This window comes from Diplotaxodon limnothrissa, linkage group LG2 (genome assembly GCF_057381915.1).
Source record: "Diplotaxodon limnothrissa isolate DT_005_m linkage group LG2, D_limnothrissa_male_GT1.1, whole genome shotgun sequence".
Classification (NCBI taxonomy): Eukaryota; Metazoa; Chordata; class Actinopteri; order Cichliformes; family Cichlidae; genus Diplotaxodon; species Diplotaxodon limnothrissa.
In genome coordinates, this window is record NC_140597.1 from 27,946,307 (window position 1) to 28,090,485 (window position 144,179).

At 41.5% G+C, this 144,179-nt stretch overlaps 5 protein-coding genes across 6 annotated transcripts; 4 read left to right on the forward strand and 1 right to left on the reverse strand.

Moving 5' to 3' along the window:
- The first annotated feature begins 4,789 nt into the window (after positions 1 to 4,789).
- Positions 4,790 to 51,587, forward strand: flt4 (fms related receptor tyrosine kinase 4). Its single transcript, XM_085369784.1, has 30 exons — positions 4,790 to 5,103; positions 22,800 to 22,896; positions 24,309 to 24,583; positions 26,271 to 26,392; positions 26,499 to 26,670; positions 29,252 to 29,391; positions 29,470 to 29,641; positions 31,356 to 31,473; positions 31,611 to 31,795; positions 32,061 to 32,226; positions 34,962 to 35,097; positions 35,630 to 35,738; positions 37,760 to 38,119; positions 38,694 to 38,840; positions 40,280 to 40,411; positions 40,907 to 41,013; positions 43,287 to 43,422; positions 43,880 to 43,984; positions 44,193 to 44,306; positions 45,054 to 45,142; positions 45,398 to 45,557; positions 45,653 to 45,747; positions 48,609 to 48,731; positions 48,878 to 48,989; positions 49,203 to 49,302; positions 49,537 to 49,642; positions 49,730 to 49,854; positions 50,136 to 50,256; positions 50,427 to 50,512; positions 51,368 to 51,587. Exons 1-30 carry the CDS (start codon positions 5,046 to 5,048, stop codon positions 51,585 to 51,587), a joined length of 4,188 nt encoding a protein of 1,395 aa, XP_085225910.1. The 5' UTR covers positions 4,790 to 5,045.
- A 1,259-nt stretch (positions 51,588 to 52,846) lies between these two features.
- On the reverse strand, positions 52,847 to 73,907 carry ergic1 (endoplasmic reticulum-golgi intermediate compartment 1). Its single transcript, XM_085361840.1, has 10 exons — positions 73,804 to 73,907; positions 67,390 to 67,451; positions 61,880 to 61,952; positions 61,334 to 61,428; positions 58,372 to 58,496; positions 57,691 to 57,795; positions 57,528 to 57,588; positions 56,198 to 56,298; positions 55,340 to 55,462; positions 52,847 to 53,907 (listed from the first exon to the last, which is right to left on the reverse strand). Exons 1-10 carry the CDS (start codon positions 73,821 to 73,823, stop codon positions 53,800 to 53,802), a joined length of 873 nt encoding a protein of 290 aa, XP_085217966.1. The 5' UTR covers positions 73,824 to 73,907; the 3' UTR covers positions 52,847 to 53,799.
- Positions 73,908 to 78,600: 4,693 nt separating this feature from the next.
- Positions 78,601 to 81,836, forward strand: dusp1 (dual specificity phosphatase 1). Its single transcript, XM_085369795.1, has 4 exons — positions 78,601 to 79,269; positions 79,498 to 79,643; positions 79,763 to 79,982; positions 80,646 to 81,836. The coding sequence occupies exons 1-4, from the start codon at positions 78,861 to 78,863 to the stop codon at positions 80,999 to 81,001; spliced, it is 1,131 nt and encodes a 376-aa protein (XP_085225921.1). The 5' UTR covers positions 78,601 to 78,860; the 3' UTR covers positions 81,002 to 81,836.
- Positions 81,837 to 107,247: 25,411 nt separating this feature from the next.
- On the forward strand, positions 107,248 to 118,537 carry neurl1b (neuralized E3 ubiquitin protein ligase 1B). 2 transcript variants are annotated; one of them, XM_085369808.1, is made up of 6 exons: positions 107,248 to 107,472; positions 111,177 to 111,424; positions 111,518 to 111,851; positions 113,509 to 114,249; positions 117,163 to 117,288; positions 117,679 to 118,537. In XM_085369808.1, the coding sequence occupies exons 1-6, from the start codon at positions 107,442 to 107,444 to the stop codon at positions 117,924 to 117,926; spliced, it is 1,728 nt and encodes a 575-aa protein (XP_085225934.1). In that variant the 5' UTR covers positions 107,248 to 107,441; the 3' UTR covers positions 117,927 to 118,537. The 2 variants fall into 2 exon arrangements, with proteins under 2 accessions (XP_085225934.1, XP_085225941.1); XM_085369815.1 differs by having other exon boundaries at positions 111,180 to 111,424.
- A 7,785-nt stretch (positions 118,538 to 126,322) lies between these two features.
- mtnr1c (melatonin receptor 1C) lies at positions 126,323 to 134,566 on the forward strand. Its single transcript, XM_085361842.1, has 2 exons — positions 126,323 to 126,521; positions 133,701 to 134,566. Exons 1-2 carry the CDS (start codon positions 126,329 to 126,331, stop codon positions 134,564 to 134,566), a joined length of 1,059 nt encoding a protein of 352 aa, XP_085217968.1. The 5' UTR covers positions 126,323 to 126,328.
- The last annotated feature ends 9,613 nt before the right edge of the window (positions 134,567 to 144,179 follow it).

Genomic DNA, 144,179 nt, shown 5'->3' on the forward strand with positions numbered 1-144,179 from the left:
TCCTGATTGGGAAAGTGGCACAATAAACTAGAACTGTTTTTCTGCACAGCAGCTACACGGAATATGCATTCATCATGCTTTTATCACACACTTTCTTTTATGTATGTGTTCAGATTTAGCAAAATTGCCGTAAATTATGAAGTAAACCTTTTACATTCTTGTTTTTCTCTTCTTTACAGGTCATTCTGTTTGACTCTGTGGAACACATTTGTGCCTTTTGGGTGTGATATACATCTATATACTACAAGATGTTTCTTATTGTAATTAAAACATGTTAAGCAATGTAATGGTAATAGAGCTAAACAGTGGCCAGTCTGTTTAATGGGACGCTCAGCTCTACAGAGCCTTTGGGTATCCTATGTAGCTCAAAGCGACACTATTTAATATTTTATTATTAAAACTTGAGAAATGCAATTATGCAAAAAGTCATTACTTCTAGCTTTCCTCGCCATTTCCTCTTAAATCTGCTTCAGTTTTAGTTTTGTGAAAAAGGAAGTACACCCTCTGGAAATTGACCTTTTTAACATATTCAGTTGCAACTGAATAACAGTGGTGGAAAAAGTCAAAACATATTAATATTAATAAGTCCTTTTCATAACAACTTGAACTATCTAACCTCTGCTGTTCTCTTAGCTGTTCAAATCTGTTCATATCGACATGCCAACATCTAAAGAGCTCTCCAAGGTCTTCAGGGAAAAAATTCGATTGTGAATGCCCTCGAGCAGCGAGGGATTCAAAAATAATTTGAAATAAATCATTCCACTGTAAGAAAAATCTTCCACAAGTGGCGTAGCTTTCAAATAGCTGCCAGTTTCTGCGTCACTGATCACTCCAAAAAAGGAAAAAGGACAGGAGAAAAAAAAAGGGAACACCGACATTGATGGGAAGTAAAGCAGAATCTGAAAGTATGTAACTCTTTCTAGTTGTTTGGTGTCAAAGGGCATTCACGAGAAAGACTACAGAAATTTGACCTTGGATTTACTGTCTAAAAGGAAGATTAAACCAAAGCGACAATTTGATAAAGGGAGACAAAGGGAAAGAAAGATGTGACCTGGACACTCAAATCAAAGATAAGAAGTGCTCAGTCACAGTAACAACAGGGATGTTTGGCACAGACCAAAGAAGAACTTTATCCCCATCATGGTGGAAACGTTTACGCCTACTTCTTATATTTACTTAAATAGAAGCACTAAAACCACATGATGAAATCAATCTGTTACAAATAAAAGTCTGAATTTAAAATCTCACTTAAGTATTGTTAGTTAATGAGAGCAGACCCCTAAATATAAATAATCTCCCTCAAGCAGGATTATACTGCTGTATTAAAAACTATTTTCTTATAGTTTTCAATGATTAATCTGCTGGTTGTATGTGATATATGGTTGTGATACATGTAGTCAAGTAAAGAGTGGAGAAGTAGAAAGTGGTATAAATACTAAACACTAAAGTCAAATTTCTATTAGAGCACATCTATCAGCTGTTTTCCTTTATTTACCGGATTTAGGTTGGGTGTCACAGGGCAAGAAGCAAAGTATACGCTGGAGAAGGCTACAGAGGTGACACAGAGACTCAGACCACCACACCTACGGCCAATTTTGGACTGTGGGAGGAAGACACATAATAGACACAGGTGGGAGAACATGCAAACTCCACACAGCCATTGCACCACAGTGCCATCTTAAATAAATATACCCAACATTAGCTGCATACCTTCCATGTCTCCTCATAAAGAACGGGAATGATTATGGAGTGGCTAAGTCAAGAGAAAGTGTAGATAGGCCGTGGCAGATTGCTGCCCCTCCCTGAGCCTGGTTCTGCTGGACCGTTCTTCCTGTTGAAAGGCAGTTTTTCCTTCTCACTGTCGCCAAGTTCTTTGTCATAAGGGCTTGTCTGATCGTTGCTTAATATAAGCGCCAAATCACAAGTATTGATAAGATGAAACTAAATTGAATGATTTGGGGAGGTCTATGCATGAGCCTGTGTGATTTGTATCAAGTTGTCTACAAGAAGTTTCAGCAAAGAAGGATAAAAGCTGCAAATAAACAAATCTGAGATTGAGATTCAAACTTAAGTTTGGATCTGCCTTGAGCTGTGAGAGTTGTCTTGTCCCACTGCTATCCTGATTACATAGCAAATAACTTACATGCAAACCGCGCTGCTCCTACAGTCAGGAGGGCACCGTAACTCGGCATGATCTACAAATGCTAAGAATGGTGGCTACCACAATCAAAAGAAACCCAAAGGAACTCTGCTGAACTGTAACAGCTTCTTCAAAGTAGCTTGGCAAAAGTGCAGTGTAGCGTGGAGGCCCATGGGCATGAACTTCGGCGAAAGAGCGAGAGGGTTGCACGCTTGCTCCACATCCTTCCTATGATAGTAGTTGTAGAGCTGTAATCTGTTTCCTGACCTGAGGATGGGCCGGATGGAGTGCTGGCACTTCAAGGACGAGTCCTTGAGCCCTCGGTTGTCTCTCAGGGGTCGGACGAATTATAAACTGAAACCTTTTCATCTGACACAGCAGAGGCGATTGTGCCATCCTGCGTAAAGCCTATTGTTTGCTATCGCTGTTGCCTGAATGGCTTATGTGTGCGGATTTCTTATTGAATTGGCTGTTCAAGTGTTTTTCATTTGTTTATGACATTATCTGTTTTATATTCGTAATGAGATTTAGTAACTCCCTGGACAGCGCTTTGTTAGGCTATCATCACAATTTAGTGTGTTTATTTTTCTGTGAAGCCGAAGGCTCTGCCGGCCTGAAACCGAGGGAACATTTTAATTACAACCATTCAATCACAACATTGTGTTTTAAGGTCAGAGAGGTGGATTGCCGTAAGGGCTCCGGAGTGGAAACGCATGCCCACAATAACAAACAATAATCCTTTGACTCCCTGTTATTCAGCTCTCTCCCTGAGGTCAGGCTCTTCATAGCTGAGGAATCACACCATGTTCATATCAAGGAAAAATATTATTTCTCATATGTCTCATCAACAGCTGCTGCTTAATGTGTGGACTGTTCTAAAGGCACAGCAAGGGAGGAGTCCGGAGACACTTTAATGCTGTAATGGATTTCCAAGTGGCGAAGCAGCACATTATTATATATATCTCACTGGACTTGCGCTGATTATTCTGCACTTTCCATACGATGTTTGTCTGACCACCGCAAAGGTGACCCTGACAGTTCACAGATAAAGCACACACCTGCACCCGAAGGCCCATCTCTGTGCGTGCGCATGATTACACAAGCGCACACCCCCTTCTGCCCTCTCTGACTTATGGTACACAGGTTTTCAATTTTCCAAATCCCTCCCTGTACGATAAAACGGGACTGATAGCGGCTCGCTACGGGCATGTTGTGCTCCTAGTACATGACTTTTATTCACACTCTGAGGACTCCCCGAGGAGGATGGATGAGTGGGTGGTGGGGGTTAACAGGATTTGGTCAAGTCTGGAAGAAACTCTGTGCAGTTTAGTCTTGGAGGCATCATTACTTACATCTGACCCGTTGGATGAGTTATTACGGAGACTTAATAGAGGCACTCCCTCAGCTTATGTTTGTTTAACGTGAGGAAGAATTTGTGTCCAGAAGCATGCCAGAAGAGATCTTTCCTTTACATCAAATTAACAACCAGCATTTGACCTAAACACATAAAACTGCATTGACAGTTTGGTGTCAGAAGGATTTAAAAACATTTTTGTGTCACGGAGGAGCAGGGAGGACTCGGCGCAGACTGAAGTCTCAGAAAAACAGGTTTATTTACACACTCCAGGTGCACTATATACAGGTGAGGGAGAAGGGGGCCAGGGTTCCCAGGGGTGCAGAGCAGGGTCGGGAAAAGCGTCCAGAGTCTCCAAACCAAAACACGAGAAATCTGCATACAGAGAACAAGGGTTAGCACGGAACTTTTACGGACAGAGCTCAAAACTGGCTGAGGCTAAAGTAGCACTGACGAGCGTTATTCAATAGTCCAGCGGCGAGGTGCTCTCAGTCACTGCCTTAAGTAGCGGGAGCAAACAGGGTGAGGAGCCACAGGTGATTGCCTACAGGTGGTGGAGGCCGGGAGCTCACAATGAGCTCCGCCCAGGCAGCGAGCAGAGAGAGAGGAGAGAGAGAAAAGACAAAACATAACATGTAGCCACACAGGGCCAGCCGAGCAGGCACGGGGACCGTGACATTTTGAAATTTGAGCCTATTTTTGATACATCAAAAATACCATTCCTTCTTACATTCTTATATTTGTCTGCAGGCTGCCTCTGTTGCTTTATCTCGCAGTGGCATTTGTTTCCTTCCTGTGGTGACTGCAGTGCTCCCGTGGTGGCTTTGTAAGAATTTCTGATGGTATTAGGATTACCTGCTAAGCTATTTAGGTGTCAGGACGACTTTAAATGCTTTGGGGAAAATCCATGACAGAAAATCAATGCCAAACGGTTCTGCAGCAACGCAACAAATGGGAAAACCCACAGCTCCAATATTGCAGTGCTCTTATTGCACGTTTTTATTATCCTCCACAGTTATTATCCGCAGTTCTAAAAGTCTTTAATACAGCGGGATGAAACGCAAGACTTTGCAGGAAGGAACTTTGTCATGGATGTTTGGCTGACCCTCCACACCCCACCTCCCTAGCCCGTACACACCACCTCACACGCTCACACCCCTCTCCAGCTTGTTTTATGAACTGGGTGGGTGGATGTGGATGCGCTCCCGTCACGAGCAAAGGAAAGGGAAATCGTTGAAAATCCCATTCAGTGCCTTATGCATCCTTTTAAACTAAACGAGGGGGGAAATTGTGTGTGTGGTGTGTGTGTGCTTTTCCTTTTCCTCAGCACTTCGGCTATGTCCTCTCTGCGCAAAGCAGCCCACAGACAGACAGCGTTCACCTGAGTTTCCCCCCCTTAACCCCACCCAAGGACCTTCATTGAAACCAGCTTCCCCACTAAGAGCCTGTTAAAACCAACCTGTCCTTTTTCTTTTATTCTTCTAAAAAAAAAAATTTAAAGAGAGAGAAACTCAGCTCAAGCTTGTGCACTTCTGGACCGGAGATCTGGAGATGAAGACAGACTTTATGCTGTTCTGTCGGACTTGGATTGGACTAGCATACGCCTCAGGTGAGGAGACATCTCATAACGCAATGAGTCACGGTGGAAGTTTTGAGCGCAACTTTATTTAAACGAAAAACAAAGTGAGGTGTTGCACTCTAGGTTTACACCGGCTTTCCTCTGCTGTGAGGTGGATTGAGCTTTTAATTTAAGTTGCTTTAAGTTTTACTCGAGGTTTGAACGAAGCCAGGTGGATGTTAATTGTGCGCATTTGTGCGTAGGGGCTACTTCTCGTGTTATCAGCGTGTTATTAGCTGCAAAGTTTATGCGTAAAAACTTTAACCCACTTTTAATCAGTCCTTTTGACAAACACTAAGAGTGCACATCTTTTGGTAGGGTGTAAGACTCAACAAGTCTACATGCAGATAGGCACTAGGGGGAGGCATGTTGTTGTTCTGTTTGATGAAGATGTAGCTGTTAATCGATGGTGCCTTAATCTCAGGAGATACAAAAACACCAGAGGATTCAGCTGAGCTGACTTTTAGTGACTTTGCATCAGTTGTGTGTGTAGAGCTCACTGGGCTCCCATATGTCGGTGAGGGTCCAGAGCTTTTCTCTGCAATCTTCTGGTTTTTGGTTTGTTTTTTTTTTGTGGCAAGCAAAAAGCTCTGCCTGCACATGTCTTCCATTGTCACTTGTGTGTCTTAAAGTCAAACAAGTTCAGCCAGGCTGTGTCTAAATAATCTAAAGCAGGCTGGTCCTCTATGCACGGTTTAAATTAGATGTATGAAACATCTACGGCCGAGAATGCTCGCAGCTTTCCGTAAATGACTGCATGTGGATGTGGATGAGCTGTGCCGGTTGGGTCACATGAATCCACTGAGAACAAGAACCAAACCCGAGTTTTCATTCCCATCAAAAAAAAATGTGACCTTTGAATTTTTAAAGCTCTGTATAATGTTTTTCTCATCTTACGAGCCTACTCTGCAGGGTGTTCATCCATACAGAGGCCCTCTGCTTCTCAACTGGTACAGAAAGCATAAAAATGAAACAATGTCGAAGAACTAACCTGGAGGCATTTTTCAAGTCTCACAGTGGGAACTTACGGGATTGATTGACACTCTGAAGCGGAGAGGTGGGAGAAAGATGGCAGTTTGAAGCTCAGAATTGCTGCTTTTTGAAATCACTTCAGACTGGAATCAAGTCAAGCGTCATGTTATGCTCAGCTGCTTTATATAGGATCCAGACTTGCTGAGGGCTAAATATGGTCTTGAGGTGTTGGAGATGTGGAGTTAAAGCAAAGTGTTTCTTGTCTTTTTTTCCCACTCGTGAAACAGCATCCAAGACAGAAACATCAGAGATCTTTGTCTGTGTCTGCCTCACTTATAAAATCTCTCATCAAATAAATTCAACAAAACAAAGTCTTGTGTTTAAAGATTATGCACGTCTTTGGCCTGAGGGATTTTCTTAACCCTCCTAACCCCACACTTCCCAGATTTCTTTCTTTCTCAAATGCGTGACATTAAAAAGCCATTTCTGAGTTTGATGTAACTGTAACTAGATCACAGACTTGCCCTTATTATGATCAGAGGGAGAGATTAAAGGTGAGTCCATTGTAGACCCGCCAGCCCAGAAGTCATTGTCATAAGATGGGGAGAGCAGATAATCTACGCAGCAGCTGCATTTAAAAAAGCTCCTGCCCGAGTCATTTTGTCCCATCTTGCTTTCACGCTCTGCCTCTAGTTTGAATTACAGCAGTGCAAAGACATTCATCAAAGAAATTCTGTCTTATTTAAGAAAGACATCACGGGGGAAACTTCTGCTGCTGTTTGACAGCGTTGGAATGAATAGCGAGTCACTGATTCCTTCATTCTCCCCTCATAATTTCCTTCATTTTGTTGCGCCGTAAGTGGCTTTTTAAACCCTTTCCAGTCAAAATGAGCCACATATGAGAAAAAAGAGAGAAAACAAAAAAAGAAAACCTGAGCTCCTGAGCCAAATGATCTTTGGCTTGCTCTCTGTCTTGGGTGCACAGTGTTGATATTGCTTTTAGCAGAGTGTTTTCTGTACGCATACCTCTGCTTGATCAGATCATCCCAGAAATCTGACTCTCAACTTTGGGTATTATTCTAGTTGTACCCTTATAGAGGTTGAGTTGTTTTAGCTAACAATACCCCCTCCTGGTTCTCAGTGCTGATCTCAGGATTCAACCTCAGGACTCTGCGGTCCATGGTGTCCGTTCTTGAATATCTTGTTCTGTCAGCTACAGAGCCTCCTCTGAGAGGAATGCTGCTGCTGCAGTAAAGTCCAAATAAATAAGGAGTCCAGTGGCTCACTCATCGCTGGCATGGAGCAGTGAGGCCCCCTGGGCATTTGGGGCTCTGGTCACTCACTTTCTCATTATGCTAAAGCGCAAATACCCCAAATACAGCTAGAACTGAGAGATAAGCTCTTTCAACACCAGGAATCTGAATCAGAGGCCAAATATGTGTCCAAGTTGGTGTTAGACAGTTGATGGAAACCATCTGTGGTATTTTTGTTTTCAAATATCTGACCCCTGCATGTTTTCAATGCCCAGTTTCTAGTCATGCTAGTTGCATTGCTTTGCAGTATCCAGTGGCCACCATTCTGGTCCCAATGTAAACATCTAAATAACTAAAGAGAACCATTAACTTTTGGAGAGGCGCCACTTTTCTATTCAACTATTTTGTCTCTTTGTTGATATTTTTGAATTTCATTCGTTATCTTCTCTTGGATCAGCTGTCATAGCACAAAATCCCAAGAGCTCTGGTGATACCCCGACATTTCTAATACCACCTTAAGAGTGACGTTAGTGGTTTTGGAGGCAACATCTCACTAACAACCGATCACAACCGATCGGGATGCCATGAGATTTGATAAAAGCTCCGTCTCTGTGAAGATGAGCTTTAGTCACTTCAGCGATCCCCACATGCTTTTCATGTAAAAATATAGTATAGTAATGCTGCTGTGAGATAATACAATGACCAGCCTCACCACCCATTTTGAATGTTATTAGCCACTTTTGAATTTTTCCCTTTTACTCTGTATGTGGTGCACATCTTCATTATTAATTGGACATTTGCACACATGGGGGCGACTATCGGGGGTGGCAAAAATGATTTTCTTAAGGGCCCACATGAAAACCTGGGCCAATAAGCTGAACTCAGTTTAGCTCAGTGTTAATGTTATCTTTTTACAAGTTTATTGGTGTAGCCCTCCACAACAATACCAGTTTCTCATGAAGCCCAGTTGGGAAAATGAATAGCCCACTCCCACGTGGCTCATGAAGTAGTTTGATCGCCTGTCCTCCAATGTGACAGGGGATTATTGGGGGATTTATACCTCTATTTTAAATTTACACCACAGGTGGGTCATAATCGTAGACCCCTCTGAAACCCTACAGCACTACTTATGCCACAACCTGATGTCCAGCTCAATGGAAGAGTAACTGAGGGAACTAAGGGAATCATAATCGCTGCCTTAACATAAGGACTCACGTTTCATCAAATTCCTGGAGGGAGATTGCAGAACGGAAATCAAAAATTGGAACGGACGTGAGGAAAATGACAAGGAAGTGGAAAAAAGTTGAGAGACAAATATGTTTGCCTCCAAAAAAAATAAAATAAAAACAATTTTAAAACCCATCAAAAACCAAAACTAACCACAACAAAGAGCGGGGGCCCGGGAGGAATAAAACATCCCAGTATTTTATTTGTTTCTATTGTGGCTGGCATATAAAACACCGGAACACAATCACAAGGAAACTAACATATCACACACGCACAAGGATGAGTGCTGGCAACAGCATTGGCCATTTACGTAGGTTATGTCGTAGGCTGTCCAAAGATTCACTGCACAAGTCTAAATCAGCCGTGGGAAGGGCCTTGAAGGTGGGGGTGCTGAATTAGGCAGGCAGGCAGGCGACGGGGTACTAGAGTCTAAGGTATAAAATTATATTATATTATATATATTGCAATTATTGCTTAATTATAATATTAAACTGCTCATCAGCAGCTCATAATAAGCCAAAAGTTGCCTTCATCTGGGTGCAGGTTATAAACCTCCAAATTTACACTCAGAAATTAATTTTACTCTTGAGGCACACTCCTGTTCAGAGTCTGAGCATATTTAGCTGGTTATGGGCAAAGCCTCTGAGTAAGTCAGAGTCATGTTAGCAGGGGGTCAAAGTTCACAAAGGTTTAGTGGACAGTTGGAATGTGTTCTGATAACAAGCAGACTAGTTTTTTAACTTGTTTCTTACGTTTTAAAAAACGTCTGTGCTGCTATATCTCTATGGTGCGACTAGCGTGTGTTGCTAACTTTTGGAACTATCGTGAGACTCCATGATCCGCCATTGCTGTAAGAAAGAGAAAGGCCCATTGGACCTTTTTCATCTTTGTGGTACGGACTCTTCCATTCAGTGGCTCTGGTGATGTCTGCCTTTTGCAACAGGGGGCGCCCTAGCATCCGCAGCACCCCTGCTGCCTACAGTCTTGGCTGTGAGTGTGTTTGGGCAAAATATTGAACCCCAAAATGCCCAAAAGCGTTTATCAGTGTGTATGTTTGAGAGATAAGCATGCTTCATATGTTGTATAAAGCACTACATGAATGTCTGTGAATGTATAAATGTGGCATGGAGATGTTAATAATACTATAAAAACACTTAAATGTCAATCCATTTACGAGATGGGAAAAGACTTTGCCATTCCAACTTCCAAATTGCCAATAGAGTTTTAGTTCAGTTGTTTGCAGGCATAAAAAAAGGTCATTAACATATTAAAATGTATTTAAACAAACAACAAACCCAAATACATACACAAATAGGCCCACACGGACAATCTAAGGAGCAGTCTACAGCATTCAGTCTGCAGTCTGTAGGCAAGGGACGAGATTTTTGGTACCAGAAGCTTTCTCTGGTTTTAAAGTACTTGTCATTTCTACATGTAGCTGTAATCGTCACATGTGCATGCAGAGACCGACAGATGGAACAGGAATATGAATCAGCCATCCGGTGTCCACTGTCCGGACATCCTGATACATTGGAAGCCCAAAAATATTGGCTGTTGCTCCCAGAGTCAGCTAGCTGATGGGTTAACAGATTGCCTTGATAAGAGGGAGGTTGTGACCCACTTCGTAGCTAAATAATTGCTACAAAGCCACAGGTGATGTCAAAACAGTTCAAAAAGAAAATTAATCAGTACTTTCATCATGTTGCACTCAGTTGGTGATGTATAAACTGACAGATAATTGTGTGTTAACAATCAAAAAAGAGAAAAATCAGCCTTTGTCTTGTTGTATAAATGGTTCCATTGACCCACCACAAGAAAATAATGGTTATTCTTGGTTATTCGGCCCTTATTGTAGCACCTTTTCAAAATCAATAGAGTTGTCGTATGAAAAAGAGAAGTTATACAAATGGCCATGAAGGGATTTTTCAGAACCATATCTCCATGGTCATTTCAGTGTCCCTGCTGTGCAAATGAAATGTTTCAGTGGGCTCTATTTTCTTTGCACTCTTTAAAAAAAAAAATCTCACCACACTTTGAATAATTACTGTGCAGAGGAGGTTTCACCTATTGATTTTCCTCCTGTCTCTCATGTTCACCCAGGCCTGAGTTTCATGTTGCAGTCCATCACAAGGACAGCATTTTAGCGACGCTTTGATGGCTGAATACTTGAACTGTGAGTCTCTGAGTGTACAGAGCCACCCATGGAGGGTGAAGAGCTTATACAACTGCACGAGTGAGTGCTGTGTCACTGCCGTTGTTAATCGACATTAAAAAGAAAAACAATTGTGAGGAGTCGTGCACAATCTGTCGTGTCAGCTGGGTGTCATTCTACGGGGCGACAGGTTGATGATCAAATGAGAGAGTCCAGAATAATCAGGGGGTTTCAGTTCACAGCTACAAATGTGTTGACTTCACAAATTGTCATGACACGCTAATGCAAAAGTAATTGCATGGGATCCAACAGCCATACGAGGCAGTGACGACATTTATTGTAAGTTATGTTGTGAGGCGCAGGAGGAAAATTCTTCCTTTGTGGCATCCGTGGCCTGATACCTCTAAAGGCAGAGACCGGCTCCTCGGACGCAGTGCCTGTATCGCAGTTATATTACAGCACTCCAAAGTGCCTCTGTTGCTTAGAGACAAACATAATTTGGAGCCCTCGTAATTCTAGCTAGAGTCGCCATCGCTATTACTTTCAAACTGCTGCTCAGGCTCGGACAGCTGTGCGGGTTTAGGGTTGTGACTTGTCCGTGTAGCATATTATTGGTCACTCAGAGTACTTGCTGTGCATTGGAGGTCACTTGAGGTTCATGGGAAAGGGTCTATTGGCAAAGCCTGAGGAAATTGCCAGCTTCCCTCCCTTTAGGCACTCAGCACCATAATTGCTGACCCAGTACTCCCTACTTTGCCCTTCTTTTCTCCGGCATCTTAAGCTGCCGCGGTGATTTAGTTTGCCGGGAGATCTGACACGACAGCAGCAGCAGAGACTTGTTTATGGCCCGAGTCTGCACGAATCAGGTAACGAGCACAGCAATGAAGCTCCTTAACATTTGGCTTCTAAAGAGGCACAGCGTGATTTTTATGAGCATGCAAGCCATCACAGCAGGGCTGGATTGTGCTAATCTTTGGCACTAATGTTGGCATTCTTTCTTTTTGTACAGCTAGTTGTAAAAGGAACATTTTAGATTCTTCCACACAAAATCATCATTGCCAGAAACAGGGGCAGAGCATTTACCAGAATGTACTTGCTTCCCTTCTCAGTGGAGGAAGCAATATCTCAGTTATAATAATGATGACAAGCCAAAAAAAAAAAAAAAAAAAAAGAGTCACTGCTGCAAAGGAAGAGTTGAGCTGTCCGGTGTGCCTGTGTGGCAGGTACAGGAAGGTTTAGTCAGGGTCAGAGGTTTTAAACATAGGAAGCTGGCCCAGATGGCTTGCCGTGGCATCCTTATGTTTGCAGCCCTCCTCTGGCAGGATGTTGGAAAGGCTTTTTCTCCCCCAGCAGTGGAGAGGACAGGGATGTGGTGGATGTCATCCACCTATGTAGTAACAATGAAATCAAAGCCAGGCTGCCAGTCAGCCAGTCGCCTGGATTTGGCCCGGCCTTGTGTCCAGATGACAGAGGAAGCTGGGAGAGAGAGGGAGAGAGGGAAGCGTGTCAGAGCCCGTGGCTGACTGACTTCACATCCAAAGTGCAGGTCTGCTCCGTGGCCTGCTTGGCCTCCCGTCCTTCGGCAGATATATGGTGCTATTTCAGAGCCCTCTAGCCTTGGACCTCAGCCAGTAACACAGTAACAGTGTAGCTGCATCCTCAAGCTGCTCTTAATTTTAACCCTCGCCACCAAAAAAAGTTGAAACATTTTGTACATTCTTTTCATGTGTGTTTCGCTTTCCTTTTTTTATTACTGTAATTAAATCTAAACTGAATTTCCATTGGAACTTTGCTCATGGATATTTTATATAACCACACAGCGACTCCGCACACGCCTTACCATAATCATTATATCTGTGAAAGACTTTATTTTTAAATTCCCTTGAGTCACTCCTGTGTGCTAAAACTAAGAGTCTGACAAGTTATTTGTTTGCAAATGGTTCCTCTTTTCCTGTTCCTGTCATGTGACTGATCAGAAACAAAACTACAGAGGGGAGAGGAAAACGCTGACGGCAAAATCATCTTTAGTGTCCATGAAAACGGGAAGCGGGAGACGCGTGAATATGATAAAGAAAACAGGAAATTTGCTCGCAGTGAAAAACACCGCTTTGCTTTTCACACGAGCGCCCTGTGTCGCTCCTGAGGAGAGAGAGCGAAAGAGAGAAGGGCTCATCTTCACGCCTACTCGCCTTTAATGCCCACGAATCCCGCTTGCCTTGCATCCGCCTGATTCTCAGAGAAGCTTTACATTTTTAACTGGCTTAAAGTGCCCTATGGCACTGAAGCTTTCTCTCTGTGTGTGATTTATCTAGTCAGCAGGTGTCCTTCACAGACTATAGGAAGCCCACATTCAGTATTGCGTAAATGTGACAAAAACTCCCAATGTGAGCCATGCAGAGAGGTCAGCAAATAAAATGTGAGTGCGCATATCAAGAGGCTTTTAAATGGGTTAAAAATCCAGTGTGTATGAATCACCGTAGGTCCACTAACTTCAGCAGTTCTGCAGTTCATCTTGCAAACGTAGTACATTTGGATGTAATGTTGCCCCTGGAACTTTGATTATCTGGAAATTCTTCTTGTTTTCTGCACGAGAAAGAGAAATCACACTGATGTACTGCTTCTGTTGAGCTCCCAGCCATCAGTAGGGGAAACACAAATGGGAACAAGAGATTTGAAACACACATTTTTTTGATTTATGGATTTCTGCTGTGCGCACAGGTTTCCTCTTAATAAAAGGGAATTTTTCCCCCCGTTGTTGCTATAATCAAAGGAAGCCGTGCAGTAGGCTTCTCTCTGAAATATTGTGAGAGCGCTTGACCTTATTATGTCAAGTGCCCCCTGAAATGACATCTGTTGTGATTTGGCATAATGCAAATAAGATTACATTGAGCTGAATGATATGGGTGAAAATCAGGCAGGAAATGCGAGGGCAGGAAACAATTGGACCTGGCTGGCTCTAGCATGCTGTGCATTCAAGCATGCATATGATTTTGCTGTTCTAATGTAAACCAAGCCTAATAAGCTTTGCTGTGCATCTGCAAGTGTCCCAAATAAATTAAACTTTTCCAGCATTATTAAGATCCTTTTTCTTTGTATTCAAAGCTGGAAATTGCTGCAAAACACTGGGATGCAGACGTTTTATGGCCCGTTAGGCATTCTGAGTCTTTCGAATTAATAAAATGCTGTTTACAGATTTTATTTGACAGGAAACCAGTTGCACTTCTTTCCTCCCTGTCAACCAGTTAGGAGGCTGGCACATCAAAGCGAGGCCCAATGGCACTTGTGGAGTAAACAGACACAGTTGTCCTTGCAAGTGTTTGACTTCTGGCACAGAGCTCACATATATACATCTGGGACTTCCATCTTGTAGAAAATCAGAGGGGCCTGCTTTGGGAAGTCATCCGGCCGGTGTAACCATATCCCTTTATATGGCTGATGTCAAACATGGATGGAACTTTTTTTGCTTTTTTAATATTTTTTTTTATGCCTATTATTTCTTCTCTTTTACAAATCTTTTAAACTAATCTAAGAATGGGTTTTCACAAAACAAGAGAGAAATTCTATTTTCTCAAGAGAAATGTTAGGTTTCTTTACAAGGACATGTTGAGTGAGCTGCTTCTCTGTTACAAAGCCATGTCAAATGACTGTCAGTGAGGAGGTTAAATCTTCTGCAAGTCTTGAAGACAGAATTTAATTATTTTTGACAAGCCCTGGTGATCAGAGTGTCAGATACCGAGAAGTCGGTGAGCCGAATCACAAGGTTTCTAAAGTCATCGAGTCGCTGTCACTTCAGCTGCTTCAGACATAAAGGAGGCTCGGAATTAGCCTGTCTCTATGAGAGCATGTAAACACAACACTTAAGTGCCTGAAGTCATTTATAAATCTAATGTTATGTGTTTATATCATGTGTAATCATTAGATAACAGAATCCAGCATGAAATTACTGTGATATTTGTTGGTCGAGGCTAATCTCCCGAAGCTGCTGCTTATCTCTGCACCACCAGCTGGAATGCATGGGAAAGAGGGGAACCAGGCTTGAAATATTTTTCTGGCTCTCTGTCCGTGTTCACATTTGTAAGGTGCTTGTAAATGGGCCAATCACCACTCATTTTGCTGTTTCAGGCCAGGGAGTCATTCCGAATAGGGTTTCGACATACAATCATCTGCGAAAATGATTTATACCAATGATTTGGCACGATCCAACACATTTTCCAGCAAACCTACTAAAGTGTACATCGCTGTTAACCATTCTCTATATGTCTGTATTTAATTTTGTATGCCTGTGTGGGCGGCTGCGGTTTGGGAGGGAGTGCACATTGTTCACTAATTGGAAGGTCAGCGGTTCAATCTCCAGTTTCTGTAGCAGTTAGAAAAAAAGTGTTAACATGTATGTTATTGTGTTTTACATTTAAAATATACACGCACTGGCCTCTTCATCAGTTACGATGTGTTAGTGCTGGTTGGTCCCGAGTGTTCCCTAAATTCAAGAAGGTGCTGGAAACATTCCTCGGAGATTTTTGAAAGCATCACACAGTCGATGCAGATTTGTCAGCTGCACATCCATGAAGTGAATCTTCTGCTCCAACACATCCCAAAGGTGGTCTGTTGGATTGAGATCTGCTGACTGTGGAGGCCACTCGAGTACACTGAACTAACTGTCAGGGCAGGTTGGATCCACGCTTTCATGTTGTTTATTCCAAATTCTGACCCCAAATCAGACCAGGCAATGTTTTTCAAATCTTCTACTGTCTAATTTTGGTGAGCCTGTGTGAATAGTAGCCTCAGCTGCTTATTTTTAGTTGACAGGAGTGGGCGCATGGTGTGGTCTTCTAGCCCATCTGCTTTAAAGTACAACGTGCTGTGCATTCAGAGATGCTCTTCTGCATAATTTGGCTATAATGAGTTCCTGTTGCCATCCTATCAGCTTGAAGCAGTCTGGTTATTCTCCTTTGACCTCTGATATCAACAAAGAATTTTTGCAGAGAAAACTGCCTCTCTCTCTCTGTATTTTCTTTTTTTTCAGACTCCGTAAACCCTTAAGATGGTTGCTGGGAAAATCCCAGTAGGTCAGTAGTTTCTTAAATACTCAGACCAGCCCCACATCTCACTTAAATGGCCTTTCTTCTCCATTCGGATGCTCAGTTTGAAGTTAATCAGGTCCATGTCTGCATGCATAAATGTATTTCGTTGCTGCCAACTGATTGGCTAATTTGATAATTGCATTAACGAGCAGCTGAACTTGTGTACAAGTAGTTGGACTTTATGAAGCTCCAGGTGTTCATCAGCTAATGTGACTTCATGTTAAATTTGGAGATGAGTTAGCTGATCTGTAACTTGAACACCACATTTGCCTGACCTTTTTTTTTGTCAGTTACACTGACATTATCAAGCAATGCAATGTGCCCTGTATTAGTTGCTGTATTACAACGCAATGACACAGGACATAAAAGACTGTGTGTCTCACACAAATGATGAGAAATCAGTGGCTGCATTTAATGTCAGCAAATGCATTATACATAAGCCATGACTTAAAAAAGAAGTGGCCAGAAACAATTTAAAACTAATTTAAACTGTCGCCCAGGTGCTAACACCAGTTAAATAAAAGCAAATTAAAGACAAACTAGACATAACTGAGACACTCATTTTTCTTTAGGAAGCTTGAAGCCTTGTGTACTGAAGGATAACTCAGATTACTCACTGTCCACCCACCGACTGTCCTCCAGCTGAAGCTCTTGTTCAGGAACACAGCTCTTGCAATACACGGTGACCATTAACCTTTCTGTTCTTCACAGTTTAAGGCATACCCAGATAAATGAGTGATTGTCATTGCAGTCTGCCATGAAAAGCAGCATGTAAGCTCAAACCAGGAAAAAGTGTTTATTATCATGACAAGACACGTTATCAGCCCCAAACTTTCAGGATCCGATGTGTTCGGTTTACTTTGGCATTCGCCTCGTGTGTTTTTAATTGTATTTGACAGAGTGCAAGCAAACACTAATGGGATTATATATATGTGCTGAAACGCTTTGTGCAGCTGATGGAGTGACAGGTCTCCATATCTGGGGTTTCGCGGTTTGGAAAGAGAGCGTATACATTTTGAAGCACATCCATATGGAAGATATTGACATCTGGCACAAAAATTTGCCATCGCTGTTAAACACGGGGTGAAAGAAACAGCAGCCTCTGCACTAACATGGATGAGAGTCACCTACAGTATATACTCCCTTCCGCCACTCATCAATCAGCAGAGAGGTGAGCGGTGCTTCGACCTGCAGTCATGCGAAACCCAGCACAAAATGAGTTCCGACTCCTTCAGCAGATGCGAGATAGCCACTTAGGATGACGAGTGATACACAAGAAATCCAAATTATCGAGTTGGTGCACGTTATTTTCAGACTGCCGCTTCAGAGGTGCTGAGCTCAGCAAACATCGGCGTATATGACATTAATTCTGTCAGTTTGAATGATCTGTGATTTCTGGGAGCTTTTAGCTCAACTCCGTGTGGGTGTGATGCTGCTTTTCCCTTTCCTGTGACACACACACATCTACTGCACGCTGTAGCTTTTGTTTTTAAAAAAAATCCACAGCTGAGGTGTTCACGGTAATGGTAAATGTTTGTGTTGTAGCTTCCCCTCCTTCAACAACCTACACCTCCAACAGCTTGGCATTTTATCTCTCAGGCATGCCAGTCATTAATGACATTTCAAAAGTGATGTAAAATCTGCGTGTGGCTTGCCAGTGTGTGATCTCCCAACAGATTTTTCTCAGGGAAGCATCCATCACCGAGACTCATCTACAAAGGGGATTTAGGACCCAGTTCATCACTCAGTCTGCACGTCTAACAGCTGTCACCATATGTCAGCCTGCGTGCAGGATTCTTACATATTATATATTGTTTGTATGTCAACTGTATCTCTAGAGTCAGAGATCGATATCATTTTAGTCCAACACTATTGTACAGATTGCTGTAATGAAGGTGGTTCAATTTGTGGGGAATAATTAAAAAATGGCAGAAATGAATAAAGTCAGATGTGTGGGTGGCAGAGTGTGCGCTGTTCACTGCCACCTCTTTGATATTATTTCTGTGGCGGATCTGCTTAGTGAATTAATTTGTCATTTGTACTTTCTTTTATTGTTTTTAACAATAGCTCTTTAAAAAAGTTTATGCACCTAAGTGGTGCTTAAAGGGATGTAAACAGTAGACTTCATTGTCCAAGTGTGACATTTTGTGCACCCGGTCATCCATACTGACCTCCTTCTGGACATAACACCACCTCTACCTTTAATTTTTTTAGAACAGCTACTACTCACAGAGGCATGAGAGGCCATGTTCAGAAAAATGCACGTCTATAAAGCATTTTTTTCTAAGTGGTGGTAACAATTTTTGGTATCAGAAATTAGCATTTTTTTTTATGCCGCTCTGATTAGCACCAATTCACAACAACAGTCAGCTTAAGGTGGTTTATATTCTAAGGTAAAGACTGAACAATATTAGATAGAAACCCCAACAATCAGATGACCCCCTATGAGTAAGAACTTGGAGACAGTGGGAAGGAAAACCTCACTTTAAACAGGAAGAAACCTCCTGCAGAAACAGGCTAGTTTAGGGGTGGAGCTGGGAGTGAGGGGAAAGCTCTGCCTCCCATTCTACTTTTATAAACTCTAGGAACCACAAGTAAGCCTGACGTCTGAAAGAAAAGTGCTCTGTTAGGATAACAAGGTACCGTGAGGTCCTTATGAATACGATATGGCCCAATTCTTCAAAATTATGTATTTGAGGACAAAAGACAGTGAATGAAAGTTTGTGGCAGGAAAGATAACAAAGAGCTGACAAACATAAAAGTGATCCAAAGTGCTGAAAGGCACAGTTGGCAATTTTCGCAAATTCGTCACAATAAATGATTCATATCTTTGTGCACATTTTACTAGCACACATCATTTAATCTACTGTTGACATAAAATGCTGATGCGAACATTAAGGTGATCAATAAAGAAAATAAAGTTTATTTCTATTCTAAAGCTACCTCATTATTTTTTCAGTCATTTGAATGTAAAAATTCATGAACTTGATGAAATATTGTAGGTCTCCCATTACACTCTGCATCCAGGTCTGTGAATGGAAAGGTGTGGGTGGTCCAGAGCTTTGCTGGAGCTATCTGCCGTCCTTAAAAAATGAGCAAAGAATCTTCGAGATGATCTTTTTCTCCTGGTGCCTGTGGGAAGGAAATCCACGCATCTTAAAATAGAAATTTGGACTTGTCCTGACAGGAATTTCCTTTCTCACTTTCCCCTGGCCTCTGTGTGTGCAATTTTCACAGCCCGCTGTTTGGCTTTGCAGCATCTCAAACGGTGATGGGACTGAATCTGGTGGCAAGTTCACATGACAGCAGAGACAATACGTTGGGGGAGTCTCTGCTATTCCTCCGAGGCAAAGTAAAGATCTCGGAAAAAAGGAAGGAAGGAAGATCCTGCTGGGCACCAAACTGGGAATGATTTATGGACTGCCACCGACTCCCACTGCAGCCTTCAGCATGTTTGTTTTTGTTGAGAATGCCAATATTAGCTCTGAATAATTCACTAATGTCAGTTTTAACATCTGTGAGAAGATGTCGGTGACAGTTTTACTGTTAACAGTTATTATCTCCTGCAGCAATAAATCAGGATAAGTTAAAGGGGATTATTTTAGCTCTCTTTTTTTAGTGGAATAATAACATAATACAACTTTCAAATTTATAGGGGAGATGTTTCTTTGCTTTCTTGGCCAAACTACAGATAACTGCTGAGGCTGAGGTAGCCGTTTATCTAAAGTTAGCATAAAGACTGGAACCGGTGGGAAACAGCTAGCTTGGCTCTGAGTAATCTGCCACCTACATGTCAAAAGCAGCTCACTGCAAATATACAAAACATAACCAAAAATAGAAACACTGCAAATAAGACAGGCTATAATAAAAACCTGGACACATCTGGGGCATTGTTTTATTGTAATTTTTGCCTATTTTTACCGTGCTTTGCGACACAGGAAGTTACAGCATACTTCTGCCTGTTAGTCAAGCATCAGATGTTTCAGCTATTATTGCAGATTTCTTCCGTTAGTCCACTTTGTTTCTGAGCTTTATTGTATTTTGTGTATTTGCAGCTCGCTAGGCAGCCTCAGTTTTCGCCTTTGTGATAAGCTCAGTTAACCGCCTGTTGATTGCAGCTGCATGTAGATGTGAGACTGGCGTGGATTTTCTTATCTAAGTCACAGCAAGAAAGCAAATCAGCATATTTTTCGAAATCGCTTATGATTTCTTTAAGAAATTATCATTTGAAGTTTTTAAATCTTTGCAGTTTTGAAAGGAAGCTGGGCTTACATTGTAAAAATGAAAAATTTACATATGAATAAATTGGCTCTGTGATGCTCCCTGGGCGGCGGGACATGTAGGAGGAACGAGGCTGGTGTTTAAGATTCGCAGCTGTACAGATCTCTGACTTTTGATTGGCAGCAGGTCATGACTGGCTGCTGTGAAACCATTGCTGGGCACTTCAGCTGCTGTTGCCTAGACCTAGAAGATGTGTGAGTCAGTAATATAAAATGCGCATATGCAGCTCCATTGTACAAATGTTTTGACCCCAGATAGATTTGTGTGCTTATAAAAGAAAGTATACTGATCCAATATATGAAAGGTATTTGTATAGCCTTTCAGCTGCTTGCATAACTCTATTTGTGCATTTGTCCTGCTGAATTTGTAGCTTTGTTCACATCTAACAAAAAATGATCAGTCTCTAGTTTTTACGACTTTTTCATTTTAATGGAAAAAGGCACAATATCAACTAAAAAATTCAGAAAAAAAAAACACATACCTGAAAATTGTAAATTGATTTGCTTATTATTGAGTGAAATAAGCATTTTACCCCCTACAACCCAGCCAAAACTCTGGCTCCCACAGATTGGTTGTGTGCCCATGTGACACGCAGATTAAAACCAGTCAATGAATCAATCAATTACAAATACTCCTGATCGCAACTCATCATGTGTATAAAGCACACATGTCCACAGAATCCATTTCTTCCATTCCAACCTCTCCACCACCAAGGGTGAGACCAAAGAACTGTCAAAAGACGTCAGGGACAATCTGTAGACCTGCACAAGGCTGGAATGGGCTACAAGACCATCAGCAGTAAGCTTGGTGAGAAGGTGACAGTGCCTCATGGCATTGAAGATGATCAGGAGAAAAGCTGTGGGTCAGTCCAAAACTATACGGGAGGAACTAGTTAATGATCTGAGGGCAGTTGGGACCACAGTGGCCAAGGACACTACTGGTAACATAATATGCCGTAATGGACTGAAATTTTGCAGGTCTCCCTACTCAAGTCTTGGGTGAGAGAAGCGGCCCAAAATCCCAACCACAAGAAGCATATTACCACTGTGGTTGCCAACAGAAGTTTCTTCACCAAGTACCACTTCATGTTTTGCTTAAAGATCAAATACCAATTTCACTCAATGCCTTGCAAATCACTTTCTAACTTTCAAGTAAGGTGTTTTTCTGGATTTTTAGATGATATTCTGTTTCTCTTCATTAAAATGAAACTACCATAAAAATTGGAGGTAGTTCATTTCTTTGGAAGTGAGGAAACTTACAAATCCAATAGGGGATAATATACGATTCTTGCTGTTCAACAGTCCTGGGTCTTCAGTGTTGTATCGTTTGTTTCATAATGGGACAAAATATTTTGAGATGGTGAAAGATCTGGCCTTCAGGCAGATCAGTTCAGAAACTGGACTCTTTTGCTATAAAGCCAAGTTGTTGTAATAGCTGCAATATGCAGTTAAGTATTGTTTCATGCAAGGCCTTTCTTAAAAAAGACACGATGGATGGGAGCACATGTTGCTCTGAAACTTGTATTACCTTTCAGAATTGATGGTCCCTTTCCAGATGTGTAAGATACATTGGCACTAATGCACCCTCATACCATCATAGATGCCATATCCATGTTTTCCAAAAATAATTCCACATTTAAATTTTTCTGAACACAGATCAGTTTTCCACAAGCTAATTTCAAATGTCCTCAGTCCATTTTAAATGAGCTTAACCCCTTAGAAAGTGTTTCAGGATTGTGTTCGCATATAGCTTGTCTTTGGATGATGGAGCTTTTACCTGCTTTTATGGATGGCACGGTCAACAGTTTTCACAGATAGTGGTTTCTGGAAGTGTCCTTCAGCCTATGCAATGACTTCCACAACAGAGACATGTCTGTTTTCAAGGCAGTGGCACCTGAGGGTGTGAAGATCTTAGATTTCAATACTGATTTTCAGCCTCGTCTCTTGTGCAGAGGAAATTTTGAGAATAAAAATCATTGCTTTGTTTTTATTTACATTTTACATATGGAGTGCAGGGGTTTTTATATTGTAGTCTACTGTTTATGATGCTTATCCATGCATATTTTCTCAGTTTGTTTTGATGTTTGTGCATCGCTTTGTAACAAAGTGCCTTGAAGCACACTATGTATTTATTTATTCAGTCTGATGTGGGAAAATGGTCATGATTTGTTTTGTAAATGCTCAGAAAGCCTCTCCACTACCGCACAGCCACTCAGTCCCTGCAATAGCACAGTGTGTGTTTTCATCTCTAATGATATCCAGGTGGAGCATAAGTCATGGTGACACTTTTATATATGATCGACTGTAGGTGCAGAGTCTGACTAAGCGCTAATAGCACCCTGAGGGGACTCTACTATGGTAATGACATTCTAGGCCAGCTATATTAACCAAGCACCGATGAGTGAAGTGAATGCATTTGTAATAAATCAAGGGCAAATGGTTTGTGTGGCTGTTTCAGAGGCGGAGGTAAAGAGATCACACCAGCATTGCCTCACGAGCGAGCTGTAATTTCTCTATCTGGGTGTTTTTCAGCATCAGGGACCAGTTCCTTTAGCCGCAGATTGCCTTACAGCTTGTAAATGTAATAACCACTGTGTCAGATTTCAGATTCCCGATGTGTTTCAGAGATTTGACAGCTTACCAGCAGCTCTGTCAAAAACACTAGGTCTTGACTGACCTGTGTAACATGATTCTAATGCAGTTGGCTTGTTCATTCCCGCAGGTCTGGTGATAGGCTATTCTATGACTCCACCCGTCCTCGACAGCCCCAAAGACGAACTAGTGATTGCAGCCCACACAACACTCACTCTTACATGCAGGTATGTGTGTCTTCTCGTTTTGGACTGACTACATGCACTTGTGCATGACAAACTGTGTGTTTTTTCAGGAAATTACAAAAAATCATCATTGATAGATTAAAAAAAATGTGTTACTTGCAATCAACAAATGAGAAAAATACATTTCGACTCTGCTACAGTTCATTTTTCAGAAAAAGTTACCAGTTTTATTGCATCTTTCGTGAACAAAGGATCTGGACACTCATGCATTGCTAATAGTTTTCATAGCATTTTATACGTCTTACATTTGTGATGCAAACTGTCAGTTTAAATAAGAAAAGTCTGCATTTGTTTTACTCTGCTTTTTCTAAACCATATAAACAATGGGCCATGTCTTATAAGAAAGAGATTTTTTTTGTTCTAAAGCAAAGCCAGATCCGATTTAAACTGAGCCTCTGTCATATATGAATCAACTCATGATAATGATCCTATATCCCTATAAAATCTCAGCTGTGCTGTCTGCTGCCCCAAGCAGTCCCTCCTTTAACCATTTTGTTTTTGTGGTGAACAAAAAAAAAGAAGAAGAAGAAAAGCTGTCTTTGCTAAAGCTGATATTATTTTTGGTCTTTTCCAGATTATTTCTCAGATAAATGTTTTCATCTTTAAAAAAAATAAACCTCCCATAAGGGAAAATTATTCACTGAGGCTGTAAAATACTTAAATTATCATCTGTCATGTTTGTGTCATTTCCAGCCATCACATTTTGGCACCATGTGCACATTTGTGTGTGTAAGTCGGGGGGGGGGGTCCTATTCCTCTGTGGGGTAACCTGCATATGGCCAATAAAGCATTCATTCATTCATTTCTGTCATTGCTGTTTAGTGGAGTAAGGTGATGAAAGCATAGCTATCGGTTTTCAGGCAGCAATTATGGTTGCAATCGTAATGCCTCTGGGTTAACATAACTGAATTTATGTGACAAAGCTCAAAGCAAACAAGGATGTACAGATGCTCTGGAAAATTTATAGCACTACAAGTGCAAAATGCACACTCACAGTCACACAAACACTGTCGTTTTTTTACTTAACATGTAACAAAAATGTAATAATAATGTCTTTATTTAGCACAGAGTATTTTGACTGATAAGCAGAAAGAAAGTTTTATGCAATCGAATAATTAACATCACTAATAAACAATCTAAGAACAGGTAGATGTCAGCTAATGCATATCTGCATATTGTCTGCTTGGAAATGAAGAGAGACTTTATGACATTGGATACTTTGGTAAAATGGAATCATGTAAAAAAAAGAAAAAACTAAAGGACCTAGGAGTGTACCTTGTGGTACACCACAAGTAATGTGACAATCTGAGTGTTAATTCCAATAATACAACTTTTCATTTTAAGTACTAAGATTAAATCTGTTCCGTGTCCTTTGACTTTTCACATCTCTTCAGGGGATCTAATACTCTGGCCTGGGCCTGGCCTGATCAGACTCTGGTTGGACGAGACCTAACCCAGCGTCACTCCCAGCTGGAGACCACCTCAGCCCCCGGGCAGAGGGTGGCCTTAGTCAGCGAGTGTCCGGGGAAGTTGGAATTGCCGTACTGCAAGAAGCTTGTCCTGAATGGGGCACAGGCCAAAGACACGGGGTACTACCGCTGCTCATATAAGGATGCCAAGGCCATCATTGAAGGCACCACTGCCACCAGCATTTATGTCTTTGTCATGGGTGAGTCACACAAGCCTGCAAATGTGCTAAAATTTCATCCCCTTGCTTGATCTGGTCCGCAGCTCTTTGGCTTGGCTATGTGGAACCTTTAGTCCTTATTTCTGTTTTCTTTGGTAGCCATCCTGTGGAAGCAGATCTCCTGTTTTGAATATTACTCTAATATCAAAGCAGACGCTCTGTTACTAGAAGTGGAAATTGTTGAGTTTGCCTCAGTCACACCCTGGAAGTTGGCAGGATTCAGATATTAGCCATGCAAAGCTTTTGATAAAGACAGGAATGGGAAGCTAATTAAAGCATTAATGCGCTATTTGTTTTTCGTAATATCGAAATGAATAACATATAAAAGAACACCAATGAAATGTGTTTCGCTATCAGTATTTTTTTGCCATATACAAGTTTCAGACTAGCTCATAGTTTGAACTTTAGAACTCAGGACTTGTCCCTAAGGGTTGTCTCTTTACTTTTCCTCGCTCCGTGTGCTGAGGGAGAGGAGGCACATGGAGAGACAGATGATTGTCATGGCGGGGAATCCTGCTGACCAGTCCACTCATGTGAAACGCCTGTTTATCCCCTCAGACAAGGTGCCAAAACAGTTTCCACAGATCTATCCGGGGGGCTGATCATAAGCAGATGGAATTGCAGCCATAAATTAGACCCAGTGTGTTGAAGGATAAAGGGGACACATGTGGATTCAATTAGACGGGCAGATGTCAGCCTTTTACTCCTTCAGGGCTCTAACGCTATGCTCTAAACGCGCATATGAGTGCAGACGTTGATCTGAATACATGAATATACTGTATTTTTACATGTGTAGAATAATGCAAAGCACACAAACACCTGCTCAGCCTGCTCTGCAACCTGTCCTCGCCTCAAGTAGCAGATCTCTTCCTGCAGTCTGATACCTACGGGTGATTTATTGAGAAGACGTTAAAGTGCGAAACGCTGTCTATTATTTCTGTTGCTTGTGTGTGTGTGTTCAGTCCACTGCAGGGCAGAAATATAAGCCTCTTGATATGACTTTTTGTTTGGCCTTGCAGAAGCTTAAAGTGATAGGTTTGAGTTGTGCAGAAAAAACAAGAAGTATGGAAATAACTGAAGGCTTATCATGCAAAACAAGACGTAAGAAGAAAAGCTCGGATGTCATATAACATATTTGCTGCTGCTCAAACATCGCCGGTACTGACAGCAAAGCGGGAGAGATAAAGGTTTTTATAATAACATAATCTCTTGCTGAGGGAATATTAGCTTTTATGGTGATAAGAGCTGCAGTGTAAATTGCCAAAACAATTGCTGCGATGCCTCCCAAAGTCCTGAGCATCGGTAGCTGCAGCAACAAAAAAGGGAAGTATCAAGGTGTTAAGAATGAAACACAGTGGAGAGATATTTTCCATCACCAGAGAGCCTGAGGTGAAATTGTAACACTGTTTAGAGGATGATTAAACCTCTTGGCTGTCTGTCTCTCAGTTGATGTGTAATAGAGGTCCTTACCGCTATTTGCTAGGCGGGGACAGACTGAGCTGTTGGTAATCATGATAAACTACACATGAGGTGTGTCCTTGGGGGTCATTATCAGGATGGGGGAGATCTGGCTGGCCATACATGAAGTTAACTCAGTAATAGCTGCCATTACCCCAGCTGCTATCGGGGTTAACCTCCCTGCTCCCTGTCTCTCTCTGTCTGCATCCAGACCCAGAGCAGCCCTTCCTCAACAGCGGCAGCGTGCAGACCATTTTCATCAAGAGCCATTCCACGGATGTAATAGTGCCATGCCTGGTCACAGTGCCTGATCTGAATGTCACCCTGAAAACGGTTTGTGCCCAAAACATATTTCTCACACTCTGTTCCTCCAGTTAAAGTTTTCAGCTGGTGCTTAAATTGATGATTTTAACAGCAGCAATCATTTTTGTGCATTTAGATGTGGTACAATCCCTGGCCACTGGAGAAGGAGAGGCTGAGATGGGACAACAAGCGGGGCTGGTCCATTCCCAAAAACATCATAGACAAGGAACCTCTCCTGATGCTTTTTTGTGCTGCTATGCTGGGAGGCAATTGGTACAGTTCGGACAACTACGTGTTCCACACTACAGGTAAAACAGTATGTTTCCTCCAAAGGTTTCAAAAGTATCCTTAGGTATTTATCACAAAGTCCTACCAAAAGGCAACAGCTGAACTCTTAGCTGAACTTTTAACTTCAAGCATTAAATGACACACCACAGAGCTTTGGGACACAGAGAAGACTGGGTCATTACTGTAACTGAGAACATTAAGCTAGTTAAAAATCTTGGGCAGATCCCTTGAGGTGGATGAGATCCGCTCTGAGTTTCTCATAGGTCTGGATTCGAGCCTGAACGATATAGGACTTCTAAGACTGACACTAATATTTGTTAACATAAAAATCTGATATATCAGCCAATATCTTTTTTTCTTTCAAGTACACGAAACAAGATAATGTGTCCCTGCTAAGATAATATAACAATGCAGGGTAAAAACAATCTTGTTTTTTTGTCACACGAAGTTGTGGATTACTTGTTTAGATCAATCGGTTGTTGTGTTAATGGCACTCTAAACACCTGCATTGCCAACAGGGAAGTCGCAGAGTATGCTGTGGTGGACAGACTATGCAACACTTGTAACATAGCTCAGGGGTGTTTCTCCAGTGTTTTTTTTTCCTGTTTTAATTCTCATTGTTGTAAAATAAATGTAAATTATTTGCTCATATAATGTATCTGCAAATAGCTAATATCGACTGATAATATTGGCTGGGCGGTATTGAGCAACTTTCCTGTATGACACAGTTCTGCAACACCAAGTGCAAGTTATTACCTTTGGATTTGCAAACTAGGGTGGTGGTCCAACTTCGGGAGGGATCACACTGCTTATCCTCGCTGGGAACGTTTATCCCAGGGGAGTGCTAGGATTTAGGAAAGATAACACAGTTTACTTCCTGGTTATGGAGCAATGGCCCAGCTCTTTTCTTGCTTTTCCAGTAGAAATATTTGGGAGTTTGCCCAACCAGTCAATTTTTATAGACTTGGAGAAAGCATTCAACCACATCCCTTGGGATGTTCTGTAGGGTGCTTCAAGAGCTTTTCAGTCCCTGTACAATTGACATGGTTGGTTCACATTGCTGGCAGGACATCAGACTTATTCCCGGTGGGTACTGGACTGTGGCAGTGCTGCCTTTGTTACCATATCTGTTTCTTGCTGAATTTCTAGGTGCAGCCAAGGGGCAAAAGGTTTCAGGTTCAGTGGTTTCAGGATCATGTCTGTGCTTTTTTGACTTCACTGAGGGATGATTGCAAACTTGCACTGGGGCAGTTTTTCAGCAGTAGGAATAACAATTAGCACCTCCAAGGCCACGGCTCTCAGCTGGAAAAGGGTGGATTGCACATTCTGTGCTGGGAATGATTTTCTGCCTCAGGAGAAGTGCTGTTATCTCATGGTCTTGTTTACAAGTAGGGAAGAGTGGAGCAGGAGACTGACGAAAAGATTGGAGAAGCGTCTGCACTGATGCTGATGGTGTATCAGTATGTTGGTATGCTAAATTAAGAATAAGATGCAAGGAGTAGAAATGAGGAGCTCACGCTATCTCTGCTGTGGCTCAAACTGAAAGATTATTTCTATGTGATCTTGGGAACACCTTGGCGTCCGCTCCCCCTCCCCAGAAGAGCTGGAAAAGGTGACTTGGGGCAAAGGAGGTCTGGGCATCTCTGATTAGACTGCTGCCCCTGCGACCCAAACCCGGATAAAGCAGCAGAAAATTGGATGGATGGGTGAACAGAGTTACAAAAACACTCCCGACCCAGGACAAATATTTGAATTAGATTTGACTCTCTGCTCTTGTTGAAAGAGAAATTAGCTAGAAAATCAAAGGTGGTGCTAGACTGACTGCCCTGTCCCCATAATTTTCCATGGCAGTCGACGAGCCAATTAAGCCTTAATGCTGACAATTTTGAGGCTTTTATTTAATTATGTAATTTACTCTAAAACAACTCCATTTTTATGTAAGGATGGAGTCATTATGTCACAAGCACTAAAAGAAAAGAAGAAAAGAGAAGCAGATGGAAAAGGAAGGCATAATCACATTTTGAAAAACTAAGCTGAAAAGGCGAGAGACTTTATGTTGAGTTTCCCTCTCATAGCGCGTGAACTCAGGGTGATCCAGATGCTCTACGTTCTGTTGTATGAGCTCATTCACCGCTGTCTTCAGAGGGCAAATGGAAACTCATATTCACCGCTCCCAGCCAAATGTAATAGCCACATCAGTCAGAGGAGAAACTCGGAGAGGCTTCACTCTTCACACTAATGGACTGCATAAACAATCAGTAATCACAGTCTGCCTTTTTTCTTTTACGTGCAAAGTCATTTCCATGCAGAGAGAATGACCTAAACATCAGATACACTGTCCAGTGTGCAAAACGGGATTGATGCTTCACTTCAGTTTTATTCACATATATAAACAAACACACACACACATCTAGATATATATAAAATTGTGTGTGTGTGTGTGTATGTATATATAAAGTTTTAGAGTAGCCTGGGATGGCTTCTCAGGTCCAAAGGAAAGTCATTTCCTCAGGAAAAACTGCTGACAATGTCACTCTGACCTCTCTCACTGTCTCCCTACCTCTGTCTGGGTCTACCTCGCCCTTTTATTTTCACGGACAGGAAGTCAGGTTTACGATGTCAAGCTGTTTCCTGAGGAGCCAGTACAGCTGTTAGTGGGGGAGGCCCTCACCCTGAACTGCACAGCGATGGTGGAGTTCAACGCAGGGGTGGACATCCAGTGGTCTTACCCAAGCAAACAGGTACTAGCAGTGCATCGCATGTTGTGTTAGTAAGAAGCAAACCTGAATTTACAATCACAGTTTGTTTCTCCTCACCAGGCGAATGACTTGGTGCAAGTTACCACCCTCCGTGAATCTCTGTCTCAAGCCACAACGGCTTCTAGCGCCCTGACCATCCACAGTGTCAATGTCACAGACACCGGCCGATACACCTGCAATGTTACCAGCATGGACGGGACTTACACCCAACAAACTCAGGTCGTAGTTTATGGTAAGACTTTCTATTTTTTTGTCCATACATTAGTCTTCTTAAAGTTTGCATTAATCATCCAAATCTACAGTTATGCTGGCAAACATAGCAAATAATCCAGCTCTATGTGCAGTTATGGTCAGTCTCCACAATAATCCCTGTAATGAAAAACTTGACCAAACATCTGCCTCCATCTCACCCTGTCCTCAGCATCCTCCTCTGTCACGCCAATCAGTTGCATTAGATTGTGTTTGATGCTACCTTCATGACAATTGTAGTTTATAGTTAAGTTATAGTTTTAAGTTATTAATGAAGTCACATATTTAATAGAGGTAAGAATCACCCCACGATACCATATTATGTTGGGATTAAATAATTTGCAGTGCCTCAATAATGCTATGCTTTTTATTAATAAGTGTTATGTCTTCCATCGGATGCCTCTGTGGAATCAAAAGTGAAGTGTTGATATTTACAATTATCATAATACTTTACTCACACTATGATATTATTGTGATTTTTAACTTTTTGCAACATGCCGAGTATTCCAATAACATATATTGCTTTCTGTTATAATATCTGTTTTATCCAATAAGCTGAAGTTATCTCGTTTCATCTGTTATTTTTGCTGCAAATGAGATTGTATAACATGCCAACATCAGCACAAAAAAACTGCCATAAATGTTGCCACTTAGCTGGCAATTACATGCAATCTACTCCTGATAATGCATTGGTTAACTGTGGTAAATCATCTGTTGCTCTCTACACAGACAGAAACATTTACACTTCACACAGAAATTCACATTTAACTATTATATTTGCACTCTGCGACCTCCCAGGTCTGTAGGAGTATAACCAGAACACAGGCAGCTGGCAGCCAGTTGAGTCGAGTCCCCTCGAGTTTGGCTCTAACGCTGCCTCAGGATTTCTGTGCATGAGATGAGCCATCTTGCACTTGCATTTACCAGAGTAGTTGGATTTATTTAATAAAATATCAACATTTTATTTCATAAAATATTAAATCGATATTTGGTATCGATTTGGTGTCGATTTTTTAAAAATCAAAATGAAACATATTACATTCATAAATTTTTCCTGCCACACATGGTCTTTATCACTGTAAAGCTTTATTTTCAAACATTTTGGTTTGTGATATTATGTGTGACGTGAAACAGACCAAAGTAAAAGGAGCATAACTAAACACAGAAAACATGAAAGGCGAACTCTGACATCTAAAGGTGCACCAAAGGTGTCGTATGCTCTCTCTTTGATGTTTTTGAAAAACTTCACTTTCAGATTTTTTCCAGAAGGAAAAGGGCTTTAAGGGCTTGCTCGAGTCTGCCCAGAGATCTGCTTGAGCAGTGTCTAACTCCAAAACCACGACACGTGCAACCCAGCGCACCATCCTTACCTCGTGGACAAGCGCTAGAAAAATACCTTAGAATTTGGAATTGAGCAGTGTTTATGGATTAAAGGGTTTTTTCAGATGAGGCAAAATAATTAATGTATTATTTTTCCTTTTACCAAAAATCAATCGAATATTTACTGCTGAAGGCTTAAAAAGTGACTTAAAGTCAGAACCAGAGGATTTATTCACTGAATCCAAGCTGACTACAGTGGAGACACGTATAACGCTTTTGATTGCCATGTTTTAAGCTGAGAGAAGGCGAGTGTTTCGTACTCTGACCTTAAGATTTTAAAGCCTTTTATGTAAACAACTGAATGCCTCTGATTCCAGAAGGACCATTTATCCACCTCGACTACAGAATTGGACCAATTGTGGAGATAACTGCTGGCCAGAAGTCATACAAATTACAAGTAAATGTCTCTGCCTTACCGGCACCCGAAACGCAATGGTAAGAGGAGTCTCATTAAATGTAATTGGAAATGTCCAAAAGCATAATTAGGCCTCGCAAATCTGAGATTTGTAGCTCAATTAAAGAGCAGGACATCTCAGTAGGAGCACATTTTGTGTATTTGTGTGTGCCACCAGGTATAAAGACGGAAAGCTAATAAACCAGCGCCCAGAATTCAAGATGAAAAGGATGAGGATGCACCCTAAACATGTTTTGGAGATTAAGGATGTTTGTCAGGAGGACTCCGGGCTGTACACGGTGGTCCTGAAAAACAGCGATGCTGGGCTAGAGAGGAAGCTCAACATAACGCTTGTTGTCAACGGTATGTGTGTGTTGCTCTGTGAACCTCCAGTTAAAATCCCTCCAGATATTTTAGGAACAAAGCAGCAGTGTAAAGTTATAGAGATTCCCTGCCTTCCCAAGTGAGGAAAGTCGAATTTTTGTAGATTTAATTTGAAAATCTTACAAAAGAAAGGAGCAAAAGAGTAAAAACGTTGAATGAATCAATTATAAAGAGACCTGTATCTAGCATAAAAAAGTTATGACTTCCTGGAAAAATTGATTTATTAGCTCTCTTCTTCCCCCAGTTCCTCCTCAGATTCATGAAAAAGAGGTGGCAGATCCATCCAGCCCTTACCCCAGCGGCAGCAGCCAAACGCTGACGTGCACCGCCTACGGTGTCCCTATTCCCAACATCAGCTGGCAGTGGAGGGCCTGGGGCCCCTGTGTCCTCAACAGCACCCAAAGCAGAGTGTAAGAAAAACCTCAGCCCCAGACTCATTCTTATATAGCACTGGTAGTTTTGCAACTGTGTGTGTGTGTGTGTGAAGATAAGGTTTCATCAGACAAGACAGGAAAGGCGGGAAGAGCTGTGCATGAAGCGTTATGTGAGACCAAATAACAAGAAGAGGTCAGTGTGAAATTATCCACTGGCTCTGAGTGAACAAGAGAGGGAGGAGATGATAAGAAGAGAGAGAAGGGGGCAGCGGGGCGGGTGGCTGTGGATGAAAAGAGCTAATATATAGAGGAAGGTAGAGGGGAGGTAAGGAAGGAGGAAAGAGGAGACTAAAGGAAAGTGTCTGCTCGATGTCCAGCCAGCTTCCTCCCCCACACAGTAATAATGTGCCTGTCACTCTCCTGTGCTATGGTCCAGCTTTGTGCATAAGCAAAGACACACATACAGACACAACACACATGAAATGCACATAAATCTCTCAGGTGTGATTGAAGCTAACTAGAGTGCTACACAATACAAATACACACATAAAACATGCAATCATACTCACTTGTTTCCTATTTCTTTAGCCCCTGTGTTTTGTGCGCTTCCACTGAATATTGCTCTAATATCCACCTGCCTCTACCGTCTTCCTCCTAGGCTTAATTTTGGAAGATATTGCTGTTCTGACCTTTCCATGTCAACATGCAACATGAGTGCAGCTGCAAGGTTTCGATCCTGGTCTAAGAGGCAGTCTGAAACTCACAGCAGTGGCAGCTTTGGTTTAATTTTGGCTGAAAGTGCTCAGTTTTTATTTTGTTTTAGCCACTGTGGATCTAGTATGCCATTTCATGGACAGTGAATTCTGCCTCTATTTTTTTTTTCAATTTTCTTTGAATATTTTGAAATTCCTTGTCCATTGTGACGGTCCAAAATACAGCAAAGGACTTCCAGCTAAACCTGTCCTTCCTCACAGGCTCCTGTTAAGTGTAGCAGCACAGTGTGTTCCTGATGAAGTGTGCTTGATGAAAGAAAGTAATTTTACAATATCAGGCGTTTGCTTTTGTAATCTCGGTGGTGCTGGTCTTTTTCTTCAGAGCCTGAGAAATTACTTTCAGGAGAGCAATGTCTTGTCTGATGTTATCTCTGTATGTGTGTGCTTGTTTGTTGCATATACAAATCTGCTCATAAAGCACATTGTGGAGCTCTCTCATTCATGTGGCAACAGAAAACAAGTGAACACAAAAAGCAGGCCCTCACACAGTTTTACGATTGTTTTTAGTTAAAAGGAACGGTCTGCTATCGATATCTGAGCTCAGTGACTTGTTAAAAGTGCTGCTAGACTTCTATGCGAAATATGAAGCCTCATCAACGTAGCTTAGCATCGAGACTAGAACTAGGAAAAGCAAATAATCCCCTGGCTCACAAGTAGGTGGTTTTAAGGCGGCACATCACTTCTTAAACAGTATGGATTAGACAAAGGAGGTGTAATATCCTAATTACTGAGCCATAGACGTGCCAATAAGAGGAGTTTGATAAGTAATTTAGGAGTAAGAGAAAAGGCTAAAATTATTCTGCCTATGGTCCAAATGCTGCATGCGATCTCTTTACGGTCAGTAAAAGGATATTGTGTTTTATAAATTAGTAAATTTCTGCCTATCTACAGTCGTTTTGAATTGCACCTCAGCTTTTTGTATACTGCTAGGATAAAGGGAAATAGGTGTACCTATTTATTGAAATAAATATGGTATCTAAGGCAAACACAGAGTTTGTACCTTTATTCTTCAACACAGGCTGAACTCTGTCAGGCAGCTTTCTTGACATTTCTTTAAGTAGTCTTCAGGAAAGGTTCTCCATGCATCTTGAAGGACATTCAAAGCACTTGTTTGGATGTTCCCATATGGAAAAGATATATATAAATCTTATAAAGTTTGTATCTGTCTTGTGTGAAACTTGTATGAAAAGCATACAAGAGTGAAAACAGATATAAGATCCCTTGAAAAATTATATAATGAAACTTGTATGTTTTGGATACTTACTAAAACAATATATGAAAGTAATGAGAAAGTGGCCACTTTCATGAGTAAATCATATAAGTTTTTACTATTTCTTTTCCATATGGGTTGGCTGCCTTTTGTTCTGTTGCCTGTCAAAATAATGTTGAGGTCCGTGCTCTGGGAGGGCTGATAGTGTTCCACAGGTATGCTTTTCATGCTGAAAGATGAAGCTGCTGTCAATCAGACACTCTTCAGACGGCTCAAATGAAAATCTGATGGTATTTGATTTCTGTGTTTATAATCCCCAACACCACTGGCTGAAATGTGATAAGTACAAGGGCTGGGCAAGCATCCAATGTGCAAAGTACAATACTGTAAATTGGTATTTACAAGTTATCATTTTTTCGTATGCACATTTACCATCAGTAAATTATGTAGAGAGTAAAATAAAACTGTGGCCTTCTGCTAATGCAGAGTAGTGCAGATGGGTGAAAATACTAAATAGAAATTTCATTAGTTTTCCTGTGATGTTCGCACTGCGGATAGTCATAATTGATAGAGTAATTTGTCCATTAACTGCTAGGACACTTAGGACATAATTGCATTGGCTCAGGGCTTCAAGCTGATGTGAAATGCTATACAGTCTGCGGGAAAAGACTTCTCATAAAACATCAGGATATCGTTCAACGTGCTCCTTAATTCTCACCCACTGCCCACTCTGTGCTGCACATGTCAATGAGGCGAGGTGTCATGAATGTGTTTCTGCTTCCCTCCAGGGCCCGACAAGACCGGAAGAGCCGGAGTGACAGGATTGCAGAATGTCAGAACTGGCAGGACATTAACTCGGAGAATGCGATGAATGAAATTGAGCCGATCGAGTCGTCTCTCGAAGTTGTGGATGGACGAGAGAAGGTTCGTCAGGCCTCATTGCGATTGTTACTGGTTTTCTGTGGACAGACATGCTCTGCTTATAAATTGATTCTCTGGGGTAAAGGATTACAGAATATAATTACGGCCTAACCCATAAGAAGGCCTTTCTGTAAGTGGACCTATCTGTGACCTGTGATGTTTTTATGTAAGTGTCCCAAATTCTAAGCTCCATAACAAAATTTGTCAATCAAGAGCCATTTCCACAGTAGAAATATTTAGAACAGTCTTCCTCTGCAGACTTCCTGCAAGTTCTAGTTATAAACACATCCAGGCACACATGTACGCGTACCCACGCCTGCACATTTATAAACCACAGCCGTAAGAGGAAATTATACATACACACGCTCACGCTGCAAATGCCCTATTTTTTTCACTCACACCTGAGCGAGTTTGTGTGTCGTTGGTCTGTCAGCAGAAAACCTGATTTTTACACGACAGCAGATTGCACTTTCTTTTAAAATGTGCGTCTCCACGACATGAATTAAAGTCTCGTCCTCCTTTCCTCGCCTCGCAGAGAGTGAGCAGACTTCTGATTCGCAATGCCAGCGTGTCCGTCATGTACAAGTGTTCTGCTAAAAACAAAGTGGGCAAAGATGAGCGGCTTATCTACTTCTATGTAACCAGTGAGTATGTGTGGTTAGATATCTCTCAAACACAATGCGAAACAGGAGCACTCACAGAGCGCAACTCCCCCCAAAGGCCAAGGGCTATACTAAAACTTTGATATTCTTTGCTCATGTTAGCATTGGTAAGGTCATAATCGAGTGTGCTATATTATATTATATTTTGTGTCATTGTGAAGTCATATTATGTTGTATTGAAAAAAATACGGTTTTGAAGAGCTTAAACAAAGAATGATGACTATGTTGCTTCAAAGTTTGGAGAGGATTGAATGGAAACTAAAGCTTTTTTCCTTATTTTTGTGACCCTGACCTTTGACCTTGAAGTATTACATACTAAAATTGTGTATTTTATTATCTTTAGTATATGATTGGAGCATTTTTGGCTTCTATAAGCTATAAAAACTCGAGCTTTAAGACATATTCATCCAGTGTGTGATTCTGCAAAACTTTATAGCGTCATTGTGACATCATAGGGTGTCATATTGAAAAGACAAAAAGTGTGTTGCACAGATCTATCATATGATATATTACTTGACATGGTTTCTTTAAATGTTTTTCAAGATAAACTTTGACCTTGAGCACTAACAATGAAGGTCAAGGTCAAATGCTTAGCCAACCCAAGCGCTCATGTCCCCCGAGGCCTAGTATATTGTTCTGAAGCTTGAAGACGATCCATAAAGAAGACAAACAAACAAACTGCCTTTCCTCAGCTGGGAGAAAAAAATAGGAGCTTGGTTGGTTTTAAAGCCAAAGGTTGATCAATGATGATCCAAGTTTTGCTGCACTCTATTACAATAAAGCTGAGCAGAGTTTGTGGTGGAAAATTAGATTTGAAAAATTAATTACCTCGAAAAAAAAAAAAGGTGGAAAGATTTTCAAATTGATTTCCCGGGCACAAGAGCCAACGGGTCATTCTGTTCTGTCACAGGACTCAGTCAGCTCTGATCCTCTGCAGGAATAACAAAGCTACTCAATGTATGATAAGCCTACACAGAATGCGCGCTGCAGTATGTAGTATGATCTGTGCTCAAATGTTCCAGTAATCCAATAAAAAACAAAAAGCATGTCTGATTTCAATTTGGCACATCAAGGTTGCTGCGCCGCTTCCAGCACCCCAGCTAAGCTTGGATTGCGCTCTGGAAGTCACGGTCTGACCACTTGCAGGTGCCCGTTTGCAGCGTGTGCTGGATCACATCCAGCGAGTCAAAATGACAACACTTCAACTCGAATTCCCCTTTGAGAACATGAGACGCAGGGGAGCAAATGGGGGTGGATGGTGAGCTGCAGTTTTGTTTGTGGGGACAAAAGAGCTCCATGATGGCACATGCCACAGTAGAACTTTCTGTCCAATTCTGGCCCAACTCTGGAGGAGGAGTATAGGGTACACTCCCCACAAAAAAGCCAGGGGGAAGGGTTTCTGGCTGCACACATGACTTAATGTGCCTTCTTTTGACTTGGGCACTGCTCACTTTAAAAGTGATGATCTTCCATGTGAAAGTTGGTTTGGTTTGACGCAGCAGGCTATGTTCGGGCTGAAATCGCTGGCATCCGTGCACCGGTGGCCAGAACAGGACATCAGGGCGCAACCAAAAAAAAAAAAAAGTAGAGCTCCTTTGTGATAGCAGCCCAACTCAAAACACTCAAAGCAACTTGTGGGGTTGTTATTTTAGAACTATTAGAAGTCTGTGCCCAACACCCTGTTGCCTCTTTACGCTTCCATGCCAAAGAAATAGTCCTTGTGAAAATAACTCACACTGAGGTTGGCCTGCCATTAAGGGCCTAGTGGCAGTGTAACAAGGCCTAATGTTGCTGCAGAATTTCTTAATCCTGTGAGCAAGCACAAACAAAACTTCTCTTTCATTTTTGCTGGGATCCTCATAACAAGGCCGTCCTACATGCATTTGTTGGTTTATATTTTATATAAATGGCATTTTTTGAGGAGTATTTATTGATGTGTAATTCAAAGCCTTTCTGTGTAAGGGTAACATACCAGCCTGCCTGTTCTTCTCTCATCTTTAAAGCCATCCCCGAGGGCTTCAATGTAGATGTCCAGCAGTCTGAGTATCCCCTGGAGCAGGAGAAAGTGTCTCTCCTTTGCAGTGCTGATAATTACACCTATGAGCAGCTCCACTGGTACCGTCTTGACCCTCGGGCCCTGCAGGACGAGGAGGGTAAGCCCCAGGAGCTGGACTGCAAGAGCGTGCACCTATATGCTGAGGCTCTCCGTGGTGGGCTCTCCTTCCAGGAGCCCTCCAACAGCTGGGTCTTGGACTTCACTATTAACTCCATCCAGCTGCAGGATGAAGGGCATTACGTATGTGAGGCTCAGAGCAGACGCAGTGGGGAGAAACAGTGCCTTTTCAGATACATCTCTGTCAAAGGTGAGCAATAAGGGGGAATTAAAGCTCCAGACACAGAGATGCAAACACACACACCGCTGAATGCAGAAAGCAGAGTCACTCTAACTCCAGCGCACTAGGCTGCACCACTAATTATAGAGAAAAACTCAACCCTTGGCAGTGGCAACACACATGGGTCGCAGCGGAACTGGCGCTGAGATGCTAGAGGCTTAAAAATACCCACACTCAAAAGATCCCACGCAGCTCGATACCCACATCCACACATAATGGAGAAAATACTTGATGCCTGCACAGCATCAATATGTAGGGACATGAAAACAGAGCTGAGATGCAGCAGGGCTGAAAAGCACAAACAAATTCCTGCCTCGCTCGTGCTGTTTGCTGTGTAAGCTTGCGTCAGTGCCTGGAGGACATATGTACGCTTTAATGGGATCTTCTTCCTTTTGCCCTGATTTTCAAACCCACAAGAGTGCATCTTGTACATTTGCCCTCTTTGAGTTGATATAGTGTCGATATAGTGAAATAATTTTGATTTCACCTTCTCCATTGCTGATCTGTCTCTGGCTTTTGCTCTCCCTTCTCTCTCCCATCGCAGCCCTGGAGGCACCACGCTATAAGCGCAGCCTCACCAACCAAACAGTGAATGTGACCGAGTCTCTCACGATGGAGTGCGACGTGGAGGGCAGACCTCTGCCCCGATTCTTCTGGTTCAAAGACAACCAGCCTCTCCACCAAATGTCAGGTGCATGAATAAATCACAGCAGCTCATACACGTGTTTGTAGGACGGGGCTTTCGCATTCACACACGCACGCCGACAAGAAGTCAGAAAGCCTGCCCCTGTGAGGCTTTATTTGATGGGACTCGTATTATCCACTTTACATCCCAGTAGGCTTTGTTAATGTTTACACAGATACATCGACTCAGTGTGATCAAATGTCAGTCCAGCTATTCAGGTAAACTTCTTGTATGTTTAATGTTGTGCTTTATTTTCTGTCTTTTCTGCCTCTGAATGATTGATAGGCGCAAAAATAGCTGAAATCTATAGCTATAATACTGTAGTGCAGTTTTCCAAGTGGAAACATAAGTAGCTCTTTTTGTGAGTGACAGCCTCGGATTGTTTTTTCTCAGTGTGTGCGATTGCTTTTGACATTACCCTCTCATGTTTTTGCAAGCCTGGTCAACAACATGCTAATAACGTTGCCGTCACACATTCTCTCCAGCAAGCCTGCACTCTTGGAACAATATTTTTCCTCATGTAAATTGTGCCTCGGTGTAGGATTTCTTCTACACTTTCTTCCTGGTCAGCACAGTCAGTGCAAACACGATGCACTGCAGGTTGCTGTGTGTGCACAACAAAGTGTTTTTCAGTGGTATTCAGTCATTTTTGGCACAACCGGCTGCAACTTTATCACGGCCCCCTTGTCGAGTCTGTGACATTGCCATTTCTCAAGATTACACCGTTGTCTTCTTGGAAAAATTCACCTCCTGCGAGTGTTCAGATTTAGGAGATTAGTCAAATGCAGATCAAGCATTCCACTGTCATGGATAAATGGTCTTTGGGATTAGATTGCAGTGTTTTTGCTAAACATTGGACCACTTCAGAATGTTTTTGTCCTAGCTATCAATCCAGAAACCAAATAAAAAGGAAAGGTCTGGTTCTAGGATACCATTGCTTTCCTTTACAAGCGCACATCAATCCCACACACTCACACTGTGGAACAAGTGGGTCAAATAGAACTTGTATCAGGAGTTCCTGTCATGATGTTTTTGCTGTAGAGCTCCTCACACATCCACACACACCCACACACATAAAACCCTCTCAGGCCGACACAGCTCATTAGCTTTTTAGTCTCTTCTTAATATCTGAAGGTGATGAGCCTGTAGGGTGGGTCAATGCAAGTCTGAATAACAGCTGATGCCCTGGGATCACTCAGAGGGGACTGTTTGGGGTGCGCGGCGGGATGATGGAATAATAAATGAATGCTACAAATGGAGGTCCAGAGGTGTGACAAGAATTCAAAAAGGCGCTGTGGAAAATGGTGCTGAATTCACAATGCGAAAGGGTGAAAAAGTGGCACTAAAGTCACAGCACACAGCACAGGCTTCGAATATGGGTTTGACTGCGTGTCACTAACAAGTCCCCCCCATCTCCACCCCATCCCCCGGTGCCTCCTTCGCAGGGATCCAGCTGCAGGATTCAAACCGCACGCTGAGTATCCAGCGGGTCAGAGAGGAGGACGCCGGTCTTTACACCTGCACCGCCTGCAACCAGCGCGGTTGTGTCAACTCCTCAGCCGCCGTCAGCGTCATCGGTGAGACAGCCGCACGCACACACAGTCACAGAGACACCTGAATCTATTCACCATACGCTCTCCCGGCTCTCTCCGTGTGCTTTTTCGAGTGCACTCAGGCCTGAAATCACAGTTGTCCTTGAGCTCACATCTTCACCTCTCACACTCTCACCGTAACTCTAGTTTTTGTGCTTTTGTTATGTGCGGCTCTCAAATCATAGTCATCAGCCAGTGAAACACTGTGTTTTCTCATCCAGCTGGTGAATGAGTTTGCTGGAAGAGGTTTTATGGCCAATGGCTGAAAGTCAGCCCAGCACATTTATTTAACTCTAACGATTTTATTTAAGGAGTTTACTAGAAAGCTGTGGGGCAAATACTTTGTAATTTAGTGCCCCCTATAGTTGGTAAAAGACCAGTCCATGTGACAGGGCTGAGTAATTTTCAGCAGTGTGTGTGTGTGTTTTTAAACCCTTTGCATCTAACACTGACTTTCTTCCTTTCTTTCTTTCCGATAAGGATCAAGTGACCGGGCCAACGTGGAGATTGTAATTCTTATCGGGACTGGAGTCATCGCCGTTTTCTTCTGGGCCTTGCTCATTCTCATCTTCTGCAATGTGAAGCGGGTCAGAGGGCGCCACTTATCACTGTGTCTGAGTTTGTGTCTGTGTGTGTTTCGAGAGGAGCCGACAGGCTGTGACGGAGGCACTTTGACCCCTGACTCCTGTTTTGTCTATCTTTGAGCACAATCTGTTTGTTAGAGATAAGTCTGTCATTTACATCCAGAGACAGTTAGTGATATTTTCTTGGAGCGCATAGAGCGAATCATTTGCTGCTGTTAGCAACAGCAGCAAACGTGGTCATAATGAGAATCCATTTGCTCTTTATTTGCACACTTGGTAGGGTGAGTCTCTCTTTTAATTAGAGATGGCTTTCCTTTTTTTTCTCTCCGTCTTGCTTGCAGCGTCTCAATGTTTGTCTCTCCACCTTTCGTCTGTCTCTAGCTCTGCTCCTCTATGCTCCATTTTTCTCAAATACCTTTCTAATGATGTGTTCTAATGATGTGGTCAGACATCTCCAATTTAGTCTTGTCTGTCCAGAGCACATTGTTCCAAATGCAACCTTTCAAACCTAAACCTAACTTTTCAAACGTAAGCTGTGCTGCCATGTTGGTTTTATAGAGAGATGAGGGTTTTCTACTTAACTGTAACATTTAATCTCCTCACTGAGGCCTATAGAGTCTTTGGTGTAGCTCTTGGGTTTTTTTGCAGCCTCTCAGAGTATTGCACGATCTAACACTGGGGTGGATGTGCTAAGGTGCCCAATCCTGGGAAGATTGTCATTATGTTAACACACACCTGAATTCTCCAGACCAACAAACTTCTGCTTTTACAAGGTGCTCACTGATGTGCCGATGCACTTAACTTGCTGATAATCAGTTACTCGAGTACATTTGATTTCAGCTGTGGTTCAGGTGGTAGACTGGGTCCTCAATCAATAGGTAGGTGGGTGGATTGATTGATCATCCAGTCTGTCGAAGTATCCTTGGGCAAAGTACTGAATCTCACACTCAAATGCATACATTTGAGTGTGAGTGTGTGTTTGAATGTTAGATAAAATTGCTTAGGCATGAAATTTAGTGCTTTATGAATGTGTATGACTGGGTGAAGGCATTATAGAAGTACCAGTCCATTTTACCATTAGCAGCACTTGTCTACCTCTTAATTCATGTGGAAGCAAAAAGGATGCACTTAGTTGTTTACTCTTTGCTTCTGCATTAGTGGTTCGATTTTTGTTAAATAAATAATGACGCAGTGTCACCTGTCAGGTGTAAATGTTCATCTCAGATTGTATTTGCCTAATGTTATGACCTGCTAAAGACCAAATAATTTTTTTTATGATGTCCTGTTATATAAAACCTTAAAATTGAAGAAGGCTGTACTTTGTACAGGACATATTTGACATATTTTATTTGGATCCGCACTTTTAATAGTAACAATTGAACAGAATACTTTAAGGTCTTCATCTTAGCTAGTTAGATTGCATTGCAACTTAACTGCAACCGTAGCATCACACTAACACTAACAAATGCCAGGTCATGACAGGAGGCTATAAAACATATGTAAACACAACATGAACATACCACATGTAACTACAGTAATAGGCAGTAAACAAAGGTGTTGCTCTCACTCCTGAATAGAAAAGAAGCTCAGTTAATGACATCAGCAACACCCGTGTTTACCTTCTGTTTCAAGTCAACATGGCTGCTGTTGCATGTTGGGCTTTGAAGGCTGCCAAACAAACAAACAAAAAAAACAAAAAACAGGTGTCCTTTAACTAAATACACATCCAGAGACAAACACAGAGCACAAAAGCATTTACTTTTTAAAAGTGTGCTTTTAATGCTTTGTACACAGCACCGCAAATGCACACGGCCTGTGCTTAAGCCACCAGACAAACATTCACTCCCTAAAAGTGCATTACTAATGTCACTTTGCATGCTAAGTAGCTACTAAGCTTATCAGCTGCAGCATTTAGTTAGTGATGAGGTCATGAAGACTCCTGCTAACAATGCCTCATCCTTCGGTGGCTTTCAGTGGCTGCTGTCAGTCAAGCGCAGATGGGCCACTTTATTTAATATTTCAATACAAATCATTTTCTTTGCCTTCAGCAATAAAAGAAAAACACTAAATGTGCTTTAAAAGAGCATGCTGACATATTTCTAACTCTAATAAGAGCATGACTAAAGGTAATTTCACTCGTTTGCAGTATACCATCGACCTTTCCTTCTTTCTGTCCTCGTGTTATTTACGTTTCACATTTGCGCTGCGTGTCCAAGCGCTTCCTTTCCAAGATTCCCTGTTATTCAGCCCACCTCTCGTCTCACCTTGAACTTCAGGTTAACCCAGCAGACATAAAGACAGGTTATCTGTCAATCATTATGGACCCGGGGGAGGTGCCACTGGATGAGCAGTGCGAATACCTGCCCTACGACTCATCGCAGTGGGAGATCTCCAGAGACAGACTCCGGCTAGGTGGGTAACAAGGAACAGTGAGAAAAAAGGGATGGTTGCTAAAGTAGCATAGGAGCCTAAGGTATGTGTGAGGACATGAGCAGGAGTGGATGAGAGGCAAATAGATGGGTGAAACTGAATTACTTTTCCATTTCCACAATCCATAATGGCATGATTCTGGATTGCTGCCAACTGGATAGAGCGCTGCCAGCAATAGTGCTAATGTTAAATATGTGCTCATTCCCAGAACAGCTTTTTAAAAATGCCCAGAAGAAAAGCATCTGTTCCACGACAGCAACTTATGGGAGCATGTTGTCTAATGTCCCGTTGCTCCTCCTTGTCTCCATGGATGCCATCTGCAATTTTTTTCCCATTGCAGATGGAACTGTTTATGTATTCCAGTGAGGCTAAAATCAAGCACGCATCAATCAATAAGCATGAATATCTTGTTGATTTTCTGCTCTTTCTCTTGACACAGGAAAAGTTTTAGGGCACGGTGCCTTTGGAAAAGTAATTGAAGCATCAATCTACGGCATTAGCAAGAGCAAAGGTTTGGACACGGTGGCTGTCAAGATGCTGAAGGGTGAGATTTGGCTTTGTGTGTTTATGTTCTTGGAAGGTTACCCAAAGTGAAGCAAATGCTAAACAGATTTGATGCAGTCAGAGTAATCAAAGTTAGGAGAAATTGCAGTGCAGTGCAGCCCACGCAGTTCATGTTTGTACAAGATATGCACACGTCAAAATACACAATGTGATGTGTTTTATTTGGAACATTTCACTTTGTATTGCAGACGGAGCCACGGCCAGTGAACACAAAGCCTTGATGTCAGAGTTAAAGATACTGATTCACATTGGCAACCATCTGAATGTAGTAAACCTCCTGGGAGCCTGCACCAAACCAAATGGTGAGGCCAAAGAATTACATGGATTATGTTTGCAAAATCCTATTTTTAGAATGTAATAAGTGGTATTAGTAATATTAGTACAAGTGTTTAGAAACCACATTGATTGAACTTCAAAGTAGCAGACCATATAGAGTGACAGTTCCAAATCTGCTTTGGCATTAACATCAGCACAAATACTGTGTACCAATAGCTTCGTAGCTTGGGTTTCCATGGCCGAAGAGCACCTGTAGGTGTAATCTGGAGGTGGCCCAGTACTCGTGTCCATATAGTGTATTAAATACATTTGCACACAGTCACCTAACAAGATAAATGAAGGTGGGATTGTTTTGGTAATGTTGTCACTGTTTCAGCCTTTGATCATCTATTTTCCTCTGTCAGTATTTTTGGGAAAGCTTCATGTTCCGGTTCTGCTCTTTTGTCCTGTTCAGTGTAAAAGTCCTTACATCATTTTGTCCACCCCCCTTTCCCTTATAGCCTGTAACCAAATGAGAGGTAAAACAGATGCCTTCATTCTTTTCCCTTTCACCCATGCATGATTTTGACCTATAGAGAATATTTTTGAGTCACGGACATCTGAAAGTGTTTATCCTAAACAAAAAGCAGCCAGGCAGCTAATCTCAGGCGGGAAATGGTCCAGCTCAAGCTGCAGCGTCTCTATTTCAGATACGGTGCGAGAAAAGACAAAAAAAGAGCTTGTAGACGAGCAGTGAACATGTGCTGAAACATTTGAAACATCTCTGTTACCAGGCCCGCTGATGGTGATTGTGGAATACTGCAAGTATGGGAATCTCTCCAACTTCCTACGAGCCAAGAGAGAGTTCTTCCTCCCTTACAGGGTAACACAGCGCTGCAGAACTCAAGCAATTTATTCAAGCACTTTCACATTTGTTCTCTGATGGCAGCTCAAAGCTCAGAAAGACTATCTGTAATCATGTTTTCATTTTAACCTTTTAGTCTGTCTCATTTTTCTACCTCTGCTTTGTCCCCTTTATGTAGTTTCTGTTCACAAACTCAGTTATCTGCCATGTTCTGTAAGTCTTAAGCCCGATATTGATTTTTGAGATGATTCATTGAAACGCTTCCCCACTTAGGATCGCTCTCCAAAAACCCAGAGCCAGGTGAGGCGGATGATTGAAGCGGGTCAGATTGCCCAGAGGACTCGTCAACCGCCCTCTCCATCCTCCTCCCCGCTCACCGCTTCTCAGAGTCCATCATCCAATGCGTCCAGTCAGACTCCCGCTGTAGAGAAAAGTGAGTCATTTTATGTGATTGAACTCCTCATCCCGCACCGCGCTGTTTTCTTTTCTCGCCGTGACTGCCCTCATCCTCTCCTTCTCTCTCTCCAGTGGAGGACTTGTGGAAAACTCCTCTGACGATAGAAGATTTGATTTGCTACAGTTTCCAGGTGGCTCGTGGGATGGAGTTCCTGGCTTCCAGAAAGGTTAATTCTCAGCATTACAGTGTGGACAATTAATGATTAAGCTGTGATGAATTGTCACCGGAGGTTAGCTTCAGAGGCAGCGGCTTGTAGTTTGGGGCATTTATGAGGGGTCCACAGTGGCTCAGGTGGTAGAGCAGGGTCAACCGCTAATGCTTGGCATCTCCGATCCCTTGGCTCAGAGTGTCATGTTCTGCCATGCTTCCTGTGACAGCTCCACTGGCATAGAGTATGCATCTGAATGGGTAATTGAGCGGTTAAGTGTTTTGTGCACTAAGGTGGAAGGACACTATGTGAGTGCATTTCATTTACCATCAACTTTTCAGTCCTTTGTGCCTAACAATGATCCCCAGTTTAAAACTAGCAGAAGAATATGGATGTTTTTGCATTGATGCCACAGTGCAATACACAAATTAAATTAGAAAGATTTTTAATGAAGAAAAAAAAAAAGGTTTAACATTGGCATTTTGAATTGATTGCAGTTACAATATTAGTGGTTTTCTCAGTCCAACATACAACAACTCAGACCAACTGTGATGAAAGCACAAATTACCATTTCAGAGTCAATAACAGAAAGAAATGTATTAATTAAAAAGAAAAAAGTTGTCTTTAACAGCTGATATAATCTGGAAATCAAACTTAAGAAAAGAAACAGAAATAACACTGATTCTTTTCCTGAGGTTTAAAATATGATGCCGAGGACACAAAATATGAAGACGTTAGGGGATGGTGTAACTGCCTGCTGAATCACTAATTACTCTTAAGGTTTTAACATCAACTAAAGAACAGGTTAAGGAATTGACAGAGGCATTGCTTACCAGAATTGGCAAGGGTTTATGTTACAAATATAGCCCCAGTGATAGCATAACAAAGGAAACTGGACCCAGAATGGAACCTTGAGATACACCACAAAAGAAGAGTGTAGTTACCATTGCTGATGGAAAAAGACTTGAACCTGGGAAGTACTACCATAAATACCAATACATTGTATACAAGAACAATAAAGTCACCAGCATCAACACAGCATCAATACATTAAATGTCATTTAATGGTACCATTATCCGTTGTTTTCTTTTGAGTTTAAAATATTGAAACCATTAAAAATACAGACAATGCAACCGGCATCAGAATAAAATGTAATCCTGTTCATCCTTACCTCAAACCTCGTCGATGAACTGAACTCATCGAAGCAGATTGGATACAACCCTCCCATCTCCAGACAGCGCACAACGCTATAAGCTAACAGTATGCCAGCTAATGTTAGGCTGTTCAAAAAATTGTCCTAAATATCACACGTTCCATCCGACAAACACTTTGATTAAATTCTCACATCGTACAAGAGTTTACTCGCTAAGCGTCACTGTTCAGCAATGTTAGTTACACCAATGTAAATCTCGACAGCTGGACTAAAGCCTAGACTCGTTACAGATTACTTGTCCTACAGTGGCCACCGTAGCTAGGCTTGTGCATTTCATTTAGCTGCAATCTACTGACATCTAGTGGTGAGACTTTATACACCGTAACTAAGATTTGTTCTCTTTATGAGAGCAATTACTGGTGCGTGTTTAAAGTAGACAATCGTTGTGTACTAACTGCATAGACAACATGAAAAAGAAACTAAATCCCAGCTTAGAAATAGCACAGTTTGTAGAGGCGCTTGACGTGTTATGGTATTTTATATATTCTGTTACCCTGTATGATCACTATTTTATTATTACCGGTATTGTTATATTATTATAGTGCCTTTTATGTTCAAATTTATTTTAGATACTCGAAATACATGTGAGCAGGTTAAAAACAGTAGTGTATTATGATTAATGAAGCGATCATTCAATCTGTTCTGCAGCAACTGCATTTGTTGCTCTGGTAATGTGGAGAAAATACACAGTAGTATAAACTGGGACTACTCAATTTAAATATTAAGCACAATTCCTAAGTACTTGTCATTTCTTATAGCGACTATGCCACCTGACCTTGACACTGGAAGTGCATCAGGAGTGTTATCACAAAGTATCTAGGCCTCCTGAGTTATACTGTCTAACGAGCAAAATCTTTTGACTTAAGAGATAAGAGGTGAGCTTTTCTCAGAGCAGTTTTTATTGAAGTCCAAGAGATAGGACTAAACTGATTTAAAATTATATGACTTTTTTAAAATTCATGAATATTAAAAAAACATGAAATCAACTTAGAATTGAAGTTTTGTCTGCACATAAAATGACATTAAAAGCATTCAGGTACAAGTAAAGCAATAAAATTAAGATTGTGTTTTAATTTTGAGGAATACTCCTCGCAAACAGCAGAGATGTTTCAAAGCACTTCGATGCAAACTGAATTCTCACATTTTCCAGGCGTTAGAGAGGTGTGTTATTGGATTGTTTCAGTTTGACGGTGAGCTGATTTGATCCCCATGAACTCAAAACACTGTCAAAATAAGCTTTTAAAAATTGTGTTTTACCAAAACACTGATACGCATTGCTATGGTTCATTGCACTGTAACTGGATAAACGATTAAATCGGAAAAAAGGGAGCAGCTGCAACTTGTAATGAATGTGATACTGAGACTTACAACAGCAGACTGGCTGGCTTTATTTGACTCCCCCAAACCACTCAAAGCTGTGTTTGCTTGCCAGGTTTGTGAAGGGTGCTGGAAGAGATACAGTTCAGCCCCAGTTACAAACTGGCACACGCAGACACAAACACACTCCATGGTTTTAAAAAATGGTCAATGGTACACTCTCCCAAATAACACTTACGCAGAGGAAACAAGGCGGACACCGCGCATGCAACCACTTAAAAATCACGCACATACTCAAACACCTGTCTGCGGAGTTATGATGTATGCGTGGTCCTGTGTGTATCCACAGTGTATCCACAGAGACCTGGCCGCCCGTAACATCCTCCTGTCAGAGAACAACATTGTGAAGATCTGTGATTTTGGGCTGGCCCGAGACATTTACAAAGACCCCGACTACGTCAGGAAAGGCAACGTATGTCACCACTTTAGCTTCCCGGGAAAGAATACACTTTTTAATTGTTATTATTTCTTTTTATCCACCCACATAAAGATTACTTTTAATGGCGAGTCTCAGCTGTGTTTTATCTGCCTGTCATATCTGTTTTAATGTTCTCTCAGGCTCGCCTCCCTTTGAAGTGGATGGCCCCAGAGAGCATCTTTGACAAAGTGTACACCAGCCAGAGTGACGTGTGGTCCTTTGGAGTTCTCCTTTGGGAAATCTTTTCACTCGGTAAGAAGTCGGAATCATAACACATGCACACGCATCTTTTATGTCATCTGTGCAGAACTCAGTCTCTTGTGATTGAAAATATCTATAAATGTCAGCCGGTGCCAAAAGCAATGAACTTTTACTAGCAGAACGAATCAGCATCCCTATTATACAAGTACTCAGTCATTTGTCTTCCTGTTCCTAATGTGGTGGTTGATGTTGGTCTTTTCTTAGGTGCATCTCCGTATCCGGGGGTACAGATTGACGAAGAGTTTTGCAAGCGATTGAAAGAGGGCGTCAGGATGAGAGCACCGGAGACTGCCTCTCCTGAAATGTAAGCATTTAGTTTCTCTCTTTCTTTCTGCATCTTCGAGAAAAAAAATGCTTCTGCTTTCAGGAAGAAAATATTGCTCTTAATGTCTTTAACTGGGTAAACCAGTTAGAAGAATGACTTCCGTTTTAATGTCATTAAGTTGATTTGCACATCTAGGGAACAATGTAGGATGGCATTTGTAGATGCATTTGAGGCTGTTATGCTTGTTAAGACTGCGCTGCCCTCTGCTGGTAGATATGGCATCATGCTGGCCTGCTGGCAGGGCGAGCCAAAAGAGAGGCCCACCTTCCCCGCCTTGGTCCAGATCCTGGGAGACCTGCTGCAGGACAACAGTCTACCTGTAAGTTCTGCTGGAGAGATAATGTCTCCAACTTTCTTCTGTAGTTTTTCTTTCTTGGGGTCTGGATCTTGTTCTTATTTCCTTCAGGATGGGAAGGACTACATCCCCCTGAACCACTCACAGAACTCTGAAGACGATGGTTTCTCTCAAGCCTCTTCGCGCCCGCCATCTGAGGAAGAACTGAGACTCGCTTGCAACACTATGCCCACAAGGTACAAGAGAGCAATCCCCTTTTATCCACCAGACCCCATAAAACGATATGAATGATACAGCAGATTGTTATTGTTGGATTTATCAAACTGTCACTTTTTGTCATGAACATAATGCATCATAAATACAACATATAATGATTCCAATAGCTGTGTAAAGATTCCAATTAATGTCCAAAAAATGCTGGTAAACTGAAATTTGTGTTTCAATTATTAAAAATAGAAATGCAATATGCAGCTCAAGTTTGTTTGCGATCATTGCCTTTTCTCTGTCTTTCGGTCAGGTATTATAATTGTGTGCCCTTTGCTGGCTGTGTGTTCGTGGGGCCGTCCAAAATATGCCAGCCCAGAGTGAAGACCTTTGAAGAGTTGCCTCTTGAGATGCATCCACAGAAACCTCCTCAAGTAAGCTTCTTATCCTCTTATCAGCTGTCGGAAAATGTGAACTGACTGGTGACATTTTCTGAAAGCTTTTTCAGACTTAGACATTATCACCTATGTTTATTACTAAAAATGGTCGTTCTTGGTCGAGACAGATGTAGCACCTGCGTCAACCTGTGTCTTTTTTCCTCTAGGACAACCAGACGGACAGCGGGATGGTTCTGGCCTCCGAAGAATTTGAGAGAATTGAGCACAACCACGGGGGTGTTGTCTTGAAAAGGTTAAATGATATGAAAGCAAAAATCTGAATATCTGTGAAAACTGGAATCGAAGCACTAGACGTACGCAGCCAGCTGTTTAGTCACACCATCTGACATTTGGACCGCTACACACTAATTTCTCACCATGAAACAGCACAATGACTGTCGAGTTAAAGAAAAACTTTAGAAATGAATGCCTTTATGCTCCACATGTTTCAGAGTCAATACGAGAAAACATTTGCTTTCTTTTGCTCGGAAACTGCAGAATAGTCACCCGCTGCTTTATGTGGAACGAAACTAGATTTGCAAAAGAAGTAAGCATCAGTGCAGTCTCGATCTATGCATGGGTAAGTGGGAGTAAACAACTGTCTGAGTCATTCAAACCTGGGTATTAGCAACATTTTGAGAGTTGCAATGTTGTAAAAAGCCAACATAAACTAAAAGTGAAAAAAGCATGTTTTTATGGAGAACTTACTCCTACAGTAAAGTGTAGGAGGAGCCTATGTGAGCAGATGCTCTGATCAAAAAGGAGTCAAAAATAAATAAACTATCCCATTCTTTAGAGGATATATTACATAATATATAATATAGTACGTATATTAAATCAGTGTGTCAGTATCTTTGGTGCCTCTGAAAGTCTTTTGCTTAATAATGTCTTCAAGCAGCTGGGCTCCATCATTTTGCACAAATATTTCGTAAGTGTACATGCTGGGGATTGGTGTATTCGGGACTGTCTTGCAATAATAAGCTCATGGTAATAAACAGGGGAGTTCAACAATGATTATCTAGGTTATAGAGAATTGTATCAATCAAAATTCACAGAAAGTTGTTTAGCCTGAGTTGGGAGTCTGTAATTTCTTTCCTTCTTTCCTCAGTCGTATAAACAGTAGCAGCAGCACGGAGCCTCTGACAGCCTCCCACAGTTCCCCAGATCAAAGCCATGCCACAGGCAGCTCCAGGCTCCGGCCCAACTTCTTCAGCCAGCTGTCAGGTCAGACCTTCTACAACAACGAGTACGGACACCTGTCCGAGGAGGGCTTCTGTGACTTCTACTCCTCACCGAACACCACCTCCCCGGCCTCTTCGAATGTGTAATTTTACCAAAGATGCATAAAAAAGGGGTTTAACACAGACAGCTGAGGTTGAGGATGGTTTGCAGTAACATCTCAGTATTGACATGTAACTAGTCTTTTTTTTTTATATATTGAAGATCAGGTTTTAGATTCTCATGATTACTTTCTCATCTCGAAATCCTTCTTCTCTCAGACTGTTGCCTCAACAAATGGACTGAGCTACATGTGCCTGAAGTTCCTCTAACCAGCCACTGCGTGGCAGCATTATGACAAAAACAAACCACAAGTATTTTCTAGTCACACACATATATATATTTTTATCTTTTATATGCAGAGAATTCTTTCTTTATTTGTGCAAATTATGACTCATACAAGAGGAAATAAAGAATTTTATCTCCTCCTGCTTGTTTTTTCCCCAATGATGAATATGAATTTAGAGTTGGATCTGTCGTAAAAGCTGTACTTCAGTGGAGTAAAGTGTCAATTTGTGTTTTGGCCCACAATGAGAAAGAGCCACAAGATCTGTGATTTAGTCAGCGAAGTAAACAGATATTTGTGGCATCTGTGTCATTCAGTGGAGGTGGACACACTTAGACTCACAACATTGCTAATAAGTGATGGAAGTAAACAGAGGGATGGAGGGGGAATAAAAGGAGTGACTCACGGTAAGCACCTTTATCAGAGCTGGACGCTTGCACGATGATAGCTGTAACAGCTTAACGCCCTCTTACAAGCTCACATCACAAATGACAGCCTGCAGGGTGTTGTCCCAGGCTGCCAGCTGAGGGAAATGAGAACCGGCTTGGTGCAAAGTCCACTTTGTGACATTTACAGCTAGGAGAGTGAGCGTATACAAAGTCAGAGACACAAAGGTGCCACTTTCAGCTTCTAAGAATAATCGTTACCATGTTGTTCAGGTAAAAAGTCATAATATGGCCTTCATAATTTGACTTTTTATTACAAATACATTTCTTGCAGTTTAAAGAAGCTAAAAGAAATAAAAAGACACCTAAAATTTTTAAAGCCAAAACTCGTTCACAGATCACTTTCTGAGGTTTTTTTGGAAACACGAATCATACCAGAGTAACCTTTATCGTAACCTCTGAGGACAGCGCAGGGATTACAGTAATTTGAGCGTTAAAGAGAAAAGGATGGTACTCAGAGTAGAAAAACAGGTTTTAAGGTGCTTTTAACTCAGCGATGATCACTGACATAACAGGGAGTGTTGTAATGACAACAGAATAAAAGGAAGCAGAGGCCCTGATGAACAGGTTTGTCCCTTTTAAAAACAAACCTTTATTGAAACCACACCAAAATTCTTTTTTGAAAAAAATCATGTACCATGTAAATAAACAAACAAACAAAAAAGAATAGAAAAACAAACAAACACAGACATTCACTATATTTTTGCCATCACTGAGACTGAGTAGAAATAAAGTGGAAACTAGAGACTGTAAAGTAAACAATGATAAATGCTGCACCGATACTGAAACAAGCAGGAGAAACTGAAAAGCTTTCAGTGGCACAAAGAGAGCTGTTGATGATCCTGTACGGTTTAACAGTAAGCCAAAAGGCACACAGGTGGAATACTGGAGATAAAAACGACAGACCACGCTACATGACACAAAATGCTATTTGTACACACTACGCTTTAGATTTCATCCCGTCCTCTGCACGTTTTATGAACCCTGACAATACTTCCTTCACACGAGGACCAAAAATCTAAATTGGTCTCCTAATTTACAACACTTCTGGCTGAGATGATCCTGTTTTGATGCCATTTACTCCCTGAATTATATCATTTCCTATACCCATGATTAAAAAAATGTTCCTTTGATTTAATATATGTGGATGTCTATTATTATTCTTTCGTGTCATTCTAAATATATCAGCTGCAACGTTTAAAGAAAAAAATAAAATACAGAATGAATCCCTGGCACACTCAGTAACAAAAGATATCATCTCCTCTCCTTTCCCCTCCTGACACTGAAGATGGAGGAAGCCGACATGTGATAGTCAGCATTCTCACGTCACTGGAGCAGAAGGAGCCCGAGAGGATCTTTAATAAAACAGACGCATCCCTGCAGCCTGGTAGTTAAATCAAGTGCCCGAGACTCTTATATGGACAAGGTGATACAATCTCCTGAAGGAGGTCGTTTCGGACTGGATTTAGCTAACAGGCTAGCAACTTTGCACTTATAAATAAGATGTGAGGAGAGGGTTGGAAACAGTCATCATGACATTTTGCCAATCTGTATCTTCTTCCAGGCCTCAGAAGCAGTGAAAATACAGGAGTCGATGATCCCCGCGACTGTGAACGTCCCTCCGACGATGGCACAAATCTACAAAAAAAAGAAAGAAAATGAAAAAACGATCCTGTCAGGCTTCATATTTCAGAGCTTTGATGTCTTCTTCTTAAGTCTCAATATCAGCTGGGCCTAATCCTATTTATCAAAACAATGCTCTGCGCCAACGCCACGGAATTTATAGGAATCCAACAAAAAGCCCTGCTGTAGGCTGACTCACAATCTTGAGCCGTGACTCATGATCACATTAAAAACACAGTCATCTCCTACCCATGCCTTAAGTCATGATAAACCTAAACAACACACAAGACGAATAATGGTGTAGCTCATCAGGCAGGCTGCCAACTCAAGCCTGACCGCATTATCAGTCAACAGGAAACTTTCTGATGAGGTGCTACAGGCTACGCCAAAATTCCACCGATGACAAAGGGAGTTGAGGAAGACAAAGGGAGTTCAGTGAGTTAGGAAATGGTCATTAAGTTTCATACCAACAACACGAAAGCTTCATTCAGAAGATGGTTAGACTTTGGTTAGCACAAAAACTAGAAAAAGGAGGGAACGGCTAGCCAGGCTTTGATCAGAGATCAACCCAGCAGCATTATTCTTAACCATGTTAGCAAACATTTGAACGGCTTATTTTCTATCTGTTACTGGGCAGTGAAGATGTTCAATCACAAAGCTGAGATATTTAGCTAAAATGCACGAATTTGTCTCCTCATTTCCCTTCCTTAAGAACAGCTTCTTGACCGCTACCCTTACACTGAGATCAAATTTTAATTCAACTTTAGCGAACAGCAGATGAATCAACTGAAGGGCCAGATGCATCTCTCAGGTCAATTTCTTCAGAACATGCCTGACACGTCTTCTGCTGTCATCTATTTCTACAGTTTTCTCATTTTTTTTAAGTCTCCAGCTCTTTGGGAATCACTTTGTTGTTGCGCAAATCCTATTTTATGCCACACGGCATAAAAACTGTTATCTTTGACATTTTTCATAGACTTAACTAAAGAAACTGGAATAAAGGTGCTTTTGTGATAAAAACAAAGTGCCTAAAGATACGATTTAAAATATGTTATTTGCCGAGTTGTCCGTTATGTGTAAACACAACACTAGTTCATTCACTGAGTCAGGTGCCTTTTCTATCCTTGAATGATTCATAGGTGGCATAACAAACAAACAGAAAAGGTCACGTACACGACTGAAAATGAGTGAAAAAGCAGCCAAAGTCCAGAGGAAAACTGTGAAAGACTTTCAGAAAAGCTGGAAAATTATTACTTAAGCCCTTTAAAAACAATTCAAGAATATCTGGCTCATTGAAAGCAAAATATAATGAAATAAGGTGTGGTTCAAGACTTTTGCACAGGATAGTAAAAAGTTGATCTTTGGACTTGAACTTGAAAGACCTGCAATTCAAATAAAAGCGGCTTTTGTAAACAGCTTTGGGGCCGCGGGCTTTGTGTTTACTCACTGTTGTGATGAAGCGGTAGAGGGGCTGTCTCCGCTCCGTGTACTTCACTGTGATCGGACTGAGATCGTACCTGAACCAGATCGCTGGGATAATTCTTCCCGTGTGGCTGTAAGCAACATATTCCTGTGTGTGGGGGGAAAAAAAAAAAAAAAAAAAGATTACAAGTGAGGAACTTAATCCCATTACGTTTATAAAATAAATCGGCACATATTCTCATCTACAGCCGTGGCAGTGGTGTTTGTGAGTCACTACAGAATCAGTTTCGGAATAAGTCACTCCACAGTCATAAATGATTCAATAAAAATGAATCTCAGCTGAATATTATTCCAATGAAGCAATCTCGAGGAGGCTACAATGTAAATTGAATTATTGTTACGAGCTGACAACGTTATCAGGCGGTATATATAAATCCATTTCTCCAAAATCAGTGCTGCAGTAACTGCCCGACACAATAATGTTGACCACATTAAACACATTTAACACAACGCAGAAGAATGTCGCAGTCCAAGCTCGGATGCGGGCCTCAGCTGGACCACTATTTACGCTTTGGAAATTAGGTTTTGGAAATATTTTGCTCAGGCCCTTATTGTCCCTTCTTCACAGCTGACCTGCAGTGTTATTATTCCACACTCCACTCCCAGCTGTCTTCCTACACAGTTCCAGGAAGTGTTTTTTCTTTTTTTCCTTTATGGTTTGTTGACATCTTGAGAGTTTTTCCAGTCACTAGGATTGAGCTTTCACTTTCAGATGAGTGCAATGTTAACACGAGCTATACGTGCTCCGGCCGTATGCCGACATGGACGCGCTGCCTCTATGATGAGAAAAGGTCATCAGCTAATGAGTGCAGGGATGCGGTACCTTATTGGCTACTGTGTACTGATAAGAGAACCTCTGTCTGCCTGAGAGGTCTTCATACACTGTTGGTACAATCTTCAATATGTAGTCATGTGAAGCAAGAGCTGCAAGAGACATAACATTAATTAAATAAGACAAACAAAGCATCTTCAGTATTCAAGATGAATGCTGTCTTTGTAAAACAAGTTCCCATGTAGTTCTGTCCAGTGAGTGTCTTGTGACATTACATCATCCTAAGCTACATTGCCAAAGGTATTCACTCACCTACCAACCATTGAATTCAGGTGTTCCAATCACTCCCACAGTCATAGTTGTATAAAATCAATCACCTTTAATGTTCTACAAACATATTTTAAAAATCGGTCGCTCAGTGAATTCAAGTGTGGTACCTTGATAGGATGTTGCCTTTGCAATAGGTCCAATCGTGAAACTCCCTCACTACTAAATAGTCCAGAGTCAGCTGTTAGTGGTATTATAACAAAGCGGAAGTCACAAGCAATCAACCATGAAGCACCTTGTAAGGTCGCCAACTTTCTGCAGAGTCAATCGCTGCAAACCCCCAAACTTCATGTGGACTTCAGATTAGCTCAACAGCAGTGTGTAGGGAGCTTCATAGAATGGGTTTGCATGGCAAAGAAACCACATGAAAGTCTTACATCACCAAGCTCAATGCAAAGCATTGGATGCAGTAATGTAAAGCACGTCACCACTGGACTCTAGAGCAGTGAAGACTTGTTTTCTGGAGTGACGACTCTGGCAATCTGGGGTCTTGTGCCAGGAGAACAGTACTTGTCTGACAGCACCATGCCAAGCGTAAAGTCTAATGAAGAGGGGATTATGGCTCGGGGTTGTTTTTCAGTAGTTGGGCTCAGCCCCTTAAGTTCTATTAAGAACTAAGGGCCCCTTCCTGTTCCAATAAGACTGCGTACCAGTGTGCAAAACAAGGTCCATAAAGAAATGGATGAGCAAGTTTGATGTGTGAAGAACTTGACTGGCCTGCACAGAGTCCTGAACTCAATCTAACAGAACAGGATGAATTAAGAGCGGAGACTGTGAGCCAGGCCTTCTTGTCCAACATCCGTGTCTGACCTCACAAATGTGCTTCTGGTCAAAAACTCCCATAAACACACTTCTAAACTTCGTGGAAACTTCCCAGAAGATTTAAAGCTGTAAACGGTGGGGCAGCATATAAAACCCGATGGATTAAGAATATGATGACATTCAACTTCATGTGTGTGTGAAGGCAGACAAGGGAATACTTCTGGCAATATGGTGTACGTAAGCACTGTCATAAGTTGGTCATAATTATTACATTTGCTGTCTAGATACATACGATTAGATGACATCTTGTCTGCCCCTCCTAAAGCATTAAAGGCTCCTTGGACTTTCTGTACCTGTGTGACAATGAAGAGAGAAAAGATCTGTGTTAATATGGCAGTTATTCTTCTCCACTTTCTCCATCTAAAAAAAATAAATAAATAAAAAATGTGTCCCACCTGGAGCTTTTCTCCAAAGGCAAGCTTGTGGATGGTGTGGGTCATGTCAGGGCTTTGAGGCTGTGCTGTGGCACTATGTGTCGACACGTGGAAGTTTCCCGGTACCTGAACACAAATAAACACATTGAGGTGGGTTTGTGCCTAACACCACAAGCACCTGCAAGACATTTAGTTAGCTAATGAGGGAGCCTGAATGCATTTGGTTGGAAACTAAATGTTCCTTGCCTCCCAACCGCGCGTGTTTTACATATTTCCAACTACTCCCCCAAGCATGAGTGTCAATTGTTCAACTGCAGGGTTAATCACTGTAAATGCAGTGGAAAGACTGACGCACAAGATGCAGACGTGAGACAAACACAGCTTCATGGAGCCTAGATTATACGGATAGGTGTAACTAAATCCAAGAGCAGCCTCAATTTAGCGTAACTCAATTTAGACCCAAGAGGTTGGTGGGGGCAATCTCCATTTTTAACTCGAGTCCAACTCAAATATACAAACTGACATTCAATCCAAGCTTGCTTGTCAGTAAAATACAAATATCAGCCCGACCCAGTCCATCACAGTGTAACTACTGGGCACAGAAAAGCAGAGTTTTGCAATTTCCTGAAGGGAAGCAGTAGTATAAGTGATTCACACAGCATGTATGGATTAGGCTTCTCGCACTCTCAGGTGAGATCTTACTTTGTTGATGCTGAACTCTCCCTCAAAGCGACAACCATCACCCTGGTTGAGGGGAATCTTCATGGAGTTCTCTATGTGACCGACCTCGTGGCGTCCCATCTCATCTTGGATGTCCAAACCCACCACTGAAAGCAAAGAAACAAACTCAGACGAGTGCGAGGACGATCGGCCAATAAATCGTTTCGTTAAACAACAGAAAGGAATCAACAAAAAGAAAGAAAAAAAACAAACAAAACAAAAAAAAAAAAAACATTGACAGTTTTTCTGAGACTTGTTTTAGTGATTACTTTAATCTCTAAGATATCCGGAAAACAATGATGAACTCAAGTGATTTTTTTAACTCTATAACAAATATTTGCCTATTTTATTGATGAGTTTCAGCAAAAATCAGCAATCTGGGAGCATCACCACCTTCTGGTTAAATATGAGCAGCTGTTTGTTGTTGCTGTTTTATTTATTTTATTTTGAAAAACCAAACAAGCACTTTTTATTCAAAAAGAAAAAGAGAATATCTGATTATCACTGCACAAAGTGACCCACAGAGTAAACACACAATCAGACCATTTACGATACCCAATCACCCCCGTCTCCCCGTGTCGGTGTTTTTCCATCTAGACTTCACCCCTTTCTTTTAGGCGGCGGTGGCACACATTGGCAGTGGCCTATTTTCAGAGCCTGCCTGCATTTTATGTCACCCACGAGTGCACAGAGAGAGAGAGAGGGATGTCTGCTTGATCTGTGCTAAAAACCTCCACATGCCGTCTGTCTGACCTTTGACATTCAAGACGGGATTCTCCCCCCTCTCCATCTCTATCCAGATCTCAAAATACAGTGCATAAATATAAGTGACGTGTGTGTGTGTGTGTGTGTGTGTGTGTGTGTGTGTGTGTGTTTTTCTCCTTTTTAAGACATTTCAGACTGGAAGCAGGTTGAAAGAAAGTGGAGGTTAGTATAAGGTTATTTACACGCGGATGTGCTTTTCCATGAAGTCACAAATCAAGGCGGGGCAACCGGTAAAGGTCACCGAAGAGAGATGATGTTTAACTCTGGAGCAGCAGAGCAGATAAACGCTAAAACCAGGGGATGGAAATGTCAGGTTTTCCATGATGAAAGAGCCTCTTCCTTGAAGTAAATTTGCAGCGGATGACAAGCTCTTTGGAAAATTGACTTGTGTAGAATATTAACTCGTGAGGAGAGGAACATTTCTGCTCATTACGTGCAGCTGCACTGTGTGGTCAAACCGACGTGTTTGAGCTGGTATTTAAATGGGACCCAAACTTGAGGGGGGAAGGGAAAGGGCTTCAATTTTGCAATTAAACAAAACGACCTATACATACAATCATCAAGAGCTTTCATTAGTAACGGCAGGGGGACGGCCTTTGTTTAGGCATGCCATGAGTGAGTGAGCTCGTCTGAACACATGGCCAGCAGCTGTGTGTCTGCGTGCCAAAGCCTCTATCGCACAAATCTGGACTTAATTTTCACACAAGCAAGTTATAAGCTTTTCCATTTTTGGATATCGCCCGAGCTGAATCGATGTGTGAGTTTTCTGCGCTGTCCCGAGACCTGCCGGTGTATTTGTGCAAGCGATTTGTCATTTGGCATAGTTTTAGAGGAGGGGCTGGGAGAAGGCACGAGGAGCACAAAAGTGACCTAGTACCCTTCAATCGCACGTTACACAGACATCTGAGCGCAGGGTACGAGCCAGTAGAGGCGACTTAATGTGAAACACAGATCACATCTGTGTGGCAGCACGAGATTCAACAGGAGATACAGAGGATGCTCTCGTCTTATCTATGAGCATGCCAGACCAAAACTGCCAATGCAGTATTGTGAAATGTTCTAAAGCATGCCTCATTTCTTTACATTTTGCTAGGAAAATGGAAAATAGATGCAGCAGGTTACTGAAACATATATGGAAATACAGTATTATATGGCAAAAACAGTTCTAATGAGGTGGGAAGTCAATATTTAGTAAGGCCCCCATTCATTCACACAGCCTGAACTCTCTTAGACAGATCGTCTAATAGTTCTCTTTTTTGGATGTTTCTACCTTTTGTTCTGTTCTCTGTCAAAATGATCCCACGCTGCTTCAAAAATGCTGAAGTCCAGGCTCTGTGGTGGGCAATCCTTGACTGAAGCTGTTTCATTGTGTTTTTTTCTTTCCACCTACACCTTTACTGCACCGACAGTGTGTTTGGGATCACTGACATGCTGAAATATAAAGCTGTTGCCAAACAACACTTTGCAGATGATACTGTATAGTAAATCAAAATCTTATGAGACTTTTCTGCATTTATAATTCCATCAATTTTCACAATATCCTCAAAATAATTCAAATTTGGATTCATCACTCTATAAGACTCGTTGCCATTGATTTTCAGTCCAATTCTTGTGCAATTTGGTATACCTCAGGCTTTTCTCCCTCTTTATCATCATTAATAATGGCTTCTTGAGAGCACACCCTTTCACCGAGCCCGTTGAAGTTTCAGTGAAGAGTAAATGGATCAACTGAAGGTCCAGACGCATGCTGTGTCAGGTCTTTGATGCTGATTAACCGCTATTTTTAAAGCTAAAAATTTAAGTTTCTGTTATGCCTGGACACAAAATAGCTGATTTGTCCCTTGAATTGTTAAATTGTGCCTTTTCTATACTTGAATGATTCATAGGTCAGCGCTAAGTGGTTTTAAAAAAAAAAAAATCATATGAACTAATAAAGAACTGAGGGCTTGCTCAAGACATTTGCACATCACTGTAGTTTTGAGAGTCTGTTTCTTTATCTAAGGGATAGTTTATCCTTTGCTAATATGACAGGTTAAATGACAGGGCACACAGTAAGCATGAGTCAGATAAAGGGGAAAACAAACTGTTAAAAGAGGCCTTACAAAGTGTGGAAGAAAAAATACAGAAACAGAAGATGTAATGCAAAGAAATAGATATTTGTATATATGTATATACTCACAATCACAGTGTAAGTTTGGCAAACTGATGTTTAAACTCACTTCTATCTTCCCACCACTGTCTTTATCGGGATCATCCACATACAGTTCATTTACACTGCAATGGATGGAGAAAAGAAAAAAAAAGGTTAGAAATGGTTAGAACAGAAAATCAACTTTTAATTTAAAGAAATGTGGTATTTTCATTAGAAAAAGACACTTTTCTCCCTCGACGTCATGCTATTGTGCGCCACTTTAATAGTAGGGGACTCATCTTCTGCCAAATTGCAAGGAGAGAGCATTTGTGTATCTCTGCCGGTGTAATTTCCTTTCTGTCACACCCTTACCAAGTCATTGCTTATTACACATTGCCAAGAGGCTGACGCATGCACAAAGCCAATTTCCTGTCACAAATTTGACTCCATTCATTGGTTACAACACTGGCTGGGCAGAATACATCATAATGAGGGCATTGACATTCATAATTAAGTCCCTGTTTGTGCCTGCGTGGTAACCAGGGAACTGTGCGTTTCAGCCGGAGGATATTACAGACGAGCGGCAGTACCTACATTTCAGTGGCTATGAATCCCGTCAGCTCAGACAGGAAGAGGAAGAGTATGAAGACACAGCAGAGGATGGAAACTGTGGGCAAAGAGGAAGAAAGTCAGAATGAAGACACTGTTCAAACCTAGGTCACTGGTGATGTCTCATATATCACTTCTTTCACATAGAAGTTACACAAGCTTTACACAGAATGATGCAAGTCAAATGATCTGGACTGACTGGGTCTTAAGGAACGGCTGACGTAAGCTATTGGTATTAATGAAATCACAGCAGCTAAAAAAAATAAATCCCTAAATAGCAGTTTTACTGACAGTGTTAGCCCTCCCATTATGTTGTTTTTTCTTTCTTTTAAAGAACCTCCTACAGTAATTACACATTAAATACCAGCACAGCAGGCGGCCATTACAGCATTTCTTCTTTGAGAGAGGTGATCTCATGCTACGCCTTAGTAAGCCCTACAAACAACATTTTAGGCTTCCTTAAACTCACACACTGACAGTCACCCAGACCAAAAATGGCTTCCACAAAAGAGGCTGAGCAGACACCAAAGTAGGAAAAATTAACTTTAACTGTTCAGTGTCTTTGTGCCGACATAAAGCCTAAGCTTAAAAACACACTAAAGGAGAAGCAGCCAGGTCGTCCGCTTCCCTCCATGTGCCAAACTAATCAGCCGAAGAGTCAAATAAAAGAGTGGCCATGTGTTTACTAAGATAAATGTGGAAGGAACTGATCTGTGTCTGTGGTCTATCTGGTATGGTGAGAGCCTTGGTTAGAAAGCTCTCGCTCAGCAGGTGAGGCATGTTTACGTGGCAACCGTCTCCTAGGTTCGCACAGTCACGTGACCTTGTGGTTTAGCAGGGCGTCACAGGCGGACCTGCGGCTAGAGGAAGCTTTACATAAGGTAATATTTAACCAACAAACAAGGGAGTGTCACTGTGACACATAGATTACGAATTCAGGTTCATTAAAAAAACTTGTACAGTAAGTTTTCCCTGCCTTCAAAGGATGCAATATAGGACGATGATTACTAAAGATGAGTGATTTTTAATAGTCTCACAATGGAAATACTGACACCCCGAAATGATTTACAAAGACATGACATGACTGTCTTCTATTTACGCTCCAGCTTATCCGGACAGCTCGGACATTCTTTGGACTGTGACACAAAGGAATCGGCTACAATAACACCATGAATCAGTCACTGACATTTGAAACTAGCCCTATTTATGCAATCAGATGTGGCTTTTTTGTTACATCTTTGTTCCTTCTAAGGCTCATTTTCCCCACATAGCACAGGCAAATTTGATTTTTTATTTTATTTTTTTCCACATCAGCCCAGGCAAAAAAACCCACACAAATACTAAGAGAGAAAAATCTGACAAACAAGAGACTGTTACATTAAATCCAAACCATGAGTAGTTCCAGAAACCACAGTGGCCAAACAGAGCTTTTGTTTAGGGTAAACTGAGCCCTGCAGAATGTGCCCTGGGGCAACAAAAGCAGATGAGGGTCAAATATTTGGCCTTTTGTGAAAAGGCAGGCTCTGATTCTTTTTTGCCACCGTGGCCTGAATGTTATTCGGCCTGCTGTGGATGAAGCATTAACAGGTTTCTAATATCCCAATCCAACCAGTGGCGTCATCCCTAGACAGCGGATGGAGACAGGAAGGGAGTTAACTGAGTGCAGGAAAAACTTATATCCATTTCCTCTTGGGTGGAAACGTTAGTGTATAACTTTAGTAACTTCTTTCTGCTGTCCATACAGAAAATTATTTTTCTCTGCCTTAAAAGGGTCCAATACTGAAATAACACTTTTAGTTTATCCACTGTGTCATGAGTTTTCCTACTATGTGTCTTTGTCAGCTGACTAATGAATACGACTGCTGCCAAAAATGTGTCATCAGAGCTCTTGTCTTCTATCAAGCAGTGAATAATCAATATAGCCCCTGATTACACAATGACTTATTGATGACAAGTAGGAAAACTCATGACCTGACAGGAAAAAGCAGTCAGACAGCACTGAGGACTCCTGAGGTGCCAGTGACTATGAGACAGCATGATTATTAGCATTTTTGTCATACCAGATGTGCTAAAACAGGTACTGCTCCAAGCTGTTTGCTTTTTACATAAGAGCATACCTCTGTGCTGACAAAAGGGAAGTACTTGAATCACAATTACTTGTCATCGTTTTCCTAAACATCTGCCTCCCAGAGCAGGGACTGGCATCTGATTCTATTTACTTTTTATGTTCAAGCTGAAGAAGAAGGTTACAGACTGTGAAGCCCTGCTAGGACTCAAATGTCATTTTGAGTTAAGAATGAGGCGGTTTAAAGACATCAGAGTAATCAAAATAAAGTACTGTGCAACAGTCTCGAGTCACCATTAATTTCTTTGTATTTTAACTCCAAGGAGCCAGACTTTATTGTAAGAGAACAATAGTTCCTCAGGCTTTCTGAAGGTCTTTCTATGCTTTTCACTGGACATTGGCTGCACATTTGTCACATATTTTCAGTCTACTTCTCGCACCCGACCGTTTGGAGAGAGGTACAACAGTGAGTGTCTCGTTAGAATTACTGCACCCACTTTCCATGCAAAATATAAAGCAATGTGTGGTGGATTCAGAGCTTTGTACAGTGCTCTATGTTAAAAAAAAATACAAAGTCCATTATGCCTCCAAAAACAAACTTTGGATTAAAGTGTGTGTGTGTTTTGACTAGCTGGTGTATTGTATGCCAGAGCTAGAATGTAATTAGCATAAAGATGGGCTAGCTATAGATGAAAGTTTTTTTTTTTTTTTTTTTATTTCTGGTTGATTCAGTCTGGTTGATTAATGACAAGCAAATGTTCCTGTTAATATACTTCAATTAACTATTGCTAAAAAAGTGAATCACTAAACAGGTGAACAAGCCAAGAGGATAAATGATGCTAGGTTAGCCCTGCTTACAAAGCTTAGCTTAAAAAAATAGTTTTTAGCAGCTCTGATATTCAATAATTAGTATGTTTCTACTTTTTTTTTTTAATGTAAAGTTGAGCAAGTTCTTTTTATTATAGTGAACAAAAATAGTATGTTGTAGTTCTACTTTGTTGCATACCTTTATTTCATTTGAGATGTCTATAATTGTGAGTCAACTATAATCAAAAAGTGCTGTGTTCATTTTGCAACACCCATTCTGAACTACTAAAATATTAATACTAAAGTTACTAAAAGCTACACTGAAATTAAACACTGACATTTACACTAAAGTGAACTGATTGACTCTACTATGGAAATAAGCTGAGGCCTTTAGACTACGTCCACACTAGCCCGGATAGATTTGAAAATGGCGTTTTCTACTGAAAACACTCCGCGTCCACACTAGCGTTTTCAGTCATTTTCACAGAGTTGTGCGTCCACTTTGAAACGGCCGAAAACGCTTACGTTCCAGTCCTGCGCATGCGTGAAGCGCCAGATGATTCGGCCTGCCTCATTTCTGTCAGCCGTTTATTTACTTTCCGGCTCTTTGAAACGTCGCAGCAAAAGGTTGAGGAAAATTTTTTAAATGGACTGACAATGAGGTGAAGTTGTTGCTGCGAGTAACACAGAAGTACAAAGTAGCAAGAGCGAGTGAGAATTAAATAATTTGAAGAAAAGCTAATAGTTTTGCAATCTTCATTAGTTTTTATTTTTATTTAGTTTTGACTTCAGATTTTCAATTTTATATCAGTTTTAATTAGTTTTTACCATTTGTTTGCTAGTTTAGTTTTTATTTTTATCTTCTGCTTATCCTTGGGTATGTTGCTATTCCAGCTACCATACCCTGCACACTGGAAAGGTCGCCAGTCTGTCACAGGGCTAACACGCAGTGACAGACAACTCGCATTCCCACCTATAGGGAACCTATGGGTTATTAAAAAATAAATAAAATTAGGGCAGATGAACAACCATTGATACCAGGCAACTATAAAAGATTTATCTTGGCCCCAATGAGACTATTAACTCTTGCAGCACTGGGTCTTCGTAATTTTGGTTCAAGTGATTTGCTAAACTTTTGGAAGGCAACTGACTCACACAGTTGTGTAGATATCCCAGGCTCAATAAACATATTCACCAACGCTTCCTCTCGCTTGTGATGTTCCTGCGAATTGACCAACTAGCAGCCATTGGGTCGCTGTTGGAAGCACTGCATTAATGTTTTTTGTGGAGTTCACTTGGGATGCATCACGCTGCCTTGCCTGGGGCAAGCTTCTGTTTCTGGGGATGAGGATTGGGCGTGCTCCTTTACCTTCTCAAGGTAAGCCTGGTTAGCCTTCTTGTGCGAGCTTTTCAAGTGCACTTTAAGGTTTGTGGGATTTTTTTTTTCCCTTTAGAAATGCACCACATAATTTGTCTCATTCCATTACAAGACACTTGCTTTTATCTAAAACACAATCATATTCAAAGTAATCTGAAATTGGACTGTAGCGATTTCTCCCGACTTTTGCTGACACGATTCTGCGTGGGACGGAGCAGCAACACAGACGACTCGACTAACGTACTTGCCACCTGCTGGCATAATGAGACACAGCAAGAAAAAAAACCTGGAAACTACACTTCATTTTCACCCTAGACTATTGTATGACACACACACATCAATGAAAACTAAACACATTTTTGCTATAAATTCAGTTAATTTTAGTTAGTTTTGTGAACACTCATTACAGTTTTAGTTCGTTTTCCTTTTTTTGCAAAGTCTTGTTTTAATTTTTATTTCCGTTAACGAAAATATTTTTTCACTTCTAGTTTTTGTTATTTCGTTAGTTTTTGTTAACGATAATAACCTTGGTACAAACTGATATTAATCTTTAATAGGGCTGTGAAAATTGAGAGCAAACAAAACAACCGCTGTATAATGCCCTCTGCTATCTTTGTTTAGTTGGTCACATGACTGCATCACATGACTAAAATGCATCATCATTTTTAGAAAGTCTACGTTTTCACTGTCCACACTGCGACGCAAACGCACAGTCTTCAAATGTATTCATTTTCAAAAAGCCGTCTCAGTGTGGATGGGAGGCTAAAACGGAGAGAAAACGAAAACGCATTAGTGTAGACGTAGCCTTAATCAGCACAAAGATAGCCCATACACACAAATCTAAGCACCTATGGCACAAACATTAACACATGCCATCTTACTTGTTCAAAATATGGTTTATCGCCTTTACACTTTGGTTTGTGTTAATTCTCACTCTAAGTCCTGCAGAGGCAGATTTTGCTACCAGCAGCCAGAGCAGTCAGAACGAGTGTTTTGGCTGATGTCAAACTACTGCAAGCAGCTGTACAGTCACGAAGGATGACCTTTTCAGTTAACTTTCACTGGAAAAAGTGATTACGTCTCACATCTTATTTTGCCACATTTTGCATCTTCCATTTATAGAAGCAAGATTCAGGAATTCCTTTCACATATGTGGAACAAAATCCCCCCCAAAAAAATTACAAAAAAATGAAAACCTTAAAGTAGATGCTCATAACTTTGGCCTGTGAGTGAAGGACTACTCACTGAAAGCTCCTGTGTATGTTGGCTGGGTGAGATCCTTTGGCACTTTCCTGTAGATATCAAATCTGAGGAGAGACAAAAAGAAATATATAGCAAATGTAAATATTATGTGCTGAAAAACGTTGCACATTCTGTACCCATCATGCCTTGCGATATTACAGAAGCGCGGTGGAATGTTAGCTTTGGACGTCCGCCGTTATATAACACATCCAGACGGCCAACCGCAACACATACAAACACACACACACGCACTTTTACAGGGTTACAACCTCTTCCTTTGAATGTCTGCTCTGTAATTATGAACTGACCCCAACAAAGGTCTAACACTCCACACATACACAAAGCCAACAAAAACACACACAGAAACATAAACACAAGTTCACCGACAACTTTAAATCATATGGTTTCATCTTCTTGGCAGTAAGTGGATATAAGAACTGCTGATTTACTCTCGGTAAAATCCTCAGTTTAACATTTTTGGATATTTCTAAAAATACCTTTCTTAAACTGCTCGTAAATCAGCATTTAAGAGATGGAAAGATCATTTCCACCTGACACAATCGACTCTGCTTGTGAAATACTGTTCTTGCCAATTTTGGGAGCTAGAAAAAGGAAGGAGAAAAAATCTGCTACTCAACACCAAAACTATTTCGGTTCAGGACTTCTTGCGCTTGTCCTTTTTGGGCAGTGAAAAATCTTTTGGCTGACTGTGCAAACTCCTCCCACACCCCGATCTCCCCACTCAACTCTCCTTAGCAGTCTCCTACCAAAACAATCACATCTGTCTACATTTCTTCCACTTAGAGCGTCCAGAAAAATAATCACAGCTAATGCAATGCAGGGCCGGGAGGAAGTATGAGGGTGGGCTTCCTGTAATCCACCTCTGTTTCTTCTCTCGATGTTGCATAACCTCCTGCTTTAACGCCTTTGTTTTAATGTGAAGCACTCCTAGATCCCAAAACTCTCATTCAGCATTCCTCTATGTGTATATCATCACAGTATACATCCATACTAATGTAGATAGATAATGTGCACTGCCTTTCCTCACATGACAGGTGGAGCAAAATGATATACATCCCCACCATGTGAAGGCCTTGTAAGTCAAGTTCTAGTCTTTTCCACGTCTTTGGAGTTTATTCAAGTATTACTTACGCATTCTGCGGTGTAGATGGTATGAGTAGACTAAGGCTGAAGGCAGATTGTGGTCATAGTGGTATTATTTGGAACAGAGATGTTCGAGATATGTATTCAGCCACTGATAAGAACGTAAAACAACTGAGCTCATTTTATGAATATGCGAGTTGTGCAGTTTGTCAAGTTCAGCATTATGGCAGGAAAGGATCATTTTACATAAAGGAAGTTCATCTGGAACATATTTGGATTATTCTTGGTTATACAAATACAGGTTTTTTTTTTTCAGCTTAATTAGAGAAACAGTTCAGCTACATGCACATGTATTTTAGAAAATTGACCTTTTTCTGTGCATTTTTGCCTTCTGTACACATGTAAACTGAGCTTTTAAAATACTCCTTGTTGTCTTTCAGTGTCAAATGTGTGAGCCTTTACCATCTTTTTTTTTTTTTTAAAGTCAGGCTTCTGATTGGCTAGCATTTCCATACAACTAGTGTTTTATCACTACTTGTGTGCTCCTGACAATGCATGACATTAGTTCTTGTATTTTCATAAGGCCTGAGATAGTTTCCATAGCATTGCTTACGTGGACAGGATTTTTTTTTTTTTTAAACAAAAGCTATAAATTCCCCTTATAAAAACTACATGTGTATCTGTGGATCTATACATATACATAGATACACACATAGAGACAGACAGACATATACATATATACATACATACACACACACGCACACACACACACACACACACACACATATATCTTTGTTTTTAACAGTTGAAGGTGTTGGGAAAAAAAAAGAAAAAAGAACAATATGACATCACTATCACTGACTCCACATACAATATTGGCTCAAGTATTTCGAATTACACATCATCTGATTTTAAAAGGTGACCCATGTAACCACACTATTCACTAGTTAAAAGCAATGAGCTGCATGCAGACACGCTTCCTCGCTCACATACGTCATTTTGCTTTGACATTAAAGTAAAAACATACTGTGATCATGTCATCCTACTGGAATAACACCGCTGTTTCACAAACAGTGTCCCGCACTTCAAACCAGGGGTAGGTAAATAAAGGTCTGATTTAAGATTATACCACAAAAGGACAATAATAGACAAGGCCACAACACACAACTTTCACTTGACAGTAACCAAAATGAGTTGTGTTTACTGCCTCACAGCTAAACTATTTCCTTTTTTTTTTTTAAAGAGACTTATTGTAACATTTTTAAACAGTCCTACAATGTGTTCACTCTGAGGTGACAAAGGTTAATGAATTCATTAGTAAAATTAATATGTTCATTACACTAAACAACAGTTTAGGAGAAATGTCAGACACTAGTAAAGCTTCAACAAGTATTAAACAGTTAGCATAAATGTTAACCTGGTTGTCACACATGTTAACTTAAGCAGTTTAATGATTTGTAATTAGCTACACTAGCCGTCTGTTATCATCATCGTAGTGGCTAGCAGAAGTAATTACTGCCGGCTGACTGGATGGAATATTGAGTAGTGACAGAGCAGGTTGTGGACACATGGAAACAGGTGGGTCGCCTGCTGCGCAGAGCAGCGGGGGAACCGTAGCTGAACTGAGTAGAGAGTCCAGAGTGTGGAGAACTAATCCGAGAACATAAAGAGTGGAATCCAGAGCAGAGCAGAGCTGCAGGCTTTTCGACTTTTAAAGTAACTGGTTAAAAAGTTTCTTATTTCCTTGATCGCAGCTTCAAAATGTAGTCAGTAACTTTATTATAATAAAGTACAATTTATAAAGTTAAACCTTTTAAAGTCAGCAATTTAAAAAAATATTTAAAAGATCCAGGAGTTATTTAAATTAAAGAAAATATACTTTAAAGAAAAACATGACTATACACCTACTGAAGTGTAAAAAAAAAAAAAAAAAAAAAAAAGACTGACATAAACTTTCACTATATGTATTTTTAACCTGTGCGACACTGTGGTTTTATCAAACTATCTCTACTCAGAACACTTCATGAATATTTATGATGAGGTTCAAGGGTTCACATCTCAGTGTACCACTTACATTCGTAATTTCCTGAATTACAGTCAACACATCTCCTTCCGTCACATCTCACTGCTCAGATGTTATGTGATTAGGGAGGACATGATGTACCAGCATCTAGCTGTTAACACCATGACACGAAAACACAAGCCTACTTTTCAAGGGTCTTAAATAAATAAGCCGAATCTCGGCAATGACTCACGGTGAGTCAGTAGTTTGTTCCATGTATAGCCGAGTAAACCCACATTACAGACGATCAAGGTTCTTCTTTTCACACCTTACACCACAGAATATAAGCAATACTTCTCTCTTTAGGTAGGTAACCCAACTGCTGTTACGATAAAGTCATTACTGCAATTATTGAAAAAACAGGGAGAATCCATATTAAGCCTCTAAAGTGACCATGTAATAAACACAGCAGATCATCGGGTTGGCTAACACAAAATGTCCTTGTGCCAATAAATGACATAATCTAAAGGACATTAAACTTGGGCATAAAAGCCTTTCGGTGATTCACTCGTTCCTTCAGTGACGCTGTTCGGTCATCCTGAATGAGATGATCCTCATTGTTGGAAGTTGGCATTTGTGGAAGAACTTTATTACTGTTGAAATGTCAATCTACAGCAGCTGAGAAAGATACGCATTTCTAGAAAAGACCAAACCTAGAAATTTACTACCACATATTAGAAGGGGAACACAAGACCGTATATGTGTACACCATCCTGCTGCTGGGGGAAAAAAAAAAAAAAAACCTAGAACACCAACTGTACATTAATCCAGAGCTTAAAATAGTCCCTAACAAATACACAAGTAACTCTTTGAGGAAAGCTGTGTGTCTTTTTTTTTAAAGAAATGAAAATGTGTACATGCAATTAGGTTTTAAATTTTAAATTAGCACCTTATTATTTTTGCTCATCAGATTTATGAACATAAAGGCAGAAAAACACCAGCTTCGCACTTTAGCTTATTTGTTGTGCGCTTTGAAATAAATAACATGCACATTCTGGGAATACATCCTACTTTTGTGGATGGTGCAATCTATGGTAGCCAAAAAGTGTTACACACCCTCACGCTGGTGACTAACCCTGCAGTATTTTTGAAAGGACAACACCTCGAAACAGTTACTCAAGCCTTTTCTAGCTGTTGCAATGCGGGTTTTGTATGATCGAGGCATCAAGCAAAGCATCCAACGATGAGAATCTGACCTCTTGTGACACACAGTTCATCCAGAGTGTTTTTTCTTCTGTAGTAAAATCATTCTGTCAGCACAACACAGCTGTAATCTTTGGAAAAAGATGACAGACACTGATTTCCAGTTTGACCGTGCTGTTGATCATTTTCATCAATCTGTCCGATTTTTCTGCGTTAACATTCAGCACAGCTATACAGCTATCTGAAAACTGTGATTACTTCACATTAAATAGAGCTGGAGGATTATCTGAAACATTGTCACATATGAGCCTTGTTGGTTCCTATTGACCTATCAGCAAATGACATCACATTTACTAATGGAAGCTGTGGCTCAGGACCTGGGATGGGCAATTGATTTTTCCTAGGGTCCATGTGAGAAACTGTAACTGTTGCGCTAGTAAGCCAAACTCAATTCTGCTCAATATGAACTTTCTCTCTTTATAAACTGCTACCAGTAAGAATTAATGTTACAATTAGGCCCTAAATGTGACTCCCTGGTAAGATTAACTGCACAAGCTCTGCACAAGAGACAGAGCGGGTCATCTGCTATTCGGAAGGTCATGGTAAAGTTGCGAAAACGTCCTTGGGCAAGGGAGTGAACCCCATACTCCTCCAGATGGTATAGAACAAAGCACTGTGTGAATGGGTGACTAAAGCTTGTAGTAAGGGACGATCGTGGCTCAAGAGACTGGTGGTGGTCAGAGTGTCTGGGAGCCTCGCCTCTGTCAGTGCGCCCCAGGGCAGCTGTGGCTACAATGTAGCTTGCCATCACCAGTGTGTGAATGGGTGGATGACTGAATGTAGTGTAAAGCGCTTTGGGGTCCATAGGGACTAAGTAAAGCTATATACAAATACAGGCCATTTACCATTTACAATAAAAGGCACTTTGAGTGCTCGGTTAGAACCAGTCCATACTCAAATATTGTGCTACATTAATTGTGTGTGTCAAAGATAGTGTTTTGAGAATTTTTTTTAAATTTAGATGGTAAGAAACCAACAGACAAACAACTAAAAGGCACTTGAATAAGCCCAAAATGTAACAATGCAATCCACAGGCAGGAAACATAAATATTATTAACAAGTACAAGCACTTTACAACTTAATTTGCTGTCAAAATAAAATGCATAGAAGATATTTTGTTTATGACTTTGCTAAATGTTTTTCTTCAATATAGCAGCTGCGTTGTTAAAATACTGTTAGGAAATGACTTTTGTTGGGTCTGGTGAGCAACAGGATAACTGCAAAAGTAATACATTACTTATTCAGAGCCTCTGAAGAGATACGTTTTGTATGTGTTTAATTAGTTTCCAGAACACGCTGCAGTTGAGTTTATCAGATACCATTTTAGACTCTGTATAAATGTGTGAAGTTTCATCTCTGTGAACTTAACAGTTGTGACTGTGGATATGGCAGATTTCCATTCAAAATCTAAAGGCTGGCTCAAAATGTGTTCTTACTAAATTTGTCTTGGCACTGGCAAACAGGATGAAGTGAGCATTATGCAAATGGGCAATGCAAACATCCTGTTTTTTATTCTAACTGGCCGTACTCTATTGATAGGTTTAACAGCCCTGTAGAGAAAGTGTGGCAAACAAGTTTAAGTTGCAGATTAATAGCTTGAATGGCTCTGCAATGGCTGTGTTCCGGTTTCACTGTTTATTGGTGGCTAATGACTGAATGTTTTGATGTTTGTGTACTGAACGTGCTACACAGTTTCTTTTGTAAACCAAACCAACCGTGCTGATTGTAATCGGGCTCACGTCTGGCAAAGCTGGTCGAGGACATTTGCACATGCGCAAAAAAACGAACCCACACAAAAACCCGAGCATCACTGCGGCGACTTAACGAAAAACCCGTGCATAAAAAAAATGTTTCTTTTAAAAAAAAAAACTGAGCTCGCTCATGTCAAACGCAACACATCATTGTGATAACTTTGGCTGCCTCAGTAGCATGTGATGCTGAGCCAACTGTTAATTCATCTAGAGCTCACAGACAGCAGACAGCAGACCACCACCACCACTTTCCACTTCATATCCCGCCACAAAGAACCGGAAGCCCCCCGTACTCACCTCCTAACATCGAAAGTCATGATGTTTGCACGTTGGACAGGGGCGTTAAAAAGAAGAAAACTACAAACAACAGGAGACCATACTATCTTCAACGCTACCGGTTGTTCATGGGTACCGGGCTGACGTCAGCTTAGGACGCTTTGCAGAAGCTGATTGGCTAAGATGTACTTCCTGTTCACTATGATTCTTCTTCCTCCGAGTGATGCAGCCGTATTATAATGGGCCGAAACATGAATGGGAAAACGTTTTTTAAATTAAGAAATAATTAAAAATTAACATTAAGATTAACAAAAGATGAACTTGTGCAATACGATCACATTTTTAAAAATAATTTTATTGACTGAAAACTATAGTGTTTTTTTTATTTATTTAGTAACGTGAATTTTAAGAGGAAAAGGAATTATGAATTTTATGACAAAAATGGGCAATACAAACTGCTCAAAACTCAAATTTAATCCAGTATTATCCATGTGTTATGCTCTTACTCTTATTTTTCGCTTTCTTTTTTAATATGTGCAGCAAGAGAACAAAAATATTTTAAAAATGTTAAAAAAAAAAGTATGTACTACTCCAAGTCTCATTCACCTACACATTTTAAAAGTAAATATTTAGCTGACACTCACATACACCCTCACTGCAGTGATGGATGAATTGTGGGTAACTCAGGGTTCAGCATCTTGCCCAATAAAACTTTAGTTCATTCTTTGATTTTCCCAGTTGGTGTGCACTGATACTTGTGTAGCACTTTTCTGCTCATTTTCTTACAACATGCCTCAATATACAAATTCATACAAGCATTATGTCATCATGAGAACATAGCAAGCCAGGAATTAACCCACCAACCTTCTGATTAGTGGCCAACCAGCTCTACCACCTTTGCCAAATTGCCATAGAGGAAAAGGTTCTCTTCCCCTTTTTTTAAAATAATGCTAACAACTCCTTCTTACCAAGAAATGAAAATTTATAAACATAAAACTCTGCCACCTCAGTGGCTGTATCTAAGGAGGACTCTATCAGAAGGTTGGTGGATGAATCCCTACATTCTCAAAGTATCCTTATGAAAGAATCCTTGGGCAAGATCCACAACACCAAGACGCCCCCAATGCATTTGTGTGTGTGTGTGTGTGTGTGTGTGTGTGTGTGTGTGTGTGTGTGTGTGTGTGTGTGTGTGTGTGTGTGTGTGTGTGTGTGAATGCTGAAACAACAGCTGTATGAATGTGATTTGGTGAGTGAGACTAGGAAGTGCTTGTAGTGCTAAACTTGAGTAGAAAAGTGTTTTAAAAGTACCAGTCCATAAATTATGAATAGAAAACTATTATACAATTGTACATATGACAGGTAAAGGTAGTTTTGAGTAACTTTTTAGGAGTCCAAACAATAGATTGTTTTAAAGAAAGGTGTTATTTAATAAAAGAACATGGGTTTTTATCATTACTGTTATTCATGTTGTTCTTACTTCTAAAAGTAAGTAAGACACTTTGCCCTTCTCCCCCCCCCCCCCCCCCCCCTCCCGCCATGGCGAGTAACTACGCACATTTGATCTGGCAGTTTTACATCAGATGCTCTTCTTGACGCAATCCAGAGAGGGTTTTATGTCTTTAGCTGGAATCAAATCAACAACCTTTATGCTTGCCAAGCAGCATGTGTTAACTACTACTTTGCTCGAGGCGTCTATGTGATATAAATCATATTGCCATTCTAATAAAACTAATAGAGGTATTACTGTGCTAACATCTAATCTCCCACGTTGACTCCAAGTACATCAGCTGTGCCTTTTGGCAAGTAAACAAAAGCCTGCACATTATCTGACCAACACAGATTACCCTTCACGTGCAAAAATGAAAAAAAGGTCACCATGAAAGAAAATCAGCTGATGTGTAGTAAAAATAGATTTTTCAAGCAAAACAGCCCTCGGCTAAGCTTTTCCAAGTCTGACAAATGAATGGAGAATATGTGAGTTTTTACAGTAACATTACTTATGAGTTTGGTTCACATCCATTGCGATCATGTACAAATTTCTAGGGGACTAAAATAACACCACAAAACTGAAACTGAGACCTATACGTCAGGCTGGTATGGTTGAGAAATGCATCTGCTGCTCTCCTACCAAAAATCCATCAAATCTATCAGTTAACGTTTTTTCCACTGTAGGTATTTTCGTTTTCTTTCCTTAACACACACACTTATACTCTCATATCAAGAAACAGAATATTTTTGGCTCAAAGAAAAGTGGTCTGTTGTTGAGACACTAGAAGACAGGATAGGCCCTGTGTTTTCCCAGTGATGTCTCAGTGCAGCCCGTAGTGACAATGACAGTAATCAGGCACAGATGTCAGCAAGTGACAGAGCGGTCTGACCACAGGAAATGCCACTTTGTCATCCTCTGTTTCACTTCCCTTTCTGCATGGGAACGCTGGTTGGTTACAGGCTGTTATTATGGGAATGAAAACAAAGCAATGGTTTCAACTACTTACAGTGCTCACTTTTAATATTCAGTTTCACACATACATCAAGCCGTGCTCACAGCAAAGTCCAGCTTTCTGGTCATGATGACCGCAGAGAAATTAGGCATATTCACACCAGTCCTAAACCCATCATCTCCTGGTTTCTGTTTCAATCTCAGCTACTTGTTCAAAGGTCCCCTGAGTCATGGGCTCTTATTCATCCCCTAACTGAATATCTTTACTTTGTACCCAAGTGACAACCACACCCACGCTTCATTTCCTGATCTAGCATGGCTGCAACACAAAAGGCAAAAAAAGAAAAACATTCACATCCTGACATACATAAAAAAAACACCTGACTTTGTAGTATTTCCCACTGTATCCTTTGGGTCTCGTTTTGCAGTGATCACGCATAATACAGCCACTCATGCAGCTTCAAAAGGAGAAAACTATACCAGCTTCACTGTTGCAGATGGTGAAATATGATACTTGGCTTTTGCCAGTAAAACTTGAATTAATATCCGAGAATATTTTGTAAGCCAGTATCACACCAGATATAAGCGATGGTGTGTTTTGCTTTTTGGGGGTTTTTTGGTTTTGTTTTTTTTTGGGGGGGGGGGGGGGGGGGGGGGGGCACCTCTTACTTCAAGAAAGTACAAAACTGATTCACAGGGTTGCTTTTGTTTTGTTCTGGCTGTCTGTCTTAACCTCTTAGTCAGGTGTCCCGTTTCTGCCTTAACTATAACGCCTGTTGCTTCATAAGTGGAAGGAAGGCGGATTTGCTGCAAGGACAAAATGTTTGGGTACAGACTGTTTTTGGAGACTGTTTGACCCTACGTCCTTGTGTTGTGTGTAACATTCCTGCTTTGTTGCAAGCTCCTCACAGGCTCACACTCGTGTGAGATGTGACTCATCTCACATGAGTGTGAGGTTAAACCGGCTGGAGAGTTTTTCTGCACTCAACCGTGACTGGTTACCTTCCTCTGCCTCCTTCCGTTCTTAGATAACAAATTCATTTTTTCACCCCTCCTTGCTTGAAGTCAAAGAGACGCTCAGGAACAGGACAGGTGTGAACTCACCAAGCCTGAAAGTCCACACTCAGTCAGGTTAAAGTCATAATGACATCATGACCTATTTGATAAAACAGTGTGACAATTAAAGAAAAAGTGTAAATATGTTAGGTGACCTAATTTTTTTAATAAGCGACTGTTATGGTATCCTAAAGTCCAGTGTTGTAATATCACACGTTCACCTCTGCTTGGTAAATGTTTGTTTCACAACCAAACAACCGTAACGTGTGTCTGCTGTTCAGTTTCAAGACAGTAGGGCTAGTCAACAGACACACGGTCTCTAACAACAGTGATCTTCCAGCTTCCTTATTATGAAAGAGAAGTGTTGTCCGTACTGAGTCAGCAAACCACAACAACAAATGAAAAGGGTTTCCCAGAGCTTTTTGTTTGTTTTGTTTTTTTAAAAACATACTCTCATTTTGACTTAAACAGTTCATCATGTCACCCATCTTTTCCAGTTAGATCACGGATGAAACAAAAGTAGCTGGTCAAGAGATCTCCATCTGCTGTTGCCTTCCTGGCAATCCACTGTTTTGTTTCTAAGCATGTGGAAATTTACTGGACTTCAGATTTCTATATAGTGATTAACTTTTATGGTTAGCCGTTGCTCTCGGGGCATTGAACACTATGTACCGCTGACTAATAAAAACAATGTGTAAACTTTTATGGCACCCGTGGCAGATATCTATTTATTATCTTGTTATTTGTCAACTCTCAGATGAAGAGGCGAATTTAAAATCTAATTAAGCACTAACATCATGGAAAGGTTTGGCAAATTCCTCTTTTTCCTGACATGCAGATCTTCAAATTAGGACTTTACATGAACCAGAATTAAACAATTAAAAACCTTTAAGACACTGGCAGCGTGCACTGAAATAAACAATCATAAAGCACCTATTATAAATTACTGCATAGGACAAATAGATGTGTAAACACTTAGAAGGCTGTAAATTGGTGTTGATTGTACTTTTAATTTGGTGAATTAGCAGCCTAATGTATTAAAGTAGAATAGCTTTATAACAGTTTAACGTTGACACACTGAAGAAAGAAAACACATTAGCCGCTAATGATTAAAGTTGGTCAACATCGCGTGCCCGCGTACGTGCAGGACGCATGTACAGAAATGTCCTGCTTGTGCGCGAGCCTTCTTTTGCTCTCGTGCACGCGGTACGGTCGGCGATGACGTTCGCAGAATTGGCAGACATCCAAGAGGGCGGTCCCCTTGACGTCATTGAGCTCTCATTCACAACCACGGGTTTATAAAAGCGGGCTGAAAGGCACTCGCAAGCAGACGCGCTCACTATAACATTTAATTTTTTTTTAACTTAAGAAGACAAATAAAAGTCTGGGGCTGCCGAATAGGCTACTCTAAAGAAGAAGAAAGGACCAGTTTTAAGATCGTCTTAAAACTTTTTCATGTTTTTGATTTTTTCTTTTTAAACAAGCTAACCGGAACAAAGGACTCCGCGCTTCAAATAACACTTGGACGAACAACGTTTGTCAAGTCGGCTCAAACCTAAGTTTTGTCTTCCGTCGTAACTTTATGTTTTTGGATTTAACATTTCTCCCCCGCCGTACTACTATGGTCATAATGGAGGTTCCCACTATCGACTGCGCTTCCCTCCGTGGTTTGCTGGAGGGTGAAGTCCTGGGCTGCCTAGTGCTGGACTGTCGCTCTTTTCTATCCTTCAACTCCTCTCACATTTCGGGCTCCACCAACGTGCGCTTCAGCACCATAGTGCGCAGGAGGGCCAGGGGCGGTCTGGGACTTGAACACATCGTCCCCAACGAGGATATCAGGAACCGGCTCCTTTCCGGGGAGTACCAGTCCGTGGTACTGCTCGACGATCGCAGTTTGGACTTAAGCCGAGTGAAGAAAGACGGCACAATGATGCTTGCTGCTACAGCCCTGTGTCGTCACGCCTGCGGTGCCAGTGTTTTTATTCTGAAAGGTAAGAAAACTCCGAGTTTTAAGTAGTTTAAAGAGTTGTTTTACTGTTTCCTGACAACGAGGTCAATAAATGACGATTACACCTGTCACCATAACAGCTGGTGCTTGGAGTAAACGATGTTCCAAAATAGCACCATGAGCAGCTGTCACCTTTTTGGAGCTGTATTTAAAAACGTCTTTGTTGAGATGTGTGATCTAACCTTGGTGGTTTCTTTTCTGTCCTTTTTAGGCGGATTTGAAACATTTTCTACAGAGTATCCAGAAATGTGTACCAAACCCTCCCCTCCACAGGGACTTAGTTTGCCTCTAAGCTCCAACCATCCTGACAGTGCTGGTACCAACAGTAGCCCTTGCAATACACCGCTATATGACCAGGTTGGTATTTTATTGTAGTCAAAGATTAAAAAGCAAAAATAATCCCAGTTTCTGTCACTTTCTGTCTGTTGGACTTTTATATTTATGACTGATTTTTTGTTTTTGTTGTGGTTGTCTAGGGCGGTCCAGTGGAGATCTTGCCTTTCCTTTACCTTGGTAGTGCTTACCATGCCTCTAGAAAAGACATGCTGGACATGCTTGGCATCACCGCTCTAATCAATGTGTCTGCCAACTGCCCCAACCACTTTGAGGACTCCTTCCTCTACAAGAGCATCCCTGTCGAGGACAACCACAAAGCTGATATCAGCTCCTTTTTCAATGAGGCGATCGAATTTATCGGTGAGTACATCATCACGTTTACTCTCTTCGCACGCCCTTTCTGCTAAATCAAAGCACCTAGCATAGTTGTTGATGAGGAGAAACACAAACACCAAACCCCTTCCCCCAGATTTAAAAAAAAAAAAAGTTCCCTCCAAAATCGACCAGCTGGCTCGGCACAGGCTCCCTGCTCAGGCACAATGCGGTTACATCATTGCCACCTCCCAGCCATAGAAAATAGGATGCCCCCCCTCCTTTTTTTTTTTTTTTTTTTTGATCAATTGCGAAGCAGCAGCTCCAAGCTAGTTTGTGGTGGGTAGACTGGCTGCTTGAATAGCTCCCTCCACACTGCTCTTTGTTCTGGCCAAACAAAAGGCAGTTTCTCCTCACTCAATGTCAGTTTTCCTCCCAGATCAATACAGCCAGCAGGGGTTTATCCCCCTTCTTTTGTGCATTCAGTCTGCCTCCTTTGGTAGCGGCCCCCACTGGCTCGCACCCTGCTCCGCCATTTATTGTGTTCCTGTGTCGTAATGAGCACTGGCAAATTTTAATAGAATATCAAAGTGTTGCAAAGACTTTGGTGCTTGTGGTTTCCTGTCACAGCCAGGAGTTCAGCCCTGATACAACCTCGCAGGTGTTTACACTCCACTAACTTTTCTTTCCCTTTCTCTTTCTCATCTTCAGACTCTGTGAGAAACAAAGGAGGCCGGGTGTTTGTTCACTGTCAAGCCGGCATCTCCCGCTCCGCCACCATTTGCCTCGCCTACCTCATGCGGACCAACCGCGTGAAGCTGGACGAGGCCTTTGAGTTTGTCAAGCAGCGCCGCAGCATCATCTCCCCAAACTTCAGCTTCATGGGTCAGCTCCTGCAGTTCGAGTCCCAGGTCCTGGCCTCGTCGACGTGCTCGTCAGAGGCTGGCAGTCCAGCTATCGGCGGCAGCAGCACAGTATTCAACTTCCCCGTCTCCATCCCCGTGCACACTTCTGCCGGTCAGCTCTCATTCCTCCACAGTCCCATCACCACGTCTCCCAGCTGCTGAAGAAAGGGTTTGTCAGCAGACACTTTGTTTGGACTTGAACGGCAACTCGAGCGTGACTTCACAAAACTGCGCTTCTGATTATTATCCATTTATGGTGATGCTGGTATCGCCTTACAGAATGGGCACCTATTGTTTTCAGGGTCAGATCATTTGGCTATGTGATCTGCTGGTCAAATCTCTGTAGCCTGGCTTTTCATCATTTCAAAGGGATGTTTGAGAACCACCATTTGAGTATTGATGTTTAAACTGAGAAATGTGAAAATTAACCACACTTTTTAACCTGAATTACTTGGGGAAACAACTGACAGGATAGTTGTGTTTAGTCTTATATGGGAAATCCTTTTTTTTTCTCCTCCATGAGGCAACTGCTTCTGATAATCATAATCATTAAGAGACAGAGGGCTGTAACAGTTGTCTCAGGAATGTTCATTTACCCTCTCATATGTTCATTTGCTTTCTATACTGGTCAAAGAAAGCAATATTGATCTACTCCCCAACATGGCATGGAAGTCTCTCCTTCCTTTGAACAATGAATGTATCCCCTTCTTTCTAGGAGTAGATGTGCCAGAAATCTTCATAGTTAGATTTAGAGTTGAACAGGGGGCTGTTTCAAATGCAAATACTTGCCTCACGAGACATCATGAAGCCATGGCGATCCTGACATTTTGGGGAAGCTGACCGTGAAATACCTCATGTATGTGTACTGTGTGCTGCAGCACGAAGATGGACGGAGCCCCGTAAGACTACTAAAATGGGGCCACATAGTCCTCTTTGACTGCATTATGACGTATTTATTAACTAAAGTAATATATCTCTATCTATTTTTGGAAATGTTTGTTTTAATGTTGTTTTTATACAAATGAATAAATCTCATTTGACTTTTTTTAAACATGGTTGCAGTGTTGCATTTTCTCCCCCCCCCCCCCACCACCATTTAACACTCATCTCTTCCATAATGTGAATCATAACAATAATCAAAGATTTCCAGGTCACTAACGCAGGGAATATCAATTCAACAGAAAAATACACACTCCCCAGCCTCTATGTTAGGTACACCTGAACTGCCTAATGCAAATATCTCATCAGCTAAACACATGGCAGCAACTCAGTTGGTAGTAAACAACATGAAGACATGGATCCATCCTGCCTTGGTGGTTTCGGGGTGTTGGAGAGATTTTCTCGGCCCACTTTGGGCTCCCAGCCTACCTAAGTACTGACCATCCCCATCCCATAATGATCACAGTGCACTCATCTTTGGCCCTCTGACAAAACCTTTTCATCGTATTATTTAAAATCCCTATTTTTTAGTTATTCATGGTTATGACTACTATGACTACAAGGAGCCATCCACACATCTTCTGATGGCTTCTTACAGCCATGTAAACAAGTTCAACTCATGACACAGAGTTTACTGCACTCAAATGCCCTCCACATTCACGGAGTCCAATAAAGCACCTTTGGAATGATGGTGGAACAAGAGATTTGTATCATAGATACAAACTGTGTGATGCTATCATGCCTGTATGGAGCAAAATCTCAGAGGAATGCTTCCTGCACTTTGATAAATCTATGCCAAGAAAAATGAAGGCAGTTCTGAAGACAAAAAGGATGTCAAACCCACTACTAGCAGTGTGTACCTCATAAAGTATCCAATGACTCTATAACTCATTTATAAACATGTTTGCTTATGTATGAAAGAGCCAGTTTCCCATTCTAGAAAATCAAACTCTACACGTGTGTTTGTGTGTTATCGTTTTCATTTATTTCTCTCAAATCATTTAGTCCATTAAAATTTCAACAAATCAAGAGTTAAATATCTTTGCGTTAATAAACCTAACCTAAAATAAAAAGTGTCATTATAAAGTGACTTTTTTAGCTGTACATAAGTTTGTTTTTCATAGTGTGAAACTACTTTATTTTGGATGAAAAGAACAGTAGAAGAGGAACATTTATATTCCACCTAAACAAAGCTGATGGGAAGTGGTCAACTGCCGTGTTCAAATTATTTTCTACCACCCTTCCCTGTTTTGTTCCATGTGATGGAATCCTCTATCTTATATCTGCATAAGGATTCGACCAAAATAAGAAGCATGATGTCATGGCGTCAGCCATTGTTCAGGCCACGCTCCCCGTCTATGAACCCCTCTGAGGCCGGGGCAACAGCAGGAGGCTCAAAGAATCAGCTAAGGAGCACCTCCCTCTGCTGCCACAATAGGAGCAGCTGCAAGGCGTTTGGGAAAAGTGTGACAACTAAAGAGCATTCAGGGCTCAGTCAAGCACAGCCCTTGTATCCCCTGCCTCAAACTCAAATGAGGAGGTGGGGACTAAGATAGCCATGAAAGGGAAAGGAATATGTTTGGTTTGCAAATTAGCCAAAACATTGGCTGTAACCCACGGCTGGGGTGTGAGAAAAAGGAGACAAACTTCCTGTGGAGGTGATGATGGTGATGGTGATGATGACGATAACGACGAGCCCCCTGAAGCCTTCGATACAAACTCACTGTCTGTATTCATTGAAGCCCAGGTTTCGGGGGAGTGTGCACTGATGTCTTATCTAACAGCAATGCAAATGTAGTCTCTGACAACAACCATTACCAGTGACGTGATGGCTCTGCGATCAAAGGCTCATTCATTACCACACCACCACCATCAGGAAAGCGTTGGGGTTTTTTTTGAGAGGGGGGAGACATATGTGAGCCCCCTGCCCTCTCCCCCCATTCCCACAATCACCTCCACACCACACACACACACGCACATCTCCTCCAACAAGCCCCCCACCCCCCGCTTTTGCATCGTTAGAGTTGCCGTTGTAATGTGGGAGGAAGGCAGGAGCGTGTATTTTTGCATGTGTGTGAGTCGTTGTGTGTGATCTGATGCAGATCTCTGGAGAGTGGGGGAAGCAAGGCCCCAGTCAACTGCAAGGTCAGGGACATTAAAGCGCTGTGACTTTTGAGTGTGGGTGAGAGCGATGATTCAAATGTGAGAGCGAGACAATTTAAAAGAGCTTTCAAAACGACACAATTCGTATAAGAATAGAAAGCGCCACCTTGACTATCGTCTTCATTGTCTTTTCACACCCTCTGGTTTTAGCTCGGCATCAGTCGGACAGAACCGGCCATAACGTCATTTGCCATTTCCACTAACTTGCCAGTTGACTCTCCCATTTAGCAGCTGGGCTCTGACTCACCTTCAAAGTCGTTTTAATGATCACAATCCCAAGAAAAAAAGAGAAAAAAGTAGTTATGTAATTTGTCAGACACAGCTGCCATGTTCAAGAAGACACAGAATCCCAGCCCTCCCTATTACATCAGTCAGAGCAGATCACATCAGTGAGACTTGACTGTTGCTTCCACACCACTTGAGAGCGTATGAGTGTATTCATACCTTTAATAAATGACAGTGAAGTCTTTGCAGAAAGCCTATCCGAGTGAGTAACCTATTGGTTAATGTCTTATCATACAAACCTTTAAATTCAGTCAAGTATCGTCTTGATGCATGCTCAATCATGCAGGTAAGTAAATCTCCAAAAGTTGATTCTGTTCATCTGGACGTAACGTTTTGTGGGAGAAACGTTTCGTCACTTATCCAAGTGACTTCTTCAGTCTCCGCTGACTGCAGGTTTCCCCAAATCTTATAAACAGTACATTTGCATAATGACTGAAACCAGCCCACTGAAGAAACAATGGGCTGGGAGGTCAGTTCTGCAATCACAGCATTGTAAAATGGTGACAGATGTACCCTTAGGCCCCCTCCTCGATTCAGAGACGGTCTTTCCCTTTTCATGTAAATGGCCTCCTTGACTCTTCGCTCAAACCAGCGTTCCTCCCTGTCCAGGATGTGTACATCCTCATCCTTGAAAGAGTGTCCACTGGCCTGTAGGTGTAAATAGACTGCAGAGTCCTGGCCTGACGAGGTGGCTCTTCTGTGGTGTGCCATCCACTTCGCCCAGGGTTGTTTGGTTTCCCCGATGTATAAATCCTGGCAATCCTCCTGGCACTTAACGGCGTACACAATCTTACTCTGTTTGTGTCGGGGGACCCAATCCTTGGGGTGGACCAATTTTTGGCGCAGCATGTTTTGGGGTTTAAAAGCCACAGAGACCCGGTGTTTAGAAAAAATGCGTCTCAACTGCTCCGATACTCCTGACACATACGGGATCACTACAGGTTTCCTTCTCTTTTGGATCGGCTGGAGCTTTCTTTAGGTGCCTTCCCAGCTTTGACAAAAGTCCAACTGGGCCTTCTTGATGTGCTGCTGTAAGACTGGGGAAACCTGCAGTGAGCTGAGACTGAAGAAGTCACTTGGATGAGTGATGAAACGTTTCTCCCACAAAACGCTACGTCCAGATGAACAGAATCAACTTTTAGAGATTCAGTCAAGTAGTACCCTCTACCCTCACAGCATCATTTGCTGGTTTGCTGGGCTGCTTCTATAGAAGCCAACCGAAGAAATTAAAGTTTATTTTGGTGACATACAGGTTAACTGTCATGTTAATGTCACTGGGAAATGTTGTTCATTGATAGCTGGTACTGGAGAATGAGAAGGTTTACCATTTGCTCTACATAAGGTTTTGCTTGACCACAAAGCACACATTTGTCTTGTAATTTCAAGAATAATCCATAAGGTAACTAAATAACTCAGACGTCCCAATCACCGATCTTGTGTTGAAGACATATAAAAGAAAATTAAGGTTCTTGATATTAGCTTCTCTTCATTTGCTACCCATTAAATCTGAATATATACCAAATTTGTGCTGAATATATTAAACCATTTTAGAGACCTCATAGTACCATATCTCCCACATAGAGCACATTGTTCTCAGACTTATTTAAGACTTATTTTGTGGTTCTTAGGATATTTAAAAGTAAAATACGAGGCAGAGCCTTCAACCCTCAGGACCCCTTTCTTTGGAACCAGCTAGTTTGGATTCAGCAGACAGACACTCTCTACTTCTAAGATCAGGCTTACAACTTCCCTTTCTGATAACGCTTATAGTTAGGGCTGGGTCAGGTGATCCTGAACCCTGCCTTAGTTACACTGCAATAGCCCTAAACTGCTAGGGGCTTTCCGCCAAGCGTTTCTTCTTCACTCACCTTTTTTCACTCTCTGCGTTTATACACCACTCTGCATTGAGTCATTAGCTATTATTAAACCGTGGCTCTCTTCCACAGTGTGTCTTTTGTCCTTTCTTCCTCCCCTCACCCCCCACCAGTCACAGCAGATTTCAGAGAGCTTTTTCCTGTTAAAGGGAAGTTTTCCCTTCCCACTCTCACCAAATGTTTGCTCATATGGGGTTGTCTGATTGTTGGTGTTTTCTCTGTATTATTGTTCGGCCTTTCCCTTACAATATAAAACGCCTTGAGGTGACTGTTGTTGTGATTTGAGATTTGTTGTGTCATTAATAATACTGAACTGAACTGGATTGAATATTGCTGTGACGTGCTTTGTTGAAGAGAAGGTGACCACAGAGGAAGCCCAAGAGCAAAAGGAGGAACAGAGAAATGCTGGAACATTAGGGGGACTTTGAGATATCCATTAGAGCACTTCTCTTTGGAGTCCACCAGCTACCCTGCTGTTTTTTAGTGCTTTGTAAAGAACATTGTAACTTGTGTTAAAAGGAAGTAAATACATGTATTAAGACCAATCAAACTGCTATGACAAAAATAATATTATTCATCTAATCACCATTTTTCATGTTTGGGGACACAGACATGCCACAGAGTGAAGATACTGGAAACCACAACCTTACCCACATCTTTAGAAGTGACTTTTAGTGTGTCAGGAGTCTGTAACGTGAGTAATTACAGAGTAATTACACTTCTCACTCTTCATCACACCTTTAAACTGGGTTTTGCAAGTGTGTCTTTGTAACAGCCGGCACGCTCACAAAATCCCAAGTGAGAAGATTTACTCCACACATTGATGTCACTGCATAGTATGCACCTGCAGTAAATCAGTAAGAGGATTGCGACTATGACGGGGCGGCCTCTGAAACATCCTGTGTCTGAGGCATTGTAATGCCTTGCTCTAATCTTTACGTCAGCGCCCACAGGCCCCATCTGCTGGGTCAAATCTTTTACCGAGACACTGTCGAGGAAAGGCCGCATAAAAGAGGCCAATGTGCCAAACTGAAAAAAAAAAGAAACTGCTTCAATAGCCACTTAATGGACAGAAAGACCCAGCAAGAGGGAGATTTATGTTGTAAAAGCTGCTATGCTTTTTTAAACTTCCAGCATCCGTGACATTCCACATCATAGAGGTCAGACAAGCGGCTGTTGCGTGACAGGAGAGGAGATAAGGTCAGATTCCTGGCATGATAACCAAACACTAACTCAAAGAATTTAAGGACATTATGTATAGCTGCACTGAAGCCAGCAGGACTCCCCTTCCTTTAACTGCCCCTCCTAGAATGTCAGATAAGAGAAGTAAAAGATGTATGCGGGATTTTTTATTATAATAAAACAATTATATGGAATAAACGAGGGTCAAAACATTGCCTCATTTTAAAGTCCCCCATCCAGAAAAATAAAGAAAGAAAACCAAATCTGCATATCTGCCAACTTTTAAGCACTTATTAGCACAAAAACTCATCAAACGCAGGCAGGAGGAAGGCACCCATCATTCCACCCTCATTCACCCCACAGGCACTGAACAGAGGCTGTATTTTTCCACTCACTGAAGCGTCGTCAGGTCTGTGTTCACAAGCAGAAATGAGATCCTGTGTTGGTTATTCAAGGAATGCTCGGCATCCTGTCTTCTACGCTGACTGCACTCTGGGTGGATGATGTCACACCCAAAGAACATGTAGGTGTAGATAAGGATCTCAGAGGTGCACGCAGATGTGTTTGCCTGTTAAAAGTATGCCCATATTTCAGATGAGACTTAAGAGAATTTTGAGGCCGGTTGAGTCTTTGCCCATTTGCGAACAATGAGAAATCTGATGAAAACAAGTCTTTGCTTAAAAATGTGTGCAAGTATTGGAAAGATAAATAAAGCTTTGAGCATTTGGGCAGAATATGGTACTCACTGAATCTAAACCGTGGCCCTCTCATGCATACAAAAGCTGTAGAAGGTCCCACGTGACTGAACTATGAAAACTTAACTGATGATGCAGTTTGCTGGAGGAATAAGAAACTGATTTTCAGTTCCAAGTCAAGTGACAATACTTCATGTGAGGTCATACAGAGTGCTGTAAATGGGTCAAAATGTGTTCAGTTTTGTCCTAATAGTTGATCTTAGTCTTTTAATGAGCAACCTAAAAGTTCAGACACAACAAGAAGCATCCCAACTTTAAAGGTAACCTGTGTGTGACGGTATTGTGTAGGAGCAGTACAGCAATTCCTATAAATCCAAATATCAGCTTTCTTCCTATACATTATTTGCAGTTACAGTTATGCTTTCCAGTCATTGTTAAGCTTTTTTTTCCCAATCACGTGTTCCCACATCACACGAGCATGTTTGAAAGTGGTTGCAGATGGACACATGATCTTTGCGTTGTATTAACATGTCCTCTTATTCACTGATGACCTGTTAAAAGCTGTCTTTTGTCATCGGTGGGATCGTCTGTTCAACGACGTTCGTGAATTTGTGTATTCAGGAATTAGTCTGTGATAGTTGACTAAAGGAAGTGAACAAAAAGTATGTTAAAACACAAGTCCAGAGAAGATGCAGAGGGGCTTGTCACACAAATGAAATGAAAGGATACTCAAAAGGAGTTCTGATTCTCACTGAGTGTGTGCTCATTGGGTGTGAGCGCCATCTTGAGGAAAACACTGCGTGTTTCACCACTAAGACACGCAACCTGTAACTGGACTAAACAGAACGTAGGAGCGTACGAGTTTTTGCCTTCAGCATAAAAGTCATATTTTCATTTTGACTTAATCATCCCACATGATCTGAAAGGTTGAGGTTTCCAAGGGACCACAGAGGTTTTAAAATGATCAGTGTGGGTGTAGAAAATCAATAACCCACTGTCTAACACAGATGTGGCATTCATGAGTCTAACCTGGGGATTCACACTAACATGACATCATTGTCATTATGCAATTTTTTTAATTTTTACTTTCATTATTCAAATTGAAGTTAAAATTCGGAAAATACCCCTGAGCCCCACAGACAGAAAGTGTTGAAGTAAGCTGGATAAAGCAAGAGACAGACTGAACTGCTATAGGTCCAACTCAAGACATTTCCGTTCAAACTGTAGACTTTTGAGCAGTTAATGAGTAACTGTGCTGTAAGGCTGCTGATGAAGGGCAATGTGACCACTTCAGTAATCTGTATTGGGTAGAGTTAATGATCAACTAGAAATGAAACATTGATATCTTAAGGTTAAAATAGGAAAGGGTAACAACACAGAAGATTAAACAGAAGCCTAATATGCTACTATTCCAATGTTTGGAATAGTAACATTTTTTAAATAAAAAACACACCAAATTGATTAGGAATTTTGAAAACATGGATTATTTATAATTGGTATCATTTACACATGTATATACTTTTAGTAGGAATCACTCCTGTGTCCTAATGGCAAGTTTAGCAAGTTATATGTTTGTTATAAGTATTACTATAGGCAATCCAATACAAAAATCTACCAAAATATAAAGATATAACAGAGTGATGTATAATACTTTATAACGGGAAATAGAACGGAGAAATCTTTGTTTAACTACAATAGAAAAAAATATCAGAGAGTCTGGTGGAAAACTGATTAATAGGAAAAATATATCAGAATCTTTAGTTTGAGAAATGATATTTGCCACATGAGATGTGGAACAGCTGGCACATTCATAAGCCCTTGGAAGTCTAACTCAAGTGATAACCCTACCTTAATGATAGATTTTGTCCCGTCTTCCTGCCCTCACTACCAACCAGATACGGCAGATGGCTGCCCCTCCACGAGCCTGGTTCTGCGGGAGATTTCTTCCTGTTAAAGGAAAGTTTTTCTTCACCACTCTCACACTTTAGGGGATTGTCTGATTGTTGGGGTTTTCTCTGTATTATTGTAGGAACGTTACCTTACAATACAAAGCGCCTTGAGGCTACTGCAGTTGTGATGGGGCATTATAAATAACACTGAATTGGACTGAACTGAACTGAATTGAAAGGCAGAAAGGCAAAGCTAAGTTTTTGATGTTTTTCAGTAACATCAGGGGTGTAATGTTACATTGTGAGCTGCATACAGCCCACTTTAATCTTGAGTGGGCCAAACCAGCAAAAATCCTCTTTCTGTCAGTGTAAAGTTGTTTAATTACACATTTATTCCTCTTTATTATATAAAAAATTAGTTTTAATAGTACTTTTCAGTTTTTCTACAGGATAGATAAATACTGCTATAGCAAATAAGTAAACTGTTGTTTATCTATTGGGTACTTTGGTGTAGTATGAATGACAAGATCGTTCTCAATAGGAAAAGCTGTAAAACCCATGGAAATACAGTTAAAGGTAAAACATCTGTGCACTCATTCACGTTTTCCAAAGCTGTCTATGCTGGGTCTATTCTGGCCCCCGGGCCTTGTGTTTTACCACCCTGACTTAAAGTCATCATTTTCTGTTTTGCTAACAGTTTAACAAAAATAATTAAAAATAATTTTTAACTCTAATAAAATACTATATATTATAAAAACAAAATCAATATAAAACCAACAAAAAAATGGAAACAGTTAAGATAGGAATAAGGAAGTTTGGACCAAATAGAGCCCCACTTATTTAGACCCACAACTTCACACAGATGACCTCACCCAGATGTCAGTGAACTTCCCCTAATAGAAAGAAAAGAAAAACACACTGGCAAAACAATAACAGGATGCAGAATGATACACAACAGAAGGCAGTCAGTCCATTTCGCGGCACAGTGTCATACCATGTGTCTGTCGCTTGATAGGACCCAGTTTATTTCCATAGCAGGACACCAGCCCAAAGCACAACTTCAAACTATGTAAGGACTCTTTGGAGAAGAAGTAGGTCAGCTGGTGTTCTTCAAAGTGAGAGGTCAGCAGTGACATTACTGGAGCTCAGCAGCTTGTTCGTATGATATATAAACAAAGTTTGATGGAAAAAATAATGTATTGACTATCGGCTCACTGATTTATTGATGAAAAAAGTAAATTGTAAATTGACTTGTTCTTATATAGCACTTTTTACTTGAGCACTTAAAGCCTTTTATAAAACATGCCTCCTTCACTCAGTTAGTCAGTATCTTGCCCAAGGATACTTTGGCATGCAGACTGCAGCAGCCAGGAATAAAACCACCAACCTTCCAGTTAGTGGAAAGCCCCCCCCCCCAAAAAAAATGTAATACAGGAAAAACAGTTCGCTTAGCTAACAGAAACCCTTGAGCTTTCAGCTTTCATACATGGCTTTCAGGTTTGACGATAAATGCTGCTGGGGTTCTTGTAGCCTTTACCTACTTACTAGGCCTTCTTTACCTTGGCAGGAGTTACAGACAACATTGACAATTAAGCTCAAATTTTAGCATTTACTCCTCATTTCTTCTGCTTTTACATATTTAAAAATCCCTCACCATGGCAGCTGTGTTTAACAAAGTATTAAACAAACTTGAAGTCCAGTATCATAGCAAAACCAGAGAACACTTCTAACATGTTATAAATCCACTGAATCTAGTTTTCCATTATTTGCCCTTTGGCAGAGCTGCTTTTGAAAACAAATAATTTTCCCTCCAAACATTAACACTGTCTCGCGCCCACCTTTCAAGGTCGGGGTTACTGCGCACGCCCACTTCCCTCTTTTAGAAACTGCCGTTTGGGCTGCAAAAGAAAAAAAAAAACAGAAGAAGAAAAAAAAGCCTCCCTACCACGTGTGTATAGCTAACGGTCCGCGCGCGCATACTCACACACCTTCCGCACGTGCTAACGTCCTTCCCTTCCCGGCTGGGATTTTATTGGACCAAATAAAGAGACAGCTAAAGCCACGTGGCTGTGTTTACTCCCTTCAAATTTCTGGCGGGATGGTTTTAGCAATAAAAGAAGCAGACTTTCACTATCCCGCCAGTCTGCAGAGACTGTACACGACAAGAGAAGCTCTGTAGTGATAAATGTGAAGTGTTGTTTTCTGGGGGAGACAACATGGGAAATAACCACTCTTCAAACTTGAGCATTCCCTCTGGCTTGTTTGGTTTGCCCCTCTCCAGCAGAGAAAAGAAGCTGAGCTGCAGCACAGAGGGTAAGCCTTACACTTTATTTCTCTGTGTGTATCATTTCAATCTGTTAAATCTTAGTTAAAAAAACAAAACAAAAACAAAAAACATCTGTGGCTGCTCCCTTAGCCATGAGTAGGGGCGTTTTCAGGATTTTTGGAATGGGGTGTCACAGGGGAGATCAAGAGCACAGCAGAGGTACTGCAAAGGAATTTGATGTAGAAACTGGCTTAAAAAGACATGACTTACAGACTCATCTATGGCTCTGGTTCTTGTTACAGAACCAGGACAAAGTGGTTATTATGTGACAATGTGATGATTATTATTAGTACTGCCAAAGTGTGGGCCAGTGCCCCCTGGTGGGTTGTGAGGGTACTGCAGGTGGGCAACACTGACCTAAATTTACTGAACCATAATGAAGTTTGTGTCCCAGTGGAAGGTGGGTCACACGTTGGCCTTATCTGTTTGTGTATGACTGGATAGCATTAAAAATTTGCATTCAAAAACCTGTTGTTTTATATGTATATTCAACAAAAATTTCAAGGAAATGTATCACTTTCTCTTGAATTTTGATTAGAGTTTTTAGGTGGGCCTAAAAACTAGTACTCCTTATGTTGAATGACTTTTCATAATCTTATTCATGATATAACTGGATCGTTATTATTGCTGTTATTATATAATTGTTGTAGCTTTAGCTATAATAATACAATTACTTTACAAAATAATAGGCAACTAAAATGTTAAACTAAACAATATTGAGTACAATGAGTAAAAACTGCATCTGAAATATAATGGAGTAAAAGCAGAAAGCAGAATAACATGGAACTACTTAGTTAAAGTAGAAGAATATTCAACCTGAATAAATGCACTCAGTTACATCCCTACTAGCCCTATCCATGTGCTCATCTAATGGTGTTTAATTGTAAGATATAATAGCAGTACTTTAGATATAAGTAGTGCTTTAGTTCATATATCATATCTTTAGTGGGGGGCATCAGTTATGGGTTAGGTGGCACTGGTCCTCCCCACGCCTCTCTTTTGGACACGCCTCTGTTCACCAGCATGTTTTGATTTGGCAGGTCTTTAGACCACATGACCTTCCTGACACAACCATTTGTGTCTCCTACTGGGATCGTACTAGGAATGTTTCATGTGTTAGGTGAATGTATAAGCCACCGTACAATGGAGCCTTAATGAATGCAGGGTTATTCATAGCACCACACGCAATTGTCCCACAATAATATGAATTCCAGTCATGTTTTCTGGCTCTTTTTCATATACTTTTAACATTAAACTTTGTACTTTCACATAAAACAAAAAAACAACACATTTTGTAGCTGAAACCCTTCTCCAGTGTCTTCACGTTTTCCCCACACCCTAATCAAACTAAACTTCTGTATTTGCTTTTTCAGACAGACAGGAAATGCCTGTTGCTCATATTGTTGCTATATTGAGGTCCATGTGGGCTGAGAGAGGTTAAAAGAGGCCACTTCATAGCTTCCCCAACACCCCCGAGGGGCTGATGAGAAACACACAAAAAAGCTTGTGAGAACAGACAAGGAAGTGACTGGTGGAGAACTAATGTAATCTCGAAGCAAGGAAAATATACAAACTGACTGTGTTTTCAAATTTTTGGTCCCACTATTGTTTCTTTCTTTTTCCTGTATTTATTTATGCCTCTATACATCTACACAGTTTTTTTATTTATTTTATTTTCAATAGACATTGGCATCTTTTTTCTCTTTAATCACGTACATATAAACATTCTGTACTTGCTATGATCGCAGAGGAATGCGTTTTAGAAATGCGCATATGCGCCGCTAGGTGGTGCCATTGTATCATATTGATATCGCTCTATGGAGGGACCCTATTAGAGGGATCAGCACTTCAGGATTGAACTGGCAAGTCGAAGTATGACTTCATTGGACTTTAGTGGACAAGCTGAACTACATCTTTCATCGGAGTCTTTCCCTGGATTAAGTCGCAGCACTGGACAGAAACACTTGTTTCTATTTAAGCATCCATTGTTCATTCTGTGAAGCAGCTGCATGCTTATTCTGCAATGAAGTGCAAGTAGATCCTTATGTCTTTTTGCTTCAGGCAACAAATGTGACTGTCTAGTGACCGCTCATTGGGTTTTTCCTATATTTAAAAGCTTCACAGAACAAGAGGGTTTCTCTTTATAGGACTAATGGTACTTTTAAAGCATTTAAATCAGCAGAAGACCTGATAGCATCTGCCAGGCTGGTGTTTCAAATTACAATGAGGCGGAGGAGAGAAGTGGTTGTAGAAAAAAAAGAGCAGAATTTGATTTGTTGTCTTCAGATCTCATGCATGTTTAGGTTGCATGCTGTATGTGTTACAGATTGCCTGCATTTTATATGAATATCAAAATAAGAATGTCCTTTGTGTGAACTTGTTCATTTCCCTCATTCATAACAAAGCTCTTGGGTGGCAAAGAGGGATTCAGTTAAACATTAAGCAGCGCTGACTTTATTTATGACCACTCGGCTGTGCGTGCGCCTGTGACAGAGAGAGGCAAAAGAAGAAAGAATATGAAAGACATTATCATTTTGGCAGTAATATTCGGTGCATATATATCACCTATTAATCATCTTCATTGATGGGAAGTCACGCTGTAAGCAGTCGCCATACATTTTTAATACTGATTTCAATTTTATAAATAGGTCCAGTCAGTTGGTTAGAGCTAATCCGTTTGCGGCTGTTCAGAGCAGTTCCCGGCTCTCATGCTGTGTGGTCTGTTTTCTGTTAAAACACTGGCAACAAACCCCAGATCTCCCTTATCGCAGCCTCAGCTTCCTCCTCCAAAGGTCAAATTCAATTATCTTTCCACTTTATTTTGCTCCTTGTCTTGTCTCTTCACTTCCAAACAGGGGAGAAGGTTTGACTACCTTCTGAACCGTGTGCTGGGATGGCTCCATAAATCTTGGGGTGAAAGCCTAATTTCAAGTACTGCGTTAAAGGGCCTACACTGTAGAAGGGGTTTGCATTTATACTTGCACGCTTATGAGTCAAGGTGTTGGCAAAACGTAAAAAATGATTGAGTCTAAACTTGGATTGTGAGAGCTGCAGAAAGGAGAAAAACATCATAGATCTGCTTTTTTTGCAAAGCGCTACACAACAATGCACCAACATGGATGCATACCTCGTCGAGGCGGAGTCCAAGCAGACTTAAAAAAAAGTATAATAAGGATTGCTTGTCCTTGATGTCCACAGCTGTCTGCCCACCAGCACGCTATAATTCTGCCTTTCACCCTGAAGTATGCATTTGTTGTTGGTGCATTGTGGTGTAATGTCTCATGGATGAGTCTTGGCAGTCACAAAAACATCAACAGGACTTGAGCCTCACTTTCACACTGTAATGATGGACTCTATGTCTCTCTATGACCTAAGTGTAACACTGCATAATACGTGGAAGTGCCTGAAAATGCTATCATACAGACAAAAGGATTTTGTTGTGCAACTTGTAGGCTAGCCTTGGAAAAGGGCTGGTACTGTGGATCTCTGTCTTATCAATAAAACATAGAGAAAAGCAGAAGAAGCTGCACTCTAATTGATAACAGACACACAGTAATTATGTCTCTTGTTGTTGCTAATCCCCTGGGATATTAGATATACTTTAGGAAAGGAAGTTCTCATATTTACAAGCTCCAAAAATAGCCCTGTCATCCAGCACTCTCAGTATATCAGTGTCCTGTCTGAAGCAGGGGCCCTGCAGAAGTTTCCCACACGTGTCACATGAACGATGTCATGACGAGAGAGCGAGGGAGAGAAAAAGAGGGTCATGGAGTAGGAAAGGAAAGAGGGGTTGCTTTAAGGAGAGATAAGAAAAATAACAAGTCCAAAAAAGCCCACCAAATGATGCTAGAAGGGGAGGGGGGTTACGATAAAGGGTGTGGCTGGTGATTGACCCATTGGCTGCAGAGAGAGAACAGGAAAAGGGGAACAGATGGACTCACCATCACTGATCTGTTATGCTGTGCATCTCACTCGTTGATCTTGAAGTTATATCTCAAGCAGCAGGAAAGAAAACAGCCTAAATGTGCTCAGTGAAGTGCATCCGTCCCAAACAGCATGGTCGCTAGCAGAAGAGTCAGTACGCACACCTTAGCTTCAAGCTGCACCATGGGAACTAGGGATGGATGAAAGCTGTTTCCCTGGAGACCTGGACAATACGGGACCTGCTCTGTAATTAGCTACACCCACCCGAGTCAGCAGCGAGGCAGGGAGCATGCCTCAGCTCAAGATGTTTCTCTGACTACATGTTGCTGCTTTGTTTTAAAATAGTGGGGGGGGAAAAAACATGCAACGAGGCAATAGGGTAAAAGACAAGGACATAGCAGCAGGAAAGGAAGCAAAATGGGCAGCTAAGATTACAGGTAAAATATATAAAAATGTACTAAAATTGTTACTTTTATTGAAAGCAGAATGATGTGATTCTCCGTTGGACTTTAAACAAAGACTTGTCATGGACTGTATATAGACGTTAAACACAGCAACTGCAATGTGACCAAATGGTTGCAATGTCGTAGTTTGAAGACTTTATCATGAGTCATTTGAAGACTGTCAATATTTTGTTGTTATAGAGCCAAATGTGACCATATTTGGACAGGAATGTGGACTTCTAAGTTATTTGCTCTTTAATGCTAGCAAAAGTATTAGCCTGATAGCATTAGCCTCACATAGACAAAGAGATGTGCTAGATAAGTAACATACAAGTAAAATGAAAATAAAATTGGACTCTCTGTTCATCTTATCAGATGATTCCTTTAAATCATGCTTTGGTCTTGTAACTGTAAGCATGTTTATTTATACTTTATGGAGATTGACTCAGTTTTGGAGTAAGCCTCAAGTGGCAATTTCAGGAACTGCAATTTTTGGCACTGGTTTCCAGTTTTCCTCACCAGAGGTCTCTGCTTGATGCTGCCATCCGCTAAACATTTTAATGATATTAAATTTGCTAATTAAACTTTACCGTTAAAGTAAAGATGTGCTAGTTGGCATGATATGTGTTATAAGACAAACTCGAGCCTCTTCATTTAAGGGTCAGTGAGCAGAGCTGCGGGCCTTCAAACTGGCCTAGATACCAAAAAGAACAGCACGTTATTACTGAACCTCTGGTGCTGCTAGTGGCTTGAATTTCTTTTATGACAGTTGACACAAGTGACTCATGCACCCAGAACTAGGGAAGGAGAGGCCTGACTTATGTGCCCCCTGGAGTTTCATTTATATGTCCTTCATGGTGCACAGTCCAGTGGAGAACAAAAACTGCTTTGTGTTAGAGCCTCTGTTTTAGTTTGCTCAGATGTTTTTGATCGGGGGATAATTGTTTTTGGGAGGTGGTTAGAATACACAAACTGTGGTGAAATCACAAAAATAATAGGCATCTATCATCAGCCATAAGGTGAACCCAGAGGGAGTTTTACTATTTTGATAACATTTAAAGCTCAGGCGCCGATAAATTAGGCATTGACCGGAGCAACAAAGTAGCTTCTACGACTTTTGACATGTGCAGAACACTGTATTTTTTCTGCCTTGTATGGGAAATTTTCAGCAGAACAGTCCTGCGTATCACTCCTAACCCCCAAGAGAGTGCCAGAGAAGGGGCAATTAGTAGAAAAACAGGAAAGCTAGAGTTACAGGGAGGTTACCCTACATGCAGCTTATGTCTGTCATACTGTCTCTGGCTACAAACTGCAGAGCAATGGAAAGAGATGAGTGCTGAATGGAAATATGCATTTATGTAATGCAGTAGCTGTCTGCTCCTCCATATGCCCCTCTCCTTTTGGACTGTGAGACAAATCAGGTGGACCTTAATGGTCAAAGAAACGCAATTCCAGTAAGCTGAGATGCAGTGCCAAATGTCAATAAAAAAAGAATGCAGTGATTTCCAAGGGAAAAAAAACATAAGCCCACTTTTAAAATTCACAATAAAACACTTATAAAATGTTTAAACTTAGAACAGTTACTATTTTAAGAAAACAACAAGGTCATTTTCTATTCATGGCAGCAATATGTCTCAAACAAGTTGGGAGAGGGCCATGTTTACAACTGTATAGGATCTCCTCTTCTTTTAATAACTGTCTGTCATCTGGGAAGTGAGGAGATCAGCTGCTCGACTTTTGTGAGAGGAATGTTGTCCCATTCTTGTCTAACATAGGATTCTAGCTGCTCGCTGCTCCTGGGTCTTGTTGGTCGTATTTTTTGTTTCATGATGGGTCAAATGTTTTCAGCTGGTGAAAGGTCTGGACTGTTGGCAGGCCACTTCAGTACCCGGACTCTTCTACTACAAAGCCATGCTGTTGGAATAGGGGCAGTGTGAGGTATGGCATTGTCTTGCTGAAATATGTAAGGACTTCCCTGAAAAAGATGGAAGCATATGTTGCTCTATGACTTGTACTTGTGCCTTTCAGCATTGATGGTGCCTTTCCAGATGTGCCAGCTGCCAATTCCATAGGCACTGATTTCCCTTTATAGCAGAGATACAGGCGTTTGAACTGAGCACTGATAACAACAATTTCAAATTCGAGTCTTCTAACCACGGATCGGTTTTCCAGTTTGCCTCAGTCCATTTTAACTTCGTTTACGTACGGCTTCGTATGTATTTCTTTGCATTGCCTGGAAAACTGGGTTCACAGGCAGTGACTTCCATGACGGAGTGCTTTCATCGCTTTTTTCAATGCAGTGCCATCTGAGGTCCCGAAGATCACGGGCACCCAGTACCGATTTTCAGTCTTGTCCATTCCGCACAGAGATTTCTCCAGATTTTCTGAATCTTTTGAAGATATTTGACAATACACGATGAAATATTCTTTGCAATTTTATGTTCTGGGACATTATTCTGAAACTGTTGGACATTTTGTTCTTTGCAAATTGGTGAACATCTGCACATCTGCCTCACTAACACTCTTTTTTATACCTAATTGTGTCACTGACCTGTTGCCAATTAACCTAATTAGTTGTAAAAATGTTCTCCAGCTGTTTGTTTTTAGTACCACTTACTTTTACAGCCTTTCGTTGCCTTGTCCCAAGTTTTCTGAGACGTGTTGCTGGCATCAGATTCTACCAGACATGAAATTTTTCTTATTTTTCTTAAAATGAAATAGCATAGCAGTTTATTAATCCCACCGGGGGTAAATTGTTTTGTTGCAGGCATAAAAATGTAAACACAAAAGATAGAAAATGCAGACTCATAAGTCCAACTAAGGCACTCAAAGCATAGTTTTAGATTAGATATTCCAAAGTTAAAGAATACAATGTACAACAGTATAAACAAGATAATGTAAGTGAAAATAGTCCAGCCACAGTTTGGACGTAGCTTCTGGTGAATGTCCTCCTGTGGCTGTCCAGCGTGAGATGTTCCAGTATCGACAGTAACCTCTACCAGAGAGTCAGACTTCACAGCCACAACGTTACTGGCCTTGCAGATCAGTTTATTGAGTCTGTTGATATGCACTACTGTCAATCTGCTGCCCCAGCGCACCAAAGCACATAGGATGGCACTGGACACCACAAGAAATCCTGAGCAGATGGCAAAGGACCTCAGTCGTCTCAGAAAGTAGAGGCAGCTTTGGCCTTTCTTGTAGAGACTCCATGGATGGATATAGGGGTCACTGGTGCTCTGGTCGACCTCATGTCCACAACCTTAGCCCCTTCATCTTTTTATCAGTTTTAACATTTGATATCTTTTCTATTTTCTGTTATGAATAAATTGAGAGTTTATGAGGTTTGCAGATCATTGCATTCTGTTTTTATTTGCGTCTTACCCAGTATCCCACCATTTTCAGGATTGGGTTTGACGGCTGCTGGCTGTTGTTCCTGTGTCTTTTGTTTTGTTTTTGACTTCATAGAAACTTTTTTTCTCGAACTGAGAGCTTAGCCAGGTTTGTTGCTGAACCTGGGCTTAGATCTCATGTACACTGTGACCGACATGGTAATAATAGCAAAAGTATTTTGTGTCATAACCTCAGGGTCTGCCCTCGGTCATCGAGCCCTTTGTGGTCAAGGTTACTGGGGGAGCGGTTTGCAAACAAATGAAAGGAAATATCCAGCTCTAACTGTAACACACAAGCCTGTATGTCTCCTATAAAGTCCACATTATTCTGTCATGTCATTTAAAGCTTACCAGCACACTTCAATGCTTCACAAACTGAACGCTCCACTTTTCAGGAACATTAACTTTAATAAAATGCTGCTCCGGCTTTAGCGAGACATTATATTACGTGATGAACACATGAAAGGGAAACTACATAAAGGCATGGATTAAAATGGCAAAATGGTTGTAGCTGAAAAGTCCCTAAACTTGGCTGCTCAGCAGTTTAGTTCCCCTCAAACCACTTGAGTTTCTCTAATGAGATTGTGAATTCTTTTCCGCTGAATAGTTGAGAGTGAATCAATTTAGAGGTTCGAATTTGGGACCCGGAAGGCAAATTCTGACAAGCCTTAAATTGCTTGGGAGGTAGTTTGCTTTTGAACGGTGTCATAAACTCTAATGATGTTAAGAGGCTTAATTGGAATTTTCTTAAATATAGCTTTGTTGTTTAATACAGACCACAAGAATTCACTGCCTCACTTTTGTAGCCCTCACAGGATTAATGTGAATATGGCACGGGACTTTACACAACTGCGGTGCAGCAGTGGAAGGCTGCGGGTTGACAACATCTACCCGGCCTTTCAAAATATGATCCCTTAAAAATATATTTACACTGCGGTGAGACCGGGTTGGTTATAAACGCACATATTTACACAGACCTCTGTTTATTGGGGCATTATTTACTTTTAATCTTCACGAGATCCCCTTTTATTTTTCACCGTTCTTCAATGATGATTAAAAATATATGGCTTTAGCTCGTAAATTTTAGTGCTCGACAAAAACATCTCTTTCTGGAGCATGCCTGACAGACTGTGTGGAGTGAGCCTGTGGCTGTTTGTGTGGAGTCATGTTAAAGATGACAAAGACCTTGACCCGGGCATCAATAAGCCTTCCTATTCCTCTTTAGACTGGAGACCAGTCTGAGATCCGATGAGCCCTCTGACAACTGTAGTTTTCCACTACATCAAATAAGCTACAGTCTAGTAGATTAAAAGATGAATGCATAAGGAACACATTAAGATTATATGTCTACGCAACACAGTGTGTGTGCTTTTGAAGACTTCTCCAACTTATACCGTAATGGAAATTTTTTGTAAGGGTATGAATTTCGCATTAGGCAATACCTTAATTCGACCACCGTCTTGAGCCACACCTGAATCTGAAGACAGTGTGCGAGAGGCTAGAAGACGTTCTCGGCCAAGAGTATTTCCTGCATCTCCTCTGGTGGTGCATCCGCTCCTCATCCCAGAGAACATCGAGACAATAGAACAGATGGAGGAAGAAGACTGTCTGTGCATCTGGTTAAATGCATTGAAAGGACATTTTTAGCAAGCCTCCCACTGACAGTGAGGCCTGAAACAACATGGAGGAGCCATGACACAGCTTCATGTTTCACTACCAGAAATTAAAATTTAGTAAGATGTAGCAAATTTTTGTGCATCTAAAATGCTGAATAACATCAGATTTTGTTTTTCTCTCAGTGCTGCCTTGCTTCTGCTTCCATTGTCAGAGTAGCAGAGGTCATTTAAAGCTAGGGCCTGACATGTTACATAATGTCATGATTTAGACTCCCTCAATGGAAATTGAATCAGGAAATCCCCCCCATACCACAGTTACTATGTCCTTTACCATTATTAACATTACTGTGTCATCCACTCTTCGCTTCCAGCTGTGGATTTCAGCCATGTGTAGCCCACCTTTCAAGATTTGCATTCCTTTAACTGTCATCTTTCACCCCTTTCTTCATATATATGTATAATTAGGTTTTAGTTTTTTTAAATTATGTATAGATAACATCATTTTTAAAAAGCTCAGATTGTCAAACGACTGCATTACACTGCATCATCTTCTCAATTTACACCACTCGTCAGTGATTCACTACCAGTGGTGTTTTTAATTTACTGAAATGTGAAATTGCAAAAGTGAAACCAAGCATTTTGTCTTCTTGAAACTACCACAGCATTCAGTCCTATGATCTGAGGATTTTGCAAATTAAAACAGTCTGTGAGGGCACCAAGCACATGGCAAGAACTCCTCCTAAAATGGCTCCAATTAAAGGCAAATGCTGCACAGTTGCTTTGATTTATAAAACAAAACAAAAAACTGTATCTTTCTTTTTTTTTTAAACGTTGAGTGTTTCATCATCTACGTGAGAGGCTTTTTACTGACACAATGGCCTTGGCAATAGTTGAACTCTTACTGCGTTTTTTGAAAAGCAGGTGCTTGACTCCAGTGGCCCGTTAAGAGTCGACCTAATGAAAAGACAGGAGGACACATTGGAAACAGATGTGAATGCACCGTAGTAGAAAACAGTGCACAAAAACAAAAAAGGTGACCAGAAAAACATTGTTGTATGAATGCGGCTTATTGTGCTGGCCCATGTGTGTTTGATGGAGATGGTTGTGTTCACATTGAAGGTGGGTATGACTCACTTCATCCATTAGATCAGTGGCTGGGGTTTGGACAGCAGCCCTCCCCCTGATACTGAGACCACCACACACAAACCTTCCCAAACAGCCATCTGCTCAGCATTTCTACACATGCCTTTGAATCTTTAAAGAGATTTAAAATACTGCAAACGTAACACTTTGCTGTCCAAGGACCAGTCACTGCGCTGCTCTGCATGGCAGCAGTCGCGCTGCCGCGGGCCAAGTTTCCTTGAGCAAACGAGGCATGTCTGCCCTCCTCCTCTGGAAACAACTTGATTCGCTGTAGGAGCCATTGATATCACTGCATTACACATGCTTAATATCCCAAAGGGGGACCGTATGCATTATTATGTATTTTAGAGCACACCGTTGCTCTAAAGATGCAGCTTTTCCTCTGGACTGTATGTCGCTTCAGCTGGCTTTGCTGGTGTTTTCCGCTCTGGATTAATCCACGTTCGCACCTCGCACTCACTAATCACACCAAAATCTCAAAAGCTTGCCAGTGTACATGGCTCCTTAGTGCCACAGGAAAGTGTAAATTGAAAGTCAGAGCTTAAAATAAATTTGATGTGAAACAGCACATCACCTCCCCCCAGTTAAAGCACTTCTGTTTGATGGGCCAAATTGTGGTTTATGCCAGGTGTGCGTGATTAAGGTTAGACAGTGGTCTTTGAGTTAATAGGGAAATGAACAACAGTCTTACGTGTTAATATCTGATGTTCGGTTAATGCCACCTCAGTTCCTTCTTTGCCCCATGTTATAATTATTACACCCCTTAGAGGACTTTGTCACTTATAGTTAAACCAAACCATTTCCAAATGCAATAGTGCTGTTTTGTCAAATTCTAACACTGTTACCAAGGAGAATGTGATTTATGCCCCTTTTGGGACCACAGTTTTTTCACTACATTGATTTGGTTTAGATTATTTTTTTTAGCTCTTTAACAAAAATATGTTGCTTCATTGATTTTAGAAGCCACATCTTTTTTTTTTAGAATTAGGAGAAGGTCATAGTTTAGTTAGAGTGTAACTGGTACACTAAAAACTACACTGTGGGAATACACAGTGTGTTTACTCGTATGCAAAATCAAGTAATATGTATATCGCTAAATACAAATACACCACTCGGGCATAAAATTATGACATCCCGCCTGATATGGTCCTGGTCTCACTTTTGATTTACCGCCCTGACCCATTGAGACATGAACTCCACTAGACTCCTGAAGGTGTGCTGGGGTATCTGTCACCAACATGTTAGCAATAGATCCTGCAAGTCCTGCAACTTGCGAGGTTGGGCCTCCGTTGATTGGACTTGTTTGTCATCCTAGAGAGATGAAGGATTGGATTGAGATCTGGGGAATTTGGAGAACAATTCAGCACCTCAAACTCATCCCTGTGCTTTTCGAACCTTTGCTGAACCATTTCTGCTGAAAGAGGCCACAGCCATCCATGAAAGGGTGTACATGGTCTGAAACAATGATTAGGTACATAGTATATAAGTGTAGCAGCACGAGGTGGGAATAAAGTAAATACTCTTCACAGTTTAAAAGACAACGCCACCCTGGGAATTTCACCCAGAAGAATACTGGAAGTAATACTGATCACCAAGAAGGCACTTAGGTTTGTTATACTCAGCACAGAGACGAGGTTCGATGATAAAAACAGTTTGACAATTTATTAATAAGCAGCATGCATATGGCCGCTGTCCACGCTGACTTCCACTTTAAAAGGCTGGCAGCAGCAGGAAAAGAAACCTCGCGACAGGAACAGACAGTAAAAGCAAAGCAGCAGCACTTCAGTTAGCTTAGCGTTCTGTAAAACTAAGGCCCACACTTCCTGCAAAGCATAGTAAGTATTTACTATAAAAGAACAATAAAAGGCAGAGATCGTAACAAAACTGAGTAAACAGCGTCACGAATCATGAGCAGAGTGGCTCATAGGAGGCTTCTACAGCTACGACCTAAAAACAATACCTGTTTACCACCAAGTAAGGTAATGTACGCACTACAATGACAAAACACCTTCCAGCCGTGATGGAGGCTTCAGAAGGGTAACCCGCAAATGATCTCTGCAACACCAAGGGAAGTCAGGTGACCAAAAAGGAGATCACAGGTAAGCGATCCAGGAACGCTCAAATGGCCGCTATTTATAGTAGCGCCCCCCAATGCGTCAGGCCGAAAGTGGGTTGAACCGAGAAATAACATTCATCCTGCCACATGACATAAGTAACATCCACATGGATGGCAGGACCCAAGGCATCACACTGCCTCTGCTGGCTTGTCTTCTTCCCATAATGCATCCTGGTGCCAGGTGTTCCCCAGGTAAGTACAAACACCCATCCATCCACATGATGTAAAAGAAACAGTCATCCATCAGACCAGGCCACCTTCGATTGCTCCACGGTCCAATTATGATGCTCACATGCATCATAATTGGATGGAGATCAGCATGGGAACCCTGACTGGTCTGCAGCTAACTAATTTACATCCTTATATTATGCCTCATTGGTGTATATGACATTGAGAAGGGGCATGTGACAAGTTAAAACAGTGACCTGATGGCTCTGTTATACTCTGGGAAGCAGTTTGCTGATATGCTTTGGGTCCATTTCTCAGTTATTCAGTGGCTAATTATCCAGTGCCAGTGGTCTCTTTGAGGATGACAATGCTTCCATTAAAAGGACACAAGGAGTCGCTGCATGACTTAATGAGCATTAAAGTTATGTAAATTATCTCTTATGGCCTTCAAAATTACCAGATGTCAACCCAAAATTGGACACCTGTGGCAGATTTTAGACTGATGTGTCAGATGACGTTCTCATCCAAACACCAAATGAGGAAATATCTTTTGCAAGAGCGGTGTTTAATCCCTCCAGTTGAGAGTCTGTGCCAAGGCTCATTGAAGTTATCCTGGCAGGATGTGGTGGCTCAGCACCTACTAAGACACTTTGTTGTTTTTTCCCTGTAATTTATCATCCATTTGTATTAGGGCCCTGTGTGGAAAGATTGATGATGTCATTTTTTAGGAAGGCAGTTTCTAGAAAGTGTATTTCCCCAAGTATCGCACAGTGGATATTTGTGCAGATGCCCCACTGTTTCTGCAATGATTGTGCAAAAAACGATCCTAAAAAGTACAGTTCTTTTTCTTTGGAGCAAAGTGAGCCTAGTAATCATGATGGTTTCATTAACACCCTGTAGTCTGCACTCACACAGTACATCAAGCATCAGGGGGAAGTAGCAGCACTTGTTCCTGCAGCTCTGTTGTGTTTACAGTTAAACTTGATTGCAGAACTCATTGCAGCCTCATATTCACTTCCTTTGTTAATCCCTTTGCAGTAGCAACTCTTTTTTTGGAGGCAAGGGTGAGGGCAGGGGGAATTTCACTTCTGCTTCGCTTCACCCCCTACACCATTCACCAAGGCGCTTATAAGGAGCCACCATATCCTGCTAAAACAAACAGCATTGAGGAGCAAGAAACAAACGCTTTTGTCTTTGAGTTATATTTAGTTACAGTCTGCCTTCACCCAAACACCATCTCACACAAGGCTTGCTTGCCCTCAGATTGAGTTAGATCAAATATGACCATGTTGTCATCTACCAGAAACCAGCGGCACTTCTCCCCCCCATCCCTTTGCAAATTGGCGGGTTGACTGTGCTGACAGTCAACCCGCACACACGAACCACCTAATTCTGCCATGCTTTCCAATTAGTCACTGCCATGATGGTGACGTCTAGGACGTATCATTTGCGAGCATAAATATTCATGCATTTCCATTTCTTCAAGAACAGATTCTGTTCATGATATTTGTCACACTGCTGCTGCTGCTGCTGCTGCTGCACCTCGGGCTTCTGTAATGCTCATGCTTTCCTAGCTCCCCCTTCACTGATGTTCTGATTCCTACAAGCCCTGCAGGCCATGGCTCCTCAGAGAGCAGTGCGGTCCAGAAGACAGGAAACAGCTTGAGAGAAGCACAGCAGTCAAGGCTGTGGGAGGACAGAGGATAGGGTGGGGAAAAAGGGGATTTCCTCATACAATGCTTGGACTTTTATCAAAAGTGTGGAATCCTTATCTGCCGTGCACTCTATGAGTGAATGATAAAATCTGGGTCGCTCCCCTTGCCATTGGTGTGTATATTGCTTTAGGGTTCTGTGATTTACAGTTTTGCTATCTATCAATCTATCTGTTAACTTTATGTAGATTAATTCACCCCCACCCCCTGCCACTACTACCGCCACATCCGTTAAACAGCCATGATGGAGTCATTTTATTGTTGCCAAACTTTCCAGCATGCAGTTATTATATGCAAATATCTCAACAGACTCTCCTTTTGCATCTCTATCAAACATACTGTTTGTCTTAAAGGCTACACGCCCACGGGGCTTCATTATAGCGGTGATTAAATCACGATTAATTATTAAGAGGCTCTGAGATGTTTTTGAAGAGGTGGGGGGGGGGTGTCTATGCTCGCTGTGTCTTTAAAGTCGTGCAGAGGGGAGCCCGTACTAAAGAAAGGAGGGGGCTGCTGTGCGCCAGTTGGAGGTATCTGCCTGTCGCAGCGCTTGCTGTTGACATTAAGAAGAGCGTGTCGGTGGTCCAGCGGGGAGGTACAGAGCGATCGGAAGGCACTGATACTAAAGACTGAAGCAGGTCCAGGCAAATATTCAGCAGACCCGTGATACATGGATGGACAGAGAAGCACTGCAATCGGGATTAAGTTGTCAGCCGGCGCGAGAAATTTCTGGATATAATGGGAAATTCAACACCTAAACCTTTGATAGGTGAGGCTCATTACTGATTTATCATTAACGAGGCTGGTAATGTTTACACAAGATAGGGTGTCTGTGCGGAACGGTTTGATACCCAGTGATACACATGGCTTGTCCTACTTGTGTTCGCTCTGCGTACAGACGCGCTTCCCATCACGGGGGCGCAGAGCGTGATTCTCAGGGAGCGAGTCCAAGCGAGCGCTCCAGCAGCAGCAGCAGTCGCGTTTCTCCTCATAATCACTTTGAAAGCATCATTTACGAGGTTTATACAAAGGGATGTGGCCTCAAAATTTTGAGAGCATTAGCATCGAAAATAGTCAGAAAAGTGACTATTTAAGCTAATGCTGGGGATCTGATGCTTGGGCATTAATAAACTGTAGCTACATAAATAATATGGCAGTTATTTAGCTCATAAATAACTACAGAACATACAGTGAGGAAGTGGGTAACCTGCCCTCAGTTATATTTCTGTTTGCAAATTAGTTGAACATACAACACTTACATTAAATTGATTTAAATTTTAAGCATTTTATTTATTTATTTTCATTTTTTTAGTGTCATCATTGCTATGATAAACAAGGATTTAGCTTTTTCCCCCCCTTTTTACTTCCCGCTTCCTTTTTTTCTCTTTATGTGTGGCACTAACAGCAAATATCTGGCTGTTTATTTGCCTTAGATTCTGGTATGATTACAGACTAAATCACCAAGGGCACGCACTACAAGGACACATCAAGAAGCAAAACAAGAAAAATCACCACAAACAGTAACTGAACAAATATGAAACTAGGCCACATTCTTAATATATGCAACTATATTTGCTGCTGATCGCTTCCAGTATCTCCGAGTATCAGAGGTGTTTTATGTAAAGTACAGTCTCAAGTGATTGCCAGTGATTTGCATGTGGGTTGATTGTCAGCCCCTAGTTTTTGAATAAAGCTGCTGTAATGAGCTCTCAGAATGCCTCCTTCTGAGCCACTTTATGGTGACACCTAGAGCACATTACTTGATAATCAGTTCCACATATCACTTTGATTTAATGTCTGTCACCCTCTCACGCCCCCAACAGACCCACTCACTGGCTAAACGATGTGGTTGCTGCCAGAGCAGCTGAAGTGGGGTTTGGCCTGAGAATGTTTAGTCATAGAAAAACAGGAGCAGCCTGGATCCTATTAATGTTTTAATCAAATATCTGCATTTATGCAATCCATATCACAGAGTATATCTTCTCATCGCACAGAGTTATTTTGTTGGCTTTAGAGGTGATTACCAGGAAATTCCCTTAAAATCCACATTGTCTTGCTCACTGAATCATTTACAATGTGATGAACACATACGTCTGAGACATATGAGTGACTAAAGAGCCTGATCATCTCGTGGCCAAAGATAACTCTGATGAATGCACATAATCAAATTTACTATCAAAAAGCTCTCTTTGGCACGGCAGTTTGTCTTGTGAAGTCTTATGATTGCATTTATTTGCGCTTTTTTCTATTCATCAAGAGCAAGACAACGTTCCCATGCCCCAACTCTTCTCCAAAGCCAACTGATTCATGTACGGTAGCAGATACTGAATATGCTGTATGCAAGGAATTTGTCTGACGGCAATAACCTCCACCACCACATTAGCTGAACTAAAAAAAAAAACAATTTCTGATCAGCTGCCTGGACTTTGTTCACTGTAAAATGGCTCCAGCTCAGATTAGATTGCACAGATTTCTGATTTTGAATCTTAATTTAAGCTTCTTTCCAGAAAGCTGCAGATGACTTAGAAATGAGTGACAGATTGAAGGAATAACCAGTGGACAGAATCAGTCAGAACAGGAAAGTGGATGGCATTTTTTAATGCGCTGGTCCAAAAGGTCCTATAGCTGTTCTCTTGGGTTTATTTCTGGCAGCTATGAAGGCCATAGAATACCTCGCAGTGACCCATTGTGCCTGTCTTCTAGAGGGACTGATGACCATTTTTTAAATATATTCCCCCACATGGTGTCGTGATTAGGACAGTGGACTGCGTTATTTAACATCCTGGTCCAAAAGGTCTTACAGCTGCTCAGTTGGGTTGAAATCTGGCGACTATGAAGGCCATAGAATACCATGCACTGATCCAATGGCTCAAACACTGATCCAATGGCTCAAAGCTATGACCTCATTCTCACACTAGCAAAGTAGTTTTGGTGTGGATTGTTTCAGATGGTAGGAATGAACAACTAGAGTGAATGCTCAGCAGAGGATTCGCTTGTTAAAAGATGTTTCAAAGATGACTCTGCCAAATGGTGGCAGGTTTACTAAATGGCATACGGACATTTTGAAAGATCACTGGGTACTTATTTTTCAGAAATAAGTACCCAGTGATCTCTGTGGCGCCAATGTAATGTGTATTCATGAGAGAAACCAGCTAGGGCTAACACAGACCTTGCTGTGAGCTGTCCCTTGCTGCATGACCTGTTGTGCTATGCCTTTCATCTAATAATGGCAAACAAGTGTCTATATCAGGCTTGGTCCTTTAACTGCAGACTCCCACTATGTCACTCTGTCAGCAAGGCAGATGAGCTGAAGGCCTATAGGCTAAGCCCCAACATAGTCTGGCCAACTCCATTTGACCAAAGTATATTTTACTCTTTCAAAAGCTAAATTCCTAGAGTGGAAAGGGAAGGGGCACCAGCACATCATTTGAGATGTTACAGATGTTCTTGCTGCTGCTTCATAGTTTAGAATATAATCAGTGATAATGTCTAATTTAGGAAATGTACTGTGGAACATTTCACTGAGTTATTGTCTTTTTCGCTGTGAATTTTAAACAAATGTAATCACTCTGCGGCCCCGGTGGAGTGTAGAAACCCAGCATCCCTTTGAAAATTGAATCTGAGCCAATCTATACCTTAAACAATAGTCTAAAGCTTTAATGCCATTTAATAGTTAACCCAAGCCCCCCCACCCCAGCTCTCTCTTGAGATACTTTATGGTTTGTCCTGTTTGATTCCTGAACATTGTTAATTTGTTTTGCTCATAAAGAAATTCCTTTCCCCAGAAGGGCATTGACTCCTATGAAGATGAGATCAAAGATTAAGCTTTTTTTATTTGGGTATTTCTATACTGACTAGCCACTGTGTGATTCATCCACCACTTCTGAAGATAACTGTGGAAGAATCAAATGCGTTATTCAGGGATTTTAGGCCACGGATGTGTGTACCTCATAAATAGGAGGAAATGTTAAAATGATTATTATTATTCTCTCTTTCTCTCTCTCTCTCTCTCTCTCTCTCTCTCTCTCTCTACATACATACATAGATATATATATATATATATAGATATATATATATATATATAGATATATATATATATATAGATATAGATATAGATAGATATGTGTGTGTGTGTTTATGTTACTTTTAGCCAAGCCCACTACTTTTTATGTTTCCCGGTGTTGCGTGGACATGGTTTTGACTAAATTTACAGTATTTCATTTTGAGATATAAATACCCCTTACGGATGTGGTGAGATGACTGATTTGGGACAGTTTGCCTTTTTATACTGTAAATATGGACTACATGCTAAAAGAAACTCCTTGTTGGGAAGAGCAGAGTTTTAAAAAACTTATTATGGGGAATAAAGTATGCAACTTTGGGCTTACCTCTGACCTCTAAACCAGCTATATACATATAATTAGCAGGCTCTTTATTGCCTTTTTTCTCTATTGTACCTCTTTTCTCTACTAGTAGATACAACTCTGCAACCCCGCCCGGTGGCTACTCGGCAGTACTACACCCTGCCTAACAATGGGGCAGCTGTTGAGAGAAGAACGTCTGCTCCCCCAGTCAGTATCAACATGGAGTCACCTCGCTTTCACCCACATGCTAAAGGCAAGAACATCAGGCTGGATGGGCAGCTTCGGCGTGCCACCCGTAAGAACAGTTTCTGCAACGGCATCACTTTCAGCCATCGGCCTGTGCACCTTTATGAAAAGGTTTGTTTACTTTCCTTAATTAGTTTTGAGACTTTTTAAGGAGGTATTCATTTAAAGAATCAAAGTAAAAGGTTATTTCACTGTGTCATTCAGGTGCGTCTTCGCTTGACTGGTGTGCACACTGGATGGAGTGGAGCTTTACGTTTTGGTTTTACTAGCTTGGATCCCAGTGAATTAGCTGCTGCTGATATCCCCAAGTATGCTTGCCCAGACCTGGTGACTCGGCCTGGTTACTGGGCCAAGGCTCTGCCCGAGAGACTGGCCCTGAAGGACAACATTTTGGCTTTCTGGGCTGATCGCCATGGAAGAGTTTTCTATAGCATCAACGAAGGCGAGCCCATCCTCTTTCACTGTGGACTCAGCATCGGCTGTCCACTGTGGGCCATCATAGATATCTACGGCATCACTCAGGAGGTCACACTGCTTGGTAAGCATCTTCTTATGTTGTTGTATTCTCGCCCTAATTAAATGCTTATGTTTTCTGTTGGGACTGCAGCTGAGTGAGGCGAGCCGCGAACTTTTTGGAAAAGGATGAAAATAACTTTACTCAGCTTCATCAGTCAGCTAGAACGCTTTAACTGCAGTGACATATTTTTATGGTTTTAACACATTCACAGCAAATTCAAGCAGCTTCTTGGGAGTTCTACAAAGCCCTGCAGCACCACATGATGAGTTTGTAGGAGTAGTCAGTTTGTAGTGAGTAGTCGGTTCAGCCTGAGCACTTCAAACCACTCTTCTTCTCCTCCTTTCAAACTTTCTTACTATCAGTTTCCTGCACTTTATTACATTCTCCCTTGACTCTGCCATCATTCCCATCACCCTTTCCCCTGCGCTTCCCTCTCATATGTACTGGGTGTGTTTATCTTCAGTCTGACAGGAGCTCTGGCCTTGTTTGGTCAAGTCGGCAGATCCCAGGAGCTTTGGTAAGGGGCCAGTGTGCTCAACTGTTCCTGCATCACTAGAAATAGTAATAAAGGAATGCATCATAAGTCAAAGGAGGACTACTAGCGGCAGACTTGTTTATATCAGTCTCTAAAACAGACAATTTCAGCTGTGCTGTGGATTCTCTGCATGGACTGCGGCCGTTTAGAGAGCACACAATGGCAAAGAAAGGAAATGAAATAGGGAGGCAAATAAAATATTGAATGACACACGAGCTCAGGACCAACAGAGCTTATTTGTTCTGAGAGGGAAGGTTTATTTAACAGCACAACAAACATCATAACAAGAGCGGCGTATGAAGGGCTCTAAGCACAGATGCTTAGTCTAGCTCTCTTTGGAGTGTCCGTCAAGAGGATTTATCAGAAAGGATGTCAGCAAACTGTTGTTGCTTACTGTGTGAAAGTCATGTTTGATTTCTTATTTCAAAGCTGCTTGCTGTCAGCAACGGTAAGAATAAGCATTAAATACCAACACGGATAGACAGAAGTGCTTTTGCAGAAATGTCATAGATGCCAACATGTCTTTTTTTCTCTGTCTTTTTTTAACACAATGCTCAAGGCGAGAATTGCTTTGCACTGCTAAAAAATACAGGAAATCCTCAAAAACCTTAATGTACTACTTTTCATAGTTGTTTATTAATGAGCAATGTGTCTGAAACAGGTCCATTTATTTGTTATTATTTTTTGTTTGTTCTCTTTATAGCTAAAAAATACCAATTATAGCATGATTTCGAAATCTTAAATCTAATTATTTTCTGTTGTTTTATTTTGAAGCATTTATTGCTTGAAAGAAAACAACTGAAAAAGTCAAACTTGTATTAAGGGCCTTGTTACCATTGTTTTCCTATAAGAATTCCCACAGTATGTGATAATCAGATCAATTATTGGGTGCTTACCTCACCAAAAAAACAAAACAAAACAACAACTAAAAAAGCACATTGCAAAGACATCAAAGAGTCTGCAGCAACACAAATAGGATCCCAGGGCTTACTGCTTTCATGTCATAGTTTTACTATGAAAAGGCATTCCTAGAACAAAGAGAAAAGGAACACCAAGAAAGGAAGTGACCTGAGCTTATCTGGGAAGAATCATGTAATTCTATGTCCAAGTCACGTACTTGCTTTTCCATATTTTCCACCACAGACAGCACGTTTGCTGAGAGTGTGGGATCCAGCTGCCTGAGTGCGGCCCGTCTGAGTGCCTATCTCCCCCAGAGTAGCCACGACTCAGCCAATTACAGCAACAATCAGTTGGAAAACAACCAGGCGGCTGCTGCCAAGATGGCCAACCTCCAGCTCAATAACTACACTCAGCTCATCCCCTGCTGCTCCTCCACCTCTTCCTCCTCCACATCATCCTCATCTGCTTCCACTGGATTCATTGTCCCAAGGGTGGTCCGGGGTCTCTCTTCTCCTCTGGACAATGATTTGCACTTTCACCTCATCCGTGGCTCTGATGTAATACTCTCTGCAGACCGTTCAGCTGCTTGCATTCATTTTCTGGACAGCAGTCGGACTCTGGTGTTCACTGACAGGCCCTTTCACGTGGGTGAGACTTTGTACGTGGAGGTTGGCCACCTGGGCCTGCCATACTTTGGGGCGTTGTCATTTGGTTTAACATCCTGCGACCCAGCTAATCTACATGCTGGGGACCTTCCAGCAGACCCTGAAGTTCTTCTGGACCGCAAAGAGTATTGGGTGGTGCACCGGGTCTTCCCGATGCCTTGCTCTGGAGACGTGCTCAGCTTCAGTCTGCTGCCCAGTGGAGAGGTGCACCACGGGGTGAACGGAGTGGGACGTGGCAGGCTGATCTGTGTGGACTCCTCTCAGGTCCTGTGGGCCTTTTTCACCCTGCATGGGGCTGTTAACAGACTCAGGATACTTGGTACGTGTATTTAAAGCAGCACACAATCAATATCAAGAATCAAACCCCGATATTTATTATTCCTTTTTCACTGTAATTCCCAATGTCCTTGAATTTTATTAAGGTAATTAGTCCAATTAGATCAGAAGGAAAACCAGAAAGAAAAACAAAAAGTACTAAATAAAAAAGTTACAGGTCTTAGGTAATATCACTGCATTACATAAAACAGATTGCAGTGTTTCGTAATGTGCCTCAATTGATGTCACCTGAGTCAGTGTCATTCAAGGCTAAGGACTACTAGCATGCAGATGAAATAAATATCTAAGGGTAAGGAGTTTGAAAGAAGTTGCCAGACCTCTGTAGCTTACTCCTCATCTCTTTGAGGCTGCCAGTTTCAGACTACATTACCATAGACTGTAGGGACTTGCCCACCACAACTTTACCAGTTTGTTTGCCAGCATGCATTTGCAGCCCTGACTTTAGCAGTACCCAGGGTTAGACGAAATACATTATTTTAAGTTAGAAGTTATCAGCTAATATTAGCAAGCTTGGTGAGCAAGGTATACGTCTATGGTATCCATATGTCTATGGATCTTAACAACAGTCACCTTAAGGCACTATTGTAAGGTAAAGACCCTACAATATTAGAGGCAGAATTCTAATAATCAGTCGGCTGTTGGCAACAGTGGGAAGGAAAAAACTCTCTTTTGACAGGAAGAACCAAGCTTAGGCAGTGGCAGCTATCTGCCATGCCTCGTTGGGGTTGAGTTGAAAAAAAAAAGACAGCATAGGGAGACAGGACTAAAAACACACTTTGGAGAGAGAAGACAAGATTTAATGACATACAGCACTGGTGTATAAACACATGGGAAGTGGAGGAGAATAGCTCCAACATCCTGAGCTTATAGCAGCATAACTAAGGGATGATTCAGAGTCACCTGATTCAGTCCAAACTCAAAGCTTTATTATAAACGAAAGCTTTAAGCCTAATCTTAAAACTGCCTGTTGCCTGAGTCCAAATTAGGAGCTGGTACCACAGGACAGGGGCCTGATAGCTGAAAATACTTTTAGAAGCTCTAGGAACCATAAATAAGCCTTCCCTCTGAGAATGAACTGGTCTACTAGGATAAAATGGTATCATGAGGTCTTCAACATATGATGAGGCCTGATTTTTAAAAGTTTTGTATGTAAGGGGATGAGTTTTAACTTCAGTTCTCAGTTTAGCAAGCGAAGAGAAACCAATATTGGAGAAATATGATCTCTCTTATAATGAAATATAACAATTCAGCCTTGAAGTAATGAGTGCAAGAATTAGGTTTTTCAGCATCACTCTAAGAGACGGTGTTTCTAATTTTAGAGATATTGTGCATTTGAATGAAAGCAGTCATTTTATTTGTTTAATGCGCACGCAGAAGGACAAAGATGGACTTAATTTTGTCTGAATCTAGGAGAAGAAAATTACATGACATCCAGCCCTTTACGTATTTAAAATGCGCCTGTTGATTAACTAATTTCTTTGATTCGTCATCTGACGTCACACATAAATAAAACCAGGTATCGTCCATTAAGCAAAGAAAATATATACCATATATTCTAATAATATTGCCTCAAGGAAGCACTCATAACATAAAAAGTAGTGGTCCCAGCACACAACCCTGTGGAACTCCATAATTACCTTTGAAGTCTTGTTCACATGCACAAATAACTCCACAGCTGGGCATATTGTCAGTGAGGAATTTGCATTAAAACTGTGTCACAAAACATCAACAGCAACTCCAAAAAATGGTTAAGGCCTCCATTTACAAGTGCAGTGTAGCAGATAGCCACCTGCTAAGCTTGTCAGTTTTATATTAGCTGCTACTAGCAAAAGACACATCTATTGTAATCAAAGACAAGAAGACTCTTTGGTACACTCTAGCTTTGAATTACTTTACCTAAGAATTTTTGGTCTGATTCTTTTATAAACTTGTTTACATTGTGTTTAAAAAAACTGCATTAAAGAGAAGGCACAAAAATAACTGAGATATCATGTGATCAAAATTCCTCTTGTTCAGTCATGACTGAGAAGTTGCCTGTTGTTTTCCCACTCAGTAAATAGGTTACGCCTTCAGCCTGGGCATGTATCATTTCCCGTGTTTTGTTTTTTTGTAAGCGTATTCATTTGGCCTGAGTGGATTTCCAGCTAATCCCCCAACAGCATGCCCTTACTTGTTTCACTGACTCTCAATGTTTAAAGTTTAAAAAGGAAACAACTTTTAAAGTCACATGTCTCTTGAAACAAGCAGACTAATGAACAAATCCATGCAGAGAGGGAAGTGAATCTAAGTCTATAGTTCCTGCCCTATAATCTCCAAACAAAATGAGTGTGGGAGAGTAAAAAAAAACAAACTATGTGATACCTTCTTCTGTGCACAGTGATACTGTCTGTGGCATGCAGTTCTGTATATGTGGAGACAAGCTTATGTAATGTACAGAACAAGAGTGACATCAATCTTCATATTCATCTCTTTGACACAAAACAAATGAGCATATTTCCGTAAAATGTTTTGCTTTAGTACTAAAATAATGAAAGTCTATTCTACCCCCTACAATTCATTTTTTCCCAGGCTGAAGGAATTTGAAGGCATTTGAATAGTTTACGTCTATGTGAGCTTGTTCAGCCTTGAGCTGTGACCTCTCTTTCCTAGTCTCATTTTTAACGGTTTCTGATCCCCCGATTTTCTCCTAAAAGAAAAAGTAAAATCAGTCCACAAAGGACACGTGCATATCTAATCTGACTGGTTAGACATGGTCAGAATAAATCCCAAATCTCTAGTGTTACTGTCAAACATTTCAAGGGCACATTGCCCCAGAACATACCAGCTACACAGCTCACCTTTAAAAGCCACTACATTATATGGAGTTTGTTCATGTGTATTTATATTTGCGACACAGGAACATTGCAGTCCAGTCCTCCTTCTACATCCCCCACCACTTCACAGAGCAGCAGCCCAGATGACAGTGACTCAGACCTGGCATTCAGTGTCAACAGATCCTCCTCTGCCTCTGAATCCTCTCTGGGTAAGTTGCCAAATGTTGACAACATACCCAAGGCTACAATGTATATAGAAACCCTCTCAAGATCACTGTAATAAGGGTTTGTGTGGGTTCTTGTATTATGTATGACCAACAATCAGTTGATTAAGCCCCAGTAAACTCTGCTGCTGTATTAAGCATTGATAATTTAGCAAATATTTTGGTCTCAGATTAAGACTGGCTCATAAATTAAAAAGGCATGTAAAAGTAGACATAAAACTAACTCATTCACAAATGAATAAAAGTAGTAGTAGTGCTGATCTGAACCTGGAATTTTCTTCCTATAACAACATGACCTAAAGGTATCTGTCTGCATGCACCCATGTCTGCTCTTTTTTAAAATACCCACATATGTTTTCTTGCTTTTTTCTCCAGTGACTGCTCCCAGCTCGCCTCTCAGTCCTCCCACCTCTCCGGCTCTCACTGCCTCAGAACTGCCCTCTGCAGGAAAAAACGGAGAATGCACCGTTTGCTTTGACCAAGAGGTCGACACAGTTATCTACACCTGCGGACATATGTGCCTGTGCAACGACTGCGGGCTCAAGTTGAAAAGACAGATTAATGCCTGCTGTCCGATATGCCGGAGGCCTATCAAAGATGTTATCAAAACATATCGGCCGTGATGGCTCAAAAGTTCAAACAGGTGAGGTGACTTCCGCTGTGGGATACCACCTGTTGCTCCTTCTCAGGCTTTGCTGTACACGTGTACATGGATCTTGATCTCAACTGGAGATTAGCCACACTAGGACATAACTGTGCCTATCAGATTTTATATCTTGAGACAGACTGAACTGTGTTGAGGCTCATTTTTAATACACAGTATCCATACATGAGCACCTGGGTTCTGGCTATGAAAGAAGAGATGAAACCCGTGCTCCCGTTTTGTATTTCCCATGTGATGTCACATCTATTCGTTGAGCAGAAAAAGCCACTCCTGAATTTCTCGTTTGTCATCGTCATCGTCCTAGAATTATGTGTGCTTTAGCAGAATATGCGGACCATCGTCTATGACTTCTAGTGCCTTAGATTTTTGTCACATAATGTGTCCAAGTAATTATACTAACAATCCTAGCCATATTTCCAATGTACAGTACTAAAAGTTTGTGGTGGGAAAGGGCACAGAATTTATGCAATAAAAGTTGTAGTAGTAGGTAGAAAGAAGGTTCTAGTATATATGAGTGTGTTGGATTTGAATGTTTGAAAAGTGTAATAGAAAGGACCCGGCTTTGCACAACGTGAGATTAATAAAATGATTTAAGTGTGTTTAAGTGTGTCGCCTTTCTTATTAACACTTATACAGAACTTTAAAAAGCACCCATCATCTGATGAGGTTGTGTAATCAGAGTTCAGTTTGTAGAAATGTAGTTTTGTATAGCATTACATTATACTTTTTATTGTTTAATATTGCAGAAATGTTTATAGTATATAGAAATTTTTATGATTTTACAAATTGTTGTACAAAAGGTCTTGAGTCACCCCTAATTTCTTTATATTTTGCTAGGAAAATGGGAAGTAGGTGCAGTCATTTATTGCTATAAATCTATTGATTTAAACATGCATGGCAACACAGTACAGAAGGCAAAAACAGAGCTTGTACAGTTCTAACAGGCTTGAAAGTTATTATTTGGTGTGACAACCTTTATTCTTTAACCCAGTCTAAACTCTTAGACAAGCTTTCTTGTAATTTCTCTGAGTAGTCGTCATTCCATCAGACCTGTTGCCACCGATATCAGTCCAGTTCTTGTAAACTTGGCATACCTCACCCCTTTCTCCCTGTTTCTCTTCCTTGTGAATGGTTTCTTGACAGCCACCCTTCCACTGTGACCATTTCTGATGAGGCTTCAGTGAACAGTAGATGGATTACTTGGATGGGTCAGCTGGATCTCGCAGGTCCAGCAAATCCAGGCCTTTGCTGGATTTTGCTGTTTTCTTAAAGTCATGACTTTCAGATACTGTTCATCTGCGTAGTTTTTATGTCCGTCACTTCTACTTGTACAGTTTCCTCCAAGTTTTTTTTAATGACATACTGGACACAATGCAGAGATTTGGGAAACACCTTGTTGGTGTAAAAGTACAGTTTTATGTCTGTCAAACTGTCTTTGGCAGTTTTTGTACCTTCAACTAAACAAATTGGAACAAACTGTGTTTTTTGCGACAGACTGTTAACAACAAAGTGCCTGTAAAGCTATCTATCTATCTATCCTGTCCCATCTAGGGTACACCCTGAACAGATCGCTAGGGCCAACCATTCACACTTATAAACAATTTAGAATTAACCTAACCGCGCTCACCGCATGTCTTGGTAGGAAGCCAGAACCCACGTAAACGCAAAAGCATGCACACTCCACACAGAAAGGCCCAGGCCAGATGGTGGATATGAACCCAGGACATTCTTGCTACGAAGCAATAGTGCTAACCACTGCTCTACCGTGCTGCCAAAGGCCAAATTATATTATTTAAAATTGGTTCTTTGAGTGACACAACACTGGTTCATCCATTGAGTTTATTGCATCTTTTTTCATGACTGATCCACAGGTCAGTGTGTGGTGCCTTAAGAAACCAAACCAAACATTCCTCTGAAATGGTCAGGTAGAAGGACTGGACAGAAAACGAGCGAAAAAGGAACCAAAGAAAAACTTTGAAAAACTTCAGAAAGCCTGGAGAACAGCACATGTGTAATGCTGTGGTTATACTGTGGACATGACATCAGTGAGATGCTAATTACTCTCCAGCTCTGTCATGGGTATATAAATATGAACCTTGTTGGTAAGTGGTTAGCCAGAAGCTCATAGTTTAAAAATCACAAGTTTATGGGTTTATGGTTGTGGGTTTGTTTTGGAGTGGCTGAAAATCAAATGCTGTAAGTTGGGCCAAATGTTCATGATTTTCTCAGAAGTTGCCAGAGAATGTAGTTACAGTCAAGCAGCTCACATCAAATAAAAGCTAATGTTGCTGCAACTATATGTTAACCAGTGATCAAACCAGACAGAGAAGCTATGGTTAGGGTATATTCAAAGTATAAAGGCATTTTAGAATACACAAAATATCTACATTTATAGATAGATAGATAATATGAAACAAGATATATGGAAATAACAATAACTTTAAATATATTTATATATTAGATTCCTCAAAGTAGCCACCCTTTGCTTTGTTGACAGTGGTGGAAACCCTCGGCCTTCTCTCAATGAGCTTCATTATGTAGTCACCTGAAATGGTTTTCACTTCACAGGTGTGCCTTGTCAGGGTTCATTTGTGGAATTTCTTGCCTCCTTAATGGGGTTGGGACCATCAGCTGTGTTGTGCAGAAGTCAGGTTGGTACACAGCTCACAGCCCTATTTGACAATTGTAGGATTTATTTTATGGCATGAACCAAACAGCTAAGTAAAGAGAAACGACAGTCCATCATTACTTTAAGAAGTGAAGGTTGGTCAGCCTGGAAAATTGCTAAAACTTTGACTGTGTCCACAAGTGCAGTTGAAAAAACCATCAAGAACTATGCTGAAATGTGCTCACATGAGGACGGCCCAGGAAAGGAAGACCAAGACACTCTTTTGTTTTGTTTTTGTAGCCATTTCTCCTGTTGCTGGGTTTTAAAAAGTGGGGGTTTTAATTTTTGTGAACAAGACCTTCTCATGACTCATCGAGTGATGCCACTGATCAGCCAATCGGTGGCATGCAGTCTGATGATGTCACACTTTAGTACCTGCCCATATCACTTAGAACCGAGCAGCGGTGAGCAGGTACTAAAAAACTTTCTTGGTACTAGTAGGGTGACTAACGGTCCTCTTTTTTTTTTTTGCACTTCTTGACTTGTAAAAGCCTATATGACATTTTTTATTTCACCATTCATTAACCGCACAGAGAAGATGTCGTTTAAATGTGTTTAACTGTTTGTTTAAAGAAAACTTTAAGTTCTTCATGACTGGGCCAAGTGTCCTCTTTTTTTGGAAATCAAATTTGGTCACCCTAAGTTCTAGGTACTATAACCTAAAGGAAAACCCTAAAAACTGTGGTGAATGGTGCCAAGTCGACCTGAGTCGGTACTAATGGAAAAGAGGCTAAGGAGTCACCTCTGCTGCTAAGGATTAATTCATCACCAACCTCAGAAATCGCAAGTTAACAGCACCTCAGATTAGAGCCCAGATAAATGTCACACAGAGTTCCAGTAGCAGACACATCTATTTGGCCTTTATGGTCAAATAGCTACTAAGAAACCACTACTAAGGAAAAGCAACAAGCAGAAGAGATTTGTTTGGGCCAAGAAACACAAAGAATGGATATTAAACCAGTGGAAATCTGAGCTTTGGTCTGATGAACCCAGATTTGAGATCTTTGGTTCCTCCTGGCGTATCTTTGTGTGACGCAGAAAAGGTGAACGGATGGTCTCTACATGCATGGTTCCCACAGTGAAGCGTGGAGGAGGAGGTGTAAGGGTGTGGGGGTGCTTTGCTGGCGACACTGTTGGGGATTTATTCAAAATTGAAGGCACAGTGAACCAGCATGGCTACCACATCATGCTGCAGCGACATGCCATCCCATCTCATATACTTGGACCATCATTTATTTTTCATCAGGACAATGACCCCCCAACGTGTGTGTGTGTGTGTGTGTGTGTGTGTGTGTGTGTGTGTGTGGAGAGAAAGAGAGACTGTAAAGAGGTATTTGTCTTTTTAAAGCCTGGCCTCTCTTAATGGTAGTGGGAGCCTTTTATTCCAGGCTGAATTTTGGCTTCCTCCTCTATAATGAATGACACTGTAGAATATTAAAATATGTGATGACTTTTACAGTCAAGCAAAACAGACTACCAAAAACTTGCTTTGATCAGACCTGCTGCAGAGCCTGAAGCGTTTTTGGGGATGAAAACAAGTCTGACTCCTGAAAGTCCACAGTGTCAGCTTCTCTGACTTTTATTTGGGGAGTTGATGCCAATATTATTTTGTGTGTCACATTGGCTCCATGGTGCATATTATAGTCACATTCCCTCTCTTTACCCCCCGCAGACCTGACATTTTTATTACATTTTACCTGACCCTACAGCCACTCTCTTATTCTTCCACTTTCAGCTGCTTTTTTAGGGGTCATCATAGATCATCTGCCTTAATCTCATCCTATTTCCAGCATCCTCCTCTGACTCATCAACACTCCGGATGTCTTCCTTCTCTACATACAGGAGTCTTCTCTTTGGCCTTCATGTCCTCCTGGCTGGAAGCTCCATATTTAATGTCAATATTATGTCTCTCAAACTTTGCCTCCAACTGCCCTAGACCTGACCTGTCCCTATGATGTACTCATTTCTAATCTTGTCCATTAGAGGAGGGCGGATTGATAGTATCAATACCAAAGCTGGTACTGGCATGATAGACTTGATAGTTTCTTTCTATCCTCTAGGTTTGGTATCCAAAGTCCTTTAGAGACAGGTACATTTCCAGGTCTCAAAAAAAAGTCCAAAAAAAGACAGTTTAAAAATACACAAAAAGCAGAACGGTGTGTTTTGTTGTGTTAGCTAATTATTGTGGAAAGTAACATTACAGTTATTTAGTGGTCATTAAAATGTGTTCAGAATTGATGAATCGTCATTAATTTGCAAATAAAAAATGATTATTCATCTCTTAAGTCATGACACATGCTGTCCCCTACATGAGCTGCCTTTATAAGTCAAAAGAATCTGTAGTGTTATGAGCAATACTGGCCCTGTATTTACTTGCTATCTGATTGATATCATAATTTGCAGTATGGCACAGCACTAATAACCCCTTCCAATAAAAACCTTAACATCATCAACTCTGCCACCTCCAGCTCCTCTTTTTCATCACAGCAGGTCTCAGTAAAGTCTTGTAAACCTTCCCTATCGCTCTTGCTGTTCCAGATCACCCCTGACACTTGTTTCCACCTACTCCACCCTGCCTACACTCTCTTCTTCACCTCTCTTGTGCACTGTCTCTAAGTGCAGCAAATATTTAAGTGACCACTGGAGAACATGTTTTTCTTTCTTTCACTTTTAGGGCAATTTTTTCTGCAGTCACACAGATATAGTTCAGGCTTATAACTCAGAGTCTCCATACTGAGACATCATTGTTAATTTCAGCAGCATCATATTGGGAGCTTCTCACGTCAGTGCAAGTGAGACACAAAGCCTCTATGTTTAGGAATTTGAAATACTTTCAGCTATGAATCCTAGATTTATTCACATCTATGGATATAAAGCATTATTAAAATGTTGTCATAAAAGTGGGTAGTATAAATCCCTCCACTGAGTCTGCATTTTTGGTCTGTTTCTTTTAAGTAAATGCTTCACAGTTGGCTTAAAAGCATCACCATTCATACCCGCAACATTCACGCTGATGCAAACTGTCAGTTCAGAAGTACTTTCAGTCTGCCGCTGCATCAAGCTGACACATTCAGTTCAGTGCAAAACTAGCCAGTACAGGCATTGCACAGAAGGTTGATGGTTCAGTAGTGGATATTGGATATACGCTCCAGTTGGACTGAGAAAGAGGCCTCGGCCTTACTGAGATTGCAATGTTTCCAAGTGCACCTTGGGTCCAATCTTGTCCCCATCCACCCCAAGTGGAAACTCCTTTTGTGTTACTGACTCAGATGCTGAACACCTCATCTGCTTGTCGCTTCAGGAATTTCACTTATAGGAAAGGGTTTAAAAAAGACTGACAATCTGTTCAACCCTTACTGACTGACATTTCTCAGGTGTGGAGATGCTGTGATTTTATATCTGCGTAGATCTCTCTCGCCTTCTCGCTGAGAGTGTGTGGGTGTTTGTGTGTCTGATGCTGAAGCAGGTGGGGCGCTGTGATTGTTCCATTTTGAAGAGCTAGCTGCCTGTGGATTGAAGAAATGTAGGACAGCAGCCTTTTTAACTCAAGCTGACTTCCACCGCAGCCCCTCTCCTCATCCCTGCCACTCCCACCATTAAGCCAGCAGTTAGTTGAGTTCACTGTCATGAGAGATTTTCTGTCACGAGCAGGGAAACTATGCAAAATGTGGATTTGATTGGTAGTCGAGACTAGCTTTGTGTAGCAGTACACTGTAAATACGGAGCATCTCATAGTGGTTTAGCAGAGGTGAGAAGTTTTTTTTGGTTGAGGAACTTGGCTTATAAAGTTTTTTTGTTTGTTTGTTGTCCTTTTACTGTTCAGTAGGTTTGTAGCTGCTGAGTGAACTTTTGTGCTGTTTTGGGCATTGCTCATAAATCCATCACTTTGAACTCTGATTCGCATCTGGCAGCAGATTGGGGACATGTGCGGCGAGTCACACAGCATTTTATATGAGCTATACGGTTTTCCCCAGGCCAGTCACGTAGCAATGACATATCTGAGGTCTTTTTTTCGATATGGTTTTGAGAAGGAAGCGACACACCTTGAATAAGAATGAGCTGAGGAGAGTGAGGGGAGCTCCACAGCCAAAAGCTACTGATTAGTTTAATTATAATCTTGAGGTGGGACAGACTGTTCTGTGATAAAAACATTTGGTGCTGCAGGTCTCTGTGTGTGCATGAACTAAATGCCTCTGCTACTGGTTTTGTAGAGGACCAATAGCGGTGACAGAATTTGTAAGGGGGCTTCCAGTGCTTAGTTAGGCAGTAAAATGCATCAGCGTAAACAATAACACAGGTTTAAAAGCAAAATAATACAATGCAAATATGAAAAACATGACATCATGTATATTTCCTTAGCTGGAAAAAACAAGAAGAGTTGCCATTGTGTGGTCAGCGTATGGTCAGGACAGAGCTCAGCCTCAGCTGCTCAAACCTCCACTCTGCACCCTCTGGCATCCTGTGATCACCTCATGCGTACAGACACACTGATCGCAAACTGCACCCGTTCTCTCCACATCTAAAGGGACACAAATTCAAGTGCACTGCAGGGGAAATGTGACCAAATGTGAGACTTTGTATACATTATATATATTCATTCCACTTTTATGATACTCTTCAGAACATTCTATAGAGCTCTTAGACTATAACATAGGTAGGCTACGTCAATGCACAAATGGATGTCACAAATCGATTTGGGCAACTAAGGGCTGCATGCATATACATATATATATATATATATATATATATATATATATATATATATATATATATATATATATATATATATATATATATATATATATATATAATAAAATCATTAGCTTCTGTTTCTCTGTATGCATCTGACTGTAAGAATGTCTTCTGGACACATGAAGGCGCCATTTCCATGCACATGGATGTTCTCTCGATCCTCTGGATGCTCTCAAAATAAAGGCTCTTACAAATCATGTGTCACATTGGCTCCACGATGAATATGCTAGTCACAGTTCCTCGTGTTTTCAGATTAGAAAATAAGCAGCACTTCCCTGGCCACGATTCTCCACAGCCCGCGTCTCCATTTGGATCACACGAGTTGTTATTCAGCAAGAATGGCACACCACAGCGGTTAAGGAGGCAGAGTATATTTATAGATTTTGAAACAGACCCCAGTCTTTATTCTGGCAGCTTTTTTATTTTTATTTTTTTTAAGTGGTGAGCTTCAGTATTTAAGTTGAACGCAGGTTGTGTTGCTCACAGTGCTCTCAGAGCCATCAGACTCCGTGTTGCTCTGTGCGCGCACGCTTTTGCATCCTCGGATTTCCATTACGCACAGGACAGCGCTCACATGCCTCCTGGAAGAGCTACCCTGTCAGATTGGAGCGGCGCGCAGCAGGAGCCTGTGTGACTGACCGCACTCAGAGCCGCCGTGAAACTCGAGCTTTCCCAACCTTTCTCACCTCATACTTCCCCTAGGATGGGCAAAGCGTGTGACTATTCTAAAGATCATGTCAGGACTCGCGTCCTCTGAGCCTCCTAGTATTCCACAGTCAGAGGAGTGTGGTTTCATGCGCAAATAAGTTCAAGACTCCCTCCCGTGAAGTCATTTTGCCTTTTTGGTTTGTGCTTCTTCTTCTTCTTCTTAATTTCAAATTTTCATCTGAACACTTGTAAGCCCACCATGGCAGCTGCATCCTGAGGAGGTGGTGGAGGAGATGGATGTAGAGGAGAAGGATGTGAACGGTTCGAGCTGTTTGCGGAATGAGAGCGACTGCGGGCTGAGCGCTACCTCGGCTGGAGTGTCCACTGCGCTGGCCAGCGTGCTGATCTTCACCATCGTGGTAGACATCCTGGGAAACGTCCTCGTCATCCTGTCCGTGTACAGGAACAAAAAGCTACGGAACCCAGGTGAGACGCACAGAGGATTGCAGGAAGTTATTCCTTATATTGATGCTAACTATTCAAAATAAAAGAACCCGTGTGAATTCTTTACCAGCTGAATTTATCAAGCAAGGCAAAACAACTTCTCTCTCAGTGAGCTTTCTTTCCTGCCTTCACTCATAACTAAAATTATGTAATGCACTGTGTGGCCTGTGACACCCCCTCCCTCTTGTATGACAATCAAACTGCTATCTGAAGTGGACCTCCAGCCTCACTGTGACAGAGTTTCCACAGCCTTGCATGCCTGCCTGCCTGCCTTCATATCTCTTCATAAATAATGGCACACACTCTCCCCTCCATTTGGCTGTAACCTTGCTGGTTTCTCCATCCCTGATAAATCACATCCCTCCTTATATCAGGTGTCGATGAGCAGCCAAGGTGAGAGACGCCGTTGTATGGTTTCTTTGTTGCTTTGCACACAGTTCATGCCACACACAACCCTCCTCCTCATCCTTTGTGGGCTACATTTGAAATGTTCAGACAGCAGAGAGAAGGTCAAGCTAACATTTATCATGGCTACCTTTGTGTCCCTTCTCCTCATTGGCAATAGTAGCATTATCTTTCAGCTGTCCCTTTTATCTTGTAGCCTGCAGTTTCTAATGGCCACTGAGAAGCCACTGTCATTTCCAGTGACTGGTGCTGTTTGTCTCCTACTATCTGTTTTCATAAATGAGTTGCATTTTATGTTTTGCGCACCAATATTCTTCAAGGTGCCTTTTCATCTAAGCACTGGAGGAGCAGGGTTTAGTTCCCCCGTCATTAATCAGCCAGAATAAGAAACTTTTCAAAAAACTAGTACATCCTTCTTCTTGGAAAGGAAAAGATGATATGCAGAGATATTCTCATGATTTGCTCCCACTTTTTTCTTGGATGACAAATAATAGTCTCTTGTTAGTAAATGTTGGCAGTCATTACTAGTTTGTCGTGTCTCTCTGTAAATAAACTTGTAAAAGCTGTATAGTAGCCAATATTGTGTGGCATAGAAACACATGAGCAGTAATCGACCCACCTCCTCAGCCACAGGACAGACTGAGCAGTAAAGATCCTGAAACCCTACAGAGTTTATGGCATGAGAGGCAGCTGTGCAACAGATGCGTGGACAAAGGAGCCTATTTTGCTTTGATTGACCGGATCTCGTGATTTTTTTTCCCTACTAAAAATTAAAAAAAAGTGCAGAATAGAACATCGAGATGTCCTGCAGAGGCTGACTACATATCAGAGAGCAACGCACGCGGTGCATCTGATACTCTGCTGTTTTTGAACTTAAAGGTCTGGAGGAGAAAGCAGCGTGCACCCAGGCAATTATACCCAGCAGCTCCGCGGCTCAAAGTAAAGCGAAGGACGCCCTCTGAGCCCGAGCGAAAAAACACAGTAAACCTTGCGATCACAACAAAATGCTAATGGAGCATGCTAATGAGGCAGCGGGATTAGGTCAGTGTTGGGGATAACAAGGCTTTAATTACAATTTCAAATACATTACATAACATACCCGTTTTACAGCAGCCCAAAGCCATTTTGGCAAGAAGTTGAGGATCCCAGAGAATAATTTGATTATCTGCTTGGCAAAGACAAATAAATAAATAATGGCACAGTCCACTGATCTCAAACAACAGGCCAGGACTAAATGGCCTGTTCAAGAGTCCACCTTGGGCTGGTGGACCATGCGCACTGCACTGATTACAGACCTCGCGCCGGTGTTCCCCTGCTCTAATTGGGCTTGCTGACATATCTAGTCACACGCGAGTCCTCCCCACAGTTGTGCTGCTCGGTTTGTTCGCATGTATGAATAGAAACCTGAAACTCCAGTGGAAGCTCAGAGCCCATCCTGCTATCGCTTTGCTTTTTTTTTTTCCACGTGTGTCCTTAAGTGACTGAAATTGTTGCTGCCGTTAGCCTATCAACAATCTCCTCTCTGTTCTTAACAAGCTATTTATAGGTTTGGCTCGCTTTGTATGAATGTTTAATTGTACAGTTTCCAAAAGGGAAGCATGGATACAGCTAAAGAACAGCTGTAGCTTTATACACGGGCCCCTTCTTGTTTGCTTGTTTGCGCAGGGCCTGCATATACGATTTCATGCAGCGTCACTCTTTAGGCCTCGCAAGGAGTCTAAGTTTAAGGTTTACATACATATATAAAAGCACGCACTCAGATATAGATGTGTCAGGCGGGGTGCTGAAAACATCCTATCTCTCCATTACACATTATTCAGACAGCTGGTTCGCTTCCTCACACAGCAGCAGCAGGACCTTTCCGCTCTGTTTCATTTCAACACACTCGCTTTGCACGCTTCCTCGATATACCCCCCCCCCCCCCCCCCCCCCCACACACACACACACACACACACTCTCCACCATTTAACCCCTCAACACACACCCAAAAACAAAAAACAAACAGTCATGTACATGGAAGCACGAGGTTCACATTCTAAGTGCTGAAACATCTTGGGGGCGAGATCTGGTACCTTATGTTTCATTTGTATCAGGTTTCCAGGGGGTCTTTCAAAGTGCGCAAATGTAACAGGGCGTATCCACCAGATCCTCAAAGTGTACAGCATGGCACTTATAGGACTGCCAATGGGGTGTTAACACTACGCTTCTCCACTGGGGGTTAACCATACTAAAAATACACTCACTCTTTCGGGAGAGAGAAAGAGTAGTGCGGCACAGACAGAAAGAGAGAGAGCGAGAGCGAGAGAGAAAGAGGGTTGGAAAAAGAAAAGGATGAGAGGGAAGTAGATGGAGGAAGAGATCCCACGCTGCGCATGCGCGTGTAGTTTGCGCCCTGCCGTGCCGTGCGAACTCTAGGTCGTGTGTGTGTGTGTGTGTGTGTGTGTGTGGGGGGGGGGGGGTAGTGAGAGTTGAAGATGGACTTGAGTTTTTGTTAAATCATGCATTGCACCCTCCTCAGCTGCTCCACAGTCATGAATAAAACCTAGACACTTCAGCGTCCACAGGAGTAGGGGTGGGTGGGTTTAATTGAGTCAGTGGACTTGAGTGACTCAAACCAGAACCCAATTCAAATTGACAGCACAGATCCACGGAGAATATCACTTAGCACGCTCCATTAAACATGCCCCCCGAGCAGATGATATTAAGTTTTCCAGCATGGTCGTGGGGCATTGTTAGATTATTTTAATCATCTTGCTAAGCCACACCTGGAAATGTAATCTCATATTTGCAGCTCATCCATCTCGGACAGGAAGAGGCTTCTTTAAAATGACCACTTTTCACCCTACCTTGAAATCCTGTTGCACTGGACGATGTTTGTGTACCAGTGATCCTCTTTTATGCCCTTTTCAACTCCAGGCTGCTGCGTTTTTTCCTATCTCAGACATACGGCCTGTGATTGGTAGATGGGCTCTGGCGATGATGATGATGATGATGATGATGGTTTTGACCAGGCTCATAGCGGGCTGTATCACCAAAAGGCAGCTCATGTCAGTTTAATGTTAAGTTTCATTCTGGGGCCTCTCTGGCCAGAAAAGCCTCACGAAAACGAGGTCACGAAGTCGCCACTACTAATTCATCAGCGCCCGTGTCCTTGCCAAAAGGTTATTCTTGCTTATTTATGATTACGACTTACTAAGTTGAATGCAATTATATTCGGGGTATGCTCTGGCAGTAATAAGCCTTGCGTTGCTGACGTTCAGATGGATTCAGGCACTGCCAAACCCTTCTGCATGTCTTGGTGAATTCCTCAGAAGGTGTATAAATATAGTCGGGTGAATTAAAGCTTAGTAAATCAAGTTTCCAGTATGAGCAGTGAGAGTGATGGGGTACAGATGGTGGATTTGAAATAGGAACACGCACCCCAGAGATTCACATGCGTAGCAGTGAGATTGAAAACCAAATCGACCGGCAGCCCTTTTTTGTTTTGTCTTGCGGTTTGTTTGCTTGCGTTTGCCCGCATCTTCATAATGTAACTCTGTATTGCTCCAGCTTCACCCCCCCCCCCCCCCCCCCCCCCCAGACACATACACACACTCTCTTTTTAAAAAAAATATATATATATATTGTTTTATTTCCCACGTTGTTTTACTACTCTGAACCGCCAGGTTGGAACGAAGCGATGACAAATATCCAGTTTCTCTCTGACACTGTGCCCTGTGATGCGCTGTTTCAATTTATGTTTCATTCACCAGAAAAATATGACAGAGTCTCACACTGGGGAAATTCACTGGGCGGTTGCGCGGCTTTCTCGGGACAGAAGTCTCAGTTAATCTGATGCAACATTTCGCTTGTTTCACAAGTTTTTTGTGCGCGCATAGTGCAAAATCAGATCACTGCAGAGCGAGCGGTGTAGGACAAGTCGAAGGCTGCGTGTCAGCTGTCCCTAATGGCCTGTAACCAATTAGCATTCAGGTTAAGGTCTATTCAACACTTGGTAATTATAGCTCCCAAAGACGTCGACTCCGTTCTCGTATCCGTGTGTGAACATCTCTGTTTGACAGAGCGGTCTTGAGTGCTGTGAGTTTGGGTGTCATGAGCATCATCGCCGGCCAAGTCGGTTAATTAAACCGAGGTAGAGAGGTAATGGTTCGTCCAGGGTTTGAATAATCGATGCCAACAAAACAGAGACAGTCATCTGGCCGCTCCACAGCGATCCTCTCAGCGGTGTTTTAGCACTTACCTCATCCTCCTGATGATAAGCGAGTAAGAGGGTTCAGCCAGAGTGAGCTGGCCGGACCGTGCCCCGTCCAGCCGGCGCACGCACACACACACACACACACACACACACACACACACACACACACACACACACACGGAGGAGCCATGTCAACGAGGAATCAAACCTCTGCACAATGACAAGAGCACAGAGCGAGCACTGGGAGCATCACAAATGCAATCTGACAGATTTGCCCACTGAGCTGACTCAAGGATGAAGAACAAATGCGTTTTATTTTTGTCCCAGCAGGCTTGAGCGACGGCTGGTGCCGTTTTAGTGACTTGGAAAATTGACTTGTCTGTAAAAACTCCAGATCGGCGGGAAATGGTGAACTCAACCATCTGATTTTCTTCTTCATGAAACTTTAAATATTCTGTGCCCCTGTTTGTTTTGTCTGCTTCGTTAGCACACCGTTTGAATAAAGTTCCAGGAGTGAAATGAAATTAGACCGGTTGCTAAACAACATAACGCAGCCATGTTGGCGTGCAGAGATTACAACAGGACCTGAATGCGGATTGATGGCCACATATGTTTCAAATCCACTTCCAGCGCTGTTGTTTCAGCTGTTGCCTGAGCAAGCAAGAGCTTTGCTCCTTTTACATTCTGGCTTCATAAGTTGTCACTCAGCATTTTAACATACACTAAAGCGCTTAATCTCTAAAAAAGATGGACCAACTCGATCTATTGGCTGCAAAACAACAGCTTTATGTTGTCCTTAACATATTGCACATTTACTCTAACCTCACACAAGGTTAATCCCTATTTTGCAAAACCAACACAATTGCGTTATGGCGCCAGCGTATCTTGTTCTTATCTGTCTTCTTATCTGACTTTACAATTTGATTTATTGTTTTATTCTTCCCCACCCAGAACAGCTGCACTGTAACAACATCACATGTCATTTTCTATAACTCATGTCATCTGAGGAGATCCAGTGTCACACCAGAATCAGCTCTGACCTCGGGAGGATGGGGGCTTGTTTGGATGTAATCGGACCCCGAAACCACCCGCGTCCTTGTTGATATGTACTTTAACTGCGTTCTAAGTATGTGACTGCATTTTCCCAGGAGCGAGGAAGCATTATTATACTGCGAAGAGCATATTATTGGGATGGACCTGCCCATAGGGAGATAACCTTTTGCTCACACTAGCTAAATTGACTAAATCTGGGCTTAATCAAAGTACAGGACAAAATAGGTTGAGCTGATGATGGGGCTCCATGAAAAGTCAGTTATAATTTGTCTTTGCAAGGGACATGAGTATCCAGAGAATTCACCGAATATTTGTTAAAATAAAAACTATATATACTAGGGAATGTCTTGCTAGTACAGCTTTGGACCCTATTTTGTCTTAAGAATTGTTTTAATGCTTTGTGGCATAGATTCAACAAGGTTCTGGAACATTTTAGTTTTAGAGATTTTAGTTCATATTGACATGATAGCGCCACAGATTCAGGATAGAAATCCCCTGTTCCACAAAGGTGCTTTGCTGGATTGAGCTCTAGTGACCAGTTGAGATGACTTGAGCTTTGTGACATGGAACGTTGTGGCTGGGAGCAGCCTTTGGAAGATGGCACACTGTGCTCATAACGAGAAAGACATGGCTAGCAACGATAATCAGGTAGGCTGTGGTATTTTGATGATTTTCAGTTGGCACTAAAGGGCACTAAGTGTGTCAAGAAATAATTCCCCACACCACTACACCAACACCATCAAAATCATTAAAATTGCCTTTCTTTTCCATTCTGATGCTTGAACGTCAGCAGCTTTCTTGACCATGTCTAAATGTGTAGATGTAGTTGCTGCCATTGACCATATATTTATGAGCATATGAACAGGTGTGCCTAATATAATGACCAATAAGTGCCAATTAGGAAATATTGCAGTGTGACAAATTTCACAGCAATCAGCTTCCTAGTAGTTAAAATATTTTTCCAGCTGGACCCATTTAGACCGCTCGTCTACACCTAGCAGCATTAGCATACACAGAGAATTCAGTATGGGCCTGGATCCAGATTGGGGCAATAAAAAATAATGTAGTATGAAAAGGATGTAGAGATTCTTGCTCCCAGCTCATGAAATACTAACATCAGGATCATGTTTTCATGCATGAAGGGTTATACCCCTTAAGCATTAACTCCCAGTGCACCTGGATACCTCTCTAGCTAGGTTTCCTAACATGGGGAATGTGCAAAAACCAGATGCATGTATCGCTGCTTTTATGCACTTTTATTTGACTTTGGTTGTGAATTTGACCTTTTCTATCACTCTTTGTTTGGCTAAAATGCTAAAACTACATGGTTAGATTAAGGAGAAAAACCCTGTTTACTGATGAAACACATTATTAATCAAGGGAAAGTCACAGTCAAGCCTCCACTGTCCCAATAAGCAAAGTTACAAACATGATCCTGCATATTTTACCTTCTCTTTTGGTCACATTTTGTCAGTTTTCATAACCTCCTTTTTTTTCTTTTTCTTTAGGCAACATCTTTGTGGTGAGTTTGTCTGTGGCAGACCTGGTGGTGGCGCTGTACCCCTATCCACTGGTCCTGACAGCCATCTTTCACAATGACTGGACTATGGGTGACCTGCACTGCCAGGTCAGCGGCTTCATCATGGGCCTCAGTGTTATCGGCTCCATTTTCAACATCACGGCTATCGCCATCAATCGCTACTGCTACATCTGCCACAGTCTCCACTACGATCGTCTGTATAGCCTGAGGAACACACTCTGCTACCTGGGTCTTACTTGGCTACTCACCGCCATTGCCACTATTCCCAACTTCTTCGTCGGCTCACTGCAGTACGACCCTCGCATCTACTCCTGCACCTTTGCTCAGACCGTTAGCTCATACTATACTATCTCCGTGGTGATTATTCATTTTCTGATCCCTCTGCTGGTGGTGTCCTACTGCTACATGAGGATATGGGTGCTCGTCATTCAGGTGAAACACCGAGTTAAACCGGAGCAAAGGACCAAACTGAAACCTAGTGATGTGAGGAACTTCCTGACTATGTTTATGGTGTTTGTCTTGTTTGCCGTGTGCTGGGCCCCCCTGAACCTCATAGGCCTGGCTGTAGCCATAAATCCTCCGAAGGTTGCACCCAACATACCCGAGTGGCTTTTTGTCACAAGCTACTTTATGGCGTACTTCAACAGCTGCCTCAATGCCATCATATATGGACTGCTCAACCAAAATTTCCGCAAAGAGTACAAGACCATTCTCCTCGCTCTTTGCGTTCCTCGTTTGCTCCTCACGGAAACTTCAAGATGTGCCACAGAGGGACTGAAGAGCAAGCCTTCACCAGCTATAACAAACAATAATGTGGCGGAGATAGATGTATGAACTTTTACCGGGAACGTGGGTGTGTCCTGTGATTCACAGAATGCCTTTTCAGGATCTGTTTCTTTTTCATGTTGTAAAGATGCATTTGTGTTTGGTGAGGACACTGCTGCCATCATATTCCTTCCAGCTTGCTGGACACTTTGCACTCCTGTTGAGAACAAACATCGATTGTATAATTATAAGTATTTTGTGTTCAATAGTGAGTTTCAAGACAGATTAACAAACTGGGAGGAAAAAGTGCAGAAAGAACAAATTACTGGGAACATTCAGATTGTATATAGTGGCCAGCTGTGAAAATTATTTTCTTAAATTCTCAAAATCTTTCACGAACACTTAAGGTCCGATACTCTTTGGGTGAGGGACCTACTTTTAAAGCCAAGTCCCAGCATGTGTATATCACGTGTACGAGAATGACTCACTGCCTATTTGCACAGAACAATTACGAGTATGTCAGCACCATGGTGATAATGAAATAAATGTATTTTCTATGGCCACAGTGTCTTTGGGGTCTTAAATACAGTAATAATTATAGAAAAGCCTCAAGGTTTTATTTTCATTCAATAGAATCCTTAATCTAATTTTAGGTTTAAACAGAAGCTGTTTTATGGATCAATTACCAAAGACTTAATGCTCTTATTTGGATGGTAGTGACTCAAGAGTATTAAAACTGGGGCAGGTGCCAATTCCAAAACACATTTCAGTTTCAGTCTAACTCAAACCTCGTATTTCTTCTTCAGCCTGAGTGAGCATCTCAGCCTCAGTTTCACTGGCTTATTAATTCACCGTGATGCTGTTTCACCCTTGGGTTCATCTTCTGAGCAATGACGCGGTGGAACAAATTTTGGAAGCTTTTCTTCCGGTTATAATTGAAGAAATGAGGGGGGAAAGCAAGTATATCACAATGGGTTTTTATTTGTTAATGCAACAAAGCATGTCTTGTTGTTTGAAAAACATTCTCTCATAGCTTTTTGGCAGATCTTTGTCAAACACGACTGTTTATTAACTATTTCTAACCATTGCATTCATATGCCTATCAGACTAGGACATTTAAAGCTCTGGGCATCGCCCTTTAGACCCTAAATGATTTAAAGATTGGGGAGACTGTGCAATGAGGAAGAACAAATGGTAAACAAAGCTAGGCTTCTTCTTTATAAAACGCCTGGGGGACCTGATAAGCATCAGGAAAGAGGAGATGTAGTTCGTGATAGTGCAAGGGTGCCTGAGCACATGTCACCCCAGCCAAGATGAGCTCTGACAGCCTCCCAGCACAACTTCCACCCAGCAAACAAACTCTGAGCAGTTCACCTCACAGGGAGGCTCCGAGATGTCAATGTGACACATTTTTGATATGATGCACTGTTACTGGAATATTAAAGAAATTACACATGTGTAGCTCGGTATTTGTAAATATCACCGGCATGTTTCACATTTATCTACAGGTCGACTGTCCAGCTTTTGCATTCTGCTGTGCTTTGAGGCAGCTAACCTTGAATAGTTTTCCTGATGTCTGACTAATTTAAATCGTCAGTGGAGGATTACAGATGCAGAAATAGGAATCTGAATTCACGAGGGATGTTGGCTCAGCACTCAAGCTGTCTTACAGAGCCAGGCGGCGTCAACTCGCTCAGGAGCAGCAAAATGACACAAAACTGTTCAATTCTGCTTCTAACAAATCAGTGTGTGTGATGTGGAAGAAAAGAAGCAGGCCACATGGCAGCGCAAGGTCGGCCACAGATGAGTGACTAAAGGGGCTTGAGGGGAAATGACAGCATTCACTACGGAACCAAAGAGTCCCAGACGGATGGCTTGGTCACCCTTCTTCCCTCTGCTTTCACCTTTTACTTTTCATTCTCTGCTTTTTCTGCTCCTTTGAACCTGTGCTGTTTATTTTCTCTTCTTGTCCCCTAAGGCGTCTTATAATAGTGTCACATTTTGTTTGAAACAAAAGGTTAATAAAGAGAGAGAGCTTAAAGAAGAAAGGTTGATCACTGCGTCACACTGGTTAGCCAATTATGCATCACATCACTGTTAAAGAGCAAGGCAAATACCCAAGATTTTTTTGTTTAAATCAATTTGCAGATTTTGCTCACTGTGACATAAACAAAGTGCATCACCAGACAATCTCTGTCCATCAAAATGAGACACAGTTACAGGAGTGTGAAAAAGTCTTGAGTCATTTGTTTTCATTTTATGAGAAACATGTGAAACAGGTACATGGAAATACAGTACATAAGACAAAAGTAGCGTTTATACAATTTAACAAACTTGAAAGTCAGTACTGGTATGACCACCTTTATTCTTCAACACCGCCTGAACTCTCTTACGCAATCTCTCTTGTAATTTCTTGAAATAGTCTCCAGGAATAGTTCTCCAGGCTTCTTGAAGGACATTCAAAGCTCTTCTTTGGGTGTTGGCTGACCTTTGTTCTGTTCTCTGTCAGGATGATCCTACACTGCTTCATTAATGTTGAGGTCCAGGCTCTGGGGAGGCCAATCCATGGCCTCTTGTCACTGATTTTCAGTCCAGTTCTTGTGTAATTTGGCATGCCTCAGCCTTTTCTCCCTGCCCCTCTTATTGAAGACTGGCATCTGGACAGACGCCTTTCCCTTGAGACCATTTCTGATGAGGCTTCAGCGAACAGTAGGTGGATCAGCTGAAGGGTCCTTTGCAGGATTTTTCGTATTTGTGAAAGACATGACTTTCAGATACTGCTCATCTGCTGGATGTAGGTTTTTTTTTCCTGACACTTCTTTCATCCTCCACTTGTCCAGTTTCCTCAAATCTTTTAAGCACACACTTCACACATGTTGAGATATGCCACAGTTTTTGGCTAATAGCTCTTTGGGAATCACCTTGTTGGTGCAAAAACATTGTTTTGTTACTGTCAAGCTGGGTTATCTTTGAGACTTTTCATAGATTCAAGTAAAGAAATTGGGACAAATGATGCATTCTTCCAAAAGGCTGCTAGTAACAAAGATACAAAATGTAATTTATTATACAAAATGAATTTTGCTCTTCTCTAAGTTGTCTGTTGCATGCGGACACAACACTGGTACACAACCACGGTGGATTTCCAATCTATCAAGATTTGATTTCCAGAGACTCAAAACTAATTTGACAAACTGTTACAGGAAAAATGTTTCTATGTTTCTTTACCTTCTTTTAAATGTGCAAGCATGCCCTTTTGTCTATGGTTAGATTAGTTTAGAATTATCTTTTTAGACTTTCTCAGCAAAGACATACTGTTTTGGGACATATTGTTTTAGATTGTTTTATCTCTCACAGCCTTCTCCCAGCTCTCTGCTGACGAGACTAGCGCCACATATGGAGTTGTTTATTTTATTTGTTTTGTATTTTCTTATCCTGTTCTCACTGTCTTTCCTATAAAAATTACCAAGCCACTGTGCATGGTGTGAGTTGTTCTTAGCAGCTCACCCGTGTACACGTTTGATAAAGAAAGTAACTTTGTCTCATTGTGTCTTTATTTCTCCTGGGTCTTTTACAGAGTTTTCCCCCAACATTTCTTGGTCCTTCGACAGCCGGAGCACCTCCATCGTGTCCCATCTCCGTGACCAGTCCACGTTGCTCGCCTGTCGACAGCCCACACACCAGGTGTGTGGAAAAAGACCAAGAGCGTTAAATTCGGGTCTTGGCCAACGTCTTAGAAAGCGACCTACGGTGGTGGGGCCCGATCGAGGTGGACCAGACCCGGCGACACCGACCAGGTAGATACAGACACACTGACACAATCTTGCGTAAAAGCGTATTTTAAATTCAGGGAATTTAAAATAGCGAAAGTAGCTCGTCGCGACTGGAAGCTCCCCACCTCTGTGGGTTTAAAGTAGCTCGTCGGCTGGTAGCTTGGAGCTCGTCGACTGGAAGCTCCCCACTTCTGTGGGTTAGGTTTGGAGCTCTGGGTAGCTCCCCCAGCTGGGTCTAGACAGGGTCTAGGGAATAAGTAGCTCGTCTACAGAAAGACTGGCAGCTCCCCTTATGATAAGGGTTCCGATCGCGCAAATAAGTGTGAATGTATGTGTGTGTATTGTTGTAATTAATGGAGCAAGCTGAATTTTCACGGTCCAATAAGAGACTGAGCTGCTCCTACTGTGTTTTTCTTTTACTGCTATTCACTGACGTGCTGGTGAGTTGAGAGAACGGTCGAGTTCCGTCTCGTAAAGTTCACACCGCTTTTGGAAATAGTCCGAAAGTAGAAGGGCGTGTGAGCAACCACTCTCGTCTCTAATACCAGCGAAGGTGATAGCAGCTGTATCGTGTATATATTACTTAAACAAAAATAAGTAAATACATAAATAAGATGGGTAATCAAGCAAGTGAAATTAAAACTCACTCCTGCTGACGAGCAGTGGTGAGAAAAAAAAAAGGTCCAGACGCCGGACAAAAACAGTGTCTGTAAACTGAGAGATTTAAGAAAACAAAATATAAACAGTCAGAAGACCAGAACTCAACTGCCAGTTTAGTAAAACCAGAAGACGAGACACTGCAGTCCCCACAATCCTTTTAGTAAACCATCACTCACTCCTGCAGCCGCATCTGCAGCAACACCCATATCAGGAAGAACTTAATAATCCCTTATTAAGTGAAAACTAGAGATCACAGTAGTTTGAAGTAGTTTAAAAGGGTTGAAAACAGACCCCACTGAGTAGATATAAATATAAAAAGTACGAAATAAAGATGAACAAAGGGAAAGTTACAGTAGAAATTATCTTTAGAGTATTTGAAATTAATAATCGCAAGGATAACAACCTGTAAAGTGATATTATCAATGAAACACAGTTGGCATGATGACCATGCCCACAATGTATAAAATGAATATAAAGCAAATAATTCACACGAAAATATTTTAATAAAATAAATAAGGTATATTAAGGCTGTGTCACTGTTCAGCCAAGGACAGTGTGTGAAAAGGTAACTGTCTCCACCTTGGGAAAAGGATGATTCTGCAGGTCATCTGAAGCCCTTGATGGATACAAAATAAAATATAAATAATACATTATAATAGAACTGCCTGGTCAGCCATGTAACAGAGAGAACAAATGTGACCGCAGATTGGATGAATTCTAAATTATCTGTTTGCTGAATAAGATGATCCTAACTATCAAATTGGCTCAGGAGTAGTATAGTGGTACACACTGATAAAATATTATAATATGCTATTGCTGTTATATAAGACAAAGAGGATAATATTAACAATGACATAATATTAATATGAAGAGGCACCTTAATCGGTTATGATGTGAGGTGAATAATTGTTAAGCAGTAGTCTGCATCAAGCTTAAGGTTTGCTGAAACTCAGTGTAATGACATGTGAGATGAAGACAATACGGAGAATAACTAAACTAATGAAGTGCATAGAGGCACTTGACCAGCTTGAAACTTATCATTCTAGAATGACACATTGCTGAGATATAGAGCACACCTATAATAACAACCAATAAGCAAAACCCTGTAGACAACAGCTACAACTACAGGATTGAGAAGCTGAATTAAATATGTAGACACTGCTAAGCTGATGAGCATGTTACACATTTTCTTTTCTTTTTATTTATTTGTTTCTTTTAGAGCAGAAGCTGCTGTAACACACCCAAAGAAAGACTCTAGGTCTGATCAACCGTCTCAGTCATGGGCAAAAAGATGTCAGTCAATAAAATTCTAAAAGATAATTTATTGACAAAAAATATATCAAGAGATAAAAGATAAAACAGTCCAGTGTCCCACTTAAGAATTGTATAAAAACACACAGTCCCAAGGCCAGAGCCAGCTATGCCACACAGCCAAGTTGCACTCCACATGTTGCCTTTAACAGGGTTAGAAGTTGTCCTTGGAGACCCACCACCCTGCAAGCATATAGTCAGTGGTCACTCAAGCCTCTGCAACCCTGCTGCCTTTAGGCTGTGGCATATAATAGGCCCTGGCCTGCACAGAGAGACAAAACGACACACCTAATATAAAATTCATAGGGCAAAACCCGTCCATCCCAAACATATCTGATTTCATCACATTACATACCTGCACAGAGAGACAAAACAACACAGCAGTGTTTGTAGTGTGGGCTATAAGAAGACCAGTGTATCAGTGCAATCAAGTACACCTGCCTCTAATTAGTCCAACCTCATTCCAGCCATTGGCTCACCAAAAATGTGACAACCACAAAACCACTCCCAACCCAGTGCAACTTCACACAATAATATGGAGCTGAATTAACACAGGCACATTAGTCTACCATGTTACAAGCTGCATGCTATTAAAAGCCAACATATGCAGACTTCTGCCTTGTTCGGGTGGCAGCATTTTTCTTTTTTCTTTTGTGTCCTGACACGTTTATGTTTTTTGTTTTTGTTTGATTATTTTGTTGGTTTTGGAAACGAATTTAAACGAACTTGTGACAATACTTGAGAGTCACAGTGACACATAGTGATTAGGCATATGATTGAAAAATGCCTAGGTTTAGAGATGTGAGCTATGCAAAGTTAAATATATATATACATATATATATATATATATATATATGTATAAATGGGAAACAACCCTAACTTGAAAGTTTGAAATGTGTGAGATCCATGAATTGTTTGAAAAACTAGAAATTATTCAAAACTGCCTTAAGTGAAAATGTAGTGTTGCATCTATTCTCCCAAACCAAGACAAACAAAAAAGAAGAAGCTTTCTGTAACTTCAAAATAAGGCTGACTGTTGACAATAGACTAAAACACTAATCCGCAGGTGGCTATCAGGAACAGAGAGGCGAGCAAAGTCACAAACACCAAGGCTGCAGACAGCCACGCAGAAACAGCAGATAACATAGAGACAACGCCTGCTAGAACCGTGGAGAGGAAGGTCACTTCCCACGAGATTGTAGGAGTAAAGGACAAATTAGTTGTAAAGTCAGCTTCAGGCCACACAACTGTACAACAATTAACTGCCCTTTTAGAACTAGTACACACAGCAAGTGGCCGCAGGTGCTTTATTAAATGCATATATGACCCGTCGTGTCCAGTAAATTTGCTAGGTAGAGACGCTCTGACAAAACTTAAGATAGCAGTCATGCCATTCTTTTCTGGTATTACACCTGAGTGCCAGAAACCGACCGAGTATCACAACATTCTGAGATTTAAACAAACTCCAGGCCCAGATCCACCTTATGATCAGCAAGTGTGGAAGCTAGGAGAACAGCATTTGACCTTACAGCACAGGCCGAAATTGTGTAGGTTATGCAGTAACCACAGATAGTAAAATAATAGAAGCAAAACCACTTTCTTCTTCATGTCCTGCACAGAGCGCTGAGCTGATAGCTGTGATACGCGAAAGCTAAATACACAAAGACAAACTAATAAACATACATACAGACAGCCAGTATGTTTTCTCTGCTGTGCATCATTTTGCAAAAAATTTGGCATAACAGAGGAATGATTACACCAACTGGCAAACCAGCATGCCAACCTCTTACAACGCCTACTGACTCTTTCATTACTACAGGCAACAATTTTGCTGACAGAGCAGCAAAATAGGCGGCACAACAGGCAAACATCACATTGATGGCAGTAAACACACATCAGATTCCACTGGATGTGTTGAAAAATGAACAAAAAGCAGCAAGCACAGCAGAGCAGGCAAAATGGCTAAAACACGGTGCAGTTCTGACAAACGACTTAATGATGTGTTATGGCAAGCCAGTGTTGCCAAAAAATTCCTCCACAAAATGGCGGCATTAGTGACTCATGGCTGTACGCATTTGTCAACGGGGGGACTGACCAGTATTGTCAACTCTCATTTCTACACTGTAAATTCTACACTGTAAATTTTGAAACCTCAGCAAAACAATTTGTCAGAACGTGCATGACGTGTCAAAAATATAATGCTCAGGGAAACCTGAGACCACACAATCCATATGGACTTTATTGAGCTAAATGAATGCCAAGGGTAAAAATACACCCTAGTGGTTATAGATGTATTCTCAAAGTGGCCAGAAATCTACCCAGTGAAAAAGGCAGATACAATTTCAGTAGCAAAATGTATGTCTAAGCTGTTAGAAAACAAAGAGATCATTGTACATAATCAACAACCTGATGATGTTTCTCCAGTGTCTTGCAGACTAAAGCCCGGTGACTGGGTTCTGATCAAAGTGCTCCAAAGGAAAAACTGGAGCACACCCAGGTGGGAGGGGCCATACCAAGTCCTCCTCACTACACCGACCGCTTGCAAAATTGCGGAACGACCATCCTGGATCCATCAGAGTCACTGCAGGCGAGTCAGTGAAGCCATCTAAACACAGCTGACGGCAGGCTTGCCCACTTGTTGTGATCTCGCCCGGTGGAGGGGTCAGCTTTCCTGGCCGGGGGGTCTACTCGCGACAGGAGGGTGTGTCCCGTCGTCATGAGGTGGTGGCTCTTAACAACTGCAGCGGCCCTGACCATGGCCGGGCTCCTCACCTTTGCTTCCGTGAGGGACAACAAGTCACGTTATATGGAGAAAAGGCAGACACTGTATGACAAAGGAAAGTACACCAAGTTTCCCCATGGCTATGCCACTAACTTCTGGTGGCAGTTTATGAACACTACAGCTTACTTGAATAATAAAACTGACTGCTATGCAAATACATATACACTTTCTGCCCACCGAGGAACGAGAGGAAGTGTATGGACTGTTCACTCAACGAAACCTGTGCCAGTAACGCGACACTGATGAGCCTCAACTGTCGCTCCAACTACAGCTACCGAATGATACTACAAACAAAGACTCAGTACCAGACAGGATGTGCACGGACGGCACCAAGCAGTAAAGGAACCAGAGTTTCGCATCTGAGGAGGAAATTCTTACAGAGCTTGATTGGAGTTGCCGAGGTGCGGGATCACGTGGAAATCAACCGATATGCTCTGCTACGACACATCAACTTGACTAAGACCCTGGGAACCGCCTTAGCAGGAGAACAGCAGGCCATCAGAACGATGGTGCTGCAGAACAGACTGACACTAGACCTGCTAACAGCATCACAAGGAGGAGTTTGCAAGCTGATCAGGGAAACATGTTGCACTTTTATCCCTGATGGATACGAAACTGGAGGAGACATTTATGAAGCTTTGCAGAATTTGACCGCTCTGCAAAAATATGTCACTGAACACACACCTGGAGCAGCTACAGCACAAAGCTGGCTGGACTGGCTGTTCAGCGGTTCATGGCTGGCTGCTGTAGCAAAGCCATTTTTCCTTCTAGGTCTCATCATGATAGCACTGCTCATATTAGTGTTGTGTGTGTTGCCAAATGATTTCACAGATGATAACAACTACAATGACTGCTTATGTTGCCGTGCCTGAAGAACAACAACATCCCGTTGCAATTCTGTTAGAGGACAACTTGTACTAGCTGCTAATAAATGACGTGGTGATTAAAAATGACTTGTCAAGTGATCATGCACTGATTAAAACATTAGTAGGTTATGCAAGTTTTCATGCTTTTATTTTTTTTGAAGTCTTCAGTTTTAAACATAAAGTTTCCATTTTAAATATGAAGTTTTCATTATTTTACACATAAAGTTTTCAATTTAAGGTTTGCATCATTTTAAGTATACGGTTTCATGCTTGTATTTTTTGAAGTTTTCATT

Bases quoted from the DNA above. Each gene is read 5' to 3' on its own strand.
- dusp1 (XM_085369795.1), top strand. From the start codon at position 78,861: ATGTTTTTGGATTTAACATTTCTCCCCCGCCGTACTACTATGGTCATA. The intron at 79,270-79,497 runs GTAAGAAAACTC...TGTCCTTTTTAG, and splicing joins CAGTGTTTTTATTCTGAAAG to GCGGATTTGAAACATTTTCT. The intron at 79,983-80,645 runs GTGAGTACATCA...TCTCATCTTCAG, and splicing joins TGAGGCGATCGAATTTATCG to ACTCTGTGAGAAACAAAGGA.
- mtnr1c (XM_085361842.1), top strand. From the start codon at position 126,329: ATGGATGTAGAGGAGAAGGATGTGAACGGTTCGAGCTGTTTGCGGAAT. The intron at 126,522-133,700 runs GTGAGACGCACA...CTTTTTCTTTAG, and splicing joins CAAAAAGCTACGGAACCCAG to GCAACATCTTTGTGGTGAGT.
- flt4 (XM_085369784.1), top strand. From the start codon at position 5,046: ATGAAGACAGACTTTATGCTGTTCTGTCGGACTTGGATTGGACTAGCA. The intron at 45,558-45,652 runs GTGAGTCATTTT...CTCTCTCTCCAG, and splicing joins GACTCCCGCTGTAGAGAAAA to TGGAGGACTTGTGGAAAACT. The intron at 50,513-51,367 runs GTTAAATGATAT...TTCTTTCCTCAG, and splicing joins GGGGGTGTTGTCTTGAAAAG to TCGTATAAACAGTAGCAGCA.
- ergic1 (XM_085361840.1), bottom strand. From the start codon at position 73,823: ATGACTTTCGATGTTAGGAG. The intron at 67,452-73,803 runs GTGAGTACGGGG...GTCTCTCCTCAG, and splicing joins ATGACTTTCGATGTTAGGAG to ATTTGATATCTACAGGAAAG. The intron at 55,463-56,197 runs GTACCGCATCCC...CCCCACACACAG, and splicing joins AGTACACAGTAGCCAATAAG to GAATATGTTGCTTACAGCCA.
- neurl1b (XM_085369808.1), top strand. From the start codon at position 107,442: ATGGGAAATTCAACACCTAAACCTTTGATAG. The intron at 107,473-111,176 runs GTGAGGCTCATT...TTTCTCTACTAG, and splicing joins AACACCTAAACCTTTGATAG to TAGATACAACTCTGCAACCC. The intron at 114,250-117,162 runs GTACGTGTATTT...TTTGCGACACAG, and splicing joins TAACAGACTCAGGATACTTG to GAACATTGCAGTCCAGTCCT.